Below are 144179 nucleotides of genomic sequence, written 5' to 3' on the forward strand. Positions count from 1 at the left end.
CTTTAGGGGGAGGGGAAAGTCCCAGTGGCAAAAGAGTGATTGCAGAAATCGGCCAAGCTGGAGCAAGGGTGTCGATTTGGTCCTTGATGGTTCCGGAGGAGCAGGGGAGCACCTGCTTGAATTACACTTTCACAGAATCGGACTTGTCTAGAAACCTCGTCAAGAGTGAACATGGGGAAAGAGGAGAAAGGAAGAGGAGAGGGAGAGGAAACCGCAGAGGGGCTGAGAGAGGTAGAGGGAGAGGAAGAGGAGAGAGAGGACAGTATGTGCTGAGTTTTAGTGGTGAAGTGAGAAGCCAGTGCCATGCAGAGGGACTGGGAGCGAACAGGGGAGGTGAAGACTGCAGCAGGATTGGCCAGCACCTTGCAGATTTTGAAGAGTTTGGCCGTGCTGTTAAAGGCTGTGGAGAGGCGGGCTTGGATGTAGGCTCTCTTTTTGGACAGGACAGAGAGTCTGTATTGCCTTTGGAGCAGGCAGCAAACTAGTTTGTCGGCGGATGCGCCTGGTGCCCTCCACTTCCTCTCAGTCACCCTGCACTTACGTTTCAGGTAGGCGAGGTTGGAGTCATAACAAGAGTTGGATTGGAGGTGGGCTTTAAACAGTTCCCCATGACAGGGGCAAGGACATCAAGAGTGTTAGCGATAGAGAGATGAAGGTTAGAGAGGGCTGTGTCAGAGTGTAAGTCAGCCGCAGATGTATGCGGAGGAGAGAAAGTAGTGGCAAACACCTCCACTGACACACGCTTCATGGGCCGGATGACCGAGAAGGCTGGTGGCAATGCTGGGGTTGGCTTCACCTGGGGAACAGCGAGTGTCTGGTAGGAAGAGAGAAGAAAGTGGTCAGTCCAAGATATGATATGATGTGGCATTTATAACGCGCCTGTACACAAGTGTTTCTAGGCAAGAGAGAGGAGTAGTGTGAGGGTTAGAGAGGGGGATGCCTGAAGAGATGAGAACATTCAGGATGTGCCCGGCAGAGTGTGACTGGCCAGAGGATAAAATAGAAAGATAGAGACAGTCGCAGAGATTGTGTAAGAGCCCTGAGGAGGGGTTAGAAGCATCCAGATGGATGTCGAGGTCTCCAAGGAGGCAAAATTGAGAGGTAGAGGCAAGGAGAGAGCCGGTAAGGGCCGGCTCACTCAGAGAGGAAGAGGGCGACCTGGCCATGTGGTCTGTAAATGGTGGCCATAGTAAGAGAGAGGCCTGGAGAGATAGAGAGCCTGCAGACCAGACATTCATAGAAGGAGTAGTCCTGTGTAGGAATGACAGAAGCAGGGATCCACTCTGGTAAAATCAGAGCTACTCCACCGCCTGGACGGTTGGTTCTGGGTTCAGAGAAGATCTTGTAGCCATCAGGGAGGAGAGTGTCAAAACACGTAACACAGCTGGCTGTGAGCCATGTCTCCGTGAGACCGAGGACATCCAGATCAAGTTCTTCAAGGAGTTGGCAGATGTCAGAGGAGTGTTGGACAGCAGAGCGAGAGTTGAGAATAGCGATGTGGAGCACATTTGAAAGACTTTCGTGGATAGGTACACGCAGGAGATATGCATGGTAGACAGGCCCTAGAGTGGGCAGAGGAGTAAGAAGGAGATGGCAGAGTAGTCAAGTCAGAGAGGATGAGGAGTGGGCCAGAGAGGTAGCGGAGGAAATAGGTGGCAGCGTAGTCAGAGATGATGAGGAGGATGCCAGAGAGGTGGCAGCAGATGGAGGTGGCGGAGGAGCCAATGAGGTGTGGGTAGGAGTATCAGGGGAAGTAATGAAGTTGATAAAACGCAGGAAACACCTATCGGAAAGGAGATGATTGGACTGAGGGCCCTGGACCAAGACGGTGCCATTCAGATAGACATTAATGATGGTCTTGGAGGAGTGGCAGGGGGCCAGGAGGACCTCCCACCAGGTACCAATATTCACTATTAATGGAAGAGAAGGAAAAAGGGGAGAGAACAGAGACAATTTGGGGGGTCCATAGGTCTGGAGAGGGAACGACAAAGAGGGTGTCGGTAACGGTCTGTCTGGAGGAAATGCTGGTGTAGGTATCAGCGATAGGGAGGCCTTAGTTGGTGACCAGGATGTCCCTTTTCAACTTCTTCCTACTAGACTTAGTGAGAGGGAGAGGATAGGAGATAGAGTAGCAGTTAAAGAAGATATGAGAGACTGAAAGCACAATAGCAACATTATCAAAGTTAGAGGGGGGCCTAAAGAGAGGGAGACAGTGACACAAAACATAGTAACCACTGGGGGTGGGGGAGAACAAGAGAAGTGAGAGGAGAATGCAGACAATACAATACGAAATATAAACTACAGTAGTAATCACTGGGGACACCTAGAGAAGTAAGAGGAGAAATGCACAAAAAATAATACAAAATATACAAGAAACAGTAACCACTGGAGGGACCTAGAGAAGTAGGAAGAAAATGAACACAAGTAGAGTTAATGCTGGAGTGGGAGAGCCTAAGAATGCAGGGGGAACAGCGCACATGGAGTCGAGTGGAGGGGGAATAGACGCGCAAGGCCGGGAGAAGAGGAGCCTAAGATGCGAGGGGGACAGCGCATTTAGAATCGGGCGGTTAGGGGAAAGACACGCAAGGCTGGGAGGAAGTGGCGCCTAAGATTGCGAGGGGGACAGCTCACATAGAGGTAGGTGGTTAGGGGAAAGACAAGCAAGGCTGGGAGGAAGGGATACTAAGAATGCAGGGGGAACAGCGCACGTGGAGTCGGCCAGAGAAGGGAAAGACACGCGAGACCGGGAGAAGAGGAGCCTAAGATGTGAGGGGGACAGCACACATAGAATCAGGCGATTAGGGGAAAGACGCGCAATGCCGGGAGGAAGTGGAGCTTAAGAATGCAAGGGGAACTGCGCACGTAGAGTCGGGCAGTTATGGGAAAGACACGCAAGAAGGATCCCATTCCTTCTTCTTTGATTCCTAAAGTCTTTTCCTGCCTGAGCCCTTATCTCACCTCCTTATTTAATCTCTCTCCTTCCACCTCCTCTTTTTCTTCCTTCTTTGATCAGGCAGTTATTCTTCCCATTCTTAAGAAACCCACACTTGACTCTTCTGCTTCTGCAAATTTTAGGCCAATATCTCCCCTACCGTACCTCTCCAAACTCCTGGAACATTTGTCAATTCACAACTCTCTACCAACCTTTATCACAATTCCCTTCTCTCACTCTTTCAGTTCTGGTTTTATCCTCTGCACTCAACAGAATCTGAATTACTGGCTGCCACTAAGTCTTCCCACTGCTTGTCATGTAAAACTTTCTTCTGTTCTTATTCTTCTTGACCTTTCAGCTGCTATTGACATGGTGGATCACTCTCTTCTTTCTTTTCTTTCTTTTCTAGGCGTTACTGGCCCAGCTTTAAAATGGTTTTGCACTTATATTGCTGATTGTTCTTTCACTGTCTCTTGTCCGGGTAAACTTTCCACTCCTGCTCCCCTTCCATTGGGTTCCTCAATGCTCATCCTCAATGCTCAGTCTGTGGCCGCCTATTTTTTCTCTCCACACTGCTCCACTTGCACACGTTATCAAATCCTTTAGTCTCAGCCACCATATTTATGCAGACGATACTCAGATCTACTTCTCTTTCTGTGCTTCTCTGATTCTATCCACAATAACATCTCTAGCTGTTTACAAGCAGTTATATCCTTGATGCAGTCTCAGTTTCTTCACATAAATCCTTCTAAAACTAAAATTCTCTTTGTGCCCCTTCTTCTATTCCTCTTTCATCTATTTTCTTTCCCCCTTCCTGTATCTCTCTTTCTACTTCTTCTCGCAACTTGGAGGTCATTTTTTACCTTCATCTTTCCTTTTCCTCCCATATTGCATCCAATACTTGCCTTCTCATTTTAAGTTCTTCAGTATCCGCAAAATGTGTTTATTACTAACATTCCATGCTACTAAGCTGCTAATGTCATCACTTGTTCTTTCTAGACTCGGCTACCGTTCTGCCCTCCCTCTCGAGTTTCTGTTTCTTATGCTTTGCTCTCTATTTCTTGGCTGTCCTTTGAGTCCCAGCTTCTCGCCCATTTCCTCTCCATAGTATTTAAATGCACCCATGGTCCGGCTCCACCTTATCTCTCCTCTGGTTTCCTTCTATACACGTTCCCATGCCCTGGGTTCCTAATCCCTCTTTCTGTTATCTGTCACCAAACCTCGATGTGCACCCTCACGATTTTGTTCATTTTGCTTGCTTGCTCACAAGTTTTGGAATGCTCTGTCTGTACGTGTGGCACCATATTTGTCTTTGTTTCACTCCTCTCTTAAAATCCATCTGCTGGCTTCTACCTAAGAGGACAACGTAATGCATGTCTGCATTTTGTATTTGATACCATTGTTTAGTTTTGAGAGATTTGTGGAACTGGAGAATTGTAGTGCTGATACTGGGATCGAGAAACAGAGGATTTCTGCATGACAAGAGAAGGATTGTTTACGGGTACTCTCTTTGCGGACAAGTTGTGATTCTAGCTGTTTGGTCGATTTGCTGCAAAGGGAGCGTGTGCCACCAGGTATGTAGAGCTTAGCGACCAGGTATTCTGGTGTTTCAAAAAGTGACTACTTTGTAGATAATAACTGTAGTCTTAAACAGTATCTTAGCCTGGAGAGGAAGCCAATGTAGTTTATGTAGGATTGTGGTGAATTGGTAGAATTTGCATGCACCCATAGTAAGACGTGCTGCAGCGTGGTAGTCTGCTTTTAGGGGAACCAAATGAGCACCTAGAAGCTCTGTCAGGAGGCCATTTCCTCCATCGATGTGCGAGACCACAAGTTCCTGCACTAAAGTCTTTAAGTCTTGCGAAGGGATGAAGGGTTTGATTTTACAAAGAGTGGAGATTTGGAGCTAATTTATTGTGCCTTCTTGGCTATATGTTTCTGCAACGACAGGCTGCTGTCAATGGTTAAGCATAACGATGTCACTGAATCCAAGAGTTGGGTATCAAATTCTTATCGGCGCATATCATTGAGCCATTGTTTGACAAGTAGTTGATTAGAAGGGGGACCAATGAGGATGAATTTGGTCTTGCATGGGTTACATTTTAGGTAAACAGTCGACCTCCAGGACAGCACGATGGCTAGGTAATTGCAGAGACAACTGTTTTCCTGTGTGCTTTTTCTCTCATGTACAACAGAATATTGTCCACCTATTGGTGGGTAGCTATAACAGGATATTTGAGGAGTGTGCTCAGAGGCTCCTTGTAAAGGTTAAAAATGGTCAGTGAGAGGATGGTACCTTGGGGGACTTTCTGCTGGAGAGGTAGGAACTGGTAAACATTGCAGGACAGTACCAGAGAATCCCATTCTGTTGGTGAGGAGAGATAGGAGGATCCAGTGGGCGACAGTGTCAAATGCAGCTGAAAGGTCAAGGAGGACGAGGAGGCATGAGTCACCCTTATCCATGATTTTTAGGATGGTGATTGTCTCGATGCTACACTTGAGGTGGAACCTGAACCGATAGACGTTTAGGAGGTGTTTTTAATTTTCTGGCGAGCACTTGCATAGGGACTACTTTTTCCAAGATTTTGCCAATAAACCTGAGGCTCCTAATGGGCTGGTAGTCAGCAAGGTTGTCTAGCTCCAGGGCCAGTTTTTTTCAAATGAGGTCATAAGTGACCAGTCTTGAGGGTGTCCAGGAATGATCCTTCTGTGGGGCAGGAATTAATTATGCTGAGGTGGGCATTGAGCGCTGTGCCTATCATTGTTTAATGATGGAGGTCGGGATTATATCATCAGGGAAGAAAGTAGGTTTGAGGAAGACAATTGTTTTTAGGAGGTCTAAAGGAAAGAGTGGAAAGAATTTGGTCCAGAGGCGAGGTTGATTAAATGATGCCAGGTTCTGACTATTTTTTTTAAAAACGTTTTTGATTGAGTTGATGGCATCTCACGGTCAGGTAATGGTTTGGCACAATGCTGTACTACTTCAAAGAGAGCTTTGCTCCTGTTAGAGGCTGCCACAATGGTGGTGGAGTAGAAAGCAGCTTTGGCCTCAGTAATCATAATCCTACGGTTGATGTCGATTGAAATGGGTGGCTATGGCACCTGTTTGTTTAAAGGACAGACAAACCTTTTGACATGTTGCGATTACGTAAAAACAACAACCATTTAACCATTTAATCATGCAGTATTTAATGCGTGCAGTTTTCCTGTATAACGAAAGACTTGTGTACAGGCGCGTTATAAATGACTTATCGTATCATATCAATGCGTGAGGTAAAAATCTCTTGTAAGTATAATTAATCAGACAGTAAAAACATGCAGAATTTGAAGTTACTGCCTAACTCGTATTGACCCCATATTGGGCGTAGAGTAGAAATAGGTGGCATTTTAAATACTACTTGACTTTACCATTACCACCTTACTGATAATTAACCCAATGCAGCACTCTTGATTAGGCTCATAGAGTAATTCACCACCAGAACTATGAAGACATCGGAAAATGCTTTGAAGAAATCCAGAACAATGTTCAATTCAGTTTCAGTTGCAAGTGAAAGATGCAATGATATTTCTCTTCAGACACATTTCCAAGCTGAAGAAATGTGACAAGAACAATGACTTAAATGGACAGAATCATCACAGGGAAGATCATCCTGGGGAACGGCGCAATTATGGGGTCATCGGAAGCCACCAACTATATGATGGGTTCCTTGGAGCCGGTATATGGACCGTCCTGAAGTAGTGCCATCGGAAGAAACCATGAAAAAATTGGCATCAAGAAGGGTTACACAGAGGTCCACGTACATGGGAAGCCACCTGTTGCATGCTGCATTAAGAAGTTTGCATGCGGAATGGGATTCTTTGCTGAGTGCAGATTGGACACATAAGCCCCAGCGTGGATTGTGGACTGGTGCCCAAAGCAGAACAGGCACCCGCCAATAGAGGGAATCACAGAGAGTCACGCACACAGCACAAACGTTGGTTATACAAGCTAGTGTAATCAGCAGCCAATTTATGAGGTCTTACAGCTTCCATGATGCTACGAGGTCTTACCCCGCTAACTTTCCAAGGAGATCCCTGGGGTAAGATGAGAAAACTGCACTGTCTTGACCCAGTAAGAGCACGAGGAGATGACTAGGAAAAAAGGGGTAATCTGAAAAGACTTGATGTGGTAGGAGTGCATCACGTGGCTACAAAGCCCTCAAGGATGGACAGTCTTCTGGATAATCTCCCATGACTGGGTAAGAGAATGTGAGTGCACTGTGATACACTTTCCTGTGTGAGGACAACCCGGACTGTGTGTAGATTAGAATAGGGTTTGGACATTGGATTAAGAACATCAGGTTATTTTACCGTAGGCCTATTTCACTTTGTTTTATTCTTCCATCCTTACACCATTACAAGAATATCTTTTTTATGTCCGTTTGCTATTCACTCTACCCTGACCATTGAACTAGGATCAAGATCAGGGAACTAGGCTTGAGAAACTAAACCAGAGAAACCAGACTCAACCTAGGAGAAAAATAAGGAAAACAAGGAGAACTAACGCCACAATGCAGAACGTTATCCAAGTAAATATAGAGTACAGACTACTACTGATAGACCGTCCTTTGTTTCATGTGACCCCCTTCTTTAGCTCAACCACTCAGCCCTGGAAAGTAGGCCATCCTTTGCTAGTTGTGCACCCCTTTCCCTTCAAACTTAACCCTTTGCATACATCAAAAGAAATCTATCATATTTTGTCAGTGGGTGACTGCACTACAGGGAACTCTGGACATTTCCTGTTGACCCTGTGCATTATGGGCCACATTTGTATATGTACCTTTTAGTATGCGCCTCTTTTGTGTGGTTTTCTGCTCCTCTTTCTTCTCTTCCAATCCTCACAGCGCTCTTTCTTCCATCTCTCCTCTTCCTCCACAGCCATTTGAAGGAAAGAATATGTTTTAAAACATCAGGAAGGTTATTGTTTAGTCTTAACAAATGTTATATGACAGTTTTTTGTTAAGTTGAACTTTTAAGCAATTTTTATGCAGGGAAAGAATTTACTTAAAAATGCAACATTTAGAGCGATTGTTTCTGATTTTTATTTTATTGTATATGGTTTAGAAAAAAACCTTTACAACATCATAAAATTGCTCTACATTCATACAATATAAAAAACAGATACAGAATGCAACAAAAGACATTAATAATAATCATACAAATACCTGCAAAACAAATAACAAAAAAGGATCTTTGATCTAATTATAAATTATGAAAAAATCAGATTGCAAGAAACCAGAAACACGGTCGGCTTATAAAGAAATCGAATTAAAAACACATGCAACTGCTGACGCATGTGAATTTATTTAGGGGGCAAAACCCCACAAATCCCAACCTGGTTTGGTCTTCCTGGCTACATTTGTTGCCACAGTGCAACATGGGGCCACTTAAAATGTATTTCTGTAGCCTCTTGTTTGTTCCTAGTTCAACCCTGATATTTATGTTATCATGTTTATGACAGTTCTGTTCCGCCTTCCTCATGACAATATACTCTTGTCACATGAAAGAGGGACACATTTGTCAGTAACATCCTGGGTATCCAAAGCATTAGTCATAGAAGAAACTAAAGAAAGGGTTCGGCAGTCCTCAATGCGCTCCTTAACTCCCAACTGCTCTATGTTGTGCTTGTCTACAAATCCAGCTGATCTTAAACCATCATGGGACTATTGAAGTCTCAGTAAACCACTGGCCAATCATCACAGATCATCATTTCGTAATTTGCAACTTTTAATATAAGTTAAATACACACAGTCGACATGAGTTTTGACCTTTTAAAAGGCCTTCTTCAGGGCTTTAATTAAATTCATTTTAGCTTCTTGCTTGGTATTGTATAAAGTCCGCGTTGATAGCCCCTTAAATACACTCAAAGATTGAATCTCAGCTATTCCATTGACGCCTCATTCCAAAAACCGTCTCATCCTACAATTAATTGCGTTGAAAGTCATCCTGTGATGGGCACATCTTAATATATTCCATCATCTGATTCTTAGGCATGCTCTCTCACCACTGTTACTGGATAGTGGTTCTGTATCCAAAAAGGAATCTCTACCTGTTCATATTCTCGTTATTTTCACTTTTCTCAATCCAGCTCCTTCTACTTCTAGAACCGGCATCCGTTCACGGAAAAGCAGTCAATACCGCATGGTAAACAATGTTCATAAATGTAAGATTCCCAGGCCAGGGTGGTGCTCCTTTCCCTTAGACTTCCTCTCAGTTATGTTCCTTTTGGGCTCTTGCACCCCGTTTATCCTCAATTGTGACGTACATGTTTAATGTTGTGTCTGTGTGTATCATCTGTGCCTAGGCATTATTCCCTTTCTTGGGGGACTATTGTTGAAAATTGAAAAAGTGCTTGCAATTTTTCAATTGCTTTTGGAAGTGAGGTTGTACAGGACAGAGTAGTGTACAGTCATCAATATTGCGTATAGGACAAGTTGTGTACAGTTAATTATATTATTAGCTTTAAGCATTAAGATTTGCAAGAAGTTTCCAGTGTACGGAACCTCAAATTTACAGTTAAGATATATAGGACCGATAAGTTAAGGTTTCCAGCAGATGGAATCTTTTTCACTTGTTTTATTTACTTCTGCATGCGTCTCTGCTCAGTTGAGCACATTATTGAGATGTGTGTGGTATTGGAGTCTAGGCTTCCTAGCCATTGAATGTGAAGCAGCCATTTGCAATTCAGCAACTTGCATCTTCCTACTCATTTTCATGATATTAAGGGGGAAGGGGTGTAGAGGGCACTAGCCGGGTGAGTGGTGATGTCATGAGAGTTCAAAGTGAAATGTTATGGCGTGCCTGTGTGCCTGCATTCATTCCAGGGAGTCAGTTACAAGCAGAGAGTGACTGAGCGAAAATAGCCTGGGTGGTGGTGCCAGTTACCTGATGGAACAACTGCCTACTTGAGTTGTAACCTGTGTCTAATAAAGCCTCATTCTTTCAACCATAACAGACAGTGGTCGGGTTCTCCTTCTCCTCACAACTTCTTCCCCTTTAGCTTCCCTCGCCCTGACTGGGGCACGGCTCCTGCAGTTCCTCCTCAGAGGAGCAAGGGGCCTTCCTTTAAAAAGGATTTTTTGTTGGGAAATGGAGGCCTTTAATTTTGCAAGATGTATCTGTTTAATTGTAAACATGTATTCAGTCGGGGGTACACTTAATTGGATTTCTTCACTGTGTAAGTTCTTTATATTTATTAACATTGGGAGAAAGAGTCCACGAGAATGTTACGGGGTCCACACGATTCATCAAGTGGACCAGTATCCCACTTGGGCTTGGACACAACAGTGGCATGGTTCTGGGTACAAGCTTTTATTAAATAATAAAGGGTTGGTAAAATGCCTTTCTATCACTAAAGCTAATAGGGGTTTCCCTGCCTCAAAGAAAACTAGTGAAATTGTCAGGAAGTCCGAAAGTAAAAGGTCTGTCACTGTCATGTCCAAAAACCTGCTTCTGTCCCTAACACTATAGACTAAAGCAACTGTGCAAGGATGATCTCTTCTTAAAGTACCACATGTTCTTTATGATTTCAATCAGCAGAAAAGTTCCCAGTCTCTCTGGTAATAAATGTAGGATTCCCATGCCAGGCTGGTGCTCCTTTCCCCTAGACTTCTTCTCACTTTCATTTCTTTAGGGCTCTTGAGCTCCTTTTATCCTCTTAGGCAAATATATTTGGATAATTCACAGGGATATGTTGCGAAGCTTCACAATTCTTTATCTTGTCAACTTGATACAGTTCGTTATAAAAGGTAGGATTCCTTTTTTTATCAATTGTGGGGTCCTTGACCCTTTCAATCTCTCACATGGGTGCGGGATCCAGACTCGCAATATAGCTTAGCTCACTCTCCTGCAACGCTAGTATCCTCTCAATGCTTATATGGGTGCGGGTCCCAAACTCGCAATATAGCTCGGTGCACAATCCTGCCAAGCTAGTGTCCTCTCGTGGACTGTCTCGCTTTCACATGGGCACCAAACTTATTCTTAAATATATTAGGCACTTTGCCTTTCCCATGGGTGCAGGTCCCAGACTCGCAATATATCTTGGTTCACTCTCCTTCCAACCTAATATCCCCTTGTGGCTCATGTATTCATTATCACATCTGCTCACTCTCCTATCAAGCATATCATTAATTTCTCTTGAGGTTTCTTAGGGTCCCCAGTCCTCTTATACTTTGTTCCATATGGGTGCAGGTCCCAGACTCACCATATCCCTTCAAGGTCCCAGACCCACCTACTCCAATGTTTGTATTCACCCCCTGGCTTTCCCAAACCTTCAACACCTCCTGGAAAACCTGCGTACCTGTTTCTTACTTCTCGATAGGTACTAACATTTCTCCAACCACTGCATTGTTCTTCGAGGCTCCAGCAGCTTTTGGATGAATTGCGGGGTCTGATGCGGTTCCACAGGCATCTCTTTCTGCCCTGTTGCATGTCCTACCTGGCAAGCCGTTCACCGGGGCCTTGGGTGTGGCTTCTTCTCCTTGGCTTCTCTCGACCCACCCTGTGCATGGCTCCCACAGTTCCTCCTCGGAAGATCGTTCTTTCTCTGTCTGCTAGCTGAGTTCCTTTTCAACTTCTGCGCTGACCTGCTGTATTCGTTCAGGCAAATTACATCTCGTGAGAAGCTAGACCGCTCACTCTGCTTCTCCCAAGTGATCTTCTGACTCTTAATGATCTTCTTCTTCACAGTACTCACGTTCAACTCAGATACAAGATACTTAGTACTCTCTTGTATTTTAGGTGTGTCAAGCATATTAAAGTGATTGACCTTGTAACAGTGCACATTTGCTCTACCTAGAGAGGGGGAGGAGGATTATGTACAGGAGAAGGTGTTAGCTGTACTTAGGTGGGGGAGTACCTCGTTCCCTGAGAATAGGCTTCCCCATTCTCATGGGGGTCTTTCCTCCCCTTTTGATCTTCCCTCCGTTCACCACCCCGGGGGGACTATTGTATTGTGGACACACCACCCAGCCCCATGGGAAAGGTTTCCCCCTGGGAGAGAAAGGATGACATCCTCAGATTTGTCGCAAATAGTAGTCAGAAAAGAATTGCATTACCTGATGCAGATCTTGGGGTGCTAGCAAATGAAGGGTCCTGGAACTGAAACAGCCGGATATGCTGTAGTGACCCAAAGAGACTGCAGAATGCAGCAGAGTCAACGAACAACACAATGAGAATTCCAAAGTGGTGCTGCATGCCGCATATGCTTATAAAAGCTTCCAGTTCTTATTAAACCCCAATAGGACATGTTAACTCATGAACCAATCACTGTCCTTTAATAGCACTTCTCTAATAAGGAAAGGGGACATTGCAGAAAGGAATATCCAATCATAAGGAGGGCACAAGAAGAGTTAAAATATAACCAATGTGAGCTGCCTATAGAAAATATGCCACGGCTTCAAAGGTGTAAAGGGGGCTGGGAAAGGGCACTTAAGTGCATGGAAACAGGAACGCAGATGTGTGTTCTGATGCTCGCTCAATGCACAGGGAGGACAACCCAGCCAAGGTGGCTTCCATAGCTGCTGCCTGTCAAGAAGCTGTCCAAAGATGAGGCAAGGAGGGAAATGTTGGAAGAAGTAAACCCATTTTGGGAACACATCTAACTGGGAAAAGGTAACCCAAGCTTGGAGGGAAAGGCTAACACCTGGAACTGGCTGGGAGCTTAAGAGAGGGAGGCTGATCACTCTGGTACCAGGACATCCTACCCCGGGGTAATTGGAAGGTCAGGGTGTAAGTCTTTTCAGTAGCAAAGGAATAATATACGAGAGTGTGATTCAGACCCATAGCAGGAGGGCTAAATATTTTGTGAACTTTCAAAGGGCCCTGAATGATAGGGAGGGACATACCAATTAAACTTGAGAACCCACTTTCTATGAGACAGACCTGCTAGCAATCCTAAAAATGCAACAGAGAGACTGGCTGTGAAGCCTTAAAACTGTTGGGAAGTGGGGACGATCCTCCCAGGCCCCAAAGAGGTTCTGAATGCGGTATAGGCCCAAGATTGTGCTGTAGAGGCATAGGGAGGTTATGGGGGGCGGCAGGTGCCATTAGAAGCTGTATTATGGGTAAATTATACCATGACTGTATGTAGATTGCATTAGAATACGAAGCTCCATCTTAGAAAACAGCAGCCTGCCTGATATAGAGGCCTGATGTTGCGCTGCAGCCAGGACAGCGGGCCCAGGCATGGAATATAGAGATACGGGTGTGAAGTAGGATCGACCTGCAGCCTGGGCAGCAGTGGGAAAAGTTTAACCAGCAGGAACTCATAAACCTCTCATTGTCTCATACTGTTAGAATGTGTAGCCCCGAAAGAATGCGCCCTACAAGGCCACGTGGGGGACAAGAGCTCCCTGGGCATGGTTATCCCACGAGAAGGAGTGCACGATCCTCTGACCTACCACAGCCCCAACCTTAAGATATAGGGCCTCATCACGAGTTTGGCGGTAACCCTTAAATCCGGTGGTAGCGCTATTACCGCCGGATTTGAGGTGCCGCCAAATCAGGGCTTCGGCGGATTTCTCCCCAGCTCTGAGCTGGGGGAAATCCGCCGAAAATGTGCGCTCATACCGCCGGCAGGAAATCCGCCGGCAGTATGAGCGCGAAAATTCCCCATTGAGCCCCGTGGGGAATGGGGAGTTCCATTACCGCCAAACCCGTGATCCGGCGCTAATAGCACCGGGGGGTTTGGCGGTAGGGCAGATAGCGCCAGCGCTATTAGTGCCGGCGTTACCGCCCAACTCGTGATGAGGCCCATAGTGTCCAAGCGCCCTTCTCCCAAGACCCCAGCATAACAGAGTACCGGCCAGCTCAAGATCACCAACCATGTTAGAAAACCCATCTTTCAGAAAGATCATGGAGGAATATCCTGGGCCCGTGTGGTTTGTGCTGCGAGGCAAAGTAACAAATTTAAGCCCGAAGTGGGAAATGTTGGAATGGTGCCAACGTGTCTGGAATCGAGTTGGGGTTTATAAGATAGTGTGACCTCGAAAGTATCCTCCACGCCCATGTCTGCAGTACCAGGTGCACATAAGGTCACAAACAGGGCATGCTGTGAATTGTGCTTTTTTAAATAGCAACTGTGAGCTGAATGACGTGCAAGGAATAACCACACATGCAAGAAGAGTGGGTGGGGAGCTGGCATGTGATTGAATGAAAGGGTGTGTAAAAGACCATGTTGCGGTTTCGTATTTTCGATAGGAGAGAAGGTGGTGCCATACTTTGCATTGTGGTAAGAGGATATAACAAGCAGGGGCTCTGTATATTTGGAGAGCTCGGATTCCTGTGCCTAATATATCCCGGGTGGGGGAAAGTAGTGGGTGTTTCCGCTTGTTATTTGAGTTTGTTGTTTTAGTGTATTAAATATTATTGTGTATTAGGTGGAGGCCTTGAGAGGGCCTGTGGGAGTGGCATGAGTGTTGGGTGTGAGGAGTGAGAGAGTGTGGTTGTGGGTGGGAGCGTGGACGGGGATAAACTGGGGTGCCGGAACAGAGGGTTGGTAGTGACATCTATAACAAATTGTGTGTGGTATATAACCTTAGAGTTTTGTTAGCATAAAGTTCATCAATAGGGGGTATTGACTGTGTTGAAGTATATTTACAGTGCATTGCCATTGTATAGGAATAAGATAGACAAGTATCACAGGCAGTGGGTGGCAGAGACACGGGTGGGATATCCCACCCATGGTCGGAGCAGGGAACAAATGACAGGGGGATATTGGAACACATGTCCACGTTTTTTAGCTGCCAAATACAAAGGTAAAAAAATTCAGAAAGGAAATAGATTTTAGATTAATGGAAAATTGTACAGAACATAGAAGACACTGATGGGTGCAACCCCCAGTGTGATGGTAGTGGCGCAACAAGCACAGTAACAGCAACAGCACCTGAGGAAATGTAACCGCCCTCGCCTCGAGGAGGGCTGAATCCACTCACCACGCGCTCTGCCATGGGATACACAAACCCAACATATGTGCCCTCGCCCACCACTACACCACCCCAATATCGAACAACATCAAGCACTACAACATGATGGAATAATAAAGCCCAAAAAGGTTTAGAGGAGGCATTAGAAGCGATGCAAGCAGAGTTGTCATGGTTGAGGGCACTAAGGGAAGGAGAGAGTAGACAGAGTGTAAGATGGACGGATGGAGGGCCAGAGACATTCTGTTTAGATTAGAGAGCACCACAATAAAGGATGTGCACATTGAGAAGGGGAATAGTGGCGAACGAGGAGCGGAAAGTGTAGGGTATGGAACAGTAAGGTCAGATAGGGACACAAACAGAGACCTGCAGGAAGGAGCATGGGACACCATGGATGAGTTAGAGGAGAAGGAGGCACAGGAGACACCAGAGATGACACCAAGGCTAGAAAGCTTGTGGAGTTTGCGGTTAAGGAATAGATTTGGACGGGTAGCAGTGGCCAGGAAAAAGGAAGTGATGGGAGGAAAGAAAAGTGAGGAATGGGCATGCACTTGCCATTGTTGCCTAAAAGCCCTGGCAGGGCACAGTATGTCCCCTGGGCTCAGAAGGATAAAAACAACTTGATCAAAGTGCTCCCTAACCACACTACGTCAGCTCAGAAATTAATTTATGCCTTTGAGAAACAGACTGCTGGGATTCCTCCAGCTGTGGGAGACATACAAAGCCTGCTTGCTGCAAATGTGGGAGATCAGGCTGGGGACATGTGGGTTAAGGCGTGGTATACAGGCGTTAAGTTAGATGATGATGCGCATGATGGGGCACCCTTCAACAATATCAGAGCTCAGGTGTGGGATGCACTTTGGCAGGCATATCACGATAAGCCGGACTTGCAGTCTATAATGCAGCATACTATGGGAGATGATGAAGACCCTGTGCAGTATATTTTGATATTGCAGGAGATGTGGAGAGCAGAGACTGGAGACCAGTAGGAACGATCAGTTCCCTTTTTCTATTTTGTTATTAAAAGAGTATTGCCCAAAGAGGTGCAGCAGGCACTCGAGAAGAAAGTGGGTATTGAAGCAAAGGAGTGGGCTGAGATACAGACTTCATACACCACTGTAAATAGATAAAAGAGAGAGAAAAGGAAACGGTGCAGAGGTTGCAGGCAGAGGAAGTGAAACTGGTACAGATAAAACGGTCAAAAATAGAAGTTGAAGGGGCAGTGACGGCTATCACTCAAACAGAACCAGCAGGGCAGATAGCGGTGCGGAAGGATGCGCGAATAGCGGTGCTGTGGCCATGCATAGGACAAGGGCAGTGGAACAGTGGACCGCAGCCACAGTACTCTGAATGGTACCAGGGAGGCCAGCAACATGGAAGAGGGGGTAGAGGTGTAATTGGAGGGATGGGGTCAAAAGGGGGAGTGGGGCCAGTTCAGTTTTGGGCATGCAGAAAGTGAGGGAATTTCACAAGGGAATGCAGAAGTAAGATGGGAGCGGTATACAATCCATATGCCCCTGCTGGCCCAGCACAACAGCAACACTTCCCTGCAGCCTCGATGGCCATTTCAATACCATACAAAATTCACCAGATATACACATAGTTACTACCACGACCCCCACAAATGCAACTGCCAGCCCCGTCCGGCACTCCAAACCCGACCGCACTGCTAAACCAATCCTATGGCGCTGCTGTGCCTGGAAGCAATGCTGTCCCAAATGGGACAGTGGCACCTTATAGGGGGGTGAGCATGTTTGGAGGAAACTCTTTCACATTCCAGGGAACCAACCCATATCCCGATTAGGACAGTCCATAGAGAGCTCTTGCGTGCCCGGGCCTGTGCATGACTACCCACCCTGATGAGGATCCCTTGGTGGGTGCTGAGATAGGTAATAAACAGGTGCCACTAAATCATGCATTAGTCAAGATGATTTACTATTATCAGGTGACACTCTCATCACAGAGGGATTCTCTGGGGCTGTAGCAACAGGTCCGTATACAAGAAGTAGTATCAAAATAGGCGGAAAAGTGGTACATGCATCCTTATTATATTCAGAAACTTCCCCAGTAAATTTGCTGGGGCGTGAACTCCTCAGCAAATTGAATATACCCATTTCCTTCATAGATCAAGGAATAGTATATGCTTTCCCAGGGATGTGTGCCATGAGGGCGATGGTGATCATACATGTGATGGGGAGAGAGGTGGGGGTTTGAGACATTCCTATCAACCCTGTCATATTTGTGTACAGAATTACAGTTCTGCTTCATTCAGTGTGCCAGATTGGTAAGGCATGCCTGCGCGTACAGTTTGATTTCATCTTTAGGCCCGTTGTGACCCCAGAGCTTGTGGCAGGGACAATTCTTTCATTGGATCTGCAAGGGTTGGTGGTGTCTTCAGAAAATATTGTTGTAGTGGGAACTGATTCAGATGGATGTGAATGGTGTACAATATTGTGTATTGAGCCAACTTGCCCCTATAGGAAGTGACAGATGCAGAATTGTTTGAGGTTCAGGTTGATAATGGAGAAATAGTGTTGGCTATCTACATCCCCTGTGAGATCATGGTGCAGTATTGGAAGGTGCAAAGTTCTCTGATGGTCCTTGCCATGCCACTTTCCTACACTGAGAAAGATCTAGAGCAAATCCCACAGAGGTTATGCACAACCAATGCCCACGATTTAGGGTTCTTACAGGGAGTGACCCCCATGCGAAAACACTCAAACCAGGTGCGGTACTACACCGTGCAAAACAGTACCCTCTATCCAAAGAAGTTTAGGAGGGAATACGAGACACTATTACTGTGCTTCTAAACCAAGGAATATTTGTACCTTCCACCTCCCCATGTAACACAGCCATATATCCGATCAAAAAGGCCAAAGGGGGGAGTTGGAGAATGATCCAGGATCTCTGCCCCAAAAACTGCATTGTGCAGGCAGAAATTCCTGTAGTTTCTAGCCCTGCGACCATTTTGTGTAGCATCCCCAAAAAGGCGACACATTTCACCATGGTGGTTTGGAAGAACGGCTTCTTCTTTATATCCCTGCATCCAGACTCACAATACCTCACTGAATTTATGCATGGAGGAATTCAGTTCAAACACACAATATTACTGCAAGGGTACTGTGAATCACCTACTATCTTTAACAGAATACTGCATGCCGATTTGGGAAACATTCAGGTGCCCAGTACTATTATCCAATACATAGAAGATCTGTTGGTATTGTCGGGGGGAAATTCTGCCGGGGTCGGCCGGGCCGTCCGCAGACCTCCGGGCAGGGAGGCCCCAACACCTCCCGTATATCCCAGGTGTGAGATAGAGTATGAGACGCACACAAGGAGCAAGGCGACTCTGCTGTTTATTTATGCAAAACGGCAGGGATGGGTCAAGGAGCGCACGCGTTCGTCCTGACACACACTTAATCGTGGGGCTCGCAGGCCCTTTTTACTGCATTATGACGCGCTACTTGCGTCACTTCAGAAAGTTACCAAAAAACCTATCGCCACTCTTAATTGGTTGCTCGAGTGGTAGGGTTAGTATAGTACACATATAGAGAATGATATTAGTGGTCAAGGTGTAGTCAGGTGGTATATCTGGGTTGTCCCTTCAATTAGATACATAAGAATTGTTACATGAAGACCCCTGAGGATTGGCTAATGTTACTGACGTCTGAGATAAGAGCCCCATGTTCTGATTGGTGCATCCGTGAGCTCCCCAGCCTGGGACCACCGTTGTTCCCAGCTCTCGGTGTACCTGTGCTTGCAACAATGTTTCAATATGGGTACATGCAGACAATGTGAGGATTTATTCATAGGTGGAAGCTGACCGTTCCCACTGTAGCAGGTGTCCATTGAGCCTTTCAAGTGTCCCGGCCTGTGTCTCGTAGTGAGGGACCCAGACGCCTTTTCTCTCCTGGGTTTTGGCATCTCGTCAGGTTCGGCTTGGTCACGTGAGGCGGGACCGTGTTTGAGGCAGAATTCTGCACAATTAATATTGTTTTTCCACTGTGTGTCTGGTTTAATTTGTAGATATGATTTTAACGTTGGTACGCGGAGTGCGAGGTTGCAACATCGTGCCTTTGATGGTTTGTTCTTGGATGTGGGTTTGCAACATTGCGACCTTGGCTGGTTGCTCCACCAGGCTCATTCTGCAGGATCAGCAACCTGACTTTTGCTTGTTAATGTCCACGGGAACTCTTGCTCGAGGCCTACTTGGGCCTGGTGCATAAGTGATCCATTTCGTGCATGGGTGCTTTAGATTATAGTGGCATATATTTCCATGACCAGTATCGTGTTTCCATTATACCTCTCATGGTGGTAATGGGTTTCAAGAGAAGCGTGAGCAAGCGTTATAGATGAGTTCATGATGCATCTTGCGTTTCTGCATTCTGAAAGCCTATGTAAAAATAATAAAGATGCACGTCCGTGAATATGCCTGTCGCCTACGTCAGAGCACTGAGTATGTTCTTCGTGTAGATTGGTGTGGAAATGTTAAGTGTGTATATTTGTACAGATGTGCTTCCCGTTGTCTAGGTCGTCATGGCATCTCTAACGACGTGTGGTTTTTAGTCTAGCTGATCCGAGCCGCAGGTGTCGGCATGGCCAGTGCGGGCTGCTGGGCAGGCAGGTGGACACATCCGTATGTTCCTGTACCAGGGTACCTGGTCGTCTGGTAAATGGACAAACTCTTCTCGTGGCGGGTGTCTGGGCCGTGACCCTCTAGGCCAAGCGCGAGAGGTGAAGGACGGGAGTCTGGTCTTCCATTCTCCCACTTCAGTCCCCCCTCTGGTCGACTTGTCGACCACAAACATATCCTTCTCGTTATCTCCTCTTACTCTCCATATCTTAGTTATCCCTCCGAGATGTCCATAATGGTTTACATGATCTTCAAATGACCAATACATGTATTCACATGTTCCTCCAGGAGTACAGTATACCCATCTTCCTATGTAGCTCCTGGGGTTCCTTGGGTTCTCGATCTTCACTGATGGTGGGTCTAGATGATTGGTGATGATTTGGGTGCGCAACTTCTCCCTTTCTTGTATTATCACACCTGTATGCTGGCCGTCATCTGCTGGCATTAAGGGGTGCATTCCCACCATTTCCAGCAACTCGTCAGTCGTGCGTGCCTTCCGGGCCTTCCAAAATCTAATTATGATCAGGGCAGCTCCAGCCAAAATAGCACATCCCACTATTATTTTCAGTCCATCTGACAGCCAAGATGGCATCCATGACCATAATAGTGAAAACCAGCTCTTATCCTTGTTTACACCGTTACTTTCCTCCATCATTTTGGAGTGCATCTGGGCCAATTGTGAAACTGCTTCTGTCAGTGTACCATTGTCAGCATCGTTGGCAGGTATGAACGTGCAGCAAGATTGTCCTATCTTTGCACAAACTCCTCCCTCCATTGCTGTGAGAAGGTCCAATACATATCTGTTCTGGAGTGCTACCATCCTTACAGCTCGCAGCTCCTCTTTAATTGCGTTGAACCCATTTACTGTTGAATTGATGGTCATCATTAGTTCCCACCTGGTTATTTGGAGCCATTTTGCGTTTGCGTATGCCTGCAGTCCCGGATGTATTATTGAGGAGAAGAACATTGCTGCTCTGCTGAATAGTCTGTGTTCTGGCGGTATTGATGTTAGTTCCGTTTCCGACCTTCCCCACAGGTAATTTCCTGTCAAGGGCTCTCCTTGTCTTTTTCTCCTATTTAAGACAGTATCATTGCTGTTGGTCCTGTTTTCTTGCTCCTTCTGGAGTGGTGCAGATCTCTTTCTTCTCTTATCCCCTTCATCCATTTTAGGAAATTTCGCCACATCGACATGCTTCTTAGGTACCACTAGTGAAGGTACATTGACGTGTACCATTGTGCACACACCATTCCACAGGGGAGGCAGTGTATGATATGCCTTTTCTCCACAGGCCCAATAATGGTCCATTATTACTGCTGTTCCCGCTCCCCCCTCAGGTAACTCCATCACACTTGCACAATTGGTGTTATATCCTACGTCCACCTCTCCTTTATGCTGGTAGCATACTTTGGGCGCAGTCAATGGTAGTATAGTTATCGGGTCTTCATCTTCTTCTACCCACGTGAGCATTGGTACATACTTGATCCACGTCGTCCAACATCGATGATTGTGTGTCTCGATAGTTGAGATAGTTTCTTTTGTTACCATGTTGCTGCCAATCACTCCTATCTCCCAGCTGTTGCCCAGGAACACCTTTCCTGTTATCGTCAGTAGCGGCCTCTCCCAACATCCTTGTTTACCCGGAACTTCAGTGGCGTACCAATCACATGGTAGGTACTGCAGTGTTACCTTCTTTGTTTCTCCTTTTGCAGGGCCACTTGTTATGTACCTGAATGCTTCAGCATGTAAACTGGTCTTGTGATAACTCAGATAGGTCTTGAGGAAGTTGTTTTCATATGGGTATGAGTCTCGTGTTTTCCATGTCATGTGCACTACTGTTCCTTGAAATCTTCCTTTCGTTTGGAACAGGGCCAAATATATTATGCACTGTGCTGTTTTTTCATCTATTTCTGTGGCAACAAATGTTCGTGAAGCGCTCATGGCGTATGGTATTAATGAGCAAACGTAACAGCTGTCCTCAGTTGTCTGCTTACCAATGCGGGTCATGTGCTGGTACCATATGTTGTTTGTGACGTGTGCTGAATCTTGTACATAATTATCAATACCTTTATTGTCTGAGTATGTGCTGCGTTTAACTCTATTTTGCTTGGGTGCAAAATTACTATTACCACCTGACGTAACACCTGTTGCAGCAGGGGACGGGGGTATATTAAGTTTGGGTGCAGCAATAAAATCAATAGCATAGCTGTACTGCCAGACAGAAGCAGCCAAGAACCCGGTGATCATAAAAATCCCTATTATTTTTATTACATATGCTAATTTCACCGGCATTTTGCTCTTACCTTGCTGCGGTCCTGGCAGCTTATTCTTGCGACGTTACAGTTGCCCGCCTGAAAAATCTCAAAAGTGCTGGTTATTAAATGTTAGTTTTGTTACCTTTAAGCTCTCCCTATCAAGTAGTCATTCAGTGCCCAGGCGAAGAGCTGCTCCCACGCTACTCTAAGTGATGGGTCTCTTAGGACCTGCAAGTATGGGTGGAGGTGGGGCATGTGATATTCTATGGCCAGGAGGAAGGCTGTGTAGTAGACACGTACCCTTCTCCTTTTTAAGTATGTTGGCCTCTTTATTTCGTATACAAATTGGTGTGACAATTCTTCTGGGTAGTTATCGTCTGGCAGCACCATCTACACCTGCACACTGAATTTGTTAATTAGCTTTTCTTAACAATACAATATTACGCAGTTCCTGTATGTGCGAGAGAAAAAAGGAGAACATTCACGTGTTTACATGTGTATTGGTGCAAGCAATGTCCTTCAGTTTTAGTTACAACTGTACTTAGCAGTCAATGGGGGGGGGGTTTGCGCTCAGATGGCGGAAGTATTTTTACTCTTTGAGCGTGTGACCATGGGGTGGGCAGTGGGATCACCCCCTTCTTCGTCAGTTATTGTCTCCGAGGGAACAATTGGGTCGTTGTCTGTGGTGGGACTTTCTTCCGCTGTCGGCGATGTTGTTGCTGTTCTTCCAATGGATCTGTCGTTGGCGCTGGGGCGGGTCTGCAGTTTGTAGATCTTTACGTCATGTAGGTGGTTCCACTCACGCTTATCCTTTAGTTTTACTGCTCTTGTTGATACGTCCTCTACCAGATGGGGGCCAGTGAACCTCTTCTGGTTCCACTTCCTATTGAAATTGCGAAGTAGTACGTGGTCACCTTTGGCAAGTTTGCACGAGTTCTCCTTTCCCAATTCCGTACTTTCGTCTTTTTCTTGATTGCTGGTTGACCCGCCCCGTGTGCGCTCGAGCTGTTGAGACACAAACACGACACTAGTAATCAAAGAAGACACATATTGATACATTTCATCACCTAACACATTCGCTGAACTTTCGTTGTCGGTGAATGCCCTTGACGTTGGTGTTAGGGGAAGGCGCATTTGACGTCCAGTAACCACTTCGTGAGGGGTGAGGTGGTGGTCGGACCCTGGCCTGTTTCTGAGTTCAAACAATGCTAACGGAAGGCAATACAACCAACTTTTCTTTGTTGTTTGTTGTATTTTAGCAATTGCCTCCTTCAATAGGCCATTCAGGCGTTCACATACACCATTAGCCTGTGGGTGGTATGCACATGCAAATTTGTGTTTAATGTTCAGCAGGGATGTGATATGCTGGAACATTTCATTTGCGAAATGGGGGCCGTTGTCTGATCTTAACACCTCGCACACTACCCACCTGGGGAAGACCTCCCTTACTATGAATTTGGCTGCTCTAAACGCATCAGGGTGTGAACAGGGCCCTGCTTCAATCCACCTAGAAAATGGGCATACTACTACAATCATATACCTATTGCCTTGACAGATGTTGATCATATCAACATAGTCAATGTGAAGGTGCCGAAAAGGTCCTTCTGGCCGGGGTATGGTACCTCTTATCACTTTTAGAGTATGACCGGCCGTAAACTGTTGACATGTTAAGCAATTGCTAATAAAATTTGACACATGGGAGGTTAACTCGGGACAAAACCAATCTTCTCTAATTCGTGCTGCAATTATTTCCTTGCCTGTATGGGCAGGGTGATGTAATTGGCTCAAGGCGGTATTTAACAGTGCCAACGGTATTACAACTTTCCCAGTGCCACCCTGGCGCCATAGTGCGTCGGTCGGTGACATTGTGCATCCTCTTTTCACCCATACTTCTTTTTCGGCCATTGGTGCGGCCGCTTGTAGCTCCATAATCTGTGTAGCTGGGAGATGGGTGTACCCTTCTCTTATTAACATCTCCCTCGCTATCCCCCTCCCTCTCCCTCTCTGTGAGTCTGTGGGGTTCCATATCTCACCAAAATATGCAGCATATTTCGCATGTGCGTCTGCTGCTGCATTTCCTTTTGAGACGTAGTCATCTCCATTGGTGTGTGCGGTGCATTTTACTAGGGCTAGTTCTTGGGGGTTGTTTATTACTTCAATTAGTTCAGCCAACAAGAGGGCATGTTGTACTGGAGTGCCATCAGCTCTCCTAAACCCTCTTCTTCTCCATTTTGATAGCCCTGAGTGGACAGTGGATGTAACATATGCACTGTCGGAATATATAGTTACTCTTTTATCAAAACTTTCCTTTAATGCCAATATTAGTGCAACGAGTTCCGCGGCTTGAGCAGAGTAATGCTGTGGTAATTGTACACACTTCATAGCCACACACACCGGCGCCTCCATCATTTTTACTACTGCTGCCCCAGTCCTTCGTATCCCATCTCCTTGATCAATAGTTGATGACCCATCAATAAACAAAAGCTCACCTCCCTCTAGTGCGTTTTCTTCAACTTTCCTAGTACATGAGTATAATTCAGTTACTTGGGTGCAATCGTGGGCGTAATCTCCCTCTTCAATTACTTCTGATAGGAACCTTGCAGGGTTAACCGTGCTACATCTAACAATTGCTAGTTCAGCTTTAGACAAAATAATCTCATAACCTGATGCCCTCTGTGTCGTTAATGTGGACTTAGGTTTATTTAATATCGCAAATAGTGCATGTTCCACAAATAGTGTAGCTGGACACCCCATAGTTATTGCTGATGCTTTTTCTACTGCAAAAGCAGCTGCAGCGAGACCTTGTTCACAAGAGAAGTGTCCTAACATTATAGGGTCTAAGTGACCGCTGTAAAATGCTACTGGTTTATAGCCCATGCTAGTTTTTTGGGCCAACACTGCTTTCATCACTGCTGAGTCGCAATGTGAAAATATAAAGAAGCGCAGCTCATAGTCTGGGGATGCCAGTACTGGAGCAGTTGATATCGCGTCTTTTAATTCGTCAAATGCCTCCCTCATTTCCATAGTCCATCCCAACTTTTTCTCCCCTTTATTTGCTTCCTTCAAACCCTCAAGCAGGGGTCCTATGTATGAGCTGTAATCAAATACCCATGCTCTACAGTAGTTGCACAGCCCCAGAAATTGCTGCAGTTCTCTCACAGTCTGTGGCACGGGAGTGTTTGAGATGGCCTGTGCTCTTTGTGGTGCAATCCTTCTTCTATGTTGGGATATCAGTTGGCCAATGTAAAGTACCTGTTCCTGACAGTATTGTATCTTTTCCATGTCTACCTTGTACCCCTTTTCAGCCAGTATCGTCAACATTTTTAAGGAGTCCTCTCTACATTTACTTTCGTTTGTACTGCAAATTATTATATCATCCACATACTGTAACACTGTGCTTTCCACCTCAACGTTACCCAAATCCATCTGTATTACTCTATTGAAAATTGAGGGCGATTCACAATACCCCTGTGGTAATCTGGTATGTTTCCACTTTGTATTTCGGTAAGTAAAGCTTGTCAAATCTTGTGAGTCTGGGTGTAATGGTATTGAGAAAAAAGCATTTTTAAGGTCAATCACTGTAAATCGTGATGCTTCTGCTGGAATGCCACACAATATTGTGGCCGGGTTTGCTGTTACTGGATACTCTGCTTCTACTATGTTGTTCAAGGGTCTGAGGTCCTGTATGAAGCGCCAAGACCCCTCTTTAGCCTTGCGCACCGGGTACACAGCTGTGTTACATGGTGATTCTGAGGGGACCAATATGCCATTGTTTATAAGAGCCGTTATGGTTTCATATATGCCCTCATCTGCCTCTTTTGACAATGGGTACTGTTTCACTCTTGGTAGTATGGCACCTTTTTTCAATTTTATCCTTACACCCCCTATGCTTTTTATGCATCCTACGTCATAAGGGCTAATAGTCCATAATGATTTGGGCACCTTTGACATATCCTCCTTAAAAAATGGGACTGGGGTGCCTGCGGGTGCCTCAAGTGCCATTGCAATTTTCTGTGCTACTTGTTTGTGAGCCACTCTTAGCCATATTTCTACACTCATCATGAACACCATTTCATTTTCTTCCTTTTCTTCTGAGAACAGCTCTTCATCTGACACCTGGGTCAGCCTACATCCTTCTGCTAGTGCTATCACCGCCCTCCATGCTCTCCCTTCTTTATCTTGGGCGTGCACAGCAACATAATCAGCCGTTGCAATAATGCTCTCAATGTCCACTACAAACACCTTCCCTTCTAGTTCATTAACTGGTGTTTCTGGTCGGAATAGATAGGCTGCGGGTCTCCTCCATATTTTCCCTTCTATCCCTGGCATCCATGCAAATGCCATGTCTGTACCATATTGGAATATCTCGCCATCTACTGGCTCCGCCCTAATCGCTGTCTGTCCACAGTATGCTTGCAAAATCTGTCGTGCTGCGAGCATGTTAATCCCTGGAGTAGAGCAAATTATGCCATCCTCTGTAAAGGAGATCGTCATGTTCAACCTGTTCATTATGTCCCTCCCCAGTATATTTACTGGTGAGGCACTATAATACAAAAGTGGAACTGACAGATCATAATCTCCAATAGATAACGGAACGTTATCAGTAAATGGAACCAACCCTTTAGCCCCAGAAAATCCTTGGGTGTTCATGGCTTCGCCTGACATCTTAAATTTACCTTCCCTTATGCAAGACCGGGTTGCCCCGGTGTCAACAAGGAATGATAATTTTTTGTCACCTATCGTTACCTCTATGCGTGGTTCCTCCGCACTATTAGGTGTTACTGACAGGATGGGACACACTAAAGTCGTCTGTGGGCTGGCCTATTGGGGGTACAATGATTGGCCATTCCCTGTGTAAGGGTTGTGTCCCAACACCGTCACCCCACCCAATTGTGTTCGTTCATTTTGGGGTGGTGGTTGTATTAACGCTACTTGTTGTTGTGGCGGTGGCAGATACTGTGTTATTTGTTGTTGTGGCAGTGAATAGTTTTGTGGCTGTTGTGGTTGTTGTGGTTGGCCACTCCCTTGTTGTGACATCTGCTGTTGTTGTATGCCCTGCTGTTCTTGTGAGGTCCTAGGTTGTGCTTGTTCATTCCATGCTGGTGTTCCTGGCCTGACCCTACATGTACGTGACATGTGTCCTAATAGTCCGCAGCTCCAACACACAGGTGGTTCCCTGTTTTGCCATGGGAAGCTCCCTGTGTTGTCCTGGTATACGGGTTGCCCTGTGGGGTAGTTATTTCTGAGTCCCCCAGCCTGTTGTTGGGTATTATATCCATATCCTCTCCCTCTCATAAACCCTCCTCTCCCTCTGTTATAACTATAATACCCAGTTCCTTGCATTGGGTACCCTCCTCCCATGTTTGGTGCGTGTGATTGCAGAGGCGGCACTTGCTCTATTACCCCTTGTGGAGGCGCTATTTGAGCGGGATCTTGTGCAGCCACTACTTGCATTGGGCTTTGGGCCATTGGTGTGGGCATAGTTATTAGTGCCCCTTCCATTGTGTATTTAGTAAGTTTTTTCTGTACTAATTTGGCCTCTTCTGTTTTCCTATCCTCTTCCTTTTGTTTCATTTTTCCTTGCCATGTTCTGCAGTGATGTACTATAGTCAGTTGTATTTCTGGCCATGGTTTTGCTTCCATCCCCACTACTTTCTTTAGTTGTTTTTGAACTCCTTCTGGGAGCCCTTGTACTAGTATATGATAAAATATGGCTGGTGTTTTGTCCCATTGTTCTCTAGTTTCCATGCGCCACTTCTCTTGAATATCCTGGATATAATCAACAGGATCCTCGTTTTCACCCATCTTACGGGAAGTAATGGCTCCTATGTCTGATGTGTCTGGGTACTGTACTCTCAGTGCCTGCCATAGCGCATGTCTGCAGTTTGCAAATGGTGCCCCATCATGCGATGTGTTCGTTATTGTTACCCCATGGAATCCCGCTCTTTTACAAATGTCATCCGCTCTATCCCCTAATATTGATATTAACAGGCCCTTCACATCTCCTACTGCTAGTTTCTGTCCTGCTGTGTGTTTTTCCATTTCATATATCCACTTACCCGCACCTCCACTTAGTGATGGGAGCCTACATTTTATATTTTCTTTATCCGTATGTTTCCAAGGTACATACTGTGGTCTAGCCCCTCCTCTCTCTAGCAGTGGCATTAAATTCTGTCTTGCGTCACCCTTTACGCTCCATAATGTTGAGTCTTCACACCCCTCCTCTTCCCCCATTTCTTTTACTTCTTCAAAGTCTTCCTTACTACCTCTGCTCCTACCTCCCTCTTCTTCCTTTCCCCTTTTTTCATCATTTCCTGTGTTCAATATAGGTATGTTTATTTGTCTGTCTTGCCTGCGACTAGGGAGGTCCCTAAGCCGACATGCATAAGGTGTAAGTTCATTCATGAAGGGCGCGAGCTTTATTCTGTGCAGAGAGCGCGCGGTGGTTGAACATGTAGGGCGTGACGTGGGAGGGCGCGGTGGTGATGTAGGTGGCGTGGTTTCATTGGTTTGTGTTTCCCCTATTCTTTTCACTTCCTCCTTACTTCTCTCCAGCTCCTCCCATCTTCTACTCATCCAGGGCGAATCTATGTTTGTTCTAGTGAGGTATAGTTTATCTAAGCTTTCCCTTTCACTCTTCCTTCCATCATTCTCCACTCCTCCTTCCTCCTCACTGCAAAAATCGTTCATAAATGGTACCCCCCACTCTGCCCTTTTTCCTTTTATTGTTACTGTTTTTAAGTCTATTAGGTCTCTTTCCCCCTTTCCGTTGTTACCAACTGTTCCCCTTAGTGCTGATGTTGTTGCTACCTCTCTACTTTTATATACATCTCCCCATCTTTCACTCTCCCAACCCCTCTCTTCTCTTCCTCCTTCACTCCTCTCCTCCATTTCCCTACTATTTTCCTCCCTTTTCCTTTTCAATTCCTCCATTACTTCGTTGCTCATCTGTTCCAATATCCTTTCATCCTCTTTCTTCCTTTCCCTTTTCACCCTTTCTCTTTCTACTATACTCTCTATTACCTTCCCCTCTTCATATTTCTTAGTTGCCTCTGATATTATCCTCCTTCTCCATATTTCCATTTCTTTTTCCTTTTCTTCTTCTTCCTTCTTCTTCTCTCTCAGCACTACTCTTGATATCCTATCTGCTGCTCCTTTTACCCTTTCAGCTTCTCTCTTTTGCTCCTCACTTCGTTCCCTTAATTTTTCCAATTCGTCCTTACCTTCTTTCCTTTTCCTCACTCTCTCTCTTTCCTCCCGCTCAAGTTGTTTCACCAGTTCATTCTGCTCGTCCCTTAGTTCTGCTAATCTTTCCTCCAAAATCTCTTCCTTCTGCCGTAGTAGCTCCTCTCCCCTCATTTCACTCTCTCTGGCACTATCCTCGTTTGTTCTCTTTACCGCCTCCCTTTCTTCTCCAGTTAGTGAGCCTCGTAATTTCAACAATATCTGTGCAGCTACCCACTCATCGTTTCCTATCTCTACAGTCTGCTCTTCTCTAATCCTCCTGTCCCCCATTGGTATCTTCCCATGAGCCACATATGGTGGAGGGCTGTATGCCGGGTTTGAGTATCCTTCAGCCGCCCTTAACTGTCCTATTTCTCCTAATTCTCTTAAAGGGTACAACCCTCCTCCCTCTGTTTTCACACCCGGTGTTATGGGTATCTCATTGCTCGGTTCCTTTTTTATGTCGTCTGATTTATTAATCTTTTCTCCTCCCTGTCTTTCGTTCCCCGTATTCTTTGTTCTTTCGCACTCCTTTTCCCCACCCGTTCCTTCTTTCTTAATCTCCTCTTCTTCCGGTGTTTCCCCCATAGTGAACATTCCATTTGGTCCTGGTCGAGACCCCTGGAACATCCTCCATAAGTTAAACACCTCCACATGGTTTGCCAACTTCTTCCCCTTGTATGTATTGTGCAGATGGTTTAGTAGTGAGTGTTGGGCATATGGATCGAAACTACCATTAGGCGGCCATGGTGTTAACATTTTGTTGTCTGTCCCCTGGGTCCACTCTATGCTGTACTTAATTAACTTCTCCCTATGTGGTGGCAGTGTGGTGCATATGTGCTGTAGTGGGGTAGTGAGGGTGTTCCCCCACCCTCCCGACCCTCTCCCGTATGACATAATTTCACTCCCCTTGTTACCCTTCCCCTTACTTAGCAGTTTACAGTATACAACCTTGTATTGCTTACCTCGCCCCGCAAGTGTGGGGACTTACGACAATCCTTTGACAAATTATGCAATAATAATAAATATAATGTTATATTATATTCCTTCCCCTACGGCCCCCTGCGGCCGAAGCGCACGCAGCCCCCTGCGGCTGCGTACCCCTTTCGATGATCTTATACAGTCGTCCTGTTTCTCCGTTCTCCTCCCCCTTTTACACTTGCCGTGGCCGGCGTTCTCCGTGCGCAGCCACGCCCCTTTCCCCTTCTTCTTTCGATCCACTGGTTTATAGTTTATCCCCGTACCAGCTCCTTTATTATGCTTCTCTTCCCCACCATTCTCAAACCCAAAATTCCTTGTGCTCGCTATATCCTATTAAATCCCTACTGGTGACGTCACCGATTTCTTCGAGCTACTGGTATATTCTTGTCATGTTTTTTTTAAGTTCAAAATACACTTGCAATCTACCCCGCTAACCCTACAGCTGTCTTCCTGTCTCTCCTGGAACAAGGTAATCTCATCAATATTATAACCGGACTGCGCACACTGCGTCGCCTCGCGTGTGATACGCCCCTCAACAGGAGGGCTTAACCAGCCAATTATCTTCCGTTTTGGGCAACTATGTGACTAGCTACCGGCCACAGGGAAACGTCATCTACCTATCGAGTTTCTTGCTCGAACAATAGGGAACCTCATCTACTCATTGATCAATAAATGTCAAGTCGTAGGAAACCACACACACCCATCCTCACACTTAGTCGCAATTTAAACCATCAGTGTCTTACGAGCGGCTGCACGTGATGTTTTCGTGCCCCGCCCCCCTCTTTCGCGTAACGTTAGCTCACTGTTACGAGCGGCTGCACGTGATGTTTTCGTGCCCCGCCCCCCTCTTTCGCGTAACGTTAGCCAACTGCTCTCGCACTCGTTTCGCTACCATTCATTCCATTTGCAACACTCAGTTAAACCTTCGCCGCACATCTCTACAATACCTCCCCTCTCCCTTATTTACTTCCTCCCCCTCCCTCACAATTTCGCATTGCTTGTTGTGCGTGTCATGCTCACCAAGTTCTCTCGATGCAGGGCCGCTCGACTGCGTGCACCCTCCAAGCGGCTCGCCACCTCCCCTCGTCTGGACCACGTCTGGACACTCGCCGACCGCGGGCGGGATACTTCTCAACCGGCTCCCGAGGGCCAATATCCGGATTGCGCTGTCCGGTCTTCTCGCGGCTCCGCGATGGTCCTGTAGTCCTCAGAAGGGGGCAACGGCAGAGGGGCCGCGCCGCCGGGCCTCCTCGCAACGGGAGTGCCTGGAAAAACTAAAAATAAAAGTTGATCTTAAACAGATCTCAGCAGTGCCTCCAACTTGTCGGGGGGAAATTCTGCCGGGGTCGGCCGGGCCGTCCGCAGACCTCCGGGCAGGGAGGCCCCAACACCTCCCGTATATCCCAGGTGTGAGATAGAGTATGAGACGCACACAAGGAGCAAGGCGACTCTGCTGTTTATTTATGCAAAACGGCAGGGATGGGTCAAGGAGCGCACGCGTTCGTCCTGACACACACTTAATCGTGGGGCTCGCAGGCCCTTTTTACTGCATTATGACGCGCTACTTGCGTCACTTCAGAAAGTTACCAAAAAACCTATCGCCACTCTTAATTGGTTGCTCGAGTGGTAGGGTTAGTATAGTACACATATAGAGAATGATATTAGTGGTCAAGGTGTAGTCAGGTGGTATATCTGGGTTGTCCCTTCAATTAGATACATAAGAATTGTTACATGAAGACCCCTGAGGATTGGCTAATGTTACTGACGTCTGAGATAAGAGCCCCATGTTCTGATTGGTGCATCCGTGAGCTCCCCAGCCTGGGACCACCGTTGTTCCCAGCTCTCGGTGTACCTGTGCTTGCAACAATGTTTCAATATGGGTACATGCAGACAATGTGAGGATTTATTCATAGGTGGAAGCTGACCGTTCCCACTGTAGCAGGTGTCCATTGAGCCTTTCAAGTGTCCCGGCCTGTGTCTCGTAGTGAGGGACCCAGACGCCTTTTCTCTCCTGGGTTTTGGCATCTCGTCAGGTTCGGCTTGGTCACGTGAGGCGGGACCGTGTTTGAGGCAGAATTCTGCACAATTAATATTGTTTTTCCACTGTGTGTCTGGTTTAATTTGTAGATATGATTTTAACGTTGGTACGCGGAGTGCGAGGTTGCAACATCGTGCCTTTGATGGTTTGTTCTTGGATGTGGGTTTGCAACATTGCGACCTTGGCTGGTTGCTCCACCAGGCTCATTCTGCAGGATCAGCAACCTGACTTTTGCTTGTTAATGTCCACGGGAACTCTTGCTCGAGGCCTACTTGGGCCTGGTGCATAAGTGATCCATTTCGTGCATGGGTGCTTTAGATTATAGTGGCATATATTTCCATGACCAGTATCGTGTTTCCATTATACCTCTCATGGTGGTAATGGGTTTCAAGAGAAGCGTGAGCAAGCGTTATAGATGAGTTCATGATGCATCTTGCGTTTCTGCATTCTGAAAGCCTATGTAAAAATAATAAAGATGCACGTCCGTGAATATGCCTGTCGCCTACGTCAGAGCACTGAGTATGTTCTTCGTGTAGATTGGTGTGGAAATGTTAAGTGTGTATATTTGTACAGATGTGCTTCCCGTTGTCTAGGTCGTCATGGCATCTCTAACGACGTGTGGTTTTTAGTCTAGCTGATCCGAGCCGCAGGTGTCGGCATGGCCAGTGCGGGCTGCTGGGCAGGCAGGTGGACACATCCGTATGTTCCTGTACCAGGGTACCTGGTCGTCTGGTAAATGGACAAACTCTTCTCGTGGCAGGTGTCTGGGCCGTGACCCTCTAGGCCAAGCGCGAGAGGTGAAGGACGGGAGTCTGGTCTTCCATTCTCCCACTTCAGTATGCACTGGTAATGAACAACTGTGCCAAAAGGATTCTGTCACTATGCTGCAGTTGCTAACGTACAAAGGGTACAAAGGAAACAAAGCAAAGGTGCAATACTGTCTTCAGGAAGTTCTCTAATTGGGACAAATCATTTCTGTCCATTGGAAGAAAATAATACCAGAGAGTGTGCGTCAGTATGCTGTGCCCCCCTGCCCAAAACAGTAAAGGAAATGCAAATGTTCCTGGGTTGTGTAACTACTGCAGAGAGTAGATCCCACACCACACTTATTATACCAAGCCCCTGTTGCAAGGTCTCAAAGAGGTGCAAAAGAAGGACAACAAAATTGTATGGACAGAGAACATGCTAACTAGCTTCAATGAATTGGAAAGGGGTCATTTCTATGGTTCCAGTGCTAGCAACTCCTGATTGCACTCAAGAATGTTACCTCTTCTCCCATTCAAACAGCCAAATGATGACTGCAGTCCTCATGCAAAAAAGCACTATGGGTACGAGCCATTGGCCTATTACAGTGGAGTGTTAGATTCAGTTATGCAGGACCAATTCCCATACAAACAGGCACTCGCTGTTGCTTTATACACAATTTTTAAAAAAGCTCCACAATTGTCATGGGCTGTTCAGTAACTCTGTACGTGGAGCATGCAGTATATGCCATTCTTGAGCAATCCAAATATACTCTAACCACACAGCGGGAGTCTGCATATGAGGTCATCTTATCTAGCGCACACATGCAACTAGTGTGCTGCAAAACTGTAAACCCTGCCACCTTCCTTACATAAATGTGTACTGACGAAGACAGAGTGAGTCATGACTGTGTGACATTTGAGGGGGAGTAGGAGGACATAGCCAAAGCAAAGGACAGCCCACTCAATGGGGGAGTCCTATTTGTTAATGGGTCAGCACCTATTAACCAGTGGACTGGCCTGAGGCATCCTGAGGCAGCAGTTGTACACCTGGTAGACAGCGAGTATGAAGTGATTGTGTAGAAAAGGTTACCCATGCACTAATCTGCCCAGGCTGCTGAACTCATACAGCTGATTGAAGTGCTTTTAGCATCTTAAGGGTGCTGAGTAATTATCTACTCTGACTCCGCCTATGTCACCACAACGATGAATTCAGGGCTGGCACGATGGAAGAGGAGGGGGTTTAGAAGGGCTGACGGGTCTCAAGTACAACATGCAGCACTATTAGATCGACTAATAGAGGCATTCTTCCAACCCTCCATGACAACGGTGGTGAAATACACCACCCACACAAAAAACACTGACATGGTCTCACTCAGTAACGCCGCTGCAGATGCGGTGGCCAAACAAGCAGCATATCTCCTTGTACCCACTGTCCCAAAATACCCAGTGCTAGCACAGGGAGGAGAGTGATTGCTGGAATCCTACAACCCGTTACCAATTGCACAGATCATTGAGTTAAAGTGTCATACACCACAAGAGGAGAAAGATCTGTGGCAAAAAAGAGGATGTAACTTACTATGGCAGCAGGAAATGACATGCAAAGCAGTAATGCGCCATGAGTTGCTGCTGGTCGCTTTCGACCAGCTGTGCCATCCATCCATCCATCCATCCATCCATCATAGTGCCACAGATTTACAGGAAGACTGGTTTGTCACCAATCTGCAGGAACTATTACTTCACTGTTGCCTACACAACCCCTCTTGCAGTTAAAGTAAGGGAGCTGCGTTATTGGATACATCCTTTGGATGTCCAAAGGACCCACGATGCCACACAGCCCACACAGGTTGAATAAATAATAAATGTGCAAGAACTATACTGACTAATTTAATTGCAGCTAATAATGTCCATGAACCTCTGTACATAATAACAAGTTGCCAAGCTTTATTGGTTTGTAATATCTTAATATTTATTTTTTATTCAATTATTTTAGGGATTTTTTTAAAAGTTACAAATATTTTTGCTGCTATGCACAATTTGCACTTTTTTTTTTTTATCCTCATTCTGAATTTTACATCTCTCTCTTTTCTTTTCTTCTCTCTCTCTCTCCCTCTCTCTCTCTCTCTCTCTCTCTCTCTCTCTCTCTCTTTCTTTCTCTCTTTTGTGTTTCAGATCTCCCTTCCTCCTGGTGTAATAATGATGTTTTGTACACATTTATTTGGAAACGAGTGATATGTACATTCGTCTATGCACTCCCACGTTTTTCTCAACCTATATTTGTGTTATGCATTGTGTTGCTGGATTGTTTGCCCTATATATGTTCAGAATGGGTATATATTTAGGAGGTACTTTTATATGAGCAGGGCATATAAAATGGGAGAACAGGAGGAACTGAATACTACTAATATTTGTTCACATGCCTACAGTTGTAATGTTTCCTCAGCATATTAAAATGTCAACATAACTGTTATAGAAGTTGCAAATATTACACAGGAACAAGTGAGGAAGTTTTCTAACCTGGCTATGTCATTGCTATTTCATGGTGTGTTTCTTAACATTACCGCAAGTTTGAATTCTTCAGGTGGTACAGCATCTAAATGTTCTGAAAGGCAATTGAAACAAGCCAAGTACGACAAGTATAGGGGCTTAGGTTTGGATGCCTACCACCCAGAATTCAGTAATAGTTGGTACGCAGACATGAGTTCGGTGGGGAAAGAGAGGGTTAATGAGGGCTGGTACATATGTTCCTTGATACCACACGTGTCAGTAGCCCCTGAGGTATTAATGCCGCAAGAAACTCTGCTTTCGGAGGCTAAATGTTTTGTCCATCTAGCATTAGGCAGGTTGCAAAGCACTTTCCAGGCACAGAGCCTAATACTTGTGATGATGGACCTGGAAAAACTACAGTGTGCCTGTAATCCCAGAAGCACACAGTATATACAAAGATCATATCTAAAGCTGGAAGGTGTAAAATGTGTGGCATACGGATGGCAAGAAATCACAATGAGCTGCATGGTGGGAGGCCTCGTGGGGTTTGGAGAAGAACTTATCCAAAAGGTGATTACAGTGTGTGAAGAATACTGGAATGGGCATGTGGTGAATCTCACATGGATCGAAGCGATGGAGAAACCAGTGAAAGTACAAAAACAAGGAGAATATGAACTGTGCTTGTATAACAAGGAAACTATCTTCGTGGGGGTCAACAATAAGAGCAACAAGACATTATACATCCCAAAATGGAGGGGCACCTGCTCGCTGGCCTCATTGTACTCAGCACTCCTGGTGGTCCCTGAAGAGCATCTAATAGTGGGGATGGGTGGCCTGTTCTCCCCAACAACAGCACCAGTGTCGGACGCCCCCACCACAGTTCCTCCTCAGTGGCCCATATTCTGTATCCTGCCTGAAAAAGAGAAGAGAGGAAAAAATGCAGAGAAAGCAAGCAGAGGTACAATTACCTGTCACAGGATTCATCACAGTTGCTTAAAGAAATAACAGACCAATACAGACTGTATAGTAATGAAGAGACATTCTTGGCGTCATTGTTATTACCTGGAGTACAAGCAGCTGCTTATGCCAAGTGGCTCCAGATCGTCTGCTGGGAAGTCATTTGGTTGATGAATTACACTGAACAGGGCCTCAAAACATCAAGGCTGAAATGAGGGATCAGGCTGATGACCCTTCAGGACCACTATGTGCTGGACTTACTCACTGTGATGGAGGGAGGCGTTTGCCACACAATTGGCGAGTCCTGCTGTACCTACACCCTCATAATGATGCAGACAATGGGTCCATGGTGAAAATAATAGGGGCCCTGCACACGTGCAAACAGAGGCTGGCATCCCGAGAAGACGACCTGCTCTCTTGGGCACCATCATGGATTTAGGCAATTGTGAAAATACTGGTACCAGTGATAATGTTCGTGTTGGTGACCTTCTGCACCTGCCAAATGAGAATTCGATGCTTTGTGAAAGCAATGACTAGCTATGCAATGATGATGGTTTCAATTGGGGTACAGGGTGAACCTTGTGGTACAAAAGACAGCCAGGCACAAACAGATGATCCTAACAAACCCTGCATGATTGCAATAGAGCAACGCCTTCCCCCCAAGGCACCATCACTACTCCCCCACCAGATCCCAAGAACTATGAGGAACACTGGGTAGACCTAGCAGGGGCCTGGGGGTGTATATATATGACATGTAGCAGGAAATACATGGCAATTCGTTCATGTGGGATTAACAAAGGGGGGAATGTTGGGTAGCGAGGACAATCGTCCCAGCCCCCAAAGAGGTTACAAATGTGGCAGAGGCATAAGAGTGTGCTGCAGAGGCATGGGGAGTTTATAGGAGGGAGATGCCATTAGAAGCTGTATTTTGGGTAGATTATTACATGACTGGATGCAGATTGTATTCGAATACGTAACTCCATCTTAGAAAACAGCAGTCATCTTGAAATCAAGGCCTGGCACTGCGCTGCAGCCAGGACTGTAGGCCCAGGCACGGAACATAGAGATATGCGTGTGAATGTATGATTGAGCTGCCGCCTGGGCAGCAGTGCAAAATGTTGAACAAGCAGGAACTCATAAACCTCTCATCGTCTAATACTGTTACAATGTGTAGCCCGGAAAGAATGTGCCCTGCAAGGCCATCAGGGGGCCAAGAGCTCCCTGGGCATGGTTATCCCGTGAGAAGGAAGGCAAAAGCCTCTGACCTACCCAAGCCCCAACACTAAGATATAGACCCTCATTACAACCCAGGCGTTAAGGGGTTAACGGCGCCGTAAAAGGTGGCGGCGCCGTTAAACCCTTAACGCCTGATTACGAGGTCCCTTTGCGGGTGGCACTTTAACGCCTGCTTCTAGCAGGCGTTAAAAAACCAACCCACAAAGGGACCTTGGTGCTAAGTACGGTGCCGCAATTTGCGGCACCATACTTAGCGCCTTCCCCATTCCCATTGAGCCCTATGGGGCAAAAATGGGAATGGGGAAGGGCCATGGCGGAATGGGGAATTACCGCCCCGCCAACCTCGGAATGGGGCGGTAATTCCCCATTTCCGCCATGGCGCAGTCGGTAAGTTACCGGCATGGACCATGGTGCTATTAGCACCATGGTCCAACGCTTGGGTCGTAATGTGGGCCATTCTCCCAAGACCCCAGCATACCAGAGTACCGACCAGCCCAAGACCACCAACCATAAAACTGTTAGAAAACCCATCTTTCAGACAGATCATAGCTGAATATCCTGGGCCCATGTGATTTGTGCTGCGAGGTGCCAGGAAGGGAAACTAAAAGATGTAAGCCTGGAATGGGAAAAGTTGGAATGGCGCTGATGCGTCTGGAATCACGCTGGGGTTTATAAGATAGTGTGACCTCACAAGTATCCTCTGCTCCCATGTCTGCAATTCAAGGTGCACATTAGGCCACAGATAGTGCATATTGTGTATTGTGCCTTTTTAATTAGCAATTAGGAACTGTGAGCTCAATGCCGTGCAAGGAATAACCCCATTTGGAAGAAGATGGACAGGAGACGCTGGGACCAATGACCTGGCATCCCATATGGAGCAGGCCACCTAGGTATAGGGTCACACCAACAAGCTATGTGGATTTGTAACCTATGTAGTGTACATCAGCTGTGACGCTTTCCACCCTTATCATCTATTTTCCATGCAGTTTTCTCCAGAGCTCTCCATGGCAGCAGAGTCCTTTGCTGTCGCATCTTTGACTTTTTTGGAAATAAAACTTGGTTGTCTTTGCAAGAGGTGTGCTAGGCCTTTTTCCCTAGTGGGTTGTATTTTTTCTAATGTGAACCTTGAGAGGCTTCTCTATGAAACCAAAGTTCTATAAGAGAGGTTTCTGTTATTCCTAAAAACCAGGGATCTATGAAAGAGAGATCTGTTAGCAGTCTTGAACTGAGGCGATTTCTAAGAGAGGGACCAGTTCTGAAAACTGAATGAAACACATGTCCAGGAGAGGAGCCTGCTGTGATCCTGGAATGCCAAGCTCAGCAAAGAACCTGTTGTGACTTTAATTTAAGGGAAGGTCCAAGTGGGACTTGTTAAGAATCCTGAAAATACCAAGGTCCAGGAGTGATCTATTGTGAGAGCCAGTACTTATTCTGAACCCTGCGGGTGCATCGAGTGACCTGATGTTCCACAGGGCCCAGTTAGTCCTATGAGGGAGCCACAGAAAGCCTGAAGGGACCATGGGCTAGGCGGGGCCATAAGTGATTGCGATAAGGCTGATGGAATCCCGGGGAGATCTAGAGCAGCAAGATGAACACATAGAGGCCTGAAGGCTGGGTGTAACTGCTATGAGGACCTTCCTAGATGACCAATTATTTTGTGTTAGATTGAAATATGGCTGGACATATGACCTTTTAGAACATTTTGTGTTGTTAGCATAGGGTAGCCAGAAGGCTAAAGACTCATTGAGAGTAGGTTTGGGACTTTTCTTTTGGCCATCTCCTTTGGAACATTATTTATAGAGTAGGGAGTCCTATGAAAAGTCAACTACTCGAAAGCATAGGTTTGGATTGTGTGATTTAGAGGGCAAACTACTAACCTGTTAGATACGATGAAAAACACGCTTTTTCTGCTCCCCCATCATGGCATTGTTGAGTGTTTCATTGAGAAGTCTCTCTTTATTTTAGCATTTCCCCTAGTCCCTTTTATCTGTCTGTCTAATCCCAACTCTGACTATTCCCACACAAACATAAAGAGGTGTTAAACTACATTCCTTGGTGTGACATGTGTCATTGCCTCCAGTTCCACACACTTCCTTTGGATGCACTCAGCTTTCCATAGTTGTCCTGGGGCCACCCTTCGCCCTCACGTAGTGCCCTAGGCCACCCATAAGTTCCATAGGTCAACACTGAATGCAAAAGGCCACCCTTGGTAACCTACACAAGGTCCTCAGCCCCTGTACACACGTATGGGTGCCCCTGGGCAATACATGACTACACTTGGGTGATCATGGGTACACACAGCCACCCTTGGGTTCCCCCGTCATGGGCACCCATTACCACTCAGGATGAGAACAAATGAATACCTACCTGATAAGGAGCGTCTCTGCCAAAACCCGAATTGCTATGATATCTTGCAGCCTGGCCGGACTAACGGTGCTTTGACTCCACACATGCAGGATCAAAATATGCGACACCGGGCCGCGGCACCCACATCATCACGGGGGACCAAGGGACATTGCTGTGATGGAGTAAGGTGCGATGCAAAAGGACATTTCTTTGCATTCCACCACTTGCAAAATCCGATGAGCCGGGGTCAAACTATCATGGGCCGTTAGTGTAAGGATCCGAAGAACCTCATGCATTGCATCACTGTCATGCTTCAATCAATTTAGTGGGAAGTGTAAATTGACACAGCTTTCATTGCGGATGTTGTACTCCACAGGCCATCATGGCAACAGGCTGTGATGCCCCTAGCTAGTAGCAGGGGCATAGGGCAACAAGAAAAGTCTGGCAGTGCCGCATTGTCACGCTGCCTGTATCTAAGCTTGTTTCTCATGTTTCCTGTATTTGCAAATATGTTTGGAGAGTACCTGACACCGATAAAAGGTAATGCAAAGGCAAGGGTAGGATAAATGTGAGCATGGCATGTAGGGTTTGGGGGAACAGAGCGGGCATGCTATTATTTCATGCTTTTTGATATTGGATATTGGCTTCTTCGAATCTGCTTTATGGCGTGCTCACCTGGCTCTGAGCAGGCAAGTGATCGTTAAAGCTACTCTCAATTTTCTTGCACTTTGTGGATACTGGCTTTTGTCTGTACTGCTATCCTGCCTTTACTCCATTTTCCTATTCTGGGCTCCACCAGGTTTGTTAATGAAGATGGACATGGACTTTTGCAACCGCTTGGCACTGTTTCCTAGGAAGTTAAGCAATTTACCCACATCTTATTGTTGTACGCTTTCTCCCACGTTCTGCATTCCCCCAGTGTGTGCCAACGAGAGGATCAATAATCCCGTAATGGCCCTGTCAAATCGCCTTGATTAATGCCCTGTACAGTTCCCAAATCTGCTGTCGAACCTTCTCTTTGAAATGAGAACCTGATAACTTGCCATGATATCTCAGTTCCTCTTTGAATATTACCGGATACAATACTGAAGGCCAGGCCGCAATGAAGAAATACGATTTGGGTGTTACAAAACGATGTGTGGCAAACTTTATGTGAGCTTTGATCTTTTATTTGTGCTGTTATAACCATTTGTATCACAGCATGGTATTATGCAATATATCAGAGTATGCTTGGGAAATAGTCATGCCTACTAAAAAAGCCTATGTTCCTCTTTCTTTCAAATCGGACATCAAAGATGTGTAAGCTTGATCCAGGTTACCCTTGTTATTTTATACAGGCTTGCATTTGTTGAACTTGAATGCCAGGGTAAACTGCTATAAAAGATGCAACTAAACAACCATTATCAAAAGGGTTGACTTGTTGGCCAACATATGGATCTGAGCTATAAACGTTAAGCCATGTTTAAGGGAGGAACAGTGTTGCCGAAAAACAATATTAAAACTGTATAATATCACCTTGTGTTATGAAGTGGTTGCTACCCCTAGCAATGGGATTTTGTGTCACTCTGCAACAAGTAAACTGTCTCAAATATGTCAGCTGTGGCAACCTACTTTAATAAATACTGCAGCAAAAACATCCATCTGTGATGCAGCCAACGCTTGCTAATAGCATTGCCAGTTGTCATGCCAACCAAATATTCTACTTCTCAACACCCTTTCTCATCTCTTCTCTCTCCTCTCTGGAACAAAGTATTAGAAACAAGGGGCCTCATTACGAGTCTGGCGGTAACCCTGGTGGTGCTAACGGCGGGTTGCTGATGGGCTTGTAAAATTTTACCAGTGCCTGACTTCCCGGTTCCACAGGAGATTACAAGTCCAGCGGCCCGGGAAGTCAGGCGCCAGTAAAATGTAAGTCCCCATTCCCATAGAGTCCCTCTATGTGAGTGGGAACTCGGAAGTGCTGACACCGCTGCTAGCTGTTACGGCGCTTCCGTGAACAGTCTGCCTACCATGGCCTGTGCACCCAGTAGGGTCAGACCTGTCAGGCACAGTGGCCCGGCAGGCAGACTCCTAGTTTGCTGGTCCGGAAACAAGGGTGCCAGTGAGTTTACGGACACCCTTGTTTCCGGACCGGCAAACTTGTAACAGGCACAAGGTCTTTTAGAAGTAATCCTTTGGACACTCATGCCTCACAGCTGGGCTGATTTTGTAAGTGCTCTGACATTGGGCCTCATTACACGGATGGCGGTGAACCATGGCGCTATTAGCGCCATGGTTCATGCCGGTAAAATACCGGCACCGCCTTGGTGGAAAGGGGAATTACCGCCCTATTCCAAGGTTGGCGGGGCGGTAATTCCCCCTTCCACCATTGCCCTTCCCCATTCCCATTTTTGCCCCATAGGGCTCTATGGGAATGGGGAACGCGCTAATTACGCTACCGCAAATTGCGGTACCGTAATTAGCTCCACTGGTCCCTTTGCGGGTTGGTTTTTAACGCCTGCAAAAGCAGTTGTTAAATTCCCCAACCCGCAAAGGGACCTCGTAGTAAGGCGGTAAGGATAAACCCTTACCGCCATCCGTGTAATGAAATTAACTAAATGTCATCTATTTTATGACTTTAGATGGTCCTATACATTTAACCATGTCCCCTACCTTCCCACCCTCCTCGTTGTTTAATTCAACAATGTCCTCGGCTTTCATCTACTTTCTCCGACCTTCAATGTATCATACCACACTGAGATGTATCCATGCATTAACCTTCAGGTTCCCAATGGACACGTCCTCTGTCATCTCTCCCAATTGCTCCTCTAATTGCTGCTTTACCCGTCTCTGGCAAAAAAAAAACTTTTCAGGAGTCTTAACATCATTTAAATGTTTACAGATCACTTTTGCCTAGCCTGTTCAATATGCTGGGCTGAAGCAAAGGCCACAGGAATAGATGGGTCATAAATATCAGTGGGGTGGGGGACATCTATTTTTAAAGTGAGCTTCCCACATACTGGGTACACTATCTATCTATCTATATATACAAATCAAATGTTGTGTGTGGGCTGTGCCGTAAAGCGTTGTTCCTTATACAATTCCACATCGTTTCCGCACCAAATTTAGCATAGTTACCTGTTAGGACCCTCCGGACATTACTGACTACATGTATTTGGACACCCCACCACTTTCCCCAGATTTAAGCAAAAGTCAAAATCAGTTTGTGGGTTTGTGGCTTGGTGAAACCTTGTTCCTTGCACAATTCCACACTATTTCACCAATCTGCACCAAATTGTGCATAGTTACCTGTTTGGACCCTCAAGACATTGCTGGCTGTATGACATTTGGACATCCCATCCATTCCCCGGATTTCAGCATCTTCACACATGAGACGGTTTACTGAAATCGGTGAAACATAAATGTGGTCGCAGTAGGGCCGGTCTCGACACGAGGAACAAAACTCTTGGTCCCAGTAGGATCTTGAAAACTATGTTTAAATGCCCTAGGAGGCACGGTTTCTGAGGTTTTTGCCCCACAATGCACCACAACAAACTGCACTACGCCAGGGTGAGGTGACAGGTGAGCACAGAAGGACCCAGTCTGCAGCAGCACACCAATTCTCGCTTCCCCCCAACGTCTGCTCTGCAGGAAATCAGCCAGCCACACGCACCCATTCGCTGTGCAGTTTAGTTCAGGGTGCAAAGTACATCAAGCGAGAAGCGAATTGGAACAGTGACCGCAGGGTCATTGATTTTTAATCATTGATGAGAGTGGTATCATGTCTTTCTATAGAACTTGTTTGGTGAACGGGTACTTGTTGCTAGTTATATAAATGTGTATCTTACAATGTAAACAAAAAAAGACATTTCCAATGTGAAACATGCTTCTTAAACTGAAATCCACTAGTTTTCTTTAAACTGTATTTAGTCTTTGTCAGACTACCCCTCTCCCCACAAATACTCTGTGATATGTGCACCCCTTTCTTTGAGTTTTATCACAGGTATACATCTTTTTTATTTAAGTTAATTGATTTTTATTGAAAGTTAATAATAATTAAGTAGACATTTCAGCAAGTTGCATGAAAAGTGATGTACGTCCTAGTTATTATGATAATTGATGATGCTGTAGTTAACTAGATACAATATTATATTTAATAAACATCATAAGAATATTAAGTAAAAGCATTGTTCGGGACAAACAGGGGAGGATAGACACGACACATTAAGAGAAGAATAGGCAGAGCAATAAAGGCAATCAAGGGAACATGTTCTGTTAAGTAATCACTAAAGGCATTCCATTTGTTATGAAACTTAGGTAAAGTTTTTGTTGACAAGGCATACATTTTTTTCAATTCTGTGAAATGATCAAACAGAGTTCCACCATAAATTATAAGTTAATTTTCAAGCATTTTTCCAATTAGACACAATGAGATGGAAGCCAATATGCACCAGAAAATTGAATAAATCAGACAAAGTAACATGCGACATATGGGGATTTGCTATGATTCCAATCACGACATTACATAATGTGAGAGGCTCCTGAAAGTGAAAACATTTTTTGTAAGCATTCAAGATTGAATGAATTAAATCTGCAGGAGAAGATTGGCAGGACCAGCGAACACTTTCATTGGAGTTAGACATTTTGGCAACCCTTTGTGGCATAGGATAGGCCTTATTTAATATGACGTAGTGCAATTCAGTGAGATTTGCTTCTAGAGAAATAGAAAAGCATTGTAGCCATATCTTAGTCCATACTTCTTGAGTGATTTGTAAGTTTCAATCAGATTCCCACGGGTTATAGAGTTTAACGGTAGTATCCGTGGACTGATTGAGAATGGAATAGAATTTGGAGGCTTTGGTGGAGTGAGACTACACAATTAGGTCTAAATATTTTGAATGGGTTCTTATGTGTATAATGAGTAATAGCTTTAGCAATAAGTTTAGTGAAACTGGAATTAGTTTTAAATTCTGATGCTGTTAAATCAAAGCGAGTACAGAGGTATTGGAAAGGTATGGGAGTATTTTTCTTAAATAAATGTGCGACTAGGAACATTTTGGCTGAGTACCATTTAGGTAGGATGTCATGTTTGGGTTTATGAGGAAAAGCTTTATTAAACCAAACAAAGGCGCTGGATATATCTTGGATATTACCACATGTTGTAATTAAGGAATTCCATACTTGTTTGAAGGAATGTAGAAGTGTTTTATTCTGGGCCATGATGATGTTTTGAGAAAGTAAGTAAAGGACAAAGGAATAATGAGTTTTGATTCCAAAATAATCCATGAGTGGGTATTAATAAATTGGTATAGAGAAGTTAAACACAAGGTAATTTGTCATAATAAAAAGGATTTCTGGTATTTAAGGAAGTCTGGAAAATTCCCTCCACCAAAAGGTTTACTGGATTTCAAGAGAGCAATTATGGCAGATTTATCTTTCCACAGGAATTGCACTAGAATGTTGTCTATTTTTTAAAAGAATGAATTTGGGAGTAGTACTGGTATCATAGAGAGATGATAGAGAATAATGGGCCCAAGAGTCGTTTTAATAGAATCTAGTCTGCCCCACCATGAGAGGAACTTAGGAAACCATTGGTTAATGGATGAGTTAATTTTATCAATAATCAAATTCTGGGTTACATTTTGGGTGTTCATGAGGTCTTTAGCAATAGGGATCCCTAGGTATTTTGCAGATGAACTACACCATTTAATTCTAAAAAGAGGTGTGTTCGCTAATCTATATGTATTTGTAAGGGGCAACATTTCTGATTTGTCATAATTAATTTTATATCCAGTGACACAGGCAAATTGATCTATAGTAGGCATAACTGCTGGCAGGGAAGAGTTGCGATCTGATAAATAAAGTAGAATATCGTCCGCATAAGCAATCAACTTAAAAGTAAAAACTTTCATTGTGATACCTTTAATGCTATCATTGATGGTAATACTTTGTGGTAAAGGTTCTATAGCTAAAACAAAATGGAGTGGGGATAGTGGTCAGCCCTGTCTAGTGCCTCATGAAATGGGAAAAGCTTTAGTGAAGGTGTTATTAATAATAATTCTGGTTGAGGGGGATGAGTATAGAAGTGACACTAATTTGATGAAGGTAGGGCTGAACCCATGCCATAAGAGGGATTACAAAAGAAAAGGCCAAGAGACTCTATCAAAATCTTCTTCAGCATCTAGAGCAAGGAGGAAAAGAGGATCAGTAGAATTGTGCGCATGTATAAGAGTGTTGAAAAGAATTCTTGTTTTGAATGAGGCATACCTTCTTTTATTACTGAATTCATTACCCTTAATAATCCCCTTGATACAACTATACATAACAATTGGGATGCCTTTAAAGCCACACTGTGTGGATTCATAATATGCTATACATCCTTTAAGAAAAAAAAAATGAAAAGTTCTCCCAAGACCTTATTTGCTCCATCAAGTTACTAGAACACGTGTACTTCAACAATCCCATTGAAGACTCATTCAAATTCCTTCTTGCAAAATGTATAGAATTCAACAAATATAGCACAAATAAAGCATGTTCCTCTTTATTAAGATCCAAAGCTACATTTTATGGCGGATCCAATAAATCAGGCAAATTATTAGCCGTTACTCTAAAAATGAAAAAGGAAAAAAAATCATAACTTCAGTAGTTAACCTACAAAATATCAGAGTTTCTAATTCGCAACAAATTAATGATGCATTTTTTGGTTTTACTCCTAACTTTACCCGGCAAAAATTCCTAACTATAATATTCCTAAATATCTCTGCTCTTATAAAAAGATCACCGAACATCCAATAGACCTTACATTCCTTGATAACCCGATTTTGTTGCAAGAAATTACAAAAAGCTATTTTAGATCTTAAAATCGGTAAAGCCTCTGAACTAGATGGTTTTCCTATAGATTTGTATCATTCCTTTTCATCCCTGCTATCTCCTAAACTTCTCAAACTCTACAATCATTTTCTTGCCTAAGGCTCTAGCACAGGTTCTTTTGGCGAAGCACTTCTTATTGTATTTCCCAAACCCCCTCTTTGGTTAAAAATGACTGTCCCATCTCACTAATCAATTTAGATTCCAAATTCTTAGCCAAGATAATTGCCTACCGTTTGGACGGTATTATGCATAAACTAATTAGCGTTAATTACACAGGGTATACTTCTAATGATTCTATTTGTTTATCAATTTTCTCAATTGAAAATACATGCTTTTATTGTGCTCTCGGCAGTTATTGGGGACTTGAGGTATGTGTTCATGGGAGACATGGGAGTTTCACAAGAGGGGCAGAAATTCCCCTATCCCTGCACCGAACAAGCGACCAACTCAAACCCTCCATTAGCTTAACGGTGCATTTTACAGTACCTATTTTGTCTATAAGAAATTGCAGAAAGCCGTAACATTTACAGTTGCTTGGTTGCTTTCTGCTTTAGTGCATGTCAGTTTGCCTTCAAAGCCAACATTGTTTCATATGTAGCCACACTGGCACTGTGCATCTGCAGCCATGCTGGCACTGTCATCTACAGCCACGCTAGCACAGTGCATTTGCAGCCACACTGGCGCTGTGCATCTGCAGCCACGCATTTACGATGTACAGCCAGAAACTGAAAACTGTAAATCTCGCAATGGGGCAAAGTGAAGTCCATGCACCCATTACTAAAGAACTAAGGGAACAGTTTCCCACTTCTGCCATCCCCGTACTCCGTTCCTTTGTTTGATAGCTCTTCTATTTAAGAGACTTTCTTTGACTACATTATGTTTGAAGCTGACGTATGATTGATGTCTTTTCTTTTAAGCACAGTGAGCCTCATTCCGATGTGGGCGCAAAGGGATACTGGGCACCATTAAGGACATCAGTGCCGGTAATCCCTTTGCGCCCTATTCCGATGTCCCTTAGCGGGTCCCGCAATGGGTGCCTGGTTTTACCAGGTGCCCTTAGCGGGAGCCGCTAAGGGACCACAGAGCTAATAACGGTACTGCAAATTGTGGTACCATTATTAGCTACTTCCCCATTCCCATTGAGCCCTATGGGGGCTCAAATGGGAACGGGGAATAGATTTTTCAATGGGGACTTACCGATCCCTCCAGGGTCGGAATGGACCAGTAAGTCCTCATTGAACCAGGTCAGACACTGACCCGGTATGGGAGGTAGTCATGGCACAAATAGCGCCATGACTACCTCCATTGTCGGAATGAGGCCCAGTCTTTGATTGCATGGGCTGGGGATGGTGTTTGTTATAGTTACAGGCACACCTTCTCTTGCCAAGTGCATACTATTTTGTGGTTGAATTATGTGTGATGCCTCCTTGTTAAAGGTATACAGCCTCTTGCTTGTATGCACCTCATTCATAAGAGCACACTACATGCCTGCATCAAACAACGACAGCCAGCAGCCGACTGTCAATTGTATAATCTAGCGGCAAGATTTAAAACATCTGATATTAGCATGTCATCTATGAGATGCTAAACTAGGTCTTGTCACATTACATTTTGGTACTTATTAACCTGGATTTTATAGTCTGAAACTAAAACTCAAAATCCTGAACATAATACAGAATGAAGTGTGCTTAAATCACAGACTTTAACATCCTACAGAGCACAACTCAAGAGCTCTCTTTCTGCATATTATATATGGTCTAAAGCAACAACATTGGGCTAGTCTTGTACACTCATAATTATTCCTCCAGACTGTTGGGATAGTTCCAGAACTAAACAGGAGCTGGAGAAAAGGTGGATCAGTGACAGGGAGCTGTCTGGCCTTTCTCCCACAAAACCCACCTGTCCCCTCTGTTACACAACTACAAACATGATATAATAATCTTTTCGTTTATTTATTTTATTTATAATATGCATACGGCCTGAGGTAGATTTGCATTTAACTTTTGTTATACACAAAGACTTAAATATTAAAAACATCATACTAAATACAAATATTAAAATATCCCTTCGGATAGCGTTCTTAAAATGTCCATACATTCTTCATAAAATGTAATCAATATACAAAATGTGATTGGTATCGTTGCCCTCAAACAACCGATTCCATTTTACGGTTACATCTTCTATATGCTTTCATATGCCGCAATCTAATGATGTTTAAGCTATTGCACCGGTTCATAATATGTTCAGCAGATTCTAACTCATCCTCGCCACATAATCTACACACGCGGTCAGAACGAGGTATACCCAGTTTGGCACCTCAGATCTCTAGTGCCTATGTTGCATTAAACTTAAGCAAGAGGTACGCTCGAATAAGGGCACTATTAGGGAAGGCACTAACATAATTAGGAACCATATTTCGTGTCATCAGATATTGGATAAATGGGCCACTATTAACATTAGTGGACAAGCGCACAACATCACTTTCTGTACTGTGACTACATATCTTCTTTTCTAACCACCTTTTCAGAGTTTCAATAGTGGCATCTGATCTTTCTAGCTCGTGGCCTTTTATCCAGCTATTCTGTCTGCCCCACTGGTAACCAAGGCTGCCAAAGGACTCACAAGCATTCATGTTTTCATATGCCTGCATCACATCCACCATGATTGTGCCATTATCCAATATGGTTAGCTTCTCACTGGGGAGTTGCTAGGTCTGGAAAAGACCTGGGGCTACGCTGATGTCGGAATTGTTGGGACTGGGGGCTAGCTAGTCTTTTGGCTGTAGCTCCTGAGATTCTATAAGGGGCTACAACCAAAAGATCAGGGGCTATAGCCCCCTTAGCCCCCCCCCCCCCCTAGCACCGCCCCTGGCTTCTCATAACTCAGAGCAAGCTTGTACTCAACTCTGGCTGCTATTCTCATTACATAAAATTCTTGTGTTAAACATTCAACAGATAATGATCGCGGCATTCTGAATAATATGCACAGAATGTTGTCCTCCAGTTTCAATAACTCTTTGCTACATTTAGAGCCCCATACTTCGATCAGCATACATGGGACTATTTAAGCCATGTACAGTAACAAAATGGTCTTTATGGAATACCCACCTTCATTATCAATGAAGTGGCTCATAGCTTGGAACTTCTTCATACACTTTAGTTTCTTCCCATCGGGTTACCCACATCAATTTACTATCAATGTGTACCCCCAGATATTTGTAGCAATCATCCGCTTCCACTTCCTTCTGGTTTAACTTCCAAATCGCACGATTCCATTTTTTGATATTTGTTTTACCCATGAAAGCAACCATTTTAGTTTTTGCAAAGTTAATTCGGAGGCCATTAACCTGTGCATAGGAATCCAAAATATCCTATTTCCCTTGGAGACCCCTAGGTGTGTAATCAATCAAAGGGAGGTCATACGCATACCCAAGCCAGTCAATTTTCAAAGGTCCTATCTTTACCGGGCAGTGTCAGAATAAAGTAGTAGTTTAATCATGGACAACAAGCCCAGAGGAATCTTTCATGAAACAAGTTTGTTCCCCAGTCGATTCTTCAGGACCGTGTCAACAGCGGCACTGAAATCTATAAAAGCCCCATAGACAGGGAGTTGGCAGCTATATTTAATAGCTGAGACCAAGGTCAATAGGTTGTGAGTCACACTAGATTTAGTGCGAAACCCGGTCTGATTAGGCAGAAGGATCTTATTTGCAACAATCCACTGATTTAATTCTTTCAGCAGCACTTTAGCAAATATCTTCACAGGAATATCCAGCATGGCTAGCATGCAGTAGTTCAAGGGGTCAATCCAGCACCCCTTTTTATGGATGGGCAATATGGTACTTTCTTTCCAATTAACGGGAACTTTCCCACAATTGCCAATACATTAAAAAAAAGGGTGTGCAAGGAGTTAGCCCATATCCGAAGACAGATCATCACAAAAGAGCGTTACAGGTTCCATCTGGCCCCAGAGTGCGGGATGTGGGAAGTTGCATAATCAGTGTGGTCATTTCAGCTACAGTGAATTTACATCTCCATTTGTGGACCTTCATAGCATGGATTTCGGTATTGTACGATATTACCGACTATAAGTCCGACCCCCACCAAAAGACCTCAAACACACACCACGAAAAGTTCTAACTACCAAAAGTTTGAACTTTTTGTGGTATGTGTTTAGGTGTTTCAGTGGGGATGGACTAGGGGCTGGGGTGGTGTCCCCCACAACACCCTGCTCACTACAGTGAGGGGGGGTTGCGGCAGACACCCCTCCAGCCCCCTGCCAAATTTAAGATATTTTTATGAAATCCAGGGGCTGCGGGGGTGTCCCCCGCAACACCACGCTCGCTATACTTTACAGTATAGTGAGCGGGGTTGCGGAGGAAACCCCTGCAGCTGCCCGAGAAAAAGGAAAAAAAAGAAAAAAGAAATGTACCCTGCAGGGCCGGTTCCTGATCACGGAAGTGAAAGGGGACTGGCGGCTCAGGGACTCAGTGCCTCTTCAAAGGTAAGTAGGGTCGGGGTATGTTGGGGGTATGTGTTTGGGGTGTGGGTGGGAGTGTGTTCTGGGTGTGTTGTGGGTGTGGGTTTGTAGGGGTTTTTAAAGTATGTTTGCATGGGAAATATACAAACCTTTTGTGGTTCGTACATTTCACATGCAACCTTTTCCGTCACTGACTTTTCCGCGACGGAAAATTCACGCAGATCCTGGATTTCATCTGCCCCGTCAGCAGCACCCAGGGTGTTACGGATATGAGTCTCCTAGCTCGCATCACTGGCACTATTAATGGGCATGTTTCTTTTGGCAGAGCCTTGCATTACCGATCAGATGCCTGTGTTATTATTATTTTTCGCATGGTAAGCGGTTTCCACAGTTCATTTTTACTTTTAGTCTTGTGGCTTCTTAGCCATCTACAGTAATTATTCTTAAGGGTCCTAATGTAGGACGGCAGCTCATCATCCGCCATTTGTTCTTTCTCTGGTTTTAAAGCCTCTGCTCTATCATACCTCACATTATTTTGTGCAATTATGCCTGTTTCCCAAATTACATTGATCACTAGTGCTGTTATATCATCGTTTCTTAGCAGTAGCTTCTTTAATTAACGTGACCACTCTTGCGAAGTCCAAAAGAGCCTTGTGGTCGGAGCTTTCAGCACCAACGCGCCATCTCTCCAGAAAAACAGGGAGAGCATGTTCTGCGATCACTCTGGCTTTTTTCCAAATTAACTGGATTCCACTTAATGCGATTACTACCGTTATTAACATAAATATCGCCATTCTGTTCAAATCAGGTACTACATTCCTTACTCTTTATTAGTACACGGAATGGTAGATGGTCACTCTCATTGCGTGTCACAATAGCCATGTCAAGCACCAGTGCCATAGCCTCTTCATTGACAATAGCGTAATCCAAGGTGGAAAGGTGCTTTCCATTTATTCAAGTAAAAGCAGAATTTGCATCACCCAGGCAGTGTCCATTTAGCATCAACATGTTATAGGATCGGAATAGCTTTGCCCAACCTTTCCCTTGTCTATTAGATTCAGATTAAGTATAGGGCTTTGACTCCATTTCATCATTTTGCCACTCTCTACTCAATCCAATTCTAGCATTAAAGTCTCCGACTACTAAAATGGGGGTACCGCTCCTATGCACCTCTAGAATGTTTTTAACTGTAGCACTGCTGATTTTGCTGGCTGCTGTGTTCGGAGGATCGTCACCAGTAGTAGCTTATTAGCTACGGGGAGGTCACCATTTCTTGTAACGGCTTGTACCATCAGGGTTGACCACTGGGTTTCACTCATTGTCCAGGGATGGTGCACAGAAACCAGTAGGCCTCCCTTTGGTCTACCTATAGGGCCTTTAACTTCTTTGATCCGTTGGGTGTTCCGGCCATCGATGTCACAGGTCTCGGTCATGCAGGTCTCCTGGAGAGCTACAATACCAAACAGATCAATATGCGCCAGCAATCCTTCATCTGCTTACAAATCAGCAAACCCCCTCATATTCCAGGAGCAAATTATACCAATGTTATTGTGAGGTTTTGGCAAAATGGGCCTTAAAAGCTTTGGGCAACCATTGCCAATAACCATCCATCTCGCTTACATCAGCTTGTTAATTTTCAATGTCATCTCTTGCATTCAAGGAATCCGCTGGGGTAACCTCGGGGGCGGCTCCATTCACACCACACCCTTTCTCATGCGACTCCATTCCCTCCTCTTTACGATGTTCTTCATCTCTAGTGGAAGTGTGATCGTATTTTGTAGTCTTCATGTTCACCGCAGAACAGAAATAGCCTCACTTAAAAAGCTCCTTCTGGAACTGAACTCTTGGGGCATGGGATTTGCACCATATATTGCAGGTAACATTCAGTTTGTCTTTTAATTGATCCACAATCAGAATGTCTTCATTCTGTATAACGCAAAGTGGTACAATTTCATAAAATATATGCGGCACTGCCATTCGATTGAGAGGGGGATGAAAGTCTATACTTAGTGTCCACCTCATCTGCAGTGCTCGTATCACAGCCATTGTGTTTGTATCACATTTACCCTCATTTTTCCCCCCATAGTTTTCTTGGTAGAATTCACATTTGTTTGGATCACATCATTAGATTTTATTTGCTTGGCAGCACTAACTTTCTTCGTTGCAGATGTTGGGTCACCATTCCTCTCTATTTGCGGGCAGTGCGGGTCATTATTGATCTCATCATTATCTACGTCTAGTGTGCTCTCTGCAGCAAATATGCATTTAACCGCCTCAAAGACAAGTCTCTTATGCCAGTGTTCACATTTATTTTACCTTTCTTCCTTTTATCCTTATTTGATAATTTGATGCCATCCAACTGACATTAGGCCCTTTGTGCCCTACTTGAAATCTTTGCAGTGAATACTTTTACTTTGCTTGGTTCGCTTAATCACTTCTAACTGGCAACGTGCATCCTGCTAATTTTCGGCATCATCCACTGCTTTATCTAGGCAGTTCCGAATATCATAGAGGTTATCCCTTTCACTATTTCCCACATTACCAGATACAATTGTTCTATGATGATCATGGTTATGGTTTTCAATATGTCTTGTGGGCAGTTCATCAGTTTGTCCCTTCTTTCTACTATTTTTCTCTGGTCCAAGTCCCTCCAAGTCCCTCCCCCATTTTATTTATTTCAGCTTTAGATATAGTCGTGTCTATATGTGCCACACACCTGTTATTAGCCTTTAGGTTCTCTTTTGTTCTGTACATTACTTGTGACACTTTTTGTTCTGATTTTTCGATTTTGTTACTCTTTTTTGAGAGATCTGTTTAGTTCTACTGTGAGTAGTGAGGCTAACAGTAGGGGTATCATTCACATTCGTTTCTGTTGGTAGCTCAACTTTGTAAGCGGATTCAATTCAACACTACAGCTAAGTCAATGCCTAGTCTGGGATGCTGAGGGAAACCCTTATTGATATATTTTTATGTCCAATTCATTTACTCTGGATGACAACCCTTATATAACACCCCTCTCTTAGAATCCCCCTGACCCCACTGAGCTAAGAAGTAGGTTTGTTTTGCAAATTAAAAGGTTTATTTTAAAATTAAACAATATATATATATATAGATCACACTTTTATAATAAATTAATGTTTGATAGCACACTTGTGAAGATGATAGTGATCAACAATGGATAATGTTACAGTTGTACACTCTTTTTGATGGCTTAGAAGTGATATAGAGAGGATAAAGTAGCTGAGAATGCTTATATGGCTTCAAGGACAATGCAATGATGAATGAAAATGCAGTACAGAAAATAAACTTGATATGACTTCAACAAAAGACAATGTAATCACTTTTCTTTGACAATTCACCCCCCCCCCCTTTATGCAAGGTAAAGAGATGGAAGGAAAGCACACAGTTCTCAGGAATGCAATCAAATATAATTCAGTTCCCCCCTAGCAAGTTTAGAGGAAAACAGGTAGGAGTTTTAAACACAGGCCCAAAATGTTTTGAATGTGATTGCAATTAAGTGAAAAATATGCTAAAAATGCTTTTAATTCCGTCTAGAGGTTCAGGGTGGGTGACAGCTACTTTGTATTAGTTCAGGATCACTTTAGCAATGCTCTATGAATGATTGTCAGGTTGCAAACGAAGTTCAGCAAAGGAAGCAAGGACAAATCTTTTTAGACGTGGCTGGAATTAAGCAAAATGTCAAATTGCGGCAAATTTAGTCAAACGGTTCCGGAGATACGGCCGATTTAGTAAAGGTAGTTTTTCGGATTTGAAATTTTAAAGCTCAGAATGACAGATGACAGTTTTAAAGATGACAGAATGACACGATTCTAGGAGGCAGTTCTAATAGGCTAAAATAGTTTGGATTAGATTATTTGAAACTAAGAGATTGGGTTTTTCACAGTCCTGACTGGGTACTCACACTATGAATTTAGACAGGAATGCGGCTTCGTCACTGATCGGGTCAGGATTTGCTGGATTTCTGCTAGCGGTTCTTCACAGCGGTCTGGTCTCTGGTTCTGCTCTCAGCACTGCACAGTTCTGTTCTCTCTGGATCTCTGGTCTCTCTGGATCGCTGGTCTCTCTCGATCTCTGGTCTCTGGAGATTGATGGATTTGAAGTCTGGAGTCTCCCGGCAAAGCGTCCCGCAACAAAGTGGAAAGTGAATCTCCCTACCTGGGTTCCAGTGGCTCTTTTTATGTGTTTTGAAAACGGGTGTGTGCCTGGGCCTAGCTAAGCATGCCCCTCTCACTTATCATTGGCCAAGCTTTCCTCTCTCACTTGATTGGGGGAAAGAAATGGAGTGTCAGAGTGATGCTGTAGGTTTTATGGTCAGAGGAACCTCCCCTTGTCAAATTGCACACAAATCTATTTCTGACCCAAATACATATTTATCTATGTTCCATTTTTTAATATTATAGGTCCAGTTAACATATTTTCCGTAGCACCAAACCATCCGATCCCTGTCTTTGTACGATGTTGTGTCCACTTATGACAGAATTCTCCCCTTTTCATCCAGAAAATGACCTCTAAACCTTTCCAGATTGTACACAAATGTGCACCAGGGATATGGGTTTCAGATGATAAAGTGTCAGATTTTTTACATGCATACATTTGGAGTAACAACCTTTTTTTCCGCTACTATCCCCAAGAACATACCTGTTACGCCCCTACGTTCCATGAACACATCTCACAATACAGCGCCCACTATCTCCACCAAAATACATGCCAAAAAACACTCTCCCCTGCAGGCCTGCCGGCAAGGAATGGGACAAGATCAACGACGCCGGTTCTTGCCATCTCAGCGTTGGTTTCCATTCCGGTGGTGGCAGTTGCCATGGAGACGCGCCACGGGCATTCTACAACGTCTCCGTTGCCGGCACCTGAAAGCTCCTCCTTCAGCACGTTCGATCACGTGACGGATGATGAGAGTCATGTGATCATTAGTCAGCGTTCAAAAAGGGACACGCTGACTGCCCTTCAGCGCTTCACAGCTGATCCTGTTGGGCGCATTACGGACTACGGACTCAGATTACTACCACTGACCTCGGATTGATTTTGGACTCTGATTTTGGCTTCTTCCTTCACGGTACCGTTGTTTGGAACTATTTTCTTCTGGATTCGACCACATTTCTGTCCCTGGATTGCTATTTGGATTGCCCTTTTGTTATGAACTATGTTCTTGGATTACGCACTTTTCAACTGATTGACTTACGTTTTCTGGCTTCTACGTAAGGTGGTGATTTCATTCATACTAGTGCTTTACCAACCTGTTATCTGGTCGTCACCCTTGCCGGCTGTCTCCGACAAACATCTTTACACCATTATTAAGTCCTGACCAACTCCTAATGGTAAGCCTTATTCTAGACTTATTACACATTCATATACAAGTCTGGGGTTCTGTGTTTTCGACCTAACTTTGTGTTTACCTTACAGTGGTTATAGGGGGCACCTTCCGGCATCCTCAGGCATTCCTGGTTGCGGCTGACAAAGATCACCACCTGTGGCCTCAAGGACTGCTCGGGCAGTAATTTCTTGTTTGCTCGAGTGGTACTTGGGGACGGAGGTTTCATCGGCTACACGACCATCAAGTCTTGACAGACTGTGAAGCCATTTTTTTTGGTCGTTCAGACGATGGAACCTGCTGCCGGGGACCCTGTGGCTGCTCTAATGCAAGCTGTTGCATCCTTTAGAACCGAAGTAGCGGCTGCCACAACCGCGATACATCATTGCTTAGATAATATCCAAAATACCCGCAACCCTTTACCGGCAGATGCTGAGTTTGGCGATCAGGCAACACCACCACCAGTTCCCTCTGTACCTCCTACCCCACCTACTCCCGTGGTGTTACCTACTCAGTTTCCATTGGCAACTCCTAAGAAGTTTCAGGGTGATCCTAGAAAATATTGCACTTTTATTAATCAGTGTAAACTTCATTTTCTTTGCCGACCACTGGTGTTCCATGATTCCACCACAAAAGCTGCCTTTTTGCTATCCCATTTGACCGGGGTTGCAGCTACCTGGGCTAATCCTTTTCTTGAGAACAATCACCCAGCCCTTTACGATTTTGATCTTCTGGTGAGCGAGTTGGCCAAAGTATTCGATACCAGGTACAAAGCCCAGTCTCGGGATCTGGAGCTCCTAGAACTATCACAAGACAGACAAACCTTAATAGAATACATCACACGCTTTAACCAATTGTCAGCTGAGACTTCATGGCCTGAAAACAAGAAAGCTGTGGTATTTTACAAAGGTCTGTGTTAACACTATGAAGGACGCTCTTTCTGTCATTTCTTCCCTTCCTGATGCATATCCCGAACTAGTAGACCTAACTCTTCAGGTAGACGCTCGGAAGACCGAGCGTCGGGCGGAATCTGGTTTTTCAGGTAAACCCTTACCCTCTCCACCAGATGGTGCAAGTGAACCCATGCAAATAGGTGGTCTACGAAGTCCCATCACTCAGACCGAAAGGGAACGTCGGAGAACCGACAATGCATGCTTCTACTGTGGACTCAGTGGTCACTTCGTCAAAGAGTGCCCAAGACGCCCGAAGAACAAGTCTTCGGGTTTTCAGAAAGCTCGTTCTTGAGTATGGGGGACAAGACGAGCTCGATTCACAACCCCAGGGTTCCTACTTTCGGCCCAGTAAGTCCAGTGGTCGTTCAGGCAGTGCTTCATCCTGATAAGGAGTGTTCACACACAGTACATATGGTTATTGATTCAGGGGCTACTGGTTGTTTTATTGATATACCTCTGGCCAAAGCATTGAACCTTCCACTAGTGACCAAGACACATCCCGAACCAGTCCAAACTGTGGACGGGTCCTCTCTCATTTCTGGTCCGATTAAACAACAGACCGCCCAGATGGACGTGATTATTCAGGGTAACCATAAAGAACAGTTGTCCTTTGATTTCATATCCACACCACAGTTTGGAATAATCCTAGGCCTTCCCTGGTTAAAGAAGCATAACCCACTCATCGACTGGGGTACGGGGCAGGTTTCTTTTGAATCAGATATTTGCCAACACTTTTGTTTACTGGAAGATGATTTCAACAACCCTGCGAGGGCACTTGGGGCCCTACACTTAGCCTCTGTAGGGGAGAACGACCCACCCGAAACAACCCACACGGTGGGAGCCACTTTGTCAGGAGTACCCCCAGAATACCATGATTTCCATTCGGTTTTTGATAAAACATCTGCAGAGATACTGCCCCCTCACAGACCGTATGATTGTTCTACTGACCTAATTGATGGGGCATCGCTTCCCAAAGGACGCATATATTCACTATCACCATCTGAAGAAACATCCCTTAAAGAATACATCCGCCACGCCCTACAGTTAGGACATATCAGGCCTTCTTCATCACCCGTGGCCAGTCCCATTTTTTTTGTCCCGAAAAAAGAAGGCGATCTCCGCCCCTGTGTAGATTACAGACGCCTGAATGCGATTACCATAAAGAACCGCTACCCTATTCCACTCATCTCTACCCTGTTAGACAAGTTGACCAATGCCTCCATCTGTACCAAACTAGATCTCCGGGGGGCATACAATTTAGTCCGCATGCGACCTGGGGATGAGTGGAAGACTGCTTTCTGCTCTCGCCAAGGATTGTATGAATACATGGTGATGCCCTTTGGCCTCTGTAATGCCTCTGCCATTTTCCAACGATTGGTAAACGATATATTTAGTGTATTCTGGATGTTTATGTCGTGGCATACCTGGACGACATACTGATATTCTCCCAAACATTGGCCGAACATGTCATTCATGTCAGAGAGGTACTCACAAGACTCAGGAAGAACTCACTATACGCTAAACCTGAGAAATGTCTGTTTCATACAGCTGAAGTTGAATTCCTGGGTTTCCATATTTCACCTGGGGGGCTAACAATGAACCGAACCAAAGTCCAGGCTATCACAAATTGGCCAGTACCTGTTACATTGAAACAATTACAATCCTTTCTAGGGTTCGCAAATTTTTACCGGTGGTTCATTGCGAATTTTTCTTACATTGTAGCACCATTAACCGCATTGACCAGTCCTGCAGTACCATTTATCTGGACCGATGCACATCAAACAGCCTTTGACTCCCTTAAAACCTCGTTCACGGCCCCAGTCCTACAGCATCTTGACCCAGAGCTTCCGTATATCGTAGAAGCAGATGCTTCTTCCTTTGCCTTAGGGGCCGTCCTATCCCAGCCTTGTCCTACCACCGGAGCACTACACCCGGTGGCCTACCATTCCAGGAAATTCACACCGACCGAAACTCACTACACGGTCACTGAAAAAGAGCTCCTGGCCATCAGAGACGCATTGTTGGTCTGGAGACACCATCTTCTGGGGGCAAGACATCAGACTATCGTCTACACAGACCATATAAACTTACAGGACCTAGCGTCTCTGAAATGCGCCAATAGTAGACGAGTTCGTTGGCATCTCTTTTTTGCTGCATACGATTTCCTTGTCAAACACAGACCGGGTTTGTCACATGGTACAGCGGATGCTTTGTCCCGTTCACCTGGGGGAATACCTCTCCCTTCATATCCCGAAACTCTCTTAGGTAAAGGCCATGTTGTTTGTACCTGTACTCCATCTCCTCCTATGCCCCGTGTCTCCCTCCTGTACCCCCCACGCCCCGCTCATGCCCTGTGTCTCCTTCGTGTTGCCCCCATCCCCTGCTAATGTCCCGTGTCTCCCTCCTGTTCCCCGCTCATGCCCCGTGTCTCCCCTGTTCCCTCCCACCCCCCTGCTCATGCCATGTGTCTCCCCTGTACCCCACCCCCCTCTCATGCACCGTGTCTCCCTCCTTTTCCCCACACCCCCCGCTCATGCCCGGTGTCCCTCTCCTTTCGCTCCCACCCCCCGCTCATGCCCCGTGTCGCCCTCCTTTTCCCCCCACCCGCCGCTCATGCCCTGTGTCTCCCCTGTTCCACCCCACCCCCTGCTCATACCCCGTGTCTCCCTCCTTTTCCTCCCACCCCTCACCCCCACTCATGCCGCGTGACTCCCTCCTGTTCCCCCACCCCCTGCTCATGCCCCGTGTCTCCCTCGTGTTATCCCCCCAACCCCCGCTCATGCCCCGTGTCTCCCTTGTGTTACCCCCCAACCCCCGCTCATGCCCCGTGTCTCCCTCCTGTTCCCTCCACCCCCCGCTCATGCCCTGTGTCTCCCTCGTGTTACCCCCCACCCCCCACACATACCCCGTGTCTCCCTCCTGTACCCCCGTTCATGGCCCGTGTCTCCCTCGTGTTGCCCCCCACCCCCCGCTCATGCCCCATGTCTCCCTCCTGTTCCCCCACCCCCCGCTCATGCTCTGTGTCTCTCTCTTGTTCCCCCACCCCCTGCTCATGCCCCGTGTCTCCCTCCTGTACACTCGACTCCAGCTCATGTCCGTGTCTGCCCTGTACACCCCCACCCCCCGCTCATGCCCCGTGTCTCCCTCATGTTACCCCCACCCCCCGCTCCTGCCCCGTGTCGCCCTCGTGTTCCCCCCACACCCGCTCATGCCCTGTGTCTCCCTCGTGTTCCCCCACCCCCTCTCATGCCCCGTGTCTACCTTGTGTACCACCCCACCCCCTGCTCATGCCTTGTGTCTACCTCGTGTACCCCCCACCCCCCGCTCATGCCACTTGTCTCCCTCGTGTGCCCCCCAACCCCCAATCAGGCCCCGTGTCTCCATCGTGTTCCCCCACCCCCACTCATGCCCCGTGTCTACCTCGTGTACCACCCCACCCCCCGCTCATGCCCCGTGTCTACCTCGTGTAACCCCCCAACCCCCGCTCATGCCCCGTGTCTCCCTCCTGTACCCCCGTTCATGCCCCGTGTCTCCCTCGTGTTGCCCCCCACCCCCCGCTCATGCCCCGTGTCTCCCTCCTGTTCCCCCACCCCCCGCTCATGCCCCTTGTCTCCCTCCTGTACACTCGACCCCAGCTCATGTCCCGTGTCTGCCCTGTAATCCCCCACCCCCCGCTCATGCCCTGTGTTTCCCTCATGTTACCCCCACCCCCTGCTCCTGCCCCGTGTCTCCCTCGTGTTCCCCCCAACCCCCAATCAGGCCCCATGTCTCCCTCGTGTTCCCCCACCCCCTCTCATGCCCCGTGTCTACCTCGTGTACCACCCCACCCCTGCTCATGCCTCGTGTCTACCTCGTGTACCCCCCACCCCCCGCTCATGCCCCTTGTCTCCCTCGTGTTCCCCCCAACCCCCAATCAGGCCCCGTGTCTCCCTCGTGTTCCCCCACCCCCTCTCATGCCCCGTGTCTACCTCGTGTACCACCCCACCCCCTGCTCATGCCTCGTGTCTACCTCGTGTACCCCCCACCCCCTGCTCATGCCCCTTGTCTCCCTCGTGTTCCCCCCAACCCCCAATCAGGCCCTGTGTCTCCCTCTGTTCCCCCCACCCCCGCTCATGCCCCGTGTCTACCTCGTGTACCACCCCACCCCCCGTTCATGCCCCGTGTCTACCTCGTGTAACCCCAATCTCCCGATCATGCCCTGTGTCTCTCTCCTGTTGCCCCCCATCCCCCGCTCATGCCCCGTGTCTCCCTTGTGTTATCCCCCCAACCCCCGCTCATGCCCCGTGTCTCCCATGTGTTACCCCCCACCCCCCGCTCATGCCCTGTGTCTCCCTCCTGTTCCCCCCACCCCCGCTCATGCCCCGTGTCTCCCTCGTGTTACCCCCTACCCCCCGCTCATGCCCCGTTTCTCCCTCCTGTACCCCCCGTTCATGCCCCGTGTCTCCCTTGTGTTGCCCCCCACACCCCGCTCATGCCCTGTGTCACCCTCCTGTTCCCCCCACCCCCGTTCATGCTCCGTGTCTCTCTCTTGTTCCCCCCACCCCCCGCTCATGCCCCGTGTCTCCCTCCTGTACCTCCCACCCCCGCTCATGCCCCGTGTCTGCCCTGTTCTCCCCCACCCCCCGCTCATGCCCCGTGTCTCTCTCGTGTTACCCCCACCCCCCGCTCATGCCCCGTGTCTCCCTCGTGTTCCCCCCACACCCGCTCATGCCCTGTGTCTCCCTTGTGTTACCCCCACCCCCCGCTCATGCCCCGTGTCTACCTCGTGCACCACCCCACCCTCGCTCATGCCCCGTGTCTACGTTGTGTACCCCCCAATCTCCCAGTCATGCCCCGTTTCTCTCTCCTGTTTCCGCCCCCCACCCCCGGCTCATGCTCCATGTCTCTCTCTTGGTCCCCCCACCCCCGCTCATGCCCCGTGTCTGCCCTGTTCTCCCCCACCCCCCGCTCATGCCCCGTGTCTCTCTCGTGTTACCCCCACCCCCCGCTCATGCCCCGTGTCTCCCTCGTGTTCCCCCCACACCCGCTCATGCCCTGTGTCTCCCTTGTGTTACCCCCACCCCCCGCTCATGCCCCGTGTCTACCTCGTGCACCACCCCACCCTCGCTCATGCCCCGTGTCTACGTTGTGTACCCCCCAATCTCCCAGTCATGCCCCGTTTCTCTCTCCTGTTTCCGCCCCCCACCCCCAGCTCATGCTCCATGTCTCTCTCTTGGTCCCCCCACCCCTGCTCATGCCCCGTGTCTCCCTCGTGTTACCCCCACCCCCGCTCATGCCCCGTATCTCCCTCGTGTTCCCCCCACACCCGCTCATGCCCTGTGACTCCCTCGTGTCCCCCCACCCCCTCTCATGCCACGTGTCTACCTTGTGTATCACCCCACCCCCCGCTCATGCCCCTAGTCTACCTCGTGTTCCACCGACTCCCCGCTCATGCCCCTTGTCTCCCTCGTGTTCCCCCCACCCCCGCTCATGCCCCGTGTCTATCTCATGTACCACCCCACCCCCGCTCATGCCCCGTGTCTACCTTGTGTACCCCCAATCTCCCGATCATGCTCCGTGTCTCTCTCCTGTTGCCCCCACACCCCGCTCATGCCCTGTGTCTCCCTTGTGTTATCCCCCCAACCCCCGCTCATGCCCCGTGTCTCCATCGTGTTACCCCCACTCCCCGCTCATGCCCTGTGTCTCCCTCCTGTTCCCCCCACCCCCCGCTCATGCTCCGTGTCTCCCTCCTGTACCCCCCACCCCCGCTCATGCCCCGTGTCTGCCCTGTTCTCCCGCACCCCCGCTCATGCCCCGTGTCTCCCTCGTGTTACCCCCACCCCCCGCTCATGTCCCGTGTCTCCCTCGTGTTCCCCCCACACCCGCTCATGCCCCGTGTCTCCCTCGTGTTCCCCCACCCCCTCTCATTCCCCTTGTCTACCTCGTGTACCACCCCACCCCCTTCTCATGCCCCATGTCTCCCTCGTGTTCCCCCCACCCCTGCTCATTCCCCGTCTCTACCTCGTGTACCACCCCACCCCCTGCTCATGCCCCGTGTCCACCTCGTGTACCCCCCAATCTCCCGATCATGCCCCGTGTCTCTCTCCTGTTGCCACCCACCCCCGCGCATGCCCCGTGTCTACCTGGTGTACCACCACACCCCCCGCTCATGCCCCGTGTCTACCTCGTGTAACCCCAATCTCCCTATCATGCCCCGTGTCTCTCTCCTGTTGCCCCCCACCCCCGCTCATACCCCGTGTCTCCCTCGTGTTACCCCCTACCCCCCGCTCATGCCCCGTTTCTCCCTCCTGTACCCCCCGTTCATGCCCCGTGTCTCCCTTGTGTTGCCCCCCACACCCCGCTCATGCCCTGTGTCACCCTCCTGTTCCCCCCACCCCCGTTCATGCTCCGTGTCTCTCTCTTGTTCCCCCCACCCCCCGCTCATGCCCCGTGTCTCCCTCCTGTACCTCCCACCCCCGCTCATGCCCCGTGTCTGCCCTGTTCTCCCCCACCCCCCGCTCATGCCCCGTGTCTCTCTCGTGTTACCCCCACCCCCCGCTCATGCCCCGTGTCTCCCTCGTGTTCCCCCCACACCCGCTCATGCCCTGTGTCTCCCTTGTGTTACCCCCACCCCCCGCTCATGCCCCGTGTCTACCTCGTGCACCACCCCACCCTCGCTCATGCCCCGTGTCTACGTTGTGTACCCCCCAATCTCCCAGTCATGCCCCGTTTCTCTCTCCTGTTTCCGCCCCCCACCCCCGGCTCATGCTCCATGTCTCTCTCTTGGTCCCCCCACCCCCGCTCATGCCCCGTGTTTGCCCTGTTCTCCCCCACCCCCTGCTCATGCCCCGTGTCTCCCTCGTGTTACCCCCACCCCCGCTCATGCCCCGTATCTCCCTCGTGTTCCCCCCACACCCGCTCATGCCCTGTGACTCCCTCGTGTTCCCCCACCCCCTCTCATGCCCCGTGTCTACCTTGTGTATCACCCCACCCCCCGCTCATGCCCCTAGTCTACCTCGTGTTCCCCCGACTCCCCGCTCATCGCTCATGCCCCTTGTCTCCCTCGTGTTCCCCCCACCCCCGCTCATGCCCCGTGTCTATCTCATGTACCACCCCACCCCCGCTCATGCCCCGTGTCTACCTTGTGTACCCCCAATCTCCCGATCATGCTCCGTGTCTCTCTCCTGTTGCCCCCACACCCCGCTCATGCCCTGTGTCTCCCTTGTGTTAGTTATCCCCCCAACCCCCGCTCATGCCCCGTGTCTCCATCGTGTTACCCCCCACTCCCCGCTCATGCCCTGTGTCTCCCTCCTGTTCCCCCCACCCCCCGCTCATGCTCCGTGTCTCCCTTGTGTACCCCCAATCTCCCGATCATGCTCCGTGTCTCTCTCCTGTTGCCCCCACACCCCGCTCATGCCCTGTGTCTCCCTTGTGTTAGTTATCCCCCCAACCCCCGCTCATGTCCCGTGTCTCCCTCGTGTTCCCCCCACACCCGCTCATGCCCCGTGTCTCCCTCGTGTTCCCCCACCCCCTCTCATTCCCCTTGTCTACCTCGTGTACCACCCCACCCCCTGCTCATGCCCCGTGTCCACCTCGTGTACCCCCCAATCTCCCGATCATGCCCCGTGTCTCTCTCCTGTTGCCACCCACCCCCACTCATGCCCCGTGTCTACCTGGTGTACCACCACACCCCCCGCTCATGCCCCGTGTAACCCCAATCTCCCGATCATGCCCCGTGTCTCTCTCCTGTTGCCCCCCACCCCCCGCTCATACCCCGTGTCTCCCTTGTGTTATCCCCCAACCCCCACTCATGCCTCGTGTCTCCCTTGTGTTACCCCCCACCCCCGCTCATGCCCCGTATCTCCCTCCTGTACCCCCCTTTCATGCCCCGTGTCTCCCTCGTGTTGCCCCCCATACCCTGCTCATGCCCCGTGTCTCCCTCCTGTTCCCCCAACCCCGCTCATGCTCCGTGTCTCTCTCTTGTTCCCCCCACCCCCCGCTCATGCCCCATGTCTCCCTCCTGTACCCCCCACCCCCGCTCATGCCCCGTGTCTGCCCTGTTCTCCCCCACCCCCCGCTCATGCCCTGTGTCGCCCTCATGTTACCCCCACCCCCGCTCATGCCCTGTGTCTCACTCGTGTTCCCCCCACACCCGCTCATGCCCTGTGTCTCCCTCCTGTACCCCCCACCCCCGCTCATGCCCTGTGTCTGCCCTGTTCTCCCCCACCCCCCGCTCATGCCCTGTGTCTCCCTCATGTTACCCCCACCCCCCACTCATGCCCCGTGTCTCCCTCGTGTTCCCCCCACACCCGCTCATGCCCCGTGTCTCCCTCGTGTTCCCCCCACTCCCCGCTCATGCCCCGTGTCTCTCTCGTGTTCCCCCCACCCCCACTCATGCCCCGTGTCTACCTCGTGTACCACCCCACCCCCCGCTCATGCCCCGTGTCTACGTTGTGTACCCCCCAATCTCCCGATCATGCCCTGTGTCTCCCTCCTGTACCCCCCACCCCGCTCATGCCCTGTGTCTGCCCTGTTCTCCCCCACCCACCGCTCATGCCCTGTGTCTCCCTCGTGTTTCCCCCACCCCCGCTCATGCCCCGTGTCTCCCTCGTGTTCCCCCCACACCCGCTCATGCCCCGTGTCTCCCTCGTGTTCCCCCACCCCCTCTCATGCCCCGTGTCTACCTTGTGTACCACCCCACCCCCCGCTCATGCCCCTAGTCTACCTTGTGTAACCCCCCACTCCCTGCTCATGCCCCTTGTCTCCCTTGTGTTCCCCCGACCCCCCTCTCATGCCCCGTGTCTCCCTCGTGTTCCCCCCACCCCCGCTCATGCCCCGTGTCTACCTTGTGTACCCCCCAATCTCCCGATCATGCCCCGTGTCTCTCTCCTTTTGCCCCCCACCCCCCGCTCATGCCCTGTGTCTCCCTTGTGTTATCCCCCAACCCCCGCTCATGCTCCGTGTCTCCCTTGTGTTACTCCCCACCACCCACTTATGCCCCGTGTCTCCCTCCTGTTCCCCCCACTACCCGCTCATGCCCCGTGTCTCCCTCGTGTTACCCCCCACCTCCCGCTCATGCCCTGTGTCTCCCTCCTGTACCCCCCACACCCGCTCATGCCCCGTGTCTGCCCTGTTCTCCCGCACCCCCCGCTCATGCCCCGTGTCTCCCTCGTGTTACCCCCACCCCCCGCTCATGCCCCGTGTCTCCCTTGTGTTCCCCCCACACCCGCTCATGCCCCGTGTCTCCCTCGTGTTCCCCCACCCCCTCTCATGCCCCGTGTCTACCTCGTGTACCATCCCACCCCCCGCTCATGCCCCTTGTCTACCTCGTGTACCATCCCACCCCCCGCTCATGCCCCTTGTCTCCCTTGTGGTCCCCCCACCCCCCGCTCATGCCCCGTCTCTACCTCGTGTACCACCCCACCCCCTGCTCATGCCCCGTGTCTACCTCGTGTACCCCCCAATCTCCCGATCATGCCCCGTGTCTCTCTCCTGTTGCCGCCCACCCCCCGCTCATGCCCCGTGTCTCCCTCGTGTTCCCCCTACCCCCGCTCATGCCCTGTGTCTCCCTCTTGTTCCTCCCACCCCCCGCTCATGCCCTGTGTCTACCTTGTGTACCACCCCATCCCCTGCTCATGCCCCGTGTCTCCCTCCTGTTCCCCCCACCCCCCGCTCATGCCCTGTGTGTCTCTCTTGTTCCCCCCACCCCCTGCTCATGCCCCGTATCTGCCCTGTTAACCCCACCCCCCGCTCATGCCCCGTGTCTCCCTTGTGTTACCTCCCTCCCCCGCCCATGTCCCGTGTCTCCCTCCTGTTCCCCCCACCCCCCGCTCTTCCCCGTGTCTCCCTCGTGTTACCCCCACCCCCCGCTCATGCCCCGTGTCTTCCTCGTGTTCCCCCCACTCCTGCGCTCATGCCTCGTGTCTCCCTCGAGTTCCCCCCACCCCCTGCTCATGCCCCGTGTACCCCCGCTCATGCACCGTGTCTCTCTCCTGTTGCCCCCCACCCCCGCTCATGCCCCATGTCTCCCTCGTGTTCCCCCCAACCCCTGCTCATGCCCTGTGTCTCCCTCGTGTTACCCCCCACCCCCTGCTCATGCCCCGTGTCTCTCTCCTGCACTCCCACCCCCCGCTCATGCCCCGTGTCTCCCTCCTGTACCCCCCACCCCCGCTAATGCCCCGTGTCTGCCCTGTTCTCCCCCACCCCCCGCTCATGCCCTGTGTCTCCCTCGTGTTACCCCCACCCCCCACTCATGCCCCGTGTCTCCCTCGTGTTCCCCCCACACCCGCTCATGCCCCGTGTCTCCCTCGTGTTCCCCCCACTCCCCGCTCATGCCCCGTGTCTCCCTCGTGTTCCCCCCACCCCCACTCATGCCCCGTGTCTACCTCGTGTACCACCCCACCCCCCGCTCATGCCCCGTGTCTACGTTGTGTACCCCCCAATCTCCCGATCATGCCCTGTGTCTCTCTCCTGTTGCCCCCCACCCCCCGCTCATGCTCCGTGTCTCTCTCTTGGTCCCCCCACCCCCCGCTCATGCTCCGTGTCTCTCTCCTGTACCCCCCACCCCCGCTCATGCCCGTGTCTGCCCTGTTCTCCCCCACCCCCCGCTCATGCCCCGTGTCTCCCTCGTGTTTCCCCCACCCCCGCTCATGCCCCGTGTCTCCCTCGTGTTCCCCCACACCCGCTCATGCCCCGTGTCTCCCTCGTGTTCCCCCACCCCCTCTCATGCCCCGTGTCTACCTTGTGTACCACCCCACCCCCCGCTCATGCCCCTAGTCTACCTCGTGTAACCCCCCACTCCCCGCTCATGCCCCTTGTCTCCCTTGTGTTCCCCCAACCCCCCGCTCATGCCCCGTGTCTCCCTCGTGTTCCCCCCACCCCCGCTCATGCCCCGTGTCTACCTTGTGTACCCCCCAATCTCCCGATCATGCCCCGTGACTCTCTCCTGTTGCCCCCACCCCCCGCTCATGCCCTGTGTCTCCCTTGTGTTATCCCCCACCACCCGCTCATGCCCCGTGTCTCCCTCCTGTTCCCCCCACTACCCGCTCATGCCCCGTGTCTCCCTCGTGTTACCCCCCACCTCCCGCTCATGCCCTGTGTCTCCCTCCTGTACCCCCCACACCCGCTCATGCCCCGTGTCTGCCCTGTTCTCCCGCACCCCCCGCTCATGCCCCGTGTCTCCCTCGTGTTACCCCCACCCCCGCTCATGCCCCGTGTCTCCCTTGTGTTCCCCCCACACCCGCTCATGCCCCGTGTCTCCCTCGTGTTCCCCCACCCCCTCTCATGCCCCGTGTCTACCTCGTGTACCACCCCACCCCCCGCTCATGCCCCTTGTCTCCCTTGCGGTCCCCCCACCCCCCGCTCATGCCCCCTGTCTCCCTCGTGTTCCCCCCACCCCCGCTCATGCCCCGTCTCTACCTCGTGTACCACCCCACCCCCTGCTCATGCCCCGTGTCTACCTCGTGTACCCCCCAATCTCCCGATTATGCCCCGTGTCTCTCTCCTGTTGCCGCCCACCCCCGCTCATGCCCCGTGTCTCCCTCGTGTTCCCCCTACCCCCGCTCATGCCCCGTGTCTCCCTCTTGTTCCTCCCACCCCCCGCTCATGCCCTGTGTCTACCTTGTGTACCACCCCATCCCCTGCTCATGCCCCGTGTCTCCCTCCTGTTCCCCCCACCCCCCGCTCATGCCCTGTGTGTCTCTCTTGTTCCCCCCACCCCCTGCTCATGCCCCGTATCTGCCCTGTTAACCCCACCCCCCGCTCATGCCCCGTGTCTCCCTTGTGTTACCTCCCTCCCCCCGCCCATGTCCCGTGTCTCCCTCCTGTTCCCCCCACCCCCGCTCTTCCCCGTGTCTCCCTCGTGTTACCCCCACCCACCGCTCATGCCCCGTGTCTTCCTCGTGTTCCCCCCACTCCCCGCTCATGCCTCGTGTCTCCCTCGAGTTCCCCCCACCCCCCGCTCATGCCCCGTGTCTACCTCGTGTACCCCCGCTCATGCGCCGTGTCTCTCTCCTGTTGCCCCCCACCCCCGCTCATGCCCCATGTCTCCCTCGTGTTCCCCCCACCCCCTGCTCATGCCCTGTGTCTCCCTCGTGTTACCCCCCACCCCCTGCTCATGCCCCGTGTCTCTCTCCTGTACTCCCACCCCCCCCGCTCATGCCCCGTGTCTCCCTCGTGTTGCCCCCACATGCCTAATGACACTTTTTTAACCAGATTGGTTAAACCAGTTTGGCCTATTCACCCTTATTTGGCTTGCCACCACCCCACCCCACAGGGTTGTATGTTTGCCACCCCTCCCCCCGTTTGCCTCCAGCCCAAAATAATGATATGTACGGATGCCACTGATCATTGATGTCCCAAAATAGTAAGGGACCGTCGTACCCTTTAGTTCCCGCCCACTTTGACCTCTGCTCTGCAGGTAATAAATCAATGACTCGGGCTCCAGTTAAAACTGAGGCCTCCCCCCCCCCCCCACCCCCTTAGGGAGTGGTCCATTTTATTTATGTAATACCTCACGTCTGCCGGCAATGCATTGTCGGTGGCATGACATGACACTATAACAGTCAGGTGAAGTTTGCTAAAATCTGACCGGATGCAAATAAAATCAAAGACATATTGAGAAGAACTCAGGCGCGGGATCTATGCCTGCACGTGTTGCAGTGCTCAATGGGCTGCCCCGTGTACAGAAAGTGACATGGCCCCCGAATGACTCATTGCGCATGACGCCAGTGCGCCTGCTGATTGAGCACATGGCAAATGTCTGGCCATGTCACAGCGCCGTAGCGATACCAGTTTGTACAGCTGGAGCTCAACATATAATCAGGGTTCAAGTCCTAAAAATAAAATCAACATACACACAAAAGCAAGAGACGATATTTTCTTCTAATAGTGTTTCAGAAAACATTAAACGGTGGGCATGTTTTAAACTCCAAGAACCATTACAAATGTTTTCCCTGGGACCATGCAGTAACAAAATGAGACATTTCACCTTTAGTTGTTTGTTATTTTTCATCCCGTTCTATATTGCAGTGGTGAAGTGTCCGGCCTGCCAACCTGACTGTAACTTCGATCCCCGAGATCGGCTTTAATTCTTAAATTCAATGAAGACTTTCAATGTTTCTCATGTTAGCTAGGGGGACTGAGTCCACCCTCTGAAAAAAGTGGGGGGACTCCGTCCCTCCGCGTGTACCCTCGACTTGAGCCCTGCACATACTGAATATGATGGCAGGTTAACTACCGAGTAACACTGTGATAAGTGCGGCTTCCCTCATCCCCATTAGTATTTCACTTATCTGATTTTTGGTAGAACAGAAATCACATCCTATTTCATGCACATGAGCAAAGTGAGTAATTGTTGATAAAGTGATTAAGTGTACCAACAGGGTCATTAATTGCACTATTCTGAATATGTACATATGACCGGGGAGGTAATTTGCCATGCCGTTTAGGCATATCCAGAAGTAAACACACGGCTCCGTGGAGATGGAAAGTGCATTGTTTAAACGTTGTGACTTACGACTCTAAACACACGCCTGCTGAAAGGGGCAAATTCCAGCACGCACAGTTGTTTGTTGGTGGCAACTGTTGTGTTGGTTTTTTGGCAAAAGCGTTGAAGGCAAGAGATGAAGACATTTTGTACACTTGGCACGAGATCCACATACAATGTTCTACAAAATGGACTACGAGACCTTAAGCAATTAGTATCCAACTGCGACCCGAGAAGGCAAAAGGAACTCACATGGAGCTCGCGTTCTAAGCTACTGGGGTTCAGTCAGACAGGGGAGTGCCCTAATTCCCCTTAAACGTTGGCTGTCATGAACTGCTGCCCAAAAGCATGTACTGAGCTTACCCGGGCGGGGTTCTGTCTTACCAACCTGGCTTTTCTACACGTGTTGCAAGATGTTAAGAAAACCGGGAGGGATGGCCATCACGTGTTCCTTTTCTTTTACTGATTACTTATTATAGAGCTGCATAGCTCAATGCAGCTTTCAGAGAGTTACATCAGCACTAAGGGATGAGCCTGGCAGCGTGGCCGAACTAAGTGTCCAGTACGCATTCAGTCACATGATTGTGTCCAGAGCTAGTGGCAAGGGCAAGAACACCAGAGGGTCCCAGGGGGGAGGGCCGACTTGGAGAGCTTAGGGTTGTAGTAACTGATGAACCCATATACCTGCATACTGTAGGCCGAACCCGGACCCTCACCCTAAATGATTTGTCTCACAACATTTTGTCAAGTGTTGGCAATAAAAGGCCGTAGGATTTTATGGTACAGATATGGTTATGCAGATACACAAATAATCACATATCATAATAATATCATACTTTTGGGCACCGGGTCCCGAGGATACCCCCTCTGGCCCGTGCCACCTTCTCATGTCCCACGACTTGCTGTGGACACCGTACAGTGCCCTGTACTTCTTTTCCTTTGTTCTTCTCCCATATTTGTAGGATGGGAGGGTGTTGTGGTAAAGAAGCAAAGTGTGGAAGATGCTGAGTGAACAGCGAACCTCCTGTCAGTTTGGGTCCCCGTTCAGGGTCCACAAACAGATTGTGTTTTCTTAGAGCATGCTGCTCATATTTATAAGACCCAGGAAAGCCCTAGGTCTTTGATGTGTATAGTAGTGGGGGCTGTGCGCCAGCCCACGGCCAGATAGCCGACATGTCTGGCCCCCTGAGGAGGGGGCAGGTCTTTGAACCTGGGCCCTGCGTACCTTGTTGTTTGGAGGAAGGGCGAGGCGCATGTTCAACCTCACCCTTCCTTGGCATTGTGTGACAGAGACAGCGTGTCTCTGCGCTTGTGGGGGAGAGGAGCAGGCGTGGGGGCGGGAGCTGCCCCTCTCCTAGCCTGCAGAATGGTAACATCATCTACTCTGCCTCGACTTGGGTGGCCCTGCGTCATTGCATATAACTGATGAACCCATATACCTGCATACTGCAGGCCGAACCCAGACCCTCACCCGAAATGATTTGTCTCACAACATTTTGTCAAGTGTTGGCAATAAAATGCCGTAGGATTTTATGGTACAGATATGGTTATGCAGATACACAAATAATCACATATCATAATAATAGCATACTTTTGGGCACCGGGTCCCGAAGTTACCCCCTCTGGCTGATGCCGCCACACACAGGAATGTTACCGGCTGGCCGTGTTCCGCCGAAAGTATCTCCTAATAACAGCCTCTAGATGCGAGAGTTGCCGTGATCTCTCGAAAGAAATGTTCCATGCCTTAGATTGATAGGTGGGTGCTGTCTTTGTGAAAAATATCCGGGTTACCCAGGGTAATGGCCGGGTGTTTTATGAACCCCAGCCCTCTCGTTGTACAGAATTTCTCTATTGCCCTGTTGAGATTTCTTCTAGCAATGTCTACAGTGAAGTATCCAAGAATCGGTAAATAAGATAACAGTGTTTAGGTACAGCAATAAAGATAGCCCAGCGCCCAGCACTGCGGCTCTCACACTCCCACTCCTGAGCTCCGTCTCTCACTCCCAACCGCCGGATCGAATTCCCTTTGAAACCCAACATTCCACACGCTTGTGCAGGCGGGGAGCCAGGGAAACATATCAAAGCAACAAAAACAACTTCACCCCCTCCCCCTTCTAATATAGAATAGAAGAAGAATTGAAATACAGAATAACACATTTCTGTGCATACAGAATTAAACTATCTAACAGCTCAAAACAACAAGTAGGGTAATCCCCATGTACATTAAACATTCCTTAACTCTCCATGATGTAATCTCTGGACCAAATCGGTAGCCTCTTCTCTCTTGAACTACGCAAACTCGCAAAGTTCTGTAACATCATTCCCATTATTACTTTGTCGCATGTCCGCTTCCCCAACTTGTCTCACCAGGTCACCATTCACATTCTCATTCCCATCTTGAATATGATCATCTCCAAATAAATCAATCGCTCTTCTCTCATATCTGAATTGTCTATGCTTACCTTTCCACATCTATTTACTGACCCTATCCAAATTCCACACCGATCCACCACTAACTCTGACCGCTCTCCTGAACACTTGAATCACCTTAACAGGACTGCTGTATTTAGAGTCACCCTTTCTTACATTACGCCTAAACTTTATTCTCACAAAATCTCCTGGTGAAATTCTCAACCTAGACTCTTCTGGAGACAACTTATACTTGTCTTGATATATGTCAGAACCTTTTCCATCTAAACTTCCCATGTGATTGACTCATTCCGGATTAAGTAATGTGTTGGGGACTCTTCCCCTCATTAATTTGAAAGGAGAGACATCCATTCCCCTCTTAACAGACATCCTAGTACTCCATATCCTCTCTTTGAGAGCCTCATCCACAGGCATATTATTACTCAAAGCTAATTCCACAGTCTCCACAATCACACGGTTGTTTGTGGATGATATAACGCAGAAAATCTCCATTCGATTACCGATCTCTTGGCAAATTCCCTAATTTCTCTACTTCTGAATTGAACTCCATTGTCACTAATAATTATTTTAGGAAATCCTTCCCTTCTGCAAATCTGCATAATGAATTTAATTACTTCATCAGTATCAATTTTACTCACTGCTTTGACTTCAAGCCACCCAGAGTAATAATCAACCAAAACTATTAGAAACTTCTTTTCGCCAACCAACCTCACATATGGCCCAACAATATCAATTCACACCATCTCCCATGGTGCTTCACCCTTGCAAATACTGATTGGCTCTGAGTTAACACTCCTGCAGCTCTTGTCGCTGTTCTGGCATGGCCAGCAATTCCTAATAAACCTCTCAATCATCAGATCCATCCCTGGCCACCAGTATTTCGACCTCACATTGCTTTTTGTGCCAGTGATGCCAGGATGGCCCTGGAGTGCCTTTTCAATGAGCTTACCACATAACTTCCTTGGAGGAATCAATGCATCTCCCCTCACTAAGAATCCATCCTCCATAGACAACTCATCCTTTACTTCCCAGAATCTCAAACATCCTTCCCTAACTGCTCTCTTTTCAGGCCACCCCGATTCAGTGTTTTTCTTGATTTCTTGTAACTCTCCATCTCTACTGAACTCCTCAATCCAAGTATCCTTGGACATAACCTCAAAAACAACTGCCACCATATCTTCATCGACATCCACCACTGTCTCATCATTCTTCAACGTAACCGTGACAAAAAATCAACAACAACATTCCTTTTCCCTGGCACACAAAAAAATTATAATCTTGCAGCTTAAAATTAATCCTGCTAACCTCAGCGATGCCTTGCACATTCCTTTCACCGTGAGGACTTCAATCAGGGGCTTGTGATACAGCTGAAATACAAACTTGCTACCCCATAGATACTTCCTAAAGTAATTTACCGCCCATGAACAAGCTAACAACTCTTTCTCAATTACCGAATACCTGCTCTCTGTTTCTGAAATAGCTCTTGATGCATGACTGATTATCTTCTCATTGACATCTTCATCTACTTGTGATAAAACTGCCCCTAATCCACTCCCACTAGCATCCACCGTGATCTTGGTTAACCTCCCAAACTCAAATCCTCCCAATTCCAAAGAGTTACAAATTTCTACCTTTATGCAATCAACCGCCTCCTTACATTCATCATTCCATGTAAACTTCACATCTTTTTTCAACAACTTTCTCAAAGATTCTGTTACACTTGCAAAATTTCTAACAAATCTGTTATAATACTCACATAACCCCAAAAATGATCTCAATTCATCTTTGTTATTGGGACTAGGTGACTCCTTAATTGCCTTCATGGCATCTCTTTTAGGCTTGTATCCTTTGCCATTTACTGTATGCCCTAAATACTCCACCTCATCTACTCCAAACTTGCACTTGCTCTGTTCAATTTTCAACCCAACATCCTCCAATCTTTTCAACACTTCTTTCAACCTCCCATCATGCTCCTCAGATCCCTTATCAAATACAATAATATCATCCTGATATAAAAGCGTTCCACTCAACCCCTTAAGAACATGCATCATAACCCTTTGAAATACTGCCGCCGCAGACGCTAAACCAAACGGCATGCATTTATATCTATATAAACCATGCGGCGCGATAAAAGCCGTAATGTCTCTACAATCTTCTGTAAGAGAAATTTGATGATAGGCGCTTGAAAGATCCAATGTGGAAAACAAATCAGCATTCCCAATGCGATTTAACATCTCAGATATAATGGGAAGAGGGAACGTATCAGTTATGATGTTCTTGTTAACGTCTCTCAGGTCCACACAAATTCTAGGTTTGCCATTTTTTTTTAACGCAAACACTATGGGGCTCACCCACTCAGACGATTCAATTTTCTCTATAACTCCTTCAAATTCCAACAATGTTAGTTCTTGCTCAAATTTGTCAGCAATAGCAAATGGAATTGGTCTGGACTTCGTGTGTTTAACAGGTACTGCTACCTTCTTGAGGCGAATCCTGTGTGCAAAATTCTTCAACAAACCCAACTTCATTTGAACTTCACTTCTTTTCGTTATAGCTTAATTTCTCTGCACTTGACTACTATTTACAACCAGCATTTGCTATTCATCACATGTATCCAATCTGATTCTCAATCCAGCTTGGTCTCTCCACCCTACTACATTCATACCTTTCTCTGCAACATAAACCTTCACTTGGGCACGTCTGTCCTTAAATTGAATGATGCATGAAAACCATCCAATCATTTTGATCTTAGATCCTTCGAACCCACCAGGATTTCTTATGTCTGATGCATGCAACTTGCTCCTGAGACCACGTGCCATTAAGCTCTTCCAGGTTCTTTTAGTAATAATCCTCCATGGTGAACAACTATCCACCGTCACCTTAAGTTTCCAATTATCAACAATCACCTCACAACTCGGGCATTTAAATTCTCCATCTGGTGGCTCATGTATCAGGAACACCCTTTCTTCTTCTGATTCTCCCTCTTCATCCATGATGGCAGAGACTTTCTTTCTCCTTCTACATGTGACTGCAAAATGACCCTTTACACCGCAATTTCCACATTTCTGCCCTATTGCTGGGCACTGTTTTGCATACGTGTAATGGCCAACTCTGCCACAATTATAACACCTGTCTCCTTCTTTAGCCTGGACATTCTGAGATCTCTGGTCATTCTGAAATCTGTGTTCACTCTTCACCCAATTTCTTCCTCTAGAGGAACTTCCTCTGTATTCAAAGCTTTTTGCTTTACTACTTTTGCTTGCAGTGGCTTCACCTTTATCTTCAGTCCTCAGTGCATTGACCTGGCCTTGTTCCTCTGTTTCCTACACCACTTTAGTACTTTGCCGCTGCATACTTTGCACAGCCTCCTCTTTCTTACTTTTCATCTCCTTGGAACACAACTGACTGTGTTCTACACGTTTCGCAATGGCTATAGTCTCTGGTAGGGATGGATTACCAACCATCCACAATCTGTCTTGGACCAAACTGTCCCTTAAGTGAATAATGATTTGATCCCTGATCAACTCATCGAGGGTGATACCATTACCAAATTGACAAGTTTGTGATAAGAGCCTCAATGCAGATACATATTCCTCTATAGTTTCATGTTCCTTTTGCACTTTTGTGTAGAATTTGTATCTATTTATAGCTACATTCGTTTCTGGAGCCTAGTAATTGTCCAATTGTCTTATGGCCCTGTCATGCTCATCAGCATAACCAGCTTCATCTCCTGGCAAATCCGGTAGCTCTCTGAATTTTCTTTGACCTTCTAACCCAAGGGCATGTAGCAAAAGTAACTTCTTCTTACGAGACGTGAGCCCCTCCTGCTCTACAGCTTGAATATAATTTAACCAGAATTCTTTCCACTCCGACCATACAACTGCTGGTTGACCTGGAGTCGGTAAAAAACTTGCCGGTGGTTGGATACTGATACCTTGCATCTTAGTATCTCAATGGCCATGTGAGGATCTCTATATATATGAACAGTCACAATTGTCTTGTCCAATACTGTATTAAATTCTGTCATATAATTGACCTTTCCAGGGTTGCACACTTAATGGAGGAGAGAAAAAAAAGACTTTTTTTTAACTGGGACGAGGAGGAAGATGCTTCTTCTTCATCCTCCCCAGGCTTCCTGGAATTGAAAACGCTCGCATCACGTGACCGCGAGGTGTTTAGGCGGTCCTTTACTCTAACGCGAGCATTACACGTGTGTGGAAGAAAGCGATCCCAGCGTTACCTTAAACGCAATCCTTGCTTTCTCCGTTTCCGCTCTAAATTTCCACCTCCTTATTGATCCTCATGCAGGGCAGCACAAGCAAACGCTGAACGTGCGTTCACTCGGAGCATCTGCTCTCTGTTCCGGGTTCACTGGACGCCGGGCTCATCCTACGTCGCCAAATGAAGCATCCAGGAATCGGTAAATAAGATAACAGTGTTTATTTACATCAATAAAGATAGCCCGGCGCCCCGCACTGTGGCTCTCACACACCCACTCCTGAGCTCCGTCTCTCACTCCCAACCGCCGGATCGAATTCCCTTTGAAACCGAACATTCCACACGCTCGTGCAGGCGGGTAGCCAGGGCAACATATCAAAGCAACATAAACAACTTAGAATACTACATACAGCTTTGTAACAGTGGGCCCCCAGCCACTTCTTTCTGGGAAGAATGGCCGAAAAATATATTTCCGTTTCCCTCCAGTTGTGGGAAATGCCCGACAATGAAGAGCAGAGGGAAAGGAAGAGAAAAAGTGGGGATGGCTATATTAGCTGTGGTCTGATGTATCTTTTGTAGCAATCTGACTTCCATCCCCCTATGTTTTTTAATTGTGAAAGAGCCAGGCCTCCTTGCCATGCTGAAGTGGCTGCACCTATTCTGAAGGAATGGGTGCCAAAGTAATTGGGGTCCCACCCTGCGGTGCTGATTTCTTTCATCAGTACCCCTTTAAATTGGTAGCGGCTTAGTGCTGAGGCATCCCTGTGGATCAGGAACCTCCCCCCAACCTTGGGACTTTGTGCGTAGTAGAGGTTGGTGATGCATACTGGGCAGTTTGTTGCATCGTCGATACAACAAATGTTAATGGTTCTTTTGGCCCCAGTTTTTGACTGTTGGATTTCTATATTGACGCTGTCTTGTCTGACCCTGACCTCCATAACACCTAAACCGTTTGTGGCCTTGTTGCTGGAGGTGATAAGCTCTCCCAAACGAAAGGCCCCAAAATAGACCAGAAAAAATGCTGTTTTGAATAATATGATCTCATAGGGGTGCCGGCATATGCTTTCTAACTGGTCTGCTATTTTTACCAGTTTGTTGAAATCAAGGGGGCGGCGGGTGTCTACCTGGGGCCCTTCTGTTATGGCCCATCCTTTCATGGTGTAGGAAATGAGGGCGTTCTGGGTGGGCCCATTTTAAGAATGTTTCTATGTCTTTAATCGTTATTAACTCGACATGTTTTAAATCTGTGGCTCTAAATACTGTTTGCAAACACTTACTGTACTGAGCTGCTGTAGTGCTTGCCAGGGCTTTCTCTGCCATCTCTATTAAGAAACCTGTGCCAGGGTTCTTATTTTCTATTGGCAGGGGGTTGTTGGCATCTGTCTTAAAGGTGCCTGTATCACGTTGGACATCCCGACCTAGCCTCTCTTGTGCTGGCGTTGATGTCGGTATTTTGTTGGCACCCGTTATTGAGGTGCATGTTTTTTGAGCACCCCGGCCATTGTCCTTTGGCGCCGGCGTTGATGCCAACATTTTTGAGGCCCACATTTTTTAGGTATCTGCTTTTTGTTGAGCACCCTGGCCATTGCTCTTTGGCGCCGGCGTTGATGCCCAACTTTTTGAGGCCCTCATTTTTGAGGTACCTGCTTTTTGTTGAGCACCCCGGCCATTGCTCTTTGGTGCCGGCGTTGATGCCCTTATTTTGTTGGCACCCGTTTTTGAGGTGCCTGATTCTTGATGGGCAAACTGGCCATTGCTCTTTGGTGCAGGCGTTGAGGCCGTTATTTTGTTGGCACCCGTTTTTGAGGTGCTTGGTTCTTTTTGAGCACCCCGGCCATTGCTCTTTGGCGCCGGCGTTGGTGCCGTTATTTTTGGGTTCCCATTATTGCCCAGCATTCTGCTGGTATTGGTGTCATCTGTTCCTGGGTGTGCGGCGCTAGCGCCCGGAATCTTGGCCACTGAAAGCAAGATAAAGCATCTGCAATATTATTGTATGCTCCTGCAATGTGGTTTGCTTTCACCACAATGTTTTCTTGTAGTGTGACCGCTGTAATGGCTCGTTCAGCACTAAAGGGCATTTAGTGGATCTTCTGTTTATGGAGCCTATCATGGCCATGTCGCACCAGACCCAATGTTCTGATTTCGCTAGCTGCCTGCCCCAGATGTGTAAAGTGAACCAGATGGGAAATGTTTCTAGGAGGGTGATGTTTCTTGTCCACCCTGCAGCTTGCCATGTTATGGGCCAGTGACCTGCCACCCATTCTGCTTCTAGTATGGCTCCAAAACCCCTGCTCCCGGCTGCATCGGTGAAAAGGACCCTTTTTGTCGAAGTGTTCAATGGCGTATGCAAAGTGTTGTCCCGTTAAAATCTTTAAGGACATTTTCCCAAATTCCTAGATCTTGTTTCACCTCTGCGCCTAGCCAGATATGTAGGTGGGGTTTGGTGTAAGATTTGATTTTTAGTTCCAGGCTTCTGGAGAATACCCTCCCTTGAGGGATAATTCGGGCTGAAAAGTTAAGGCTTCCTGCTAGTGACTGGGATTTCTTTCACTGTTCCTTTGTCTTTTGTTGTCAAGCTTTGTATTTTTTCCAGGAGTTCTGCTATTTTTGTTTCTGGAATTTTGCATAGGCTTTTTGCTGAGTCTATTTCAATGCCTAGAAAAATTATGTTGGTGGCTGGTTTGGTCATTTTTTCGGATGCCAGGGGGATGCCCCATTGCGTGGCCATTTCTTCTAACGTTGCCAGGGCTCTGCTGCATTCTTCAGAGTTTGCCGGCCCCATTACCATGTAATCATCGAGGTAGTGTACTACCCTTGACCCTGGTCTCTGTCTTTGGAAGGACCATTGAAAAAAGGAACTGAATTGTTCAAAAAGGGCGCAAGATACTGCACATCCCATGGGGAGGCACCTGTCTACATAGAATTTATTATTGAAAGTGAAACCTAGCCATTGCTGTGAGTCTTGGTGGACCGGCAGCAATCTGAAAGCGGATTCGATGTCCAGTTTGGCCATTAGGGTGTTCGTGCCGCATTCCTGTATGAGTCTTACCACTTCTTGAAAGTCTGTGTACGATACCGCTGATTCCGTGTGCGGAATGCCGTCGTTTAGTGATCGGCCTTTGGGATAGGATAGATGATGAATTAGCCTCATTTTCCCAGGTTCTTTTTTGGGGACCAGACCTAGCAGTGATATTATGTAATCTTTGAGGGGCATGCGGTTCCAAGGTCCCGCGATTCTGCCTAGTAGTAATTCCTTCTCAATTTTGCTTTTGACCATTTGTGGGTTGTCCCTGGCTGACTTTAGGTTGTTTGGGACGTTCGGGGACCTGCTGCCCTTGAAGGGGATGACAAAACCCTGGGTGAAACATTGCTGGATTGTTTCACTGGTTTCTTTGCCTGGGTAATTCATGAGGGCCTCTCTAAAATTGTCTGGATTGATGGGTGAGCAGCCCGGGGTTAGAAAAAGGGTTGGCGAGATGCATTTGATGTTATTCTTTTGTATTGTTGGCTGGTAGTTTGGTGCAGTTAGTCGCTGCGTGGTCACCGTTGCAGTTTGTGCATGTGTGCTTGTACCAGCATTCTTTTCCCCATGTGCACTGGTTTTTTCCAAAGTTTTTACAAGGGGTGTTGGCTTTCTGAGAATGGTTTTTGTTCTGCCTGTGGGTATTAGATTTAGCCCCCCATGGCTGGTTCTTCTGAAAGGGCTGCTCCCCTTTTTTGTGGTTTTCATTGTCGGGGGGTCTGGAGCCCTGTGAGTTTTTGTTATTTTTGTGGGTTAACTGCGCCGTCTCTCCTTCTGAAGGAGGCTCTGCTTTTAACATGTATACGTCATTCTGTACCTCGTCCCATTCTGTTGATGGCCTCTCTGACATGCTTCTCCTGAATCTAATATCGTATGCTAGCCAGGTTTTCCCTTTTTGAGCAACTTTAACTTCTCTGATTTTGTCCACGTATGCCCATATTTTTCTGCCATCATGGGGGAATTTTTCATCATAGATAGTTGCCAAAATAGTGAAAGCCTGTAGCCAGTTGTCCCAATTCTGTTGTACCTGGGCGTTTCTGGCTATGGCTTTCTCTTCTATCTTTTTGGGATCCCTAAACGCATCTTTCCCTTTGCGTTGGGCTTCTATCAGTGAAAAAATCTCAATGAACTCTTTCGCCCATATGGCTTCTTTGATTGTTTGGTCAATTCTCCCGGGAGGATAGCTCAGCGGCAGCGTGCGTGTCTTGGAAGCAAGGCGACACGAAGCAACAACAGGTTCGATCCCCGGGTCTGCGCTTAACAACCTCTGGGTGTTTAAGCGCGTTATAAATACGTAACTAAGACAAGCAACTAACAAAAACAAACAATTCCTGTAACAGCGCCTCGATGCCTGCGGGCTGTGTGAGCGCTTTATAAATGTAAAATAAAAAAATTGTTCCATGCTAAACACCTTTTGTATCTGTTCAATATTTCTGCTTGAAAAGATTTAAGTTTTTGATCTAATTTGGAACTACTAATCATTACTGTGTCTGGTGGGTTGTTGTTGCTTGCTCCTGACAGTCCTGGGGTATTTGTATTGGGGATTGACCATGCTTTTAAAGCACCCGTTGTGTCAGGAGCTGTCGTTGTTGGCATAGTTACAACTGTGACGGCTGATGTTGGTGTTGTTGGCACCTGTGCTATTGGTGTTGCTGGCAATCGTGGTGCTGTAGCTGTTGTTGGTGGGAGGGTGTTAACTGTGATGTCTGGTGCTAGTGGTAAGATGGGGTCTGCCTGCCTGAACTCGGCTGTGGGAGGTGTTTGTTTGCCCCTAATTTCTAGCAATAATTGCTGCATCTCACTCATGTTCTCGTACAATTTAGACAGTTTTTTGTTACCTTTTCCCATGCCTTCTGTAGACTTCCCTTTCTTTGCTGGTGTCGTCTCGTCCTCATGCCTGGTTGGTATGGGGACCCCTTCTTTTGGTAAGCCGTACATATTTTCTCGGGCTCAGGGCCAGCCGTAGTGCTCCGCTGCTTCCATGGCTGCAAGCAAATGGGGTGATTTTGGTTTCTGTGCCGGTGCTGGAGGTTCCTGGGATTTTCGCTTGGGTCCCATGTCTTTTTAGGTCTACAAAGCTGAAAAAGACATGGATGTCTGCGTCTGAGCGCTTTGTCTGTTCTTCCTCCGTGCTCGTTCGTGCCGGCCTTGGATCCTGCTTCTACCGCGTTCTCCCCGGGGTTTCCTCTGTTTCAGCGCGGTTTCTCGCTGCTCGCCTGTAGTTGAGAGTTTCTGAACAGGACAATGTTCAAAAGGGGGGGGGGAGACGCAGCGTAAGCAGTGAACCTTTAAAGATTGCTAAAGAAGCAAAGTGTGGAAGACACTGAGTGAACAGTGAACCTCCTGTCAGTTTGGGTCCCCGTTCAGGGTCCACAAACAGATTGTTTTTTCTTAGAGCATTCTGCTCTTATTTATAAGACCCAGGGAAGCCCTGGGTCTTTGATGTGTATAGTAGTGGGGGCTGTGCGTCAGCCCCCGGCTAGATAGCCGACATGTCTGGCCCATTGAGGAGGGGGCAGGTCTTTGAACCTGGGCCCTGCATGCTTGTTGTTTGGAGGAAGGACGAGACGCATGTTCGCACCTCACCCTTCCTTGGCATTGTGTGACAGAGACAGCGTGTCTCTGCGCTTGTGGGGAGAGGAGCAGGCATGGGGGTGGGAGCTGCCCCTCTCCTAGCCTGCCGAATGGTGACATCATTTACTCTGCCTCGACTTTGGCGGCCCTGCGTCATTGCCCAGAGTTAATGGCTGTTGTGAATGCGACTGTCAGGTCCCTTCCTTTCCCCGGCCCCTCACCTTCCTCCCTCCCCCTGACCCCAGTCCATCGTACTTAATGGACACCTCCTCCAAATCTCCACTGTAACAGCGATAATAATAAATGTTATGATCAAATGGTTTATGTAGCCTCAGCTGTACTTTTTTCATTGTAGCCAGAATCTGACCTCTTAAGATCTTAAGACAAAGGCTTTGTCTCAAGATCTTAAGAGGTCATACTGTGGCTGGAAACAGCCTGGTCTCCCCACCAGATGTGGCTGATATAAAAGGATTTTCACAGAATCAATACATTTGTTTAGGTTGGAAATCCACTCTCCCCATGCATCCGTTCACCCTCGCTCTCCCTTTACCTGTAACGCTCACCTGGTTACCATGGAGGCGCGGCGTCGAAGGCGCAGAACTCTGAAGATGGACAGGAAGGGCCCCTCTATTCTGACTTCCCTGGCTCGTTGGATACCCTCCTGTGCGTGAAAAGGGAGTATTACCAACTGTGGAACAATGCTCAAGCCTCCCACTACCTTCCAACCCTCCACGATACCTCCTCCACGATTCCCCGTGAAGCCTCACCTTAGGGTTTGGAAGGATGAGCTCTCCATCCTGCTTCTGATGCAGGGGCGCGTTGAAACCCAGTTACTTCACTGGATTGGGGATTGATGGGAGTTCAGGTAAGCTTGACTGTTCAGTTAAGGCGCTGTAAAAGTTCTGTTCAAAAGTTCAAGCTTAATAATAATGTTCGTTGTCTAATTGCAGCAAGCGCTAATGCTTATGTCTTTTTCCCCTTAGGGGCCGGGGTTCGGAGTGCCGGAGATATGGCGCCGACCCGAAGTGAAACAGTTCTGGATGAGCGCTCAGGTAATGTCTTTGCATTCGCTCATTCAATGTCTTTGTCTTTTTTCCCCATAGGGGCCGGGGTACGGAGATGCCAGGAAGCGGCAGGACCCGAAATGCAGTGGGAATAATCCAACAGGTAAGACTTAAAAGGAAACTGAGCTTTCCTTATTCCTTTTCTCCCTCTCACCTTTGTTCTTGTCTTTTTTCCTCTAGGCGCCGGGGCGTAGCTGAATCCGGAAGATCGCTGCTGAAGATGGAAGCGCCTTGCAAAGGTGAGTAAAATGCAGCGCTGCAGCGATCGAAATGAAATGCCTTTAAAATGATGTCTTCCTTTTCAGGGCCGTTGGAGAAATGACTCCGGAATGCAGATTTAGCAGGTAAGGGCTTTTCTTCTCTTATTCTCTTCCTTTCTCCCCTTGCAGGTGTTCCAGGGTGCTGGCAGGCGTGGCTGAAGTCAGGATGCAGGAGCTGACACGGTGAGCGTCCAGCTGCTAGGTGCAGAACAACGCGAAGCATGTGTGGCTGTTCGGGTGGGGTTTAAATAGCCTTGGAAGAAGTTCCTGGTATGTATCCTTCCACCAATCAGGTATGTATCCTTCCCCGACCACACCCGGGTGGTGAAGTAGTCCTACAGGTTAAGTAGTCCCATTCAGGCCTCAAGAGGGCCTGGATGAAGCAGCAAGGTCTGCATCAGATAAGTGTGCACCCAAGCACTTAAACACATATCCTCTTCTATGAGCCTGGCGCCTAAGGCGCCAGGACTGGGGTCCGCTATGAGCCTGGCGCCTAAGGCGCCAGGACTGAGTCCAAAGGGCCCCGACTTGGGCCCGCTGAGACTTCCCTGGGGAAAATGATGTCTGCCTCTGGGGTTGCTGGGCCCGGCCTGGCTCCTTAGAGGTAGGCATCATGACAGTACCCTCCCTCAAGGCCCCTCCCAAGGTCTTTTCCTCAGGGGGTTTTGGTTTGTGCGGGAATCTTCGATGGAATCTTTGAATTAATTGTGGTGCGTGAACATAGTTACTGGGTTCCCAAGATCTTTCCTGAGGTCCATATCCTTTCCAATCAACAAGATAGAAGAGTTTCGACTTAACTATCTTGGAATCTAAAATGTCTTTCACTTCGAACTCTAATTCTCCATCAATTTGGACAGGGCCTGGGGGCTCAGACAGTCTGGTTCCAGGTTGTACTGGTTTTAGAAGAGATGCGTGAAAAACGGGATGAATCCGCATGTTGGATGGTAAATCGAGTTTAAAGGCCACTGGGTTGATAATAGCTTTGATGGGGTAAGGCCCAATGAATCTGGGATTAAAAGTTTGCTGACCCTTGAGGGGTAGATGTTTAGTTGCTAGCCATACCTGATCTCCTGCTTGGTAAGGAGGAGTTTTACTTCGGTGCAAATCAGCGTTTTCTTTATACTTTTTCTTGGCTTGCTGTAAGTGGGTTGTAGCTTCTTTGAAGGCTTGGGTTATTGTGGAATGTAGGTGATTTACTGCAGGCATCTCCAGGGTCAGAGGTGGATCTAGGTCAGAGGTCCGAGGATGATGACCATACAGGGTATAAAAAGGAGTCTGTCCGGTTCCAGAATGCACTGAATTGTTGTATGCATATTCTGCAATCCAAAGGATGTCCTTCCAATTCAACTCGGATTGGTGTAACATGCACCGCAGATATTGCTCGAGAGTGTGATTGGTTCTCTCGGTTTGTCCGTCGGTCTGGGGGTGGTGGCTGGTGGATAACCACACGTCTATTTGTGCTAGTTGGCAACATTTCTTCCAAAAGTGGGAGATAAATTGACTTCCACGGTCTGAGACTAATATGGAAGGGAAACCATGTAACCGCACTATATTTTCCATAAATTCCTTGGCCAAGGTGGAAGCTGACGGCAATCCTTTTAAAGGGATAAAATGGGCCATTTTGGAGAATAGATCCACTATTACGAGAATCGTGTTGTAACCACCACAAGGAGGCAGGTCAGTTATAAAGTCCATTGACAAGGTGTGCCAAGGTGCTGGTGGAATGTCCAAAGGTTGAAGTAGGCCGGCTGGCCTTTTCTTTTGACTCTTATTTTGGGCACAGATTCCGCAAGACAACACAAATGACTTTATGTCTTTTCTCCAAGAAGGCCACCAGAAGTGGCGTTTGATCTTTTCTTCTGTTTTCGCGATACCGGGGTGTCCTTCCATTAATGATTCATGATGACGGGTAATGACAAGTTCCTGCAATTCTTTACTTGGCAGAAATAACCGCTCTTGGAAGTAGGGTAAATCATCCTTAACAGTGTAGTGAGGACCCTTTTGACTCCATTCCAGTAAGGCAGAAGAGTCAAAAAGCTGTTTTACTTGAGCTTGGATGTCCTCAATGGTTTGCAATGAAGTCAAGCCCAGAATTCTTTGTTCCGGTATGATTGGCACAGGTTCTAAACTCGAATTGGGTTCTTCCATGCCTATCCGGGATAAGGCATCTGCCTTACCATTCTTGCAGCCAGGGCGATAGGTAATTACAAAATCAAATTCCGCAAAGAATAAAGCCCATCGGAGTTGTCGCGAAGATTGAGCTTTGGCCGTCTTTAAATACTGCAAATTTCTGTGGTCCGTAATTACGGTGATGGTGTGTCTTGCACCGAGAAGATAGTGATGCCAAGCCTTGAAAGCTGATTTAATAGCCAGTAGTTCTTTGTCGGTAATTGCGTAATTGAGTTCAGGTGGAGAGAATTTTCTGGACCAAAAGGCTACAGGGTGTAGTTGGTTAGTTTCTGGGTCTCTTTGCGACAGGACAGCTCCCATGGCCGAACTGGATGCATCGGTTTCCACGATGTAAGGGAGATCCGGGCACGGGTGCTTCAATACAGGTGCAGAGGTGAATTTGGTTTTCAGGTCCTGAAAGGCTTGTTCAGCCTCAAGAGTCCATTCAAAGCGTTTGTTTTGTCTTTAGGAGAGCTGTGATGGGTTGAACAGTTCGAGAAAATTCCGGGATGAACCTTCGATAGAAATTGGCAAAGCCAAGCATGCTTTGCACTCCCTTCACAGAGCTAGGAGATGGCCATTTGAGAATGGCGTCCACTTTCCGCGAGTCCATTCGGATTCCTTGAAACTCCACTTCTGTGGTATGAAAAACGCATTTTTCGAGCGTGGCAAATAATTTGTGCTGGCGCAATTTCTCAAGAACTGCCCTAACATGGTTTCTGTGATCAGATTCTGAGGAGGAATACACCAGGATGTCGTCAATATAAACGATGACACAAACATCGATAAGTTCCCGAAGAACATCATTCATGAAGTACTGAAAGGCGGCAGGTGCGTTGCACAAACCGAAGGGCATTACTTGATATTCGAAGAGCCCAAATTTGGTGCGGAATGCAGTCTTCCACTCGTCGCCCTCTTTTATACGTACCAGGTGGTAAGCTCCTCGGAGATCTAGCTTGGTGCACACACGAGCATCTTTTACTTGGTCGATAAGCTCAGGTATCAGGGGCAAAGGGTAACGATTCTTAATCGTTATCTGATTTAAGGCGCGGTAGTCAATACAGGCCCTAAGGTCTCCTTCCTTTTTAGGTACGAAGAACAAAGCGGAAGAGACTGGTGACTTTGATGGGCGAATGAAACCATTGGCCAGGTATTGATCCAAATACTGGCGCAAATGCAGGTTCTCAGGTTCAGTAAGAGCATAAATCCTACTACAAGGTAGTTGTGCATTGGGTACCAAGTCGATTTGGCAATCGTAAGATCGATGGGGATGTAAGGTGTTAGCCTGCTCTTTCTGAAAAACGTCTTGGAATTCTTGGTATTCAGATGGTAGCTGTACAGGGGTGGAAGTTACAGAGGCTAGACCTATAGCTGGATTCCTTGGGTAACAGGTTGGTTCACAATCAGGAAAAGTTATCTTCTTTGCTCGCCAGTCTATTCTCGGATTATGTGTTTCTAACCAAGGGATTCCAAGAAGGACTTGAAATTGTGGGGCCTTGATCACATCAAACACGATTGCTTCCCGATGTCTGCCCTGACCCACCAGAGTGATTTCAACTGTGGAATGCGTTACAGGCCCTGAGGCTATTTCGGTTCCATCAACTGTAGTAATTACATCTTGGGCTACTTTCGGGCAGAGAGGAAGCTTAATCCTGGAAGCCAATTCACGGTCTATGTAATTTCCAATAGCTCCACTGTCTATGTATGCTTTTATAGCATGCAACTGCTGAGGCGGTTTTGGGTTCACAAGCACCATTGGCATGACAAAATGCGAGGTCAAAGAGTTTGTTTTCAAGCTCGGCAAGCGGACCCCTACGCTTGTCGGGCTAGGTCGTTTCCCGAACCAGGTGTCAATAACTCGTTATCAGTGGCTCCAACCACCTTCTTGGGTGGTTTAACTGGACAACTTTGAAGAAAGTGACCGGAAGTGCCGCAATACAGACAAAGTTGCATTTGTCGCCTTCTCTCTCGTTCCTTCTGCGTTAATGGTCCTTTAACACTGCCAATTTGCATAGGTTCGGAAACGTCAGTACTCTTGGAGTTAACGTGGGTCTTGATAGGTACTCTGGTTTCATACTTGAGCCGATCTGCTTTTCTATTTTGAAGTCTGTGATCAAGTTGAACCACTAAGTCTATGTAGTCTGCGCAGGCCTGGGGTGGATCTACTATCTGAGCTATAACATCTTTAAGCTCTCCGCGCAGGCCTCGATTAAACAATGTGATCCTTTTATTTTCAGGCCATCCGGTTTCCACAACTAGTCTATTAAAGGTGGCGATATAGGACAAAAGATCCTGATTACCTTGTCGTAAGGATAGCAGTTCGTTGTCAAGGGCCTGTCCCTGCGAGTGTCGAGCGAACAATCTTTCCATGCTGGCCTGGAAGCCCTGGAAATCCCGGAGAATGGGATCATCCTGATTTACCAATGGAATAGACCAATCGGCAGCACAGCCACTGAGGTAAGATAGTACAAAGGCTACTTTGGTCTGGTTGTTGGGGAAGGCCCCGGGCCTGCATAAAAAGTGTAAACGGCATTGGTTCATAAAAACGGCATATTTCTTGGGATCCCCCGCAAAACGTTCCGGCGGGGCCAAAGGCATGTGTCCAGGTAGATTGATTTGTACCGGGTTATTCGAACCCATTGTTGTAGAAATATCTCCGGAAACAGGTAAAGGAGTGTGCTCTGCCTGGCCCTGCAATAACCTTTTGGCCAGATCATCAGTTCTTTCCTTGGATAGGATTAGTTCCCTTCTGAGAGCATTAGTCTCCTGGCGGGCTGAGTGCAGTTCTGCCCGTAATTCCCCTAAAAGATGGGCCAGCTGATCTGTCTCGGAAGTCTCCATAGCGCCCAGGTGGGAAATTGTGGTAAGGCTTCGCGTTCTGTAACGCTCACCTGGTTCCCACGGAGGCGCGGCGTCGAAGGCGCAGAACTCTGAAGATGGACAGGAAGGGCCCCTCTATTCTGGCTTCCCTGGCTCGTTGGATACCCTCCTGTGCGTGAAAAGGGAGTATTACCAACTGTGGAACAATGCTCAAGCCTCCCACTCCCTTCCAACCCTCCACGATACCTCCTCCACGATTCCCCGTGAAGCCTCACCTTAGGGTTTGGAAGGATGAGCTCTCCATCCTGCTTCTGATGCAGGGGCGCGTTGAAACCCAGTTACTTCACTGGATTGAGGATTGATGGGAGTTCAGGTAAGCTTGACTGTTCAGGTAAGGCACTGTAAAAGTTCTGTTCAAAAGTTCAAGCTTAATAATAATGTTCGTTGTCTAATTGCAGCAAGCGCTAATGCTTATGTCTTTTTCCCCTTAGGGGCCGGGGTTCGGAGTGCCGGAGATATGGCGCCGACCCGAAGTGAAACAGTTCTGGATGAGCGCTCAGGTAATGTCTTTGCATTCGCTCATTCAATGTCTTTGTCTTTTTTCCCCATAGGGGCCGGGGTACGGAGATGCCAGGAAGCGGCAGGACCCGAAATGCAGTGGGAATAATCCAACAGGTAAGACTTAAAAGGAAACTGAGCTTTCCTTATTCCTTTTCTCCCTCTCACCTTTGTTCTTTTCGTTTTTCTTCTAGGCGCCGGGGCGTAGCTGAATCCGGAAGATCGCTGCTGAAGATGGAAGCGCCTTGCAAAGGTGAGTAAAATGCAGCGCTGCAGCGATCGAAACGAAATGCCTTTAAAATGATGTCTTCCTTTTCAGGGCCGTTGGAGAAATGACTCCGGAATGCAGATTTAGCAGGTAAGGGCTTTTCTTCTCCTATTCTCTTCCTTTCTCCCCTTGCAGGTGTTCCAGGGTGCTGGCAGGCGTGGCTGAAGTCAGGATGCAGGAGCTGACACGGTGAGCGTCCAGCTGCTAGGTGCAGAACAACGCGAAGCATGTGTGGCTGTTCGGGTGGGGTTTAAATAGCCTTGGAAGAAGTTCCTGGTATGTATCCTTCCACCAATCAGGTATGTATCCTTCCCCGACCATACCCGGGTGGTGAAGTAGTCCTACAGGTTAAGTAGTCCCATTCAGGCCTCAAGAGGGCCTGGATGAAGCAGCAAGGTCTGCATCAGGTAAGTGTGCACCCAAGCACTTAAACACATATCCTCTTCTATGAGCCTGGCGCCTAAGGCGCCAGGATTGGGGTCCGCTATGAGCCTGGCGCCTAAGGCGCCAGGACTGAGTCCAAAGGGCCCCGACTTGGGCCCGCTGAGACTTCCCTGGGGAAAATGATGTCTGCCTCTGGGGTTGCTGGGCCCGGCCTGGCTCCTTAGAGGTAGGCATCAAGACATTACCCCTTCCAAAGTCTTCTGCTTCCCCCATGCTCTTCATCTTCCATAAGACCCCTCCTAACTTTTTATCCGCCACTCTCTTCACAATCCATCTGCCTCCTCAAGCCTCACACCTTTCATCCACTACCCTCTTTACCTTTCATCCACTCTACCCTTCCCACAGGAGGAACTACCTTTGCCAAAGTTTCAGAAGTGAAACGTATACACGGCACACCCCAGAACAAGAGCCTAATAGGTGGGTCACATGTATTCGTGCCCTAGGACTTAAAGGTATGTATCTTTTATTTAATATATATGCATTAATTGAGCCAGAAAAAAAAATGTACAAAACTAGAGTAACAGAGGGATACAGAGGAGCAGAAAAAGTAGTGTTGGAATATCAGACTACTGGTTGCCCCCTCCTGTATGATCTTCCCTTTCTCGTACATCCTCCAAGGGACTCACAATTTTGGCAGAAAAGGCACATTGATTTATTAATTTTGGCTGGGATTAGAGCTTAGATTAGAATGTAAGCACTTGACCATATATCATCCCAGCTCAAACAGATACACACATTTGTTAATGTTTCAGTTTAAAGAAACAACCTCTTTCTCATAGAGAATACTTTAAAGGTACATGAGTCACACAATAAACCAACAAGTCAATATATTAAACATTTTAGAGACATTGTGAGCAAAATGAGTATGATTGTAACTGTATTTGCTCTGTTCTGAATGGTATACAAAGAGTTCCAGCATGCAAAGTGATGTGAACCTATACACATTTTTCTACAAACCAAAGTGAACAAATGCATGACATGGTCCTTATTTCAGGCAGCTTGCAACCTATTATGAACCCCCATCATTTCTAACCACCCACCAATTGTACTTCAAGTGCCACAGATAATCGTCAATCCCAGGTATCTGTGCCCACCATGAATCGCTTTGGTTGTTAATGGTCTGTTAAAATAGGTGTTAAACGGACAATCTCGACCTCACTGGGAGGCTGTGGCCAACCCTGCCTCTTTATGTCTTTTGTATTTGAAATGGAATACTAAACATCTCGGTTACCGCAGCGTAAACTCTGCGGCTTGCAACCAGTAGAAATGAAAAGGGGTGATTGAGGCAGGGTAGGGTTCGGCTGTGCATTTCTCTAAGACTCCTAAGAACATCCCTGCAGGGGCAGGCTGCTGGCTTCCTGTTTCCTTTGAGGGGGGCGGGAGGGGAGGATCCACCTGTCTACAGCCAGTGTGCCACACCGCTTTAGTAAGGGAGGAATGGAGACACAGATAATAACTAAGAAAGAGCTCAAGCTGCAGAGCACTAGAGCGCTAACGAGGCAGCAAGAACAAGAGAGCAACTATAGGTGACATGTTAGGAAGGTCACATATGGGGTCCGCTGTACCTTGCCGGCCTCCCTTAGCCTTCCTCCTACGCCCACCTACGAGGCAAAGAACCTCAGGGTCATCTTTGACTCCACCCTTTCCTTCTTCGCCCACATCTCTGAGGTCTCTAAAAAGTCAACTTTTCTACTGCACCTGCTCAGAGGTACTCTGCCTTTCCTCTCCTTCCACCAGAAGCTCATGGTATCCCAATCTCTGGTTCTCTCTAGCTTGGACTATTGTAACAGGCTCTTTCTAAATCTACCTGTCTCTACTCTCCGCCCAATGCAACTAATCCAGAACAGGACTGGGAGACTTGTCCTTGGCCTCAAGCCCTGGGATCGTATCTCTCCAGCTCTGAAATCTCTCCATTGGCTCCCAGTGGATGCAAGGATTAAATTCAAAACCCTCTGCTTTGTCCACAAGGCTTTCTGGGGCCTGGGTCCAAAATACCTTCAGCTATCCCTCCACAAATACCTCCCCTCTCGAGCTCTTCGCTCCTCTACCTCCAACTCCCTCAAGGTCAGTCGTTTTTCAAAGAAACGAGCTGGGGGTAGATCTCTGTCTTTGGGTGGGGCCTCCCTCTGGAACAGCCTCCCTGCCACTCTAAAACTTGAGGAGAACCATCTCCGGTTCCGGAAGCACCTCAAAACCTTCCTCTTTTCTTCTGCCTTTGCTCCCCCTCTCACCTGCTGATCTGTTCTCTCTTGGCACCGTGCACCTGGCCACCCTCTGTCCTCTGGGCCCAGGTACCTGCTCACCCTGCCAGCCTCCAGCACAGCCTCCGGGCCACCCCTTGCACTGGGGTCTGTATATGTACCCATACAGCCCTCCCTTTCTTCCTGCACTTATCAGACCTACCCTGTCGGCTGCCTTAAACCTAGCAGTTGAAAATTGCTGGCTGCACTACCACTGTTTGTTGCCTTTATTATTTATTTATTGCTATTTATCTGTTTCTCCTCTGCTTCGCACTTTCCACGTCTCCCCCTTCCATGCACTTTTCCCCTCCCCCTCTCCCATGCACTTGCGTGTTCTCAATGTCACTGGGCCTAGTAAGATCGCTGTTTTGTTCTCCCCTGTTCCCCTCCCTTGACTTGTCGCACTCTGAAACACTTGAGTACGAGCGCAATAGAAATAAAATATCAATATCAATAAACCTTTAACTAAGGCAAGAGCAGCACTGCACAAAAGTAACAAATTTGATTAGCAAAAATGTTTTCTTCATTAGATATACATCAAACGCAAACTATAATTCCGGATATCTCAGGGGCAACATGCATGTTTTCGAAACAAGACTGCACTGAGCATCACTGGGTGGATACCCAGTCTCGGTCCCATACTTAAACTGGAGTCTGGCATGAAGCATGATATAAGAAACCACGTTTTTTTAACAGTTTATAATTTAAACATGGTTCTTGTGAGACTGAAGATCTGTGCATGTTATATCCCCAAACCCAGTGCTTAAAGTGTGCCGGGGCCTGTCGGAGCTGGGCCTCGGCAGTCTCCAAAAAGTGAGGCTGAGCCGGGGCACCTGCCAGGGCCCCCGCTCCGACCACTTCACGGCAGATCATTGTCCCGCCACGGCCGAAACCGCAATGCGAGATGAGCCTGCCGTCATTAAGTCAGGCAGCTGTGACTGACAGAAGTGCAGGGCAGTCACAGCTTCTCTCAAACTAGTTTGCGCGAAGCTGCGGCTGACTGGCCTTTGTGTTAGTCACAGCTCAGGAAACGCACACTGTCCCCACCATTAACACCTTTTTGTCTCCACTCCCTGTTATGCCTTTTACAGAGTAAGGCTGCGAGTAAGAATTCTGTTTCAGCCGTGCACTGTAACAGGCACAACAGGCGTGGAGACAAAAGGGTGTTAATGTTTGACCCATTAACCCCATGGCGTAGGCATTAGCTTCTGAAAGCCTTTGCTTCACAGAAAGCCTCTCATTGAGTAACCTGACAGGCAGACCAATAGTGCCTCAAAGGGCGGCACAGTATTGTTGAACCGCTACTGATTGGGATTTAAAAACAGCTGATAAAACGCAAGTAATCCGTCACTTACGACACTTCTGATGTTTTACTGAAGGTTTCTAAAATTCAACGGGCAAAGAAAAACATTATTCTAGTGATACCATGGGGGTCATTCCGAATTTGGAGGCAGCCATGGCTGCCTCGAAACTTGGGTCTGGGTAAGGGTAGACGGAATGGGGACTTACCGCGACATTCCGACCTATGCAGACCCGGTAAGTACCCATGCCAAATAACATTCCCCATTCCCATTCGAACCCCCATAGGGCTCAATGGGAATGGCGAAGGTGCTAATAACGGGCCCACAAATTACGGGCCCGTTATTAGCTCCAAGGTCCCTTAACGGGACCCACTAAGAACGGCTGGTCAGATCAGCCGTTCCTGGTCGGATCCGCTAAGGGACCTCGGAATAGGGCGGTAGGGGGTTACCGGCACCGGCATCCTTACCAATCCGGTAACCCCTTCCCCACCCAACTCAGAATACTCCCCATATCTCACAAGTGTAAAGTGTGAGCATTATACTCTATAAATTACCTCTATCGAACATTATGGAAACACACCTTGAGGCCCTGATGTTATTGCAGACAGTATTTTAAGAACAGATCCTTTCAAACCCAAGCGCAACCCCAGACATGTTTCATCCTTGCTTGAATCGAGGTCTCGGCTTACCTTGGTTGATGGAACGCTCTTAATCATAGCCCTGCTAATTTTTACATGCTCTTCTTTAGGCCAAGCCTTCAAGTTTTATGCCACTCCCATCAGGCAAGCCACGCCCCCGAATAAGGCCCACCCCTCAATTTCTTACTCCACTTAAAGCACTGGCCAAAACCATTCTCTACGATTTTACCAAGGTTGTGAGAACCCCTCTACTGAGAACTGTCAAGCAAACTGTGTACCGTGGGTGCACTGTACCTGAAGGGCTTGATGGAGGACGACTCACTGACCTTTGTGTTGGGTCCAGTTTGCTTCTTGGCAGATGTGATGGTGGTGCGTTCCCAATTCCACCTCCCACCCCCCCTTGTGTAGATACACGAGAGAGAGAGGCAGGGTCAAGTTCTCCACACCACAGACTCGCCTCCCAGTATTTGCATGGTTAGGAGGCACTGCAAGCACTGAAAAGGGAGCCACTGGTCTTGTAGCAGCAGTCGCTGGTGGTTATCTGACAGGCCAGTACAGGGAGTCAGGTTGGACAGCCGTGGGAGCAGCAAGAGAGGGCAGGCAAGAGAGGGCTGGCATGAACTGGAACAGAGCCAGGACTAGGAAGCCAGAAAGGAACGAGTAGAAAATAAGCAGCATAGCAGAAACAGGCAAGGAAAAACAAGGCAGCAGGGAGCAGTGAACACACTGGCCGGAAACGAGTCAAAGAGAGCGTTGGGACAGCCTTGTGTACTAAGCTGTGGTCGAAGTGAGGCTGTTGGACCACAGAAGGTTAATACAGCAATGCAGATGGGTGGGCACCACGCACTATTTCAGCACATCTGTAGAATTTGCTCATGAATGAATTCCAAAAAATTATAACATTTTAATGGAGCTGACTGAAAAAAAGTCCAGAGACACCCGTACTCCAAATACAGTGAAGCAAGAAGCTAGATGAAGAACATCAAGCTAGTCAGTCGCTCACAAACTGTGCCCCTCAGGGTTACCATATGCTATTGAAGGAATCTTAAATTACTGCTGTGTGACATGTACAGTGCATTCCAAATATTAACTTCGTACATGGTAAATTAATAAGGGAACCATCCTGATCGTGGTCAAAAAATGTTTATCAGCTCAATAATAATTTCTTATTCGGTCAGCGGTCTGCATTCTCTTGAATACGTGTCAGGCTCAATTTGCCAATGCATTTCGCAGTTAAATTACTCCTTCATCAGGGCGAACCCTATTGGTCAAATTAGATCATAACATCACATTTGTCAATTACATTATTCAACCAATTAAACAATATACAATTTGAAATAGAGAAAGCAAGAAAGCAATCCATATTTACATACCACCAGGGTTTCGTGTGTCACAAAGTTGTCAGGAGAGAAGAAAAATGGTAAACAAAATATGTAATGAGCTGTTTAACGCTAAACTCTTGTATCTGAATGTTAACCAGCGTGTGCTTACTTTACCTTGTAGTAGTATTCTAAACGTAGAGCTGCTTGCTGACCAGACAAATTACAATGGCACTGTAAGAAAATGAATATAGCGCTTTGTTGCTAATATGTTGATTGTAGAGGCTATTATTTAAAAAAAAACGGTGGAGATGAGGCGGTCTGCGCTTACCTGTGTGCTTCTTAGGTTCTGAGAACCACTGTTAACAATGCGCAAGGTGGCTCCTGTGGATCTGAAAACTTCTAAAAACTTTAAGTACTACGAGGAATGGTGTTACAGCTAATGGAAATAAAATCAAAGGCTAGTGTGAATGGAACTTTTAAAAATGTGCCATGAATCTAAGTACTTAGGTAAATCTCGTAGTCTCTACCTCCAGTCCCTGCTCCTTGCACGTACTGTTGGTGAACGCGCACAAATGCGCGTGACAGCAATTTAATGGCTGGCGATGACACCCGGATGCCGTTACGAGGCACACCTACGGGTGTGTCTTCGCAGGCGGCGTTCGGCGCTGCAGGCGAGTTGCAGTCATGAAACATAGGTTCCCTGTGGGTGGATCTGTGTGGCATGCAAACCATACTAGTGATTATGGCTAAAGCACCTCTGTAAATCGCAAACCTGTGCTATTGATCAGGTGAGGCAATGTGTGCTTGTCTCCAAGGCAACCGGTAATGACGACGCTGGGTCGCGCCCACCGAGGTGTGGCTCCCACCCCTGCATCTCCCGCCCCAATCATCTCCGAGTAAGTGATCGGGACGTACCATGTGTCCACAGAGGCAAAAAATGTGAAGTCAATAAAGACAGAAAACTGTGAGAGTGCGAGGTACTCTTATTCAGAGGATAATTGCCCAGAATTTCGGTGCTGGACTGCCTTTGTGGGTGGGACCAGACTGATATGCAAATTAATATTTCTTCTCTGTGAAGGGTGCAATGAGCAAAAACGTGGTTTTAGACCCTCCTGATTGGAAGAAATTCCATAGAACAGGTTATTTGAACCATGTTTTTTCTCGGTAGGGGCGCTCCCTCACCCTTCCTTAATTTGTGCCATGCTCTATGATCTTTGAAAATGCCTTGGCAGTTTCATCAATAGACGTTGGCATACGGATATTGAAGGACTTCTCTCCCAATCAATGGTTGCTTGAATATGATCCAACACAACTGTGGGAATCCGTTGAGCAGATTTACGCTCATGCTGTGCAAATGTCTAGGTAGCGGGATCCAGGTCCTAAATTGGCATAGTAGATATTCTGGGTTATTGAGGGCACATTAGGTAACGTCACATCCTAATGATTGGTGCATGGCTCCTGGAGGTTCTCATGGAAGAGGAAGGAGTGGTTAGGGAAAAGTGGGGCTCTAGATCAGTAACTTATATCTCATTTGAGGGGTGGGAGAAGTTCCATAGGTTGATGCATAAAACCTCCTTGTCAGGAAAGTATAAGAAGCATCACTTCCTTCTGATGAATGTCTTGAATTGCACCCCAGTTGGCAAGGACGTCAGGGAAAGCACATCAAGCCCACTTCTTCTGCAGTCAATGTGGTGTAGAAGCAGTGGGCTTGGAACATATGATATATTAGTTCCCTCATACAAGCGCCTGTACAATCAGGTGCGAGATAACACGGGCTGTATTCAATGGTGCACGTCCTTGTTCTCTAGTGAGTGATTCCATGAATTGCCATGCTGCCCCTGACTATCCCACTCACCTGTGCAGCATGCACTGCCCCTTGAGCACCAGATTGCCACGCCGCATACAGCGTCTTTCCCTGTGTTGTCTTGCCCGCTCCTCCTGCCCTGTCAGCTCATTAGCAACTGTGCCATGTTCCAATAGCATAGGTGCCAATGGTGATAACAACCTCTGGGCAGGTCCATCCTGTGGATAGTGGTCATGAGAAGCCCTCATTAAGGGTCATCAGGGAAACTCTGTTAACTCACAGGGACAGCTCACATTCATGCCCTCTAGTTAAGGTATTCTGGGATGAAACTACCCCTGATATTGAGAAGCTAGTGGGAACTCAATGCAGGAGGTCAATCAGTACAATGTGCAAAGTGTCAAGAAAGGGGCTGGGGCATGGCTAATAGATTTCAAATTTTCATTATGATTATGAGAACCAGCTGCAACTACTGAGGACATGGGTGTCATCTGACACGCTTGCGTGGTGTGTCCGTGAGGCGCCCGCTTGCATAGGATAGGATCTTCCATTGAGTGTCAATTGCAGGCTTGTGTTGAGCAATGATCATGATGAAGCCCACAAGGCCATGCAGCCAGCAGCTGCAGTTTTCACCTTGATGTTGATGAGTGCTGTTCCATATTCACGAGTCACTAGACACTCTTGCCTTGAGTATGCACGTTATTTAAAAAGTGCATCCACAGAAGTGAAGTCTTGGATGTATCTGGCTCAGTAGTTCACCACAGACAGGAAGGACCATAGAGATGTGATGCTGGAAGGTGCTTGAGTAGAAGTGAAGTATTTTCTTGTGAGGCCTCAGGTCACATCCGCTCCTTTCAGACGATGTGTCAGTAAAGTCCCAGTGTGGTTTCAATTATCTCAGACTTATCTTTGTTAAGTGTGAGTTATTTGCTTTCTACTGCCATGCACAGTGCCTACACATGCCTGAGCGTGTTGTCAAGTAGTTCTGTAAAGTGCCAGATGTCATCACTGTAGGTTGTGCAGTCAATACAGCACATTTCTTCTGTTCAATGTCCCTCTTCAAATGTAGGGTTTCCGGGTTTCCTCCCAGGCTGTGAAAATGGGGCAGCAATAGAAAGTTCCAACCAAAACAAAGCATCCACCCTCGGCTGGTGGTTGTAGGTTGTTCAGGGGTCCCCGTACCCTGGTTGAATGCAGTACATGACAGAAAGGCCGCAAACAAATACAGTCTCATTCTAGATATTTGGGTTTCCTGCCAACTTTTCAGTGTCTCCATAAAGCAGTTCTTTAATGCACTAAAGGCCCTTTCAATGAGGGTGCGGGTGCAGGGGTGTTTTTTTTGTAAACCTGCTCCCGCGTATTGCCTGGAGTACACAGTGGCGTCATCAGCTGGGGCGGATGGGTTATCTAGCATCACCGGGAGATGGGAAATGGACAGGTTACAGTAGAGTGCATTCAAGGGCACAGTGAGTATTATGGGGTTTGCATGCTTGTGGCATTCTACTCGTGCATCAGTGGCCGGCGGGTGACAGGCCTGTTTGAGTGGCATGGCCATGAACAGGAGTGGTATGCTGTGTTTCCGAGCAAGTGTTGTGCATGAGATTCTATTAGCATGTTGTGTACCATGTGGGTGTACAGCAGTCCATGTCCAGTGCACACAGGTAGAACATGTGTGCACATCGCTTCCGCTGTACGCTATGGCACGGTGGTGGCAGAACAGTGCAGTCAGTGGAGCTCATTTAGTTGCTCCACGTAATTAGGAGGTGTGTACCCACTACATGTAGACATACAAGTGTGTATGCAGCCTTTTGCATTCCGCTCTGCAAATTGAGTAAGCGCTGCATGCCATGTATGCATGGCAGGCAGCATTTACAATGGATCCCTATGTGGTCCCTATGCGGTCCGCTGATTTTGATGGGGCATAAAGCTGGCTTACCTCATGGGGGGTTCGACAGCCCAGGCCGGCGCAAATGCTGGGAGTATTTGTATGGCAGAGAGGAAGGTTGTGTTTCACCCTCCTCTCCACCATAAAAATGCAGGAAAATGAGGCGTGATGAAAGAACCATGAATAAAAGCCTTAGGCAAGGCTTTTACGCATGTTTCTTATGTTACAGCTCTCACCAAAAGGGTCCCCAGTGAGTGCTGATTGGGCCTTAAAATACCCCCTGAGTGGGCAGGTGTCGCTATATGGAGTCAGCTGTTTGCCAGCTGGTGGTTCTCATACACTAAAGGGGGGTATTGCTCATCACAGGGTGGCAGGTGTTACATGGGGATTTCTATACCTTGCCCTTATGTTTTCATACATGCATGTTTGACAGTGCAGCCCATGTGCTTGTCTGCTGCATCCGCAGGAAGCCCCCACCCCTCGTGAACAGCCTGTAGGCCCTTCCTATCTGGATGAGATTCAGGGCATGTTGTGCTCATGTCACATGCAGTGGCATGTTTGTTTCTATGCACTGGTATGCTGGTGTGCTGTCTTGTACATAACTAGAAGCTATGCTCGACATTGACGTATGTCAGGGGAGTTGCTAGGTCTGGAAAAGACCCGGGACTAAGCTGATGTCAGAATTGTTGGGACTGGGGGCTAGCCAGTCTTTTGGCTGTAGCTCCTGAGATTCTATCCGGGCCTACACCAACACCCCTGACGTATGTCATGGTAGGTTGCTCTGAGCTAGGATCATGGAGTCATGTGTGGAGTCTGGCACAGATGTGCGTACAGCCCCTATCTGCTTCTCAAACCATTTGAACTTTGATTGAATGCTGCATGCGTCTGTTGATGTAGACATGTGCTTGTGCTCTGGGTGGTAAGAGAACCGCATGTATACAATCCAGGGCTCCAACCACATTGTGGAAGCCTGCAATAGCATAAAAGCTGACCTTGATGTGGTTAAGCACTGTAGGGTCTGCAGCAATGTTTTAATGGGAGGGCAAAAGGGGCACTTGCCCTAGGCCCCACCCTGGAGGGCCCCCCAAAAAGATGCCTGATCTAAAGAAGTAAATTCCCTTTGCGCACTAAACTTAAATAACACATATCGGGATATTTGATGGCATGCTGCTGAGGCTCTAACCCTTTTGCCTGTCTGTTGCTGACAAGTGCATCCTGCTTTGACCAATTCATCCTAGCATGCTTTCTGTGTTCACTATGGTAAACCTAGCTTGTGTGTTTACTACGGCACAACTCCTTTAGCATTCTCACCTTTCTGTGGGGATTATATTGATCATGTACAATACTCAAAAGTGGAAGGCTTAAATGATCAATTTAACTGCTGAGAAGGGTCAGAAGATAGCTAAGTGGGTTATGCAATAATTGCAGAGATCTGTGTTCATTTGCAAAATTCCAATATCACACAGCAAGTCCGACTCAGGGCCTGATTCTCAACTGGCTGGTAATTGCCGAAAATGTCGTTAAAAGGTCTAACGACATTTCCGGTAATTACACCCTATTCTAAAGGTGGCGCAATATTCCGAAGTCGGAATGATTGCGCCACTTTAGGAATATGGGTGCCGGTTGCTAGGAAGGGCTGGAAACTGACCTAGCAATCGGCACTCTCGTTAGCTATGCATTTGCATGGTTATTCTTGTGGCACTCTTCCAATTTCACAAGCGCTTGAAATTGGCGCAGAACTACGGTACACAATTGGTGCCCTACGGAGGAGTGCCACAAGAAGCCTTGTTTGGTGTGAATGGAAGTGTCCATATATACACGTGTTCTATATGGACACTTTCATGCACACCAAAGCAAGCAGCTTCAACGTTGCTGCAACGTTGAAGCTGATTGCTTTGGTGTACATGAAAGTGTTCATATACAACACACGGGTGTATATGAACACTTTCCTATACACCACAGTAAGCAGCTTCAACATCCTGCAATGTTGAAGCTGCTCACTTTGGTGTATCGGCAGCATTTTCGTTAAATAACGATTCCCTCGTTATTTAACGAAAATGCTGCCGAGATTCTGCAATCCGCCTGTTTCCATTAGAAACAGGCGGATTACAGCGAAAGCACTGTCGTGCTTTGCGATGACGTCTAGGCCCACTTTAGAATAGCAGTGGTGCCTGGGCGTCAAGAAATGGCACAGCGAATCGTGCTATTTAGCACGTTCACTGCGCCATGATGAGAAGTGGGCCCTCAGTCTTTGATACTTCTGTAGTTGGTAAGCCTGCCTTTATATGTGCTTTGTTTTGTAGTACAACAGGTGCCAGTATCAGCAATGCACCTGCACCAGATAGCAGTTTCTATAAACACAAACATAGCATTGGTGCGTTGAATGTCTAGAAATGCATGGTTCCGATGTGGAGTTGTAAAACCTAGGCAGCCACCTCCAATGATGAGCATAAAGTGATAATCCAGAGAGGATATTAGGTATCCAAATTAAAGACTTTGGAACCAAAGCATTCACACCTGTATTCTGGCTTTGCCAGCAGACGATACAGTGATTCCGGATAAATCATGATATAATAATAATAAGAAGAAGAAGAATTGACTTTACTGTGGTGTCTTCTGTGAAAGGTTTACCATCTCACGAGATGGTGGCATTGTTTATCCCATCACCTGATCTGAAGAAAGTTTACCAGATATTGTAAGTCTATGGCAAGTATATGTTAAGGTCTGCTCATTTTACACAACAAAATTAGCTTTTTTGTGCAATTCACAGGTTTTTCCACACGTTTATGCATAATTTCACAAGCCTGTGTTTTGCCGTATTTAAAGCTTTAAAATACAGTAGGGACACCTGGATAACATCTATTAAGATCACAGGAATTAGTATGCTGGTTACATCCCTTAATGATGGTGACGCTGAAGCTCGAATCAATCCCATTACGCATAATACGCTTCTATAACATTTTATTTTTAAATATTGTCATGTTGGGTTATGTGATTTGTGTACTTTCCTATGAAACTGCATTATATCAGTTCATGCTAAGAACTGGAAAAGAAAGCAATAAAGTGCAGAAATTGCAGAGTGGGTGCACATCTCAGCTTCACCTTGTAACCAATGTGTGATCCTAGGCATCTCATTTAAGCTCGTACTGCCTAACATGTCAAAATCGCCATTTCATTCTCAGGGTATGTTCTACAAAAAAACTCATTCATGGTTTCACTGGCTATTATAGAGGAAGTTTTGCTTTCCTCATTTTGGGGCTGATTCATGGAATTTGTGTGCCAAAAAACAGGGCTTTGGGCGTCATTCTGCCCGGAAATCCCCATTTGTTAAACAGGGATTTGCGGGCAGAATGGCGCACAAATCCCAGTTTTTCGGCACACAAATTCCACGAATCAGCCCCTTAATTTCCTGTACCGATGCTAGAACACAAGTATGCCGGTCAAGTGGCACAGCGAGTAGAGCACTCCCTTTGACATTCATGTGCAGAGCTTGCTAATGCAGGTTCGAATCCCTGCGGGGCCTTTCCTCCTTTAGGAGGTCAATAAATGAGCACCACACACCATGGGTTATAATAAGCAGTGCTCAGTTACCTGAAGGTTTGTAGCAGCTATATAAATGCAAAGTTATTATTGTTGTGGACTGCTAATGATCCCCTTGAAATGCTACTGGGTATCATTCTGATTACAGCAAGAATGAAGAGGGAAAGGGGACTGAAAGGGAGCGCCCATGCTTATTTTGATCAATGCAGGGCGGCATATTAAGCTATGGGTTGAGATTGCAATGAGGGGGCGTGACCAGATATACTGGATTCCTTAATTCATTTGGTTCGGTTGAGGGTGGCTCCAAAGATGTCCGTGCCTCAAACACCAAAAATGCTCAAAATGGCAGAGGGTGTGTGGTGAAGGCAATGTGGTGCTGCACCCATCTCACCCTGACAGATGTCACCTCTGAGAGTATGTGCGAGAAGCAGGACTGGATGATGCCATGCACCAGAGCAACCATGTGCTGGAAACTTCCTAGAAATGGAGCAGCGTGAGGAGCTTCAACAGGGGGTAATGGAGGTGACTGTGTCCCTGTCTGGCTCTATGTACTGCTCAATTCTGCCAGGAGCACATAGATGGTAGGCATGTCTAGCTGGTAGGCACTGAAGACCTGCTGGTCTCTGAGGTTGTCGGGTAAAATCCTGGTCCTATACACCCTCTGTGTGTAGGGCCTTTGGACTCTCCTAGCTCTCCTCCTGCCCTGGCACTGCTGCTGGGTTCGGCCCTGCCCTGAACGTTGATGGGCTGCCTGGGCTGGGAGGTGATGGGCTGCCTGTGCTTCGGGGGAAGGGCTGCCTGGCCTGGGGCCTGCCCTGAGGCTGATCCGGCCAACCTGTGCCAGGGCAATCTTTTGCCTTTGCGGCATGAATTTTCACGACAATGGTACTTCTCCATCCATGGTGCTTTCAAAAGTGAGCCTACTGTTTTCAGTGCTTTTTATGCAGTGTCCACCCACTGATTGGTGGCTCATTGCATGTGTGGCTTGCTGTGAGGGTTGCATACCGTGTTTGGAATGATTGTTGCCTGCTATGTGGCTGTACATGTGCATGGGCTGTTTTACTCTTGTGATTTCCACCTGCTCTAAGCAGTTGCTGTTTTTGGTGTAAATGTAGGAGTAAAAGGAAGTTCAATGTTTGAGGAGCATTGGCACAAACAAAGTCATGGTGTAAATTGTGTGCGTAAAATCATGGTGTAATTTACCTTGCGTAAACTACGCCATGGTGTTACACTTTATGCTCCTCGGTGTTACGCCTGTATTTTCTGGTGTAAAGTTGAAGGGAATGTGGGTCCATGAATAGCATATGGTGGAGCGTAAAATCATAGCGAAAATGGTTTACAATATTGCTTTGCACCATGATTTTAACCGAAAAAGAGCTCCAGAATGTTCACCACATGAACGAGAGAAAGGACATGATTTGTCCATCTGCAGGCAGGACGTGACCAAGAGCTGTAAAAGAAAAGCACAAAATAGCAAACATTGGACTCCAGTGAAGCAAGTCAGAGGTAACAAATGCTTAATAGAAACTAGAAGCAGACAAAGAGGGCCATGGGAGTAGAGGGCGGAGGTGTAGCACCATTTCAAAAATTGTTTCAACATTATTGCAGTATTAACATTTTAAAATGGACTATTAGTTAGGTCCGTTCTATTGCTGAACTTGTTTTATTTTATGTATCTGACTTTTTTGGGTCTTTTTTACTTTATATTGGCGCGCTTCGGCTCTGGAAGTATGTCTTGCATTTTTACTTTTCCTGTGCCATTCCCCTTTGATTGCTGGTACTTATGTGCCGGAGGAGGCGGATGTATAGCAGGGGAGCACAGTGGGTGCACCTTCAGTGTGACAAATGCACGCTAAAGGCAAGCTGGTCTCTGCTCATCCGTGGCTCGCTGGGGTTGCTGGGTCATAACCCCCCGTTGAGACCTGCCACGACTACTAAACAACATCCTTCATGAGAGATGTTGTTGCAGCATGCACCATATTCCCCCCAGGTTTTTTGTCAGTAGTGGAACCCAAGGATACAAAGAGGCACCTCACAACTCCCTGATCTACCCAGATAATCATATATCTAAATGTATGCAAAAATGATCACGGCGATCAGGGATAAAGAGTGACCACTCTTTTTATTCCATATACCACATTTATAAAGACAAATGTAAAAACACAAAAGAGTATAGTACATCAATCAGTGTTTCACAGGAAAACAGATATGGTGCATTACATATACATAACAATCAAAACTTTGGAAAACACAAAAAGTGACATATATTTGTGAAACAACCCCTCTAACTCTATTGGGGCCATCTAAATATTGCTGCCTTATTAGACAGCCAATTATGCGGTCCTGCCATTTCAATAAGTTGTCGACACAACTGTGTTTCAGCCTATTGAGCAGTTGGATAGCACTCCTATTATATCAACCTTCATCAGGACGTTAGATGATTTTCATATCTCTTTTAACGAGGTATCCCGTGGTAAAAAATCTAGGGCACAAGGCAGATATAAATCCAGTATTAAAAAGGGTCTTATCTGGGTTACATTTATCAGAATCATCTATGCTTGATTATTTCTTTTATACCCCACAATGGGACACCTACTGTGCACTTTAGTCTCATGCACCTATGACCAGAAATCTGGATAAATGTCTGAACCTCTGTGTGTGATATCTGTAATGATAACACAGAGATGGGATTAAGAAGGACCCCTCTATACTATAGCAAGGTACTGCCCATATTTTGAACATGGGATCAATTGTCCATTTACCTTCTCTTTCTTTACTGGTGCCACATGGGCCAGTGGATCCAATTCTATTGGTGTATCTAACCCTGGAAGGTGCTTAGGTAATCTTCTTGTTGGATACATAGCACACATGAATATATAAATGGACTAATGGAAACAGGATGGGTGTAAAATGGTTGCCTAACTCCACAGACACATGGCACTCTACTAGGCGTGCATCATTTAATAGCCCAAGGAAAGCCACGGTGAGGGTCATGCTGCGCAAGGATAAGTAACAAAGTTGTGCCCTGGGGGGAATTAGAGCATTTGCTATGGAGGATGTATGGTATGAAAGCTACCCCACACTGCCCACCTTCTCATGGAAATGCCAATCTGCATAGGGTCTCGCTAAGCAAAACGAGTCATGTGGCAACAGATACAATATCGAGGTGTGCCCTGTGATGGATTTGAGTAATTTTCTATGGAGAATATGGGCTGAATCATTGTGCCCGCATACTGGTAGAAAAACCAACCTAATTGTGGTGTGTTTCCTCGGTGCTAGTCACGTAATCATGGTTACGGCTATATACATGTATGCTTGTGATCCCGACAGGGAGAAACCACCGGCAGGTAGGGCCCCCTAGGAGTGCTCTGGATTAGTGACACCCAAGTGGTGAATCGGGGGAATATCCCCTGCAAGTGTAGATTTCGCCTCAAATGAAGTTTGTCAGTCCGCCAGAACCGCTCACTGTGGATTCTCTGAGACGTGAACCGTGCAGTAGGTATTATTTATGTTAGTCATTATGGCAACCACAGGCCGGGTCAAGGCGCGTGTCTGTGGTGGCCATATTGTAGTGGGTTCTGACCATGTAATAGATAACATAATTCTCGAGATTCATTACTGTTTATTGGATAGGGGAGGTGCCCGTAACTACCAATGTGTATCCATTCTACTGTATAGTATAATTGACCACTATAGGCCGGTTTAAGATGTATTTTGAAAGCTGATAAACTCAGTTTTATTTCTTTGATATTGCTAATAACTTCCTATGGGGCCCTGTGATCTGGCCGCTTGGCGTAGCGCAGCACAACGCGTTAATGATGAGAGACACGGTAATGGTGCTTCACAGGCCCAGCTTCGGTCTTTTTGAAAAGGCGCAATGCGGGCCTCTTTATTTACTCTTCTGTGTCATGACGTCATGGGACACTACAAGTACCAAAGCGCTGCCTGGTTAGGCTGCTCAATGATCCCCAATGGTCATGCCACTGCGTTGTCGAGTCCCTGCATCCCGTGAATGCTGCCTGTCAAATTCTTAGTAGCGGACTGACTATCCATTTATCAATCTGGGTATCTGACCCCTTTGGACATTTATCCTAATTACCACAACACATCAAGGTGCTCAATGCCACCCCACATTCTGGGGTTTATTAGTGTTGATATGTAGGAGTAAAGCAAGTTACAACACTAGGTTCTTGTACATCAGTGACAATGTTTTCAAAAATGTTTGGTGATCTCAACCATATGTTGTGTCCTATATGGATATGTTATTATATCAAGCACATATCACATACTTTGTGGCATAAACTAGTGCCATCAATACATTCCAATAAAGACATGTGTTCCTAAATGTTCACTACTCAGAAACAGCTAATACATATATGGTTCATTGTACATAGCAATCATATTGCATCAGGGTAATGACTTCAATACGTATAGTTACATCAACAATTGCAGGCATTTAATCATAAAGTCAGAAGCATGAATGCTGCTTGCATGTGTGGTTCAGACATCTAATCGACAAAATTAGCATGTCTAAATTAGCATGTCTAAATGTCCTAATGCTGTATTTGGTACTTCAGCTAGTTTTTAGTTTATATCTAGCAGGAGTCTCTGGGTGTGTGTGATAGGTAGGGGTAGCAAGGCACACCTTCATATTGCCTGTAGGTATGTATGATTACGTTCTTGCATTAACAACACTCCAATATAATGCTTTGTTAAGATAAGTATATTTTTAATACATTAAACAGTTGTTCTTGAAAGATCTCCTGATCACCCCTGACATCGTGTTACCAACATTATAGACACAACCCCTTGTAAGGACTTCTCATCAAAATGAATTTCTCATGTGATGTCATCAGTGACCATCAATGACATTTGTGATGTCATCTTTGATGTCCTGGGTGTTAGTATTAGCAGTGCACGGTGGAGGCACAAGTTATGGCTGTTTAGCTTCCCATAAATGGCGAATTTCTGGGGGGTTTCGGATTTACTTGTAACAATAACATCCCTTTAACAACGTTTCTTAACTGAATTTCATACGTTTTTATTAGTTAAACTTGCCATAACGCCCCTTTAACAAAGTTGTTTAAATGAATGCGCATATATAGATACATAGTGCCATACTTTTTATGTAGAACTGTATGCCTACTAGATTTAATTGCAAAATGTCAGCTTTACAAAACCACAACAGAAATGTGCCTCTTTGTAAAGTGTGTTTATTAGAACAAAACACAACTTTTGGAAGTATTATAGAGATAATGGCAGGCCACTCAAAAGTGTTTACCTGTTGTACACATTTTATTTTATTCACATTTTTGTTCAGCGCTGCTGCTACCCAGAGGGCATTGGGGCGCCTTACAAGGTACAAAGGTTAAAAAAGCAGGAGGTATAACTGAAGTTACAAAATGTTTTCTGGATAGGATAGAAAGATTAGGATAGACAAGTGGTAGCAGGGGAGATGGAGTGGTGGGGTTCTGTATTGGGAAACAGGTATCTTTTGAGGCTCTTTCTGAAAGTGGTGATGGAGTGTGCAGTGTGCATGTGAAGAGGTAGGGTGTCCCATGCACTTGGTGTCTTGTGGGTAAATGCTTCCTTTTGTGTACATGTTAGTTTGCAGAATGGAATGTGCAGGAGATGCTGGCGTGCTTGTCTGATGTTTGTGTGGGTGATGGGTTTGAGGTTTTTCGTGAAGACAAGAAGGGGTTTTTTGGTGGATAGCTTTGAAAACAATGCACAATTCATTGAAGGCAATTCTTAGGGGAACATGAAGCTTGTGAAGGTGGGCAAGAGCTGGGGTGATGTGTGAATGTTTTAGTAGGATGTGGTTGAGTCTGGATGCTGCATTTTGTTTGGCTTGCAGAGGGTCAATGGTGCTGCTGGAGAGTCCAGTGAGGAGAGCATTGCCATAGTCCAGCTTGGAGGAGACCAGGGTTTGGACTGTGGTGTGTACGTTATCAGTAGGAAGGATGTGTCTGAACTTTCGTAAGAGGTGTAGTTGTAAATTGCATGTTTTGGTGACAGCAGCTATGTGGTGTGTGAAGTAAAGTTGGGGGTTCATGGTGAAGCCAAGGGATTTTACAGGTGTGGAGAGGGATTTTGTGGGTTGTTAATGGTGAGTTCTTCGCTCCAGGGGTTGAGTTTGGGTATGTGTCAGGGGGAGGGGAGAGGAGGAGGCATTCCGTTTTGGAAGAGTTGAGCTTAAGGAAGTGGATGTCATACAGTTAGTGATGTTGGTTAGACACTTTTTGAGGATGAGGAGTTGTAATTGGGATGGGATTTGGACGTATGTGTGTGTCATGTGCCTATTGGTGGAAATGGATGTTGTGTTTGCTAAGGGTTTGTCCAAGTGCTTTCACATATAGGTTGAAGAGGAGTGGAAACATGGAGGAGCCATGCGGGAGGCCATACTGCACCTGGGTGATGTGAGATCAAAAAGGGGGCATGGAGACAAAGTGTGTCTTTTCAGTAAGGAATGAGGTTAACCAGTTGAGAGCGGTGCCTGAGAGTTTCATCCTGTGGGACAGGATGCTGATCAAAATGGTATGGCCGATGGTGCTGAATGCTGCAGAGAGGTCAAGGGCTATAAAGTAGTGGTGTGCGTCCTTTGTTAATGATATTGTGAAGCTCCAAAAAGTGAATATAGTGACCAACCAAGATGGACTCAAGCTGCTTGTCTTGAGACTACTTACTAGATAACTCGAGCTTACAAATGGTGTGTTATTTATCAAAAAACTCCAGAGGTCATGTACCTGATGTTAAACACTTTCTTTTATATATCTGTCATATGTAATGACATTTTAGCAGCTACAGAAAGAACATGTTATAATTTAATTTACAATGTATAGAGATGGTGAACACCTAGTCCATAATTCAGCCATTCATTCAAACATCCACAAATCTAATATTCATAATAGAGTGCGAACAATTTAGATCTTAAACAGAATTAAATCATCCATTGTATGAATAAAGAACACATCAAATATCTGAAAAGGGATATCATCAATTGCCAGCCCGTGTTTCAACATAGTAGTGCAGGTGCTGTAGTTCAGTTCAATTTAATTCACTAGTCTGCGTCAACTGGTCAAAAACTGGTTTTAAGGAAGCCCGGTTATGTCTCACCAGGGCAAACAACATTTTTTTCAGATTCCTAAGAATAAAAAATAAAATGACTATTGTAACTAGTCTGTGACATCATCTATTTAATGCATTAATGAAAAGGTGTACATAGTTCAAGAAAAGGGGAAATGTATAGAAATATACACATACTAAAAAAGTCTAATATGGTGAAAATATTGCAGTTACCCAATGTATAGTAAACCAAAACACCCTGTGTGGGAGAACTAAGGAGGGAGCACAGGAGAGGAGATGAGAGGAATCCCTTCCCAATTCACAAAACACCCACAGTATCAAACGACAATGGCCCGAAACCCCAAGATGGCGATGTGCATGCATTCCCCGATGGTGTATCTCCAGGTAAGCTGGTAGGTACAAATGATGGGAAAGAGAGGTGCTAAAACAGCAGACACCCCAGTCTGTCTAGGGGCTGACAACCCCATTCTAAAATGCAATGATCACTCTAGTACCCAGATATTAATCATTAATCTCAGGTCACACTCACTGGTCAGGAAATTATATCTAAGTTTGAAGAGTGTTCAGGGCTCCACCTGTCCAAGCCTGTCCCTGCTGGTCCCTGCTACCCGCGGGAAACACTTCCACTCTGCACACAGGTGTCACCTACTACGGGATGTCGCCCTACAAGGTACAGTGACTGTAAAACACTGCATTTACCTCTATTGCCTATTATTGATTACCCATATGGTGAAGTGTTGCACCCGTGCACCACTATGACTCTCGCCATGATTGCAACCTCTACCAACCTTTGCAATCCCCCCTACGTATTGTACTCATGCTGTATTGACTATTACCCAGCCCCCACCAGTCTATGCCTGACCCATTACTAAAAATCGATTCCATCCATATGGTGTGCACCATAGAAAATGATCTTTGACACTGCATCAGCTCACTTGTAATTCGATTCTAGCCACTATGTCAGCTTACTTTGAGATTCGAATCTAGGCATTGTGTCAGCACACTTTGAAATTCGAATCTAGGCATTGTGTTAGCACACATAGCATCTAGGCTTTTTACTGTGCTGCATAGCCGTGAGGGTGAATATCTTTGTACTCGCTAGCCTATGTGCTTATCTTGCTTATCCTGTGCAACTGCAGTCCCACTGCTCTTAGTCACTACTTGCTTTACCAATTGATTGCTAGCTAACTGCTACTTGACCACTATATCCTACCCATAACTGGCCTGACCCCCGTGTACATCCCAGCCACATATGCAGTATCTTCTAACCCCCGGCCCTCCTGCTGATTGCCACACACCCAACCACCAACTAGGCCACCCACCATCAACACAATGTTCCTACCAGGCATCTACTCAATACTGTTGAGAACTATTCTCCACCTTATTAATTCTTCATGCCCTCCTAGTTCCACCCTGAGCTTGGCCACCATAGGCACCACTCCACCACCCCCCATAGAGCCCTATGCCACAACCATGCTGCTCCAATTATCCCTACCATGCAGACTCCCTGAAAGAAATACCAGATTACGGTCCAGACTACCTAAACTATACGAGCCTCGAGCCAGGGACTCTGTCCAGTCCAAACTGACTAACCGTACCACTACCATTAGCACCTGCGCCAACCTTACGTTGGAAAGAACCAAGTCCAGCCCACCTAATACTACGACCAAACACAAATCTTACAATACAGCCACCATCCTCATCCCCACTAAGACTACCGCCCCACCTACAAAGGCACCCTCATTAACGCACGCTCTATAATAGCCCATGCTACAGATATAGCGGACCTCATTCTAGCAGATGAACTAGATTTCTTAGCCATAACCGAGTCCTGGCTCCACGCAGCCTCAGGTCCAGCCCTCTCGTTAGCCATCCCCGACGACTACATCATCCTCCGAGCAGATAGAACAGAATCTAGAGGCGGTGGCCTGGCCATAATTGCCAAAACACATCTCAACATTAGACTTGACTCTCTACCCACCTCCCATCATGTGAATCACTCACAGCTAAACTGCCCACTACTAACTCCCAAACGATATACATTCACTTACTCCCTTAGGATCCTTCGAGGATGACCTCAGCACCATACTCACCAATAACCTAAAAAACACCTCCCAGAGTCTCCTCTTAGGAGACTTCAACCTAGGCTTTAAAGACCCCAAAGATCACCAGGCTACCCTCATCAACAGTACTCTGTCTGAATTAGGCTTTACCCAAAAAGTATCTGGCCCCACCCATAACAAAGGGAGAACCCTCGACTGGGTAGCAGACTACAACTGCGCGGCCTCCATCACCGATAACTCCCCTCAACCATGGTCCGACCACCATCACCTCTCCTTTACCCTCTAAGCCTCGAGCCCCATCACCAACAATGTGCTAGCCTCAGCCATCCCCACGCGAAGAAAAAAAAAAAATCACAGTGGAAAAACTGATCCCTCTCATCCTCCCTACATTTAACCAACTCCCTGCTACTTCCAACCCCTACGACCTTGTAGAAGGCTATAACAAAACCATGCGCACAGCCTTAGACTCCATTGCACCATTAAAACTAAGAAAATGGAAAATGGAAACCGAAAAAGCATCTCAACCACTGGTTCTCTAATCACCTTAAAACTCTTAGATTAGAAAAACGCAAAAAGGAACAAGCCTGGATACAATCTCCCAGAGACCATAACAAAATATTGCTACAAAAAAGAAATCATAGCTGCCAAACAAGAGTCTTAAAACCAGAGAATTGCACAATCCAACTCCAGCACCAAAGAGCTGTTTACGAGCATTAAAGAACTGGAAACACCTGTGCTAACCCCAGACACTTGTGAGAAGGACAAACAATGGTGCACCAGTGTCCAAAATGCCCTAAACAATAAAGTCACAAGCCTACAAACTAAAATTAAATATAAGAAAGATTCAATAGCTAAACCAACCAACCCCACTAATTCTGCCCCACGCCCCACACCTCAACATCCTTTTCCCAACCCCACTCACTTCAGCTTCTCCAAAGTCCCCACTCTTGAAGTGGAAAAAATCATTCTCAGCCTAAAACCATCTGACTCTCAAGGCGACCTCTGGCCCGCACAAATTATTAAAGATGCGGCAAGAGACCTCTCGCCATTTATCACCAGACTCATTAACGCCTCCTTCTCCTCAGGTGCCGTCCCCAGCAACCTCAAAGAGTCCTTGGTCTTCCCCCTTCTCAAAAAACCCTCTCTTGACCCCTCCATTCCTACCAACTACAGACCTATTACCACTACGCCTTTCCTGCTCAAGATATTAGACAAGACAGCCTACCAACAAATCCAAAAATACCTTGAAATAAACCCTCTCCTCGGTATTCGGCAATCAGGCTTCAGACCCCAACACAGGACAGAAACGGCCCTTATCGACCTGAAGGCTCAAATTGACACTCTTAGAGACAATGGGAAAACTGCTTTATTGCTTCTCCTTGACCTCTCTGCGGCATTTGATCTAGTTGATCACAAAATCTTATGCAATCACTTGGATTCAGCTGCCCACTTCTCCCAAGAAGCCATCAGCTGGATCGAGTCATTCCTCAGCAACAGATCCATGCGTGTCTTCTCCACCACTGCTGCCGCTGACCCCATCCCCATCACATGCGGAGTCCCCCAGGGCTCATGCGTCTCCCCTACACTGTACAACGTGTTCACGAAGCCCCTGTGTGATGGTCTGGGTATCACCTACACTAATTATGCCGATGATACCCAGATCCTCAACCCATTGATGGGAGATTACAACCATGATTTGGCCTTGGTGAACAAGATGTACCTCATCATCCAGGCATGGATGGCTTCTCACAGTCTGTGCCTGAATGATGACAAGACTGAACTCATCATACTTGGTTCCACCCCAAACCTAACTAAATTGGACCACAACTACACTAGCTTCATTAAAGACCGGAACCCGATCAAAGGAGCCAAGTAAGTGAAAACCTTAGGAATATACATTGACTCCTCCCTCTCCTTCCATAAACAAGTCTGCTCTATGGCATCCTCCACAGCCTACACATGTAAGCTTATAAGAGCAGCCAAACCCTTCTTATCCACCCAGCGCTGCATTACGTTAGCCAGAGCCCTTGTATTATCAAAACTGGACTATTGTAATGCCCTCTACGTAGGAGCTAGCAAACAGGTTAATAACAAAATACAGACGCTACAAAACAACGCTCTCAGAGCAGCGCTTAGCATCCCCAAGAGAGAACACATCTCTAACATTAGGAGAGCCCATAGCTGGCTCAACACTACAGATAAAATCCAGCTCAAAGTAGCCTCACTAACACACAAATGCCTCAACAACGCTGACCCCGCTACTTAGTCGATAGAATAAGTAAATACACTTCCAATAGACCTACTAAAACGTCCAACGCAAATCTACTCATAGATCCCAGGTTCAAACACACCAAAATGGGTGTCAACAGCCCAACATTGGAACTCCCTACCACCCTCTCTAAGGACACCCCAAACCTACACACACTTTAGACGCAACTATATACATTGGATAAAGAACAATGACTGCTAATACCACCCAACCCACCTCACCGCTATAAACTTTGTAAATATGTATACTTGTAAATATGCAAACTCTTACCTTTATTGTGACTGCTTCAACCATCCATTGTCCCATTGTAATTATTGTAATGCATTGTAACTTGTAACCAATCTGTGAATAACCTTGTTGCTCCTGCGCCCTCATACCCTCGGGTCTGGTGCGCAATGCAAATGAATAAACTAAACTAAACTAACTAAACATGATGAGTCGGTATATGGAACCGACATCCATTCAGCTCTACTGCAATAGGAGCACACAGAAACAATGTACTGAGTTTAAACATATGCTTGCAAATCATACCATTCTTGACAGGAACGTCTGCTGTGTCTATGTCTCTGGATTTACCTGAAATCAGGAAATCTAATGGGAACTGGGATTTAATATCCTCCTGGAGCCAAATCGTTTCGGAATATATGGGTGTAGAGATGACAAGCCATCGACAAGTCACCCCAATTATTAACCAGTACTGTGCACAGTGAGGCATCTGTGCCATATGTTGTGTACCTGTTGGCAATAAAGCCCCCTACTGCAGAGTGTGCTTGTTCTATATTGGCCACAACATAATTGGCAACAAGGATTCATGGATTGCCCACAACCACCAAGATGCAGGTAGCCACATCACCCCCGACCTTCTTGCAGGCCCCAGGCAATCCAATCATTCCATGGCTTCAGTGGGAGCCACTGATTTAAACGTATTTAGGGGTGGTGGGCGGAGCTGATTACCCTGCAGCGAGGAAAAGGGCTTTTCAGCTCAATGCACTGGGGGTCGAAGGCCAGAGAACATTTGCGGGTCTGAAGCCCGAAACCGAGGAGGGAGATGATGATGATGTGTATAAAGAAGCAGTGAGGAGGATAGCTAGGAGGTTTTTGTCCAAAGAGAACATAGTCCTGCATAGGATCAGGTTTTAAGGCAGAAAGCAGGAGCCGGTGGAACCAGTAGATGACTATATTTGGCGACATGTCTGAAGACAGAATTTGCAACATGCTCATTGTGCACACCAAAAATTGCAAGGTCCAGAATAAGTTCATCCTAGAAAAGGAACTTCAACTGGACAAAGCTATCCAGATTGCAAGAGCGGTAGAGGAAACATCCTGCAGGTGCAAGGAGTGGACTGGGAGTATTTTACTACCAGAGGTTCAAGTAGTACACTACAAAGGAAGGCAAGACAAATGGCAGCGTGAAGCCAAGGAGGAAATGGGGGGAAGACGCGAGCCACTCAAGTACCATAGATGGCCAGCACCACTCACTTGGCAAATAGCAGAGATTGGCCCACAAGGAACAAGCATTGTTCCAAATGCAGGAGGTTTGGACATTTTGCCTCGGTTTGCACGTGGAGAGGTAAGAAAGTAGTGATGTTGGTGCAGAATGACGAAGTCGTCAGAGATGAAGTCTCGTCAGAAGAAGAGGGATGTCCCCTAGTCATTATGGTCAACAGTGTCACAGCTCGCAAAGAGAAGCCCCACTGTAACATCAAAGTGGACGGACACAAGACGAGAGTAATGGCAGATTCCGGCTCAGACCTCAGCATATTGCTGTTAGACACATACAAAGGCATGGTGAGCAAAGAGAAAGTGGAAGTCTGCACAATGAAGTACAAACCCACGGTCTTCGGCAGTGCCACAGTGAGTTTAATGGGATACATCCAAGCTACTGTGAAACTCAAAAAAAGAGTAAAGATGACCAAAGTATACTTTTCAGAGACGGGTCGGGCTGTATTGGGATTGGGACAACCAAGCCAAGTTGTAGATCAGATTGGATCCTAGCATGGAGGAGAAGCATGAGTCACTACAGAGGAATTTCCAGAACTGTTCTCCGACACACCTGGGAAGATCAGGAACTATGTGCACAAGATCAAACTGAAACAAGGCACCATTCCAGTGAGATCTGTACCAGCTACCACAAGAGGTGCACTACAGGCAAAGCTCGACAAAGCTCGACAAGATGCTGAAAGAGGGGACAATTGAAAAAGTACAGTCATCTGAATGGCTTAGCTCAGTAAGCCTCATAAAAAACAAAACACGGATGATCTACGAGTTTGCATCGATCTACGTAGTTTGAATCTTGAAGTAGTATTGGACAGCTACCCTTTACCCAGCCGCAATGGACTCATTCTATTAATGAAAGAGGCTCAACGTGAGAGACGCTTATCACCAGATCAATTTGCATCACTAGTCAAGACCTCTTCCAGCCTTCATACCTCAATTTGGTACATACCAGTTCACGTGAATGCCATATGGCCAGTCCTCGGCCATGTCCGCGTTTAACGCATGATGGACTCCTCGTTGCAAAACATAGGAAACATGTCCTGCTTTCAGGATGATATCTTGATATATGACGAGGATCAAGAAATGCATGACAAAGCCCTTCGCAAAGTGTTAGCCAAAATGCAAAGTACCAGAATGGGTATGCCAAAAACTGGAGCTGGATTTCATAGGCCCATTTGACTTAATGAAACTGAAACACAAGCATGGGATTGTGCAGGTAGACTACTTATCGAAGTGGGTGGAGGTGGAGTTTGTCCCGGACATCACAAAAACCACTGTTATCCGCTTCCTCAAAAATATCTTCCAACCAGAAAGGTTGGCAAAGGAACTAGTCACAGACAATGTGGTCCAACCTGTCTCAAGGGAGATGGAAAAGTTTCTGAAGGACAATAATGTCCACTAGATAAAGGCAGCCCTGTATCATCCTCAGGCAAATGGCCTGGTGGAACGCACAAACAGGTTCATCAAAGGGGCTATGCAACTAGCCACAGCAGCAGGACTAGACCCTCATAACAGTTTAGGAGGCTGTGGCAGCCCATTGTCTGACCCCTAATGGGACCACAAATATATCACCTTTCCTCCTCCTTAGAGGATGCAGAGTAGCGTCCACCTTGGTCCCACCATGGCCGTCAAAAATAAAGGAAGATGAAACTGTGGACATGGAGGAATTAGTCTGGCAATTGAGAAGAGGCAAGGATTGCATGAAACTGGAATGACAGGAGGAGAGCTCCTCATCGAAGTAACATCCAAGAAGGTGACCTCATCCAAATAAAACTGTCACACAGAGATCCTGTGATGGGGTCCAAGTTTAGCCGACCCTTGAGTGTATGTCAGTGAGGGATCAATCATGTGCTCACCCAAGATGGGAGGAGATGCAAACTGGAACAGGTAGCACTATACGAAAAGACAATGGAGGTGCAGAGCCCCCTGATTCAAGAACATGATTAGCGTTGAGAGTGGCTCCGGTGGTGACAAGTTGCCAGCTGAAGTTTTGACCTCTTATTTTGTCAGTGATTGTGATTCTGTTAGCTGCCTCTTATCCCTGACTACCTGCTGCTTATTTCTATCCACTCAAAATGTGTGGGTTGAGGGAACATTGCAGGGGGAAACCTTAGCTTGGGTGCTATCTATCCTAATTCAAAAAGTGCTCCTATTCAAGTGTGCTTTAGATATGGTCTACTAGTCTACTAAAAGGTTAACCAAGTGCATTGCTTCCATTTCCATTGCCATTATCACCCCATTGGTGATTGCTGCCCAAAATTAAAATGTGTGTGATTTTTGTGAATTTTAAAATAAATAAATATTGTATTTTCACCAACCGGCCTGGATCATGGTCCATTGTGACCCGGGGTATTTGTAAAAGGGGGTGTGAGACTGGTTGGGTGCCAGCTCACGGGGTATTTGTAAAAGGGGGTGTGAGACTGGTTGGGTGCCAGCTCAATTCGAATTCATTGAAAATAAAGAAAAAGTATTCTTATTGAGCGCTACATCCTAGGGTAAGGGCAAGAGTCCTGATCCAGTGGGTGAGTCCTGATCCAGTGGGTGAAGCCCAATTGGAATCCTTTACAAATTGTTTGATTTTACTTCTGTCTTTACATTTGTTTCCTGCTCTCCAGTGCCACCCGACATTAGTGTGTCCAGGTGCTGCTCTCCAGATCCTCCACCACTGCAGTCATCAAGAGTAGTCTGCACTTGCATTGTATCCCACATAGACAGGGATATCTGCCCTGGAAGTGGTTATTCAGTGAATTTGTGGTGAACCCTTAATAACATTACATCCCTGGATAGGGATCTTTCATGATCCCTACTTAACAGCAATTTCAGTAATAGTCACTGCTCAACTTGAACTTCCCTCTCCTATTCCACATTCCAAGAATCTACCCAAAGGGTTGCTCCTACGTAGAGTATTAGAGCCATCAACAGTACTTAGTGCCTTCTTTCCATCTCAAATAGACAGAAATGGGTTTCCTGCAGGGTGTTAATCCATGTTCTAAAGATGAATACCCTATAGCATGCAGAGGCTGCAAAATGTATTTGCATGCTGGAAAGTCTACTGCTATGACAATGGTTGATGTAGCACTTTCAATTGAGAGAGGCAATCAAAAACAACGTTTACTGTAAGTTCAATTCTAAATATATTATTTGCAAAAGACATTCTCTGTCACAGTAATGATCTAAAGTGGAGGCCAAGATGATTAAAAATGTGCGTGCCTCGCAATCTAAACAAGTTTGTCAACAGGTCTGGGTTGGGAAGTGAGGCAACTACCATGAAAAGAAAACCACCTGAGGAGAAGAATAGCACCTGTAAAGCCTAAAACATCGTCACTGCCTCTTAGGAAGAACATGGCCCCCTTGAAAGCTGAGAGTAACTACTGTGCTGTAGACTGTGTTTCTTTTTCCAGTCTATTCCCCTATCATAAACCAGTGTATTTTCGATATGACTTGGAAGAGTTTGATATGGGGGTTGATGCTAAGGCCCCTATTGCCCTTGCTGGTAGATGGTGGGGTCACCAGGTGGCGACACTGAGCCCGGGGGCAGCATGGGAGGATGCCCTGGCTACCCCCACCATGTCACCTATGTGAGGCCGCGACTTGGCATATTTCCACCTTAGATGCTCAACATCGTAAGACGCTGCAGGAGCAGTGAATCCATTGCCAGAAGGTAAACCCTAATAGACTTTTTAATGCTGAATCTCCACACTCGCCTCATTCTGTCTGAAGAACTTTATATCACCTCAACTTGATGCGCAAACGTGGCACATGTTTTTATGAAGGTGTACAACCTTTTCAGAAGCCACTTGGCTATTTGAATATGTATTTCGAAATTCCATTCCAAAATGGCTGCCGCATCCTCGTGTAGAGGAGACCACTCACTGCCTAGTCAACTGCCCCTCTGTGGTTGGGCAGACCTTGCACACAAGAAGCCAATCCTGAGTGCCGGCAGACAGAAGCCGGCCCCTTCAATCAAGGCCCCTCAGTAAGGTCCCTGTCTGTGCCTGTCTAGGCCTGGAGGGCTCTAAGCCCCACCACCGCACCTCACACTCAACCACCTCTCAGCCTCATGAACAGCTACCCAGCATGCAGCAAGCCGGCCCATGAACCTGTGCTTTTGGAGCTTTGTTCTCCCAATGAGTATCTGTGAGTGTTACCCTGGACTTTGATATGCCTTCATACTGACTCATACAACTGTTTAACCTAGGTGTACCTATCCCATTTTGTCTTCTCCTTGCCTTACTACATCCTTTCTCCTTAATGCATTTTTGTGCTTTTGGTAAAATTCGAACCCTGGTGTGTTTTGTTAACAACCCTTCACCCCCATTGTACATTGCATTTCTGTGTTTTTGGTAAAATTCAAATCCTGGTGTGTTTTATTAACAAACCTTCACCCCCATTGTGCATTGCATTACTGTGCGATTTCAACAACCCTTCACCCCTATTCTGGTTTCTATGGCATCTGTTTCCCTGCTTGTTGACTACTAGGCCACTTTGTGAGTTGTTTGTGCTGTGCAGTCTCTCTAGCTTCTATTCTATCTCTCTGCCACCACTATGGCACTCACCATCTCCCCTATCTATTCTAACTGCTACACTATCACCTATCCGCCCTCTCTCACAATTTCGAGAAGGAAAAAATTCAAAAAAGATATCTTGACCACCAACCCTGCTTTACCCATTGCAGACACCTACATCAGTGCAACTTCCAGACAGATTGTCACTGATCACCTCTTTTCTGTCTCCTCTCGAGAACTTTGGACTCCTCATCTTATCTATACTCTTTCTTCTCACACATCTTCACCAATTAATGGTGGCACTAGGTGGGAAGTACTCTTGGTGGGCTTCTCATCATCCAGGAGTATCATTATCTATCGAAATGGTATTATCATGGCTCAGGGTCCACTACCCAACCTCCTCCTCTTCGATCGCTGCTTGCAATCACTCCTCAACTTCCTTCCAACATCTGCTACTCCTTCTCCCTCTCTCTCTACCCCCCTCCGACTGGTGTACCACGACCCTGTATCCCTCATAGAAAACCTCCTTGAAGGCCTTGACCTCGATAGCCTTGCTCTCATCCAGCTCAGTCACTGCTTTTGACTCCCGTCTCACTCATGGCTACACGATCATCTCCAAGCCCCGCCCTAACTATTCTGTCGGTGGGGTTGCCCTGATCTTTCCTTAGTGCGTCCACTCTTCCCTCATACCCACCCAGCCATACACCTCCTTCGAGAGCCTGGTCTACAAGCTGGTCATCTCTCCCACTTCCTTCCTGACCATTGCCACTATATACAGTCCACCTGGCTCTATCACCCTGTTCCTCTCGGAATGGGCTGATTTCTCCTCCTCTCTCCTCACATCCACCTCTAAACTCCTTCTCCTTGGTAACTTAACATCCATCTTGACTCCTCACTCATGGCATCCACTCTCTTCTGTGACCTCTGCACCTCACTCCCCCTCTCTAGTTTCCCCTCTGGTCCTACCCACTCGGCTGGACACACTCTCGATACCTTGATCTACACTGATCTTTTGCTCTCTGCCCCACCCACCACTCCACTCTCTTGGACAGACCACTCCATCCTCACCTCTCACCTGGGTCCTCTCTGCCAACCGACTGCACCCCCCGCACCTCAGGTCTGCCAACCGTGTTCTCAGACATCCGCTTGATAAAATGAGTGTCTGCTGCTGCCTTCGCATCCACCTACAACCCCCATCAGCTCATACCACAGACTCTACCTCTGACTCCGCTCTCAGCAACCTCCATCTTGCCATCACTACCACTCTCGAAATCCTTGCCCCAGGCATGTGAATCTGCCTGAAACATGCCTCCAAGCGTAAAACCTGGTACGACTCCGAACGTACAGCCCTGAAACGCAAGTGCAGAGCTGCGGAACGGCAGTGGCAAACCTCATGTTCACCCTTAGACGAACTGACCTGTCGCCTCCTCCAAAGACAATACTGACTTTTCATCCGTTCCAAGAAAAAGACGCACATCCAGTTGCGCACTCTCTTGCTACTGGGTCTTTCCCCTCTTCCCTCAAGCACTCTCTTGTGCGCCCCTTCTATAAAATACCTTCCGCCAACCCCTTGTTCCCTTGTGTCCGGCTAACTACCACCCCATCGCTATCACCCCCTTCCTTTGGAAATTCTTGGAGAAGCTGGTCTACCCCCAAATAGCTAGGCATACTGAACTTGTTGGTTGCTTACACGACCATCAATCTGGCTTCCAAGAATCCAGAGCCACGAAAACTGCTCTTCTGAACACCGGTAAAGAACTGCTCAAATCGCTCGATTCTAACTCTCCAACTGTTCTCATTCTACTTGATCTCTCCTCTGCATTTGATACAGTCAACCACACCATCCTCATAAAACGGCTCCACAATACTCATAGCTTTCACCACCTATGGCATTCCCCAGGGCTCCAATCTCTCCCCCGGCTCTTTAACATCTATCTTGCTTGCTTGCACGCCTAATTTCCACTTTCTCCCCTTACTTTCAGTGTTATGCAGATGACACACAACTCTTCTTCAAACTTCCCTCTCATCTTCTCCTTACTTCTTCCATCATTCCCAACTGTCTTTCTGCCATCCAGTCCTGGTGTGCCTCCAATGACCTCTGACTCAATGCCAGCAAGACTGAGATCCTTCCCACTGGGACTCCTGCTCCCTCTTTCTTCTATTCACTCTGGCCGCCCTCTATGGGCTCTCCCCCTTCTCCTTCATCCAAAGCCAGAAACATTGGAGTCATCTTCCTTCCTCCCTCACATCTAGGACCTTGCCGAGAAGGCCCACTTTCAACTGCACCTCCACAAAGGAATCCTACCTTTCCTCACTTTCCCCGAGAAGCTCCAAGTCTCTAGAGCTCTGCTAATCTCTAGGCTGGACTACTGCAACAGCCTCTTCCTCAACCTACCCTCTTCCTCTCTACGTTCCCTCGAGCTTATCCAGAATATGGCTGCAAAACTTATCCTTGGCCTCAAGCCCAGGGACCGCATCTCTCCAACCCTATAATCTCTCCACTGGCTCCCGGTTGCTGCAAGGATCGAATTCAAATCCCTCTGCATCATCCATAAGGCTGTCTGGGGCCAGGGAACCCAATATCTTCAACTGGCTCTCACCAAATACTCTCCCTCCAGATCTTTACGCTCCTCTGGCGTCAACTCTCTGCGTTTCAAGCCCGTCCCAAAACAGCAAGCTGGTGGTTGATCCCTTTCCTCAGCTGGCTCCCTCCTCTGGAACAGCCTTCCGCTTCCTCTCCATCTTGAGCCAGATCTCCTCAAATTCTGGAAGCTCCTTAAGACTTTCCTTTTTACCTCCTCCTTCCCCTCTCCCTCCCTTGCTTGCTAAACACTACAGTCGCTGAGATTGGTGACCAGAGCCCACATGTATCCTTCTGAGTCTTGCCCTCCACCCACCCCAATTGCCTGCAGCCTCGGCCCACTCCCAGCACCTGCCTCTGAATGCCCTCTTATCAGTACTGTCTCACAGGCCTGCACTTATTGGCAGCTGACCACTCTCATCAAGTGAACTCTGCCAGGCACTTACAACTTCCTGCAACTTACCTCCTAGCAATTCCTCAGTAGAACACCTAGCACTAACCCCCTTTCCCTGGATTGTTACGAAAGTCCAGAGAGGGTGTCATATCTCAAATCATTGACGGGAATTGCACTGGTCATGGCTAGATGTCAATTCAAAGCAGCAACATTGCTCCATAAGTGTCTTTATGGAAAGGCACCTAGCTACCTGAAGTCAACAACCTCTTGGTATGCTCCACCACCCTCATTGAGATCTACTAACACCAATCTTGTTTCCCGCCCCCCACTTTAAGAAATTAAAAGGGGTGGGCAGATCATTTTCTAATTGTTCCTGCAGAATCTGGAATGATCTCCCGCCGACTCTGCGATCAGTTTCCAACCTTCCTTTGTTTAAGAAATTACTGAAAACTGCTTTCTTTGCTTAGATCCTGTCAGTGACCTTATTCTTTTCATCACTGTCCTGTCCTCCTTCTTTTTGTTGTCTATTGTGTCTGCGTGCGCCCTGATGCCTGCGGGCTCCGATGTGTTGTAACCACATTTTTTTTTTTTTTTTTTAAAGGGCTGGTATGTGGCAAGTGGCTGCAGGAATCCATAGAAGATGCTCATTTGGGGATGCGGGAGAATAGAGCAGAAGGAGTTACAGTAGGAGACAAAGGCCAAAGGTTAGACACAGGAGGTTGGAGAAAGCAAGGCCCTAACAGCTGGGGTAGGGAGAAGATAGGAAGTTGGAGGATTGACCCAATGGAATGGGGACCCAGGAGGCTGATGAGAGGAATACCGAGGGTGCAGGAGGAAAGAAGATCCAAGAGGCTAGGCGGAGGAAGACTCAGTAGGCTGTGGATAGGATGACCCTGGATTCTGGGAAAGAAAGACCCAGGTTTGGGAGAGCAAGACCCAGGGGAGTGGGCAAAGAGTGACCCAAGAGATTAGAGAGAGAGGGAGTATCAGGAGACTGTGGAGGGAAGCAGCCTGGAACTTGGAAGAGATGGTTACAGAGATATTTAAAGAGGAAGTGGTGAGAGAATCCAAGGAAGTGGTGGTGAGATGGATCATTAGGAGGGGTTGAAGAAGCCAACCCTTAATATACTGGAGAGATATAAAGAGAAGGGGCCTAAAGAATAGGTGGTTAACAGTAAAGAAACAATTAGAGAGAAGGGTGAAGATAAGAATCACAAGGAGTCGGTGGTAGGAGGAAAGGAATGTGAGCGAGAGAATAAGAGAGCATGACAAGGCGATTAAAAGATGGCACAAGGGGAAGCTTGCAAAGGATGGAGGAATGAGTTTGGGTTGAAGCGTAGAGGATGTGTACAAGAAGCGTACAGATTAAATGGGATAGTAGCAGGATCAAGAAAAGGTTCCCAGTTATGAGCTTGAGGGGGCATGTCAAGGGGGAGGTCAAGGTTGGGTTGAAAGGCTTTAGAACCAGGACCCTCAGACGTGTCCACTTGCTTATGCAGCGATTCCAAGAGTGCATTGCTTTTAGTGGAGTTGCAGCGGGGCCGAGTTAAGCATGTAGGGTGAATCGTACAAAGTGAAAAGGATGTTTCCCTGAACCACAGATACACCGTTGTCCCAGTTCCACCCAGGTCTGGACTCCCAAAGGTCCTGCAATTAACTTTGCTTGCCAAGAACACCACCTGCTGAAACAGGCTTAGCTGTTTTTTATCTGGGTGTACTTTTTCCTTTAGACACCGTCTTCTCTGCTTACTGGTGCCAGCCGATATCAATCTTAAAGAGATACATGATTTGAATGAGTGCAGAACAAGTTCAGTCACTTTCATTTGGTAAAAACAGAATCGATTTTAACTGTAGTCCTCTTCATACCATAATAGCCTCTTCACGCTGGATATTGCTTCACGGTTAGTGTTACCAGGCTTCTGTCATGGCGACTGTCCCCCTTGCAGGAGGCTAGCCAGGGCCACTAGCCTCACAGGGACCCTGATTACACACACAGTTAGTCCAGCCTCACAGTCCACACACTTGCCCACCACATCATTGGACTTGTTCACCCCACAAGAACACTACATGGAACCAAGGGCCAATGGAATACATGATTACAGAGCCGGATGGCAAGAATGGCAGAACAGACCACACCTTGCTGACTGTCTGGTAATATTGCAGGTATTTGTTGGCAACCTTGTCCGCTCAAACATTATTTTAGACCATGCCGAGAAACCATTTCTTGCTAAATGCCGGGAGGCCTCATGCACTTACTTGAGCTTCAGCCATCACATCTCACCGGCCCCTGAGAAGAATACGAAGCTTGGATACTGTGCCTCCATTATAACCCCTTAATTAAAGGATTAAACAGAACATTGGGAAAGAGTCTCAAAACTTATTTTGTGCACACATGTGCAAGAACTCGATGTGCACTATTCACAGAATTGCGTGTGTCAGAGTTGCCCTACTGGAACAAAAGAGGTGCAGAATGAGGGGGAAAATGCACAAAATGGGCAGAAACCATGAAGAATTAAGCGTGTAAGGGGAGTGCCTAGGAAAAGGGGGCAGGCATGCTAACATTTGAATTCACAAAAGGTGAGGCAATGATTTTTCCCAAAAATGTTCATCACCATTAATTACAATACAAAAATTGAGTGAGTAGGTCAAAGAAGGGAACAAATGATTTTCCCACCAAAGCAAGTAACTCTACCCTCTCCAATCATTGTGCATCACACAGTGAAAAGTCCAGCACATTGAAGCAGCCGCACTTTTCCAAAATGGCTGATCCAATGAGCATCAGGTTGCTGCATCAAATCGTGGGGAGGAAGAGGAGTAGGAGGGGAAACATTTATAGGAGGGTGTTTCCAATCCCATGTAATACTGGAGATTCTGAGATAATGAGAGAACATGCCATGCTGCCATTACGGAAGCTGTAGAGGCATGAAAAAACTCTCAGGGTGCTTCACACTTTTTTGATAACGGGGGAGGTCCGTTTTTGGAAGACCCCCGCTATAATTCCACTGGCCCTATAGAAGGAGCCACTGGAAAACATGGAATGCCTCTACAAGCAAAAGAAGAAAGAAAACAGACTACCCCAAGATACTTATAGCCCGTTATCTTATGTTTCTTTGAGCGCAAGAGAACAGCTCTTCTAAACGGAAGAGGAAGAAAAGGGAGTTTTGCAGCCCCTATACGCTATATACTTACACAAAGGTTAGTCCCATGTTACAGTCTCTGCTATAACTAGACCTGAAAAAATCTCAGGTAGCTCCAAAAATCACGCATCTTTTCCACTCTCTTTCTTGTTTTCTGAAGGATCCCAGGGTTCTCCCAGATAAAATCTAACATTTAAAAGTCCCCCAGTCCTGATGAAGGCGCCCTCAAAGAATGCAAAAAATGTCCTAGGAAGGGCGTATCAGTAACGTGTGTTGCCGAAACACAGTGTGTCGACCTGTAGCCCGATTAGACAATGGATCGATGCTAGTCTTTCCCAAGCACTAGGACTTAATCCATAGGCCACTCTGTTGCATCTCGAAGTCCGATGCCGTAATAGAAGATGAGAAATTTATTTGAGCAAGTTGATCATCTCTATCTACCGTGACATATGCACTTTTAATATATGTCAAACACATCAGAGTGTACGTGTGTTTTTCACATTTGCTATATTTTCTTCTCTTGTGTTTAAAATTGCACCTCTGGACACTTTTAGGTGTACTAACCCTTCAGGATCACCATTTTTGTCTTTCTGATTATGGAATGACGTTATAATGTGTTTTTGGTGCAAATTAAAAAAGAGAATCAATAAACAGTTTTGATACAGATATCAAGGTTTTTGAGCATTGATTTATTCCCGCTCATGGATACTGCATTGTTCACTGTGTCCGTGTAAGAGGGAGGGGTAGCCTGTTTTCTTTCTTCTTTTGCTTGTTGATTCATTCCATGTGAGTGCGAGTGGCATTCCATGTTTTCCACTGGCTGCTGCTAGTGGAATTACAGCACGTGTCGCCCAATCCCCACAGTCAAAGACCCAACAACAGTCCTGATTGTGATCCTTGTATCTACAAGGCTCGCTATACCCAGGCCCCATAACCTACACACAAGGGCAGGAATAGTGAGGCAGTTTCAGAGCGTAGCAGGTTTTCCGGAGATGCGGGCAGATTTGCAGCCGCTGCCCTCCATCTCACAAGCTCCAGTAGATGGATTGGGCGATGCAGCAGCAAGCCAAACGGAATGGCTGGTTGGAAGCTATTTTACATACACTGGCATGTGCGCTGGACAGATCATGCAACAGTGTTGCATTTGCGTGCATGATATGAGAACTTGTTTGGGCAAAAGGACTGGGACTGTGTCTCACATGCAATTGCCCTTTGAGATGATCTTAAAATATCTGAGCGCTGTAGAACAGTGAGAAGTATGGGATGGCAACGGGAGGGAGGTCACTTGCATTTTGGTAGGTACGTGCACCCAATGAGATGGCCCGAACATCATCAGCTCACGCCTCATCAGCACATGCAGATCACCGAGATCATGAATGGCATGATAACTTTACTGCCAGTGCGCCAGGAGACTGCGCAGGTGGCAACAGTGCCTGGTATAAGAATCTTGAACTTAACATAACAAACATAACCAGTGAAAATGAAAAACGGCAAACCTATCCCATTTGCAAAAAATGTGAATGAAAAAGGAGACTCGCCGTACAGATGATTTGCAAGAACATGTATTCTGGTCTCGTCGTCATCGGAATGTACATTTAAACAACTCATAGCCCCATGAACATACAAACATCAACAGAACCTAAAGCCAAATGCCTGCAAATGCGTTACTAGCGCACATGGCACTGGCTTCGACTCATACGGTTGCTTTCTTGGCACAGATGGTTTGTCAGGCTGGGTTGGAACATGTTGTGCATTAAGGCCCAACGATTAAATGCTGGGATTTGAGTTTCTGCTTGATGCAGTGGACATCACTGCAACTTAGACTTTAAGGGGGGGCAGCTAATTGAATTGGGGTACCAATATTGTCCGCATGTTGCCTGGTCTGTGTTACATCCGTCTCACACACTGAATGCGCGGTGACATCAGGCTTGAATAAATAAAAGGCCCGCCCTGCCAGAAGGCAGGCAGTTCCGGGCACGAGCGAATACCGGCGTGGAGTGTCCTTTGTAGCTACTGCACTGCGGACCAACTGGGTCTACTATGCGGATCCCCATTGTTCTCTCCCTCCGCCAGCAGCACCCGTCGGAGGAATCAAACACTGGCGACGATATAACGAGACAGAGCACGCGTGCAGCTGTTAACAGGCCATAACATTCTCAAATTTTATGAGAACACGGTGGGGTGCCATCCCCCATCCACAAAAAAAAAGGAAAATAAAGGATTTTTCAAACCAAGCCAAGTAGCACAGTGGATGCCACTGTGAAGAGTTTTAAAACAAAACCAAGCAGCACAATGGATGCCAATGTAAAGACACTGCACCATCCAGGGAAGAACATAGGAGCTGGCAATTCCACGGTGCCATACCCATTCACCAGCAATCATGGGTGAGGAGGGGCCCATCGACACCCACACACACACGCGGGGGTGAACACAGTATCAAGGCAACATGGCAAAAGGCTTTTTCAAACACCGCAAGAATAGCCACGTCACTGACGCCGCCACTAGCGTCCCCTCGACCTCATGGAGGTTCCACAGCTGCAGTAGGGCCTTTCAACCACTACATCGATCCATCATCAGTGGGGCCTCACTGGATGTTGTGGATTCAAAGGTTTGAGATGGCGGCGGACTGCAAGGACATTACAAAACCCAGGAACATTAGGTCACACCTCTTGCTCAACGTGGGTGATGACATCCTGTGCCTTTTCAACTCTCTGGTTAGCGATGATGGTGCAGACATATGCCAACTGGCCAAAGACGCCCTCACAGTACATTTCATGCCACAGTTAAATCCGGACTACGAAACATTCAATGTATGTACCACAGTACAAATGGAGTACGAAACACTGGACGCTACCACACAAGGCTCAGAAAACTAGCACTGTCTTGTGAATTCGACAATGTTGAAAAGGAAATAAGGCGCCAGATCATCAATGGCATGCTGCGCAGGATGGTATTGGGCGAAATAAAAGCCATCACCTTAACCAGGATCCTCGAATATGGACGCTAAAGGGAGCTGTCGCACGCAAGGGCAGCACAAATGCGCACCAAACTACAGAAACTCCAACTGGCGACAATGACTGCAGCAATAGCACTGATCTCCAACCGCCAAACACCAAGGGAAGACTACAAGGAGGCGAACAACTCACCACAGTGGCAACCGAGAATCCCGGGGCCTACCGAGTGCGGGTGGTGCGATGGAGCACGTCATGGAAGGAGGAACTGCCCAGTGCAGGGAACCACGTGTGGGGCATGTGGCCGGAAGGACCACTATGCACGTGTCTGCAGATCCTCTGGGCAGCCTCAATGCATACAGTCACAACCCCAACAAGCCAAATACTTCTTCAAGGAAAAGAAGCAAGCGGGTTGACGTCTCATAGCGCCCGGGTACAACTCGTTGACAGACTAGTCCGGAGTTGACAACGGAGAAACAGTGACGGATGTGGGGACTGGAAGAACGAGGAGTAGCAGAAAAATCTATCTGATCCTGGCACTTGACCACAGAAAGACAGAGCTGTGGAAAAAACAGAAAAGGCCCAAATGCCTTGTGTCCATACAACAACATCAAGGGACACTCATGACGATAGACACCGGAGCATCAGTAAATGTGATGCCATCAACAATGTTCTGGACACTGCGTTCTCGACCAGACCTCAAATCAACAGAAATGCTCCTGTTCTCCTACGGCATCAAGACGCTGCTGCCAGTTGAAGGACGTTTCAGAATGGAACTAAGCAGAGGCGAGACGGTCATCAAATCAAAGATATATGGCATCAATGCCTGAATCGAATGCCTGCTCAGCGAGGATGCAGCTGAGGACCTGGGACAAATTCGGTTCATCTGCAATGTTGCAGATTCCACTGACGTTACCAATCTCCTAGCGAAACAACCAGCATCCTCAACGGTATTGGATGTTTAAAAGGCAAACTGCACATTGACCCCCCCGTCCAGCCCTGGGCAGTACACCATAGGAAAACTCCATTTCACATGAGAGACCTGGTTGCAAAGGAGTTACAGGAACTTGAAAAGGCCGCCATTATCGAACAAGTCACGTGACCAACACCTTGGGTTTCACCTATGGTGGTTACAAAAAAAACGAAGAAACCAGGGAAAGTAAGGATTTACATAGACATGCACCTGCTGAAGCGCAGCAATCAAAAGGGAGTGACACATCACCCCCCCACCTTAGATGAGATAATCACGGACCTCACAGGGTCAAAACTCTTTTTGAAAATTGACCTCAATGCTGGATATCACCAGTTGAAACTACAACGGGACTCAAGGTATATTACGACCTTCTCCACCCACCTGGGTCTGCGGCGGTACAAGAGACTAAGCTTCAGCATCACCTCAGTGGCAGAGGTGTTCCAGCAAGCCATCCAGGAGGTGATCCAAGGGATCCCAGGAGTGCTAAATGTCAGTGACAACATCCTCATTCATGCCAGTGACAGGCAGGAGCGCATGCATAGCCTTGAGTTGGTGGTTAGCAGGCTGGAGACTGCAGGCCTAACCATCCACTGGGACAAATGTGACTTTCTGAAAGAAGACATAACATTCTTCAGGTACGTCTTCAACAGCAGGGGGGTATGTGCCGATCCACAAAAGGTGGTAGACATCAAGGAGCCTCCCCACCCCCAACAACACCCACAGAGGTACGCAGTTTCCTCGGGATGGCAATTTATTGTGACAGTTTCATTCCCAACCTGGCAACCATGTCTGAACCGCTCAGGGAGTTCACCAGGTTAAATGTCAAATGGAACTGGAGCTCTGAATGCCAGGAGGCATTTGAGCGAATCAAGATGTCTCTGTCTTCCGAAACGACAATGGCTTATTACGACCCCACCTTGACAACAGAACTGTATGTCGATGCGAGCACCATTGGCCTTGGGGCCATCCTGGTTCAGCAATCACGGACACGGGAAACCAAGCCCATCGCATATGCCTCTCAAGCCCTCACGACCGCCGAACAGCGATAAGGAAGATATAGCGGTAGTCTGGATCTGGAGCTGAGGACTCTTCCACATCTACCTCTATGTAAGGAAATTCAGAGCATACACAGACCGCAAGCCTTTCATCCTGATCTTCACAGGGTCATCAGCACACCTTGCGGCTAGAATTGGGAAGTGACTGCTCCACCTTCAGCAGTATGAGTTTGAGCTGGCCTACTAGACGGGCACGGACAATCCGGTGGACTTCCTGTCCAGGGACCCGAGGGTCATGACACTGGGGGAAGTGAGCGAAGCAGAGGAAACGGAGGAGCACATTTGTCAAACCACACATACCATGAAAGCCAAGGCGGTCGGCATCGAAGACATCGCGGAGGCTACGCAAAACGATCCTTGCTGCAACATACTGAAGAACACTGTCATATCCGGTGATTGGAAATCATTCCTCCTCCATGTACATAACCGCATGCCAGAGAGTTCCTCACCGACATATTCCCAGTACGACAGAAACCCTCCCTCACCAGTGAAGAGCTGATCATGAGAGGAAACCGCATAGTAATCCCCAGCAGCCTGCAGGACAGAATTGTGGCACTGGCACATGAAGGACACCAGGGAACGGTAAGGACAAAGACCAGAATACAACACAGGGGGGTCATTCCAAGTTTGGAGGCAGCCATGGTGCTGCTAGCACCATGACTGCCTCCAAAGTTGGGTCCGGGTAGTCGGAATGGAGACTTACCGGGTCATTCCGACATTGGAGGACCCGGTAAGTCCTCATTCTGAATTCCATTCCCCATTCCCATTTGAGCCTCCATAGGGCTCAATGGGAATGAGGAAGGAGCTAATAACAGGCCCACTAATAGCGGACCCGTCATTAGCTGCATGGTCCCTTAACGGCTCCCGCTAATGTTGGCTGGTAAAACCAGCCGGCCTTAGTGGGACCCGCTAAGGGACCTCGGAATACAGAGGTAAGGTGTTACTGGCACCGGCATCCTTACCGGTGCCGGTAACTCCTTACCTCCAACCTCGTAATGACCCCCACAGTGTGTGTTTCCGTCACATTGACGACAAGGTGGAACAGGTCATCACAAACTGCCACCCCTGACAAGTCACAGGCGAACCTCCAAACCCTGAGCCAATACAATCAGCAGAATGCAGTTCATCTAGCCATCGTCATCGACTTCTGCACGGTGCAGGGAGGAACATATCTGCTGGAGGCTATTGATGATCACTCATGATACCCAGAAGTGGAGATCATTTCCTCGACAGCGGCGCAGACCGTAATACCTGCACTTGCGAAAATGTTCACAACATACGGACTGCCAAGACACATCAAGAGCGACAATGGACTACCATTCCAGGGGACAAATATCCGGATGATCTACACATCAAACATCACTAAATCACGCTCAGGTTGCCATAAGTGAATGGGGATGTAGAACGATTCATGCGAACAATCAACAAAGTGTTGCGCATATCCAGATCTCAAAACAGCCTGTGGAAAGTGGATATGTACAGATTCTTACAGAACGACCGGGTGACGCCCCACAGCTCCACCAAGATACCCCCAGCAGACCTCATGCATGGGACCGTGGTGAACTCAACCATACCACACGATCCAAGCAGGGGAGTCGACCCTTTTGACAGCACCCAACGAAAAAGAGTTGCCGCGAATGACCATTCGAGTGACAGGAGTCACGCAAGAAGGTCGAGACACAAAGTCAGAGATCACGTATCGGTCCTGCGAAACCCCACAAAGTCCAAGCTGGAAACACGCTACGACTACCACCGTGGACAGTAACCCAAATGGAAGGGATGATGGTGACAGCGACACGAGGACAGCAAACAATTGCCAGGAATGCATCTTGGTTGAAGAAGGTACCCTAGCAGATGTGGACAGATGGAGACAGACAATCGCAGGTTGACGAAGAGCAGCTACTGCACGCCTCGAGTCACTGATGCGACGGAGAAGTGCCACAGTGTGGAGAGCCTGGGGAGCAGCAAGAAGCTCTTAGGGTGGCGTATTCAGAGGATGGAGGTGAGCTAGAAGGGGGGAATAGCTCAGAGACCGCATCCCGGCAGAGGCCCAGTAGGTATAACCTAAGGGCAGCCCCGAAAGCCCCAGAGAGACTAAGAGACTATGAGCTGTAAAAGGAATAGCGCAGAGCGTGTACCTGTGCTGGACTAGATTTGCACAGGAGAGTTAGTGTTGTTGTCTGATACTGTTATAGAGTTATGTTTATTTGCTTTTGTTGGGAAAAAGGAGGAATGTTACATCTGCCTCATGTCCCGTATGCGCGGTGACTTGAGGCGTGAATAAATAAAGGGCCCGCTCTGTGAGAAGGCAGGCAGTTCCGGGCATGAGCAAATGCCGGCGTGGTGTGTTCTTTGTAGCTCCAGTGCTGCGTACCAGCTGGGCCTACTATGCAGGCCCCCATTGTTCTCTCCCTCCTCCGCAGCACCAGTCGGAGGAATCAAACAGTCTTCAGGCAGGTCTGCCTATGGGCCGTGTGTTGCTGTATATTTCTGAGTTCCCTCAGTATCTCCTTGATCACTTTAATCCGGGCATGCGTAATAACAGCCAGCTCAGATCCGAAGCCATGTTTGCCCTTACCCAATGTTGAACGCTTTCTTCAGGTCAGGTGGGTGAGGATGGTCAGCTAATGCCACTGCATTTCATCCTCCCAGGTGGTAAAAGGATGATGGCAGGGCCTGTTGGTTCAAGCCCCCCCTTGTCCTCATGTGGTTGCTATCTGGGCTTGTGGAAGCTGTTCTTTGCATTACCTCTTGGTGGTCTACTGTCCCAGTGTCATCATGTAATGTACCCATCCCAAGCAAGGTGCATACCTTACTGCCTGCCTGTGAGATGCTTGCCTTCTGAATCTTTGCTCTTCCACATCCTTCTCTTCCAGGAGTGGCATGTCAGGATCGATGGCCGAGGAGTGGCATCTGTGTAGAATGGTCATATTAATGTGCGATAGTATTTTCATGTAACTGTTACTCGGCTTAACAATGTGTAACATTTCTACATTGAGCCTCGCTCCTTTCTGTCAGCTTCACCTGACATTTTGCCATATTTAAAAAACAATGTCACTCTGCTGTATAGGGATGTGTGCTATGTATTTATTTATTTATTTATTTATATTTACAGGGAGGCACAATGCTCGTTTGATAACAAAAGAATGTACAATTGCTACGAAATCCGATTTGACCGCGAGCAGTGAGCTTCTTTCAATGGGGCGAGTTTGAGGGGCATTCTGACAAGGTTTTGGAGGGGAGTAAATGGAACAGTCACTGGGGACAAAACATAATTGCACATGGATCAAGGACCACAAACTTTGGAAATGTTTACGTGCAGGTAGGCAGGACAGTTCACTGTGTTTGGAATGTGTCCATGATGGGTGAACTGCTAGCGTGGAAGCAGAGAAAGTGAGGGACAGAAGCAGGTTAGAAGCAAGGGGAACATGTTAGCTAGAAGGCAGATGAGAGGTAGGTTGACTGGGGGATGCTGCAGACGACATCTGGAGGAGGGCAGGATTCCCAGGGGTAACAATAAACGACACGTCACATGATGGAGCGCCATTTGCTAACTCTAGGCACACTCTATGGCAGGCTTTGAGGTTCCAATACCCAGACACCTCGGACATAGGAGCAATAACATCTCACAAGATGCGTGAGACTGAGGACCCTGTTGGTTACATCCAGGAGAAGTGGCACCTAGAAACGCGGGAACCGTGAGACAAGACACTAGCAATATTTTACCACATACTAGTACAAGGGCTCCTGGAACAAGTGCAGAGGCAGTTGAAAAAATGAGTGGGAATGGAAGCAAAGGCATGGCCAGAAATACAACTGACAATAGTACACCACTGCAGGATGTGGCAAGAAAAGATGAAACAAAAAGAGGAAGATAGAAAGACAGAGGAAGCGAAATTGGTTCAAAAGAAACTATCTAAATATGCTATGGAAGGAGCACTGATAACAGTACCCACGCCCACACAAGTTATAGTAACGCAAGATACAACACAACAACAGATAGCACCATAACAGCAAGCACAAATAATGACACAGCAGCTGCCTCCACCCCCGCCATACACAGCACACGCGGGAGGGGTTTATATGCATATGGGAAATGGGTACTCAAACAACTACAGAGGGAGGGGCGGACAAATGAGAGGGAGAGGATTTGGCCCACCTGCACAACAACAAGGGGGAGGGGTCGGTTTTACAACCAATATGGACAGCAAGGGTACTCAGATAACACGGCGGGATACGCACTTGCAGAAGCAAGCAGCTTGGGGAGAACAAGGATAGCAGGGGCCAAATGGGGAACAACAATATTACCAAGAACAGCAAGAAACACAGCAACCACTACTGCAACAACATGTGTCAATCTGGAAAAGTGAATACCCTTCATTTGGATGATAGACGTATCTTGATGGCCGAAGGCCAACCGTCTTATGCACAGAATTATAGAAATACAGACTGCTATGCTTGACCAACAAGCGGCCATTTTAAACGTAGCAAGAATCGCCATTTTGCTTGTTAACCATTGCTCATTGCTTTCTGTCTAAACTGCTTTGCAGCTTGCAATTCTTGCGAATTCTGCTTACTCTGCTCAACTGATAACATTGTTGTCTGAATATGAAAGGGCAAGGCCGTGGGACTGAGGAGTTCGTTGAAACTCCTCATGAGCAGCCCAGAAAGGAATGCCCACGCTCCCTCTCTGTAGCCTTGAGGGAGAGCTGCAGGGCATTTAATCATTTCACAGCTGCCAGCCAGTCTCGTACTGCGGTAGAATTTGTTAGAATAAAGCAGCTAAAGGCTTGAATTATGCTCGTTTTACGGCCCCCCTTCACAAAACCCTTTAGAGCGTGTCGGCTCCCAGGACACGAATAGCACCTCATAGATAGCAAAGTTTGGAATGTGACTCTTCCCCCGTGTGCAGTTTGCTTCTAAGAACAGAAGCACTGTGTTCTGTTCAACAACTAGAAGATGCCTCCGCACTTTCTAAATTGCACATTTTTACTAGAATAGACATCGAAAGTGTCATAATTGTCATACTTGTCGGAAATGTCCATCATCATCCCGAGTTCAAAGAAACTCAATAAAAGGGGGGTGTTAAACATGTCATAACTGATTGTATGATATGCATTTTGTATATATGTAACTGATGTACGTAATTCGCTCTCTTGCGTCCCTCGAGGTCTAGAGAATACACGTCGCAGGGGCGTGAGACCACAGTTGGCCAATTGGGACTATTTTGCTTGCAATAAACCCTAGCATTGGGAATTTTAACCTCATGTCTGGCGCATCCTTTCGTGTATGGTTATTGCCGTGTTTCCATATCGCGAGGGACCCCTAAGGGCCCCTTTCACATGCACCACTGCAACAGCCCCAGCTACAACTTCAAGCGTACACACAACAACCACAAATGCAACAACAATCGCAACAACACGTACAGCAAGCACCACCGCAACCCCAGCTACAAATACAAACATACACACCACAACAACCTCAGCAACAGGCAGTTACCACACTACAACAACAGGTCCAAACAGCACAGCAGCTCACACAAATACAGGACAATGCAATATCATCTACAGACACACCTACAAAACAAACACAGCTGGGGAGGGTGACAATATTGGGTCACAAACCTTACACAGGGAACGGACAGTCACTATACCCACAATAGGACAGCCCACAGATGTCTTTGATGTGTCCCATCCTATCAGTAACACCTAACCCTGCGGAGTAACCACGCATACAGGTGGCGATAGGTGACAAATACATTTCCTTCCTAGTTGACACAGGGGTCACTAGGTCTTGTATCAGGGAGGGAAAGTTCAACTTGTCAGGCGAAGCTATGCACACTCAAGGATTTTCTGGGGCTTGAGGGTTGGTTCCATTTACTGATAACATCTCCTTATCTGTAGGAGATGACAAGATGTCCCTTCCACTATTGTATTCAAAACAATCACCAGTAAACATACTAGGGAGAGATATCATGAGCAGGTTGAACATGACCATCTCCTTTACTGAAAAGGGAATAGTCTGCTCCACACCAGGCATTACCATGCTCACAGCACGATAAATAGTGCAGGCTTATTGTGGAAGGACAGTGGCCAGGGCAGAACCAGTAGATGGGGCCATCTTCCAATATGGAACAGACATGGCAAAAGCATGGCTACCAGGAATTGAAGGGAAAATATGGAGGAGACCAGCAGCTTACCTTTTTAGACCTGAAACACCAGCCAGTGAAAAGGTAGGGGCCATGATGTCAGTGAGCATTGAGAGCATTGTGGCAACAACAGACTACATTGCAGTGCATGCCGAAGATGGGGAGGGGAGAGCATGGAGGGCAGTAATAGCACTAGCTGAGGGATGCTGACTAACACAGGTATCTGATGAGAAGCTCTTCTCATATGCTAATGGAGAGGGGGAGATGGTGTTTGAGATGAGCGTAAACATTTGGTTAAAAGTGACATGCAAGGAGTTAGCACAAAAGATGGCAATGGCACTAGAGGCACCGGCAACTACAGAAGTGCCATTTTACGAGGAGGACTTAGCAGCAGTACGAGCATCCCTATGGGCCCCCAGTCCATATGACGTAGGATGCATAAAAGGCATTGGAGGAGTACAGATAAAATGGATAAAAGGAGCAATGCTGCCCAGAGTAAAACAGTACCCACTATCCAAGGAAGCAGATGAGGGGATCTATGAAACAATAACAGCCCTAATAAAGAGAGGAATACTAGTAACATCAGAGTCCCCATGCAACACTGCTGTGTACCCTGTGCGCAAAACAAAGGAAGGGTCTTGGCGGCGTTTCATACAGGATTTAAGGCCCCTCAAACACATTTTAGTAGCAGAATGCCCTATCACAGCTAACCCAGCCACTATACTATGTGGAATACCAGCAGAGGCATCACGGTTTACTGTGATCAACCTCAAAAATGATTTCTTCTCGATACCTCTACACCCTGACTCACAAGATCTGACAAGTTTCACATACCGCAACACAAAATGGAAACACACAAGGCTGCCACAAGGGTATTGCGAGTCACCATCCATTTTTAACAGAGTGATACAAATGGATTTGGGTAACATTGACATGGAAAGCACGGTGCTACAATATGTAGATGACCTCATCATCTGCAGCACCACAGAGGAAAAGTGCAGGAAGGACTCTGTAAGGATGCTCACAGTGCTCGCAGAGAAAGGGTACAGGTAGACAAAGAAAAATTGCAGTACTGCCAAGAACAAGTGCTCTACATAGGACAACTAATTTCACAAAATGGAAGGAAGATTGCACCACAAAGAGTGCAGGCCATAACAAACACACCCCAGCCACAGAGAGTGAGAGAATTGCAGCAATTTTTGGGCCTATGCAACTACTGCAGGGAATGGGTTTTTGACTACAGCTCATACATAGGGCCACTGCTTGAGGCCCTCAGAGAAGCACAGAGGGGGAGAAAAAGTTGGGATGGACAAGAGAAATGACAGAGGCATTTAATTAATTAAAACATGCCTTCTCAACTGCACCAGTACTAGCCACTCCAAACTATGAAGAAGAATTTTACATATCCTCACAGTGTGACTCAGCAGTAATAAAAGCAGTACTGACACAAAATACAAGCATGGGGTACAAGCCAGTAGCATTTTACAGTGGACATCTGGACCCTGTAATGTTGGGTCACTTCCCGTGCGACCAGAGCCTGGCCGCAGCAGCTTTTGCAGTAGAAAAATCATCCTCAATAACAATGGGCTGCCCCACCACACTGTACGTGGAACACACCCTTTTTGCAACACTGAACAAACCAAAATCAACATTGACCACCCAAAGGGCATCAGGTTATGGAATAATATTGTCCAGACCAGAATTAAAAATTGTGAGGAGCAGTAACGTAAATCTAGCAAGGTTTATAGCTGAGGTAGTAGAAGATGGCAACTACGCTCATGATTGCACACAGGCCATTGAAATTTACTCAAGCACAAGAAAAGTTGAGGAAAATGCCCTAGAGGGGGGAGAGATAATGTACATCGATGGGTCCTCCTCAATTGACACGAGTGATGGGGTGAGAAGGACAGGAGCAACAATGGTACGATTGAGAGATGATTGGACCTATGTCCCAGTAAAATGCGTCCAGTTACCACAACACTATTCAGCTCAAGCAGCAGAGCTATTGGCCCTAATTTTAGCACTAAAGGGGAGCAATGACAAGAGGATGACCATATACTCTGACAGCGCATATGTCACATCAACAGTACACTCAGGATTAATAAAATGGCAACAAAGAGGGTTCAGAAGAGCAGACGGCACCCCAGTGCAGCATGCTCTACTACTTGCCGAGCTAATTGAAGTAATTGAAGACCCTAGAGAAATAGCCCTGGTAAAGTGTCAGGCCCATACAAACAGGGATGACTCATTTTCGAAATGTAATGAAACAGCAGACGCACATGCTAAATATGCTGCGTACTTTGGCGAGATATGGACCCTCCCAGAAAAACAAAAAGATAAGAGGAGGGCGGGGGCAAGACAGATGTTGATGAAGGATGGGTACACACACATCCCTGAAACTCAAATAATGGAATTACAGGCAGCAGCACCTATGGCAGAAAAGGAGCTATGGGTCAAAAGAGGATGCGCAAGGTCTCCCACAGACGCATTATGGTGACAGAATAACACAGGCAAAATAGTGATGCCCCTAGCCCTATTGAAAACAACTTTGGCCCAACTACATCACCCCACACACACAGGAAAAGAGGTGATTGCAGCACGAATAAAGGAGGCGTCGTTCTGTCCCGAGATAAATTCACATGTTGCAAACTTCATTAGCAATTGTCTCACATGTCAACAAATTACGGCCGGTCACACGCTGCAAGTGATCAAAGGTACTATACCCCGGCCCAAAGGACCCTTCCTGCACCTATACATCGACTACGTTGACATGATCAATGTATGTCAAGGATACAGATACATGATTGTAGTAGTATGCCCATTCTCAAGGTGGATCGAGGCCGGTCCATGTTCCCATTCAGAGCAGCAAAGTTCTTGGTAAGGGAGGTGTTCCCGAGGTGGGGGGGTATGCAAAGTACTGCGGTCGGACAAAGGCCCGCACTTTGCTAATGAAATGTTCCAACATATAACTGCCCTTTTGGGAATTGAGCACAAGTTTGCATGCGCGTACCACCCGCAAGCGAATGGCGTCTGCGAACGCCTCAACGGCCTCCTAAAAGAAAAGATAGCAAAGATTCAGCAAACAACCAAAAAGAGTTGGCTTTACTGCCTCCCTTTGGCCTTGTTCAAATTAAGAAATAGGCCAGGTTCGGACCACCACCTCACACCTCACAAGGTGGTGACCGGATGCCAAATGCACCTTCCACTCAGACCACCATCAAGAGCCATAACAGATTGCCATGCCTCAAAAAATGTATTTGGTGAAGAAACGTACGAATATGTCTCTTCCTTGGTTACTAGTGTCGACTTTATCTCTCAACAGATCGAATGGACACGGGGCGGGTCGAAGTACACCCAACAAGAAGAAACAACAAACGAAGAACAGGAACAAGCAGCACAGTGGGCAGTAAAAGAGGGGGACTGGGTCCTTCTAAAAAATTTTAATCGCTGGTGGAACAGCCCCTGTTTTACAGGGCCCCACCAGGTGGAAAAAAACAGCTCCTAGAGCTGTCAAAGTAAAGGATAGAAAAGTTTGGACCCACTTACATGATATCAAGCCCTACAAAGCATAGACCCCGTCCTAGCATCAACGAAAAAGCCAATGCATCAGCAACAACAACTAACAACTAACAACAACGACACTGCCCTGACACCAAACTCCCCACCAACCCCCCCAAGAGACATAAATGATAAAATATCAATAGCCACCCCATGGTCACGAGATCCCAGAATAAAGCAAACATCGCCCCAGCCAACTCCGAATAAAGAACACTGTCCAACAATTTGCAACTTTACACCACACTGTGTAGACACGTGCATGCTCTCTTCTCTTTTTGTCTGGCACATGCAGGTACCGGGCAGTACTGTTGTATATAAAGAGAGTGGCATATAAGTTACTAACGCATGCGTCATTGCCCAGAGGTAAATGCTGCCCGCGGATGACAACACCCCAGAAGCATTGTCACACCAATTTGTGTACGTTATAAAAAGACCAAAACACTTAAAGAAAAGAAGAATACATCTGTATTACAACACGTTTCTTTTGATAATAGAGCAATCCTTCCCACATCTCCACGAAGCATTACCCTCCCTAAGAAATAGGACGGTGAGGAAAGCGTGGGAACAGCTTTTCGCCTGGGCATTGAACGATTATTTGATAGGGAGGGCTTGAATAAAAGACACTAACAAAATAACGCACATTTTTTAGAAAATTTCAGGCGGGCATCTATATCATCTACAAGCAAAGAAGCTGCAGGACCGCAGCAAAGGTAAGAGAGATATCCCAGTGATATTAGCGATTGTTATAAAGATGATAGAGATATTTTTCATCAGTGGTCTACTTGCTGCCACTGTCTGGCAGGCACACTATGCTTCCTATGTTATGGCATCACCTTCTACTAACATTTCCCCCACCACGGCTGCAGCAGGTACGGTGTCAGGTGGTACAAGTAGCCCAAGAGGAAACAGGAAAAGGGGTAAACGTAGTGTTCCTATTGATAACCACGGGGTAGACACATATCTTACAGAGTCCGCACACGTCTCAAATAAAATGTGGTACCAGTTCATGTCAAAAATTGGTAATGGGTCAACTAAGGACAACTACTATGTGTGCTCATTGATACCATAAACCATGAGTGCATCTAAAACATTTGTGGCGACTGAGGTACCTGCAACATCAGTGGAGTGCCTGCTATACCTGGCCTTGTTCCAAACAAGAGGGCGATTTCAAGGGAGACTAGCAACACTGAAATGGAAATCGAGGGATGCATACCGTATGAAAATAACTTCATCAAAACACTATCCATTTACGACAACTACTGGCAGCATACACAAGGGCTCCAATATGTAACGGATGGACCTAATAAAGGAGACACAAAGGAGGTCACATTGAACTACCTACCATGCGAATGGCACGCAAGAGAAGTTGCTGGGATACCAGGGTGTTGGGAAAGAACACTGATATTTGTATATGGGAAGGTATACACTAAAGAAGGATGAGTGGACGGGGTTGTAGGAAGCAATATGGTGACATTGGCAAGGACAACAGTGGTAACAGTTAACAAAGAGAATAATAAATGTTACAATGGATGGACAAGGAGCGCAGCCCTAGTAACTTGGCTAGATAAGGCTGAGGAACCAATAACAATACTTCCACTAACTGCACCCACACTATGTTACAAGCACAATGGGAATGTTGATGTTGGAAGAAACAGTAACTGCAAAAGAACAATAATGATTGCTGAGGGGGGTGCTGGTACAGCAGTTTTGATGGATCACTATTGGGCCTGCGCAGCAAAGGCATACCACAGCTTTCCACCATCATGGAATGTAATATGCACTATGGTACACATCAACGTACCATCCCTGGTAGTACCGCAGAAACATGTCAACCTGGGGAACTTCCCTAAGATGGATGAAGGAAACAAAAGGAAGAAAAGGTCAGTGAAGATAGGAGAAGGAAGAGAAAAGAACGGCACGGCAAGCCTGTCAAGAGTAAAAAGACAAGGAGAACCACTGATGGGAAATTACCTGTGGGGAAGATCAATAACAGCTCTGAGTGACATCCCACCAGAACACAGACTGTTCAGCAGAGCGGCAATGTTTTTCTCCTCCATAATACATCCAGGGATGCAGGCAAATGCAAATGCGAAGTGGCTCCAGATTACCAGATGGGCTCTAATAATGACGATTAACTCAATAGTAAATGGATTTAACGCAATAAAAGAAGAACTGAGGGCAGTACGAATGGTGGCACTTAAGAACAGATATGTGCTGGATCTCCTAACAGCAATGGAAGGAGGAGTGTGTGTGGAAATTGGGAGCTCGTGTTGCACATTTACCCCAGCCAACGACGCAGACAATGGCACACTTTCTGAGGCAGTTTCCCAGCTGGCTAAGATGCACGCCAAGATGGAAGAAGAAGCAAAGGGAGTGAAGAAAGACGGTAGCTGGTTTTCCTACTTGTGGTCATGGATGCCACCGTGGCTCTCTGATGGTCTTAAAATTGTGGCAGGATGCATAATATTGGGAATGGCCACCCTGTTGGGAATAAAGTTATGGAGAGCGAGGTCAGAGCGTACTACTGA

Source organism: Ambystoma mexicanum, chromosome 6q, assembly GCF_040938575.1.
Source record: "Ambystoma mexicanum isolate Mex_15411 chromosome 6q, UKY_AmexF1_1, whole genome shotgun sequence".
Classification (NCBI taxonomy): Eukaryota; Metazoa; Chordata; class Amphibia; order Caudata; family Ambystomatidae; genus Ambystoma; species Ambystoma mexicanum.